The following is a 144,179-nucleotide window of genomic DNA, read 5'->3' as shown; positions in this document are numbered from 1 at the left end:
AGCAAGAGAACCAGCATTAATGCAATAAGTACTGCAGGTATTCAACTTTGCGAGTCCTCGGTAGGAAGCCTGGTTTGCTAGAGACATTGATCCCTCGGCAGTGATGATAATAGAGGAGCATTTCTGGTCTCCTGGGCATCTTCAGTTGCAAGACCACATTTATTGTTTCAGGTCAGAACAGAATTGCTCTGTTTTGCCAGACGCAAGGGTACCAGGGTGGCTTTCACATAGACTTGAAGTGGGCAGTGGCTCGGACATGGCACAGAAGTGTTCAGCTGCAATCCAGCCATGCTCAGAGACAATAACCTCGGCAATAATCTCGAAGTTTAATAACCATGCCAACTGGGACAGGCTACTTTGCCCTGCAGCAAGACGGCCTTCCCAGCATTATTGCTCTCCCTGTAGATTCAGACGGGCTCAGCAGACAGAGGGGCAAAGTTGTTTAAACTTTTTCATCTCATTGAAACTCTGTGACAATTTTTAATTTTTTGTAACTTTTTTCCACCCATGCTTTCTATGGGAAAATATACACACAGAAAAACATATACATTTGCAGTACAAACATTTTTCCAGTGACAGAGGACAGCACCACTTTTACTTTCTTTCCTTCTGGTTCTTTCGGTCATTGCCTTCAGGCTATCATCTTCCTCTGCACTTTTAAAAGAAGGAACCTGTACAGAAAGGAGACTCCACAGTTTCACAAAGAGCAATCAAAATTTTCTGCTCTTTATGGATTTGAAAAATGGCTTCATTGACTGAAGAAGTAGGCCACTGTTGGTCAAGAGTCACTTGCCTTTTTGTAGTTTTTTTCTAAAACGGCATAAAATTTCTGAATGAACGAGAATTTTCACTGAATGATGAATTCTACCAGTGTTGCCTTGAAGGTAGGTTTGTAGTTTTGTCCCCAGAGTAAAATATGGCTCTGGCTGCCTTCATCTTCTGAGCTGCCCATTTTTATTTAACGTCACATTCTTTCTGATCATTTTCCAGTATACCTGAGGTTTTGTTAGAAACAGTAAATGCACAGGAAGTGTGAGGAGATTCCAGTTAAGAAGTGTTATGGTCTATTACTTGTATCTCAACCAAGATGCTTCCCCTGACTTCTGTTTCATGTGTAGTTTTCGGTTATGCATGATCTATTTAGTATTACAAAACAGTAGGAAAGCTCGTGGTTATTATACAACAGGTCTTGCTTGAATTTGATTTAAGGATTCAAAATTAGCTTCAACAGCTGGAGTAATTATTGACCCAAAGTTGTCAGTCTGCCAACAGGAACCAGTTTAAGAGAATAGATACTTTTCACAGAAATAAAAAACTTTTGCCTTTTATGGATTGTCAGCTGAGTCCTTTCGGATGATTAATAATCCACTTGTTCTCTTGAACATTTTGATGTATTTACAATACCACAGTTTTGGCAAATATTTCCTTCTCCATCTCCCATGTTTAAGCACAATAATGAGAGAAAAAGCATACGGAAAAGCTAATACACTAGGAAAACTAATTACGTTCTCTGGTTGTTTTTTTTTCATTTTAGTTCAGAAAAAAGAAAAAAAGTAAAGATCTGCCGTTCTGTGACATTCGTGAAAAGCCCACAAAGTGCGAGATATCATAAACAAATATTAAAACAATAAGGAAATGCAAAGCTTGTCAGGCAAAGAAGTTTGTCACTACCAGTAGTATTGAATTGTATATATTCCTCTGTCATCTGCTATGTACCATTGTTAGAGAAGAACAAAGGATAAATTAATCCCAGAAACAAACGTAGTGAATTTTACTGGAAAAAAATTCTGAGGCAAAGAAGAACTTCACAAGATTATTAATCAGAGCTAGTGACAACATAGGCTGGGAAAACCCAAAACCTTGTAGGATATCCTACAATCAAGCCAAAAAGTACTGGGCAGGAGCAGGCTGAGTTAGTTCTCCTGGATTCTATGTTTTTCCTGTGAACATGTCCTTTAGCTAATCCATGTGTTGTGTCCTTCAGCATCCTTCAGTGAAAAGAATCTCCAATTCCAGTATTTAATGGGCTAGTATTCCATTTCCTGTTGCGTGCAAAGGATGTTTGTCCATTGGTTTTGACCATCTATTTACAGAAGCATAGGCAGGACATGTTCTAACTACTCCAGAATAATTGAAACTTGTCTCATGCTATTTACCCAAGTTTTACCAAAATAGAATGCATTGTTAAATCTAAGGTAATGTGAATCCATTAGCAAGTAGTGAAGATGATAAATTCTTGACTTTCAGTTTAAGTACATTTCTTGTGTCCACTTTCACCTGGAAATGCCAACTGATCCCTGTTGATTTATCGCACTCCTAAGCACTTTTCTGGCCCTTGTGTAAGAAAAAATGTACTATTCCCCAGGCAGGGATAGCTTAATGGGATAGAGAGGTCCAGAGCATGAAGTCAACAGAAACAGTCACCTGTAGTGGGCAATTTGACATACTTCACGCTCTTTAAAAGTCTGACGCTGACTGGAATTTGCCATATGCGAATAGAGTATCTAAAAGATCTGGGAGTGGCTTGATCCTGAATATTAGACTGGGTGTCCAACAATCATCTCACCACTATACATGTTTGAAATTATGGGTAGGCACCGAATGAATGCATTTAGTGCATACAATGGCAACAGTGAACATACTTAACAAACACTGAGGTTGTTCAGTTGTACTAGTTAATGCTGAGAAAGCCTTTAAGATCCTTGAGTGGAAGATGCTGAATAATTACAAAGTATGATTATATGAGATTAAGAAATGCTATTAGTATTATAAAAGCAAAATAAATTATTTTGCTTGCTACTCTTCAGGGACAAACTATAATGCAGAATACAAGCAATGTAATGATTTTGATCTAGGGCTTGACTGGAATCTCCTTGCACTGCATAGAAGATGCATTTTCTTGTGACTACTGTTGACTAATGACTAGAGCAATCTTATTTTCTACAGGCAAAAATCTTCCAAGATCTCAGTGTGGGATTCAGTAATGCCTTAGGATTCTCTGTCATTCAATCATATCGAACAGGTTCATTGGCAAAGTTCCTGACAGTGAATATGAGTATCTTCATGCATAATGAACAAAATTTGGGCTTATTTTCAGAGCCAGGTATGTAATATTCTTCGTTAGTATTATACTGGAGCACTTTCACTATGAGGTGTGTTAGGGCAGAATGTTGCTTTAGATACTCAGGAGCTCAGTATCCACCATTCATCATCTGTAATTACCCAGATTTTTGTTACCACTGCAGCCAAGTGCAATATACAACCAAGCATTTCTGCATATATATAGTTAGGAAAAAAGTTCATAAAATAGATTCAGTAATAACAACAACATCATGTTTAAATTACAGTGACAGCATTACTTTGTAACACTTTAGAAACCTATAACCCACCAGGAGCTTAAAGGTCTATTATGGTTAATGAGGCTGGTAGATGTGGTACAGGCACAAATGAACAGATATATGAATCACAAGAACAGATTGCAGTCTTAATAATTCTTCTAATTTAAACTGAACCAGTACTCCTGTATAGAACATTTATCTGAATAAAACTTAAAAGTGCTAACTTAGCTGTTAAATTACAGGACAATAGCTGGACACGTACCAAGTATTAAAGGGCCATTAACAGACGATATCCTCCTCAAGGGTTGTTCCCATATGCCTTGAAAAATGCTTGGTAAAAGTATTGATGGTAGCTGCTTCTGGCTCCATTTTTACAAGTGAAATGATAAAAAAAAAGGATTAAAATTAATTCCTTCTGCCACTTTTTGTTCACCTGTTGGAAATGTTAAGGTCTTGTGACTGAAACTCTCTTCTCCATAGTATTTTGAGACTAAAAAACCACAAGTGCAGTTCAGCATTTGAAGTGACATGTTGTTGCACTCCACATACCCCCAAAAATCATCCCATCTTGTCTTACTCATGTAGGCCTCGTCCTACCAAATGAGGGACACCCAGTCCTTCTGCTGTCAAAGGGCAGTGTTGCCCTCCTTACAGACACCCCACTTTGTGAGTGGTGCTGTACGGGAGGGTCCAACCCCTGCTGTCCACTGTGCTGAGAGCGCTGAACGTGGCTTGGGGTGGCTGCTGGTGCCGCATGGCCATACGTAGTTGGCACAGAGACAGTGAGGGTCCTCTTGGAGACAGCACAAGAGCTCTTGCATTTTTTTTGGGTGGCATCTGTTTCTTTTTTATTTGAAGCTGGAGAATTTTATCAAATGTAATCTGTCTCCTTCAGTTCACAGCTGAATACAGCCACAGAAATATATCAAGAATGCACACAATTTAGTATATTGTTACTTTAATTAGTGCTGTTCATGTTGATAAGAAGACTGGACCATATTTATTATCCTGCCTGTCTAAGATTGTTAATGGATATATTACATTTGGTCATTTTGAATTGTGGGCCTTCTATAGGACTGTAAAAAGACAACTAGATCTTTCTCTTGCATTTTCCCATATGTCTATGAAATAATTTCAAGGGTTTATGCAATACATTGTTTCCAAATTGGAGTTCTTGCACAACAAGGAAGTTGAAAGTAAGATCCTCACCTTACACATTGTTCAGTCAAGGAGCTAAAAGAGCAGGTGGCATGTATTTAATTATATTTAAGAAGTTATATGTAGTTCTCTTGTCTGTGATTAAAAATGATATTGTAGAAGTAGAGACAATGCAAAGAAGGGCAAGAAAATGACTGTGGAAGGATTATAGGCTAACATATAAAAGAGGGAGTGATTGAGGAAACAGAATTAATTCTCTCTGCAGAAAGAAGAACTCAGGGGAATATGAACATAGTCTATAAATATTTCCAAGGAGATAATACAAATGAAAGAAGGGGATTATTAATGTTATCACAAGATGGCTGCAAAAGAAGCAATGTCCTAAATGTAAGACAGGAAAAGTCTATGACAGCAAAGATAATAAATAATTAGGAATAGGCATTCTGTATGGGTTTACAAACCTTTCTGGGTGATATCTTCAGTTCACAGCATATCACAAAACTAGCTTAAGCATGTCAACGCCCCCTACCTCCTCCTGTCAGTTTAAATGCTGTTTCACCAAGAAGACCTAGATTAAAGAAATCTCTTCCTAGCTACAGAGTAGCCTGTGGCTCCTGCAGAGACTGGGAGGGCGATGACCTGAACCAGGCTGATGCAGGTGCCCTACAGTTAAAGTTGTCTAAATGCCTATACGAGCAACGCTCTCCTGGCCCTCCAGACCCCGGCTGAAGGAGCAGCTTGAGTACATAGCAGCTTTTCCAGGAAGGAGTCAATTCAGCTCGAAGCTTGGCACCGAGCCATGAGAGTTCCTGTAAATGTGCATCCCCCGTCCGCTTCGGTGCTCTCCAAACCCTCGGCTGCTTGCATGACTTTGGCCACCTCCTCATTTCCAGTTATTTCAGCAATACCTCCCTCCCCTGCTCCCCCGTTCACGCCTCACTCAGCTCAAATACCTGTAAATTGTCTTACAGATGAGGGGGCAGATATTCCCTTCTGGCTTCTCTTAAAACATTGTATTTATTTCCATTTCCTCCTGAAAATTAAGTCTCTTCTTGCAACCTTTCTTTTAAATGTGTTTCAAGGGAGCCAGTGCTCCCTTTGTATTTAGGCTCCTAAATTCACTTGTGACTTCCCCCCAGGACTGACCAGCAAAACTGACTATGAGCAATCAGGATTGGTGTCATGACATTCTGCTTTTACAGCAGTACTTTCGCTAACATTAATTCAGCCAGACAGGGCAGATTTAATCCCTTCTTGAAGTCTGTGAAAAAACTCCCACTGGTTTAAGTGGGAGTTGCAGCCAATGAGTGGCCTTGACAGCAAGTCCAAGGGCATTTATCCACTGTCTTAGCTGAATCAAAATCCAATGTCGTGCAAAGGAAAAAAAAAGACGATTTGAGTACTTTGAGGATAAGAGGGTGCATTTGTAGTACAAATATGTTAATTATTAAACACCTACTGTAAGTAAACAAATTTACTGTAGTGTGAAGGGGGATTTTCCTATTAAATTTCTGATTTCAAAGAGAAACTAAAATCTTTAACTCTTGGAGAAAGCTGCATTGATGTTTTGTGTCCACTGTGAAAGGTCTGTTCTGAGAACTACCAGCCTTAAATTTTTCTAGCATCTTCTAAATAGCATAAACAGAGAAGATCTCACTTCTCACATGTCACTAACTTTGGTTGGTATAAGCAATAAAATAGAACAATCTTCACTATTCCGTTCTATTAAAGACTTTCTATCTCTTACTGATGTTATACCTCGAGACTGCAAAGATTTTGCCACCTTGTCTCACTATGGACACCGGGGCCTGGGTTGTTGGTGTGAGTGCAAAGCTCCAGGACACTCAGGGTCCCCTGGTGCTCAGTGAGGCTTAAATGTTGAGAGTTCATTTTTGGAAATGACATTAAGCCTCACCCTTACACACTTTGAAAACTTCACTCCACCAGTGCAAAGCTCTTATTTAAAGTCCAAAAGGAAAAGAATATACAGAGACTTCAAATGCTATCTTACAGTGTAGACAGTAGCAAGAGGAAGCAGGATTGTGTGCGCTTATGCCTCGAGTGCATTACATGCATCCCATAATGTATGTTTTCATTGTTAATTGCTATCATTATTTGAACTATTTTTTTTCTTAAGACAACAACATAATTGCAGGAATCTGCCAACTGAAGAAAAAAATCTCTCTGTGCATCAGGCAAGCTGGTGGTGCAGTACTTCCAGTTGTAACTCAGAGTCAGTAAAGTTATCCACTGCTACTTTTAGTGTCAGTCTCTTTATAATCACTTTAGAATGCTAGAACATCTACACTGTCCCTCTTCAGGGATTCAAACTTTTTCTTCATGATAAAAGAATTAAATAGTACAGAGCGCAAAGATGAAACTGTTTAATGAGAGTGAGTACGAACTTGAACTCCTGTTTTTTCATACTCTGGTCCCTAGATTTTCATTGCTTTGTTTCTGTTAAATGTTTCTGCTGTGCTGTTTGGAATGAGAGTGCTTATAGATTTTATTTCTTTTTTAAAAAGCCTTTTAAAAGGTATCCTACATCCTCATCATATATTCAATAATAATAATGCCTTCACTAGTAATTGTGCTGAAGGAGGAAAGGCTGCCAAAGGCAGATCTTAAAAAATAGCAGTATAATTTAAAGACATGTTTAAAAAATGTCTCCTGGTTCCCAGGTTACTGTCTTTCCTTCTTGTCTTTTTTTTACCTGCATAACTAAGTCGATGTTAAATCCTTAGGAAACATAATGTGTATGAAACAGCAAGTATCAATCGTAACACTGATATATTTGGTAACTAACGTATTGAATATATTCTTAATTAATAATATCTTGCCCTGATGTTATGCTTATTATCCTAAATGATACTAGAGCATTTTGCTAATTTGATATATAAGAAACATATGTTGGTCAAGTATGACATAAAGAGGTGATCGACACTGGTTTGAAATGGTCATAATTAGAAGCATGCACTATTTCCTTCCGTTGTCATTTCACTACAACTGTTAGAAAAAGACTACTTCAGGAACATTTCAGATAATTTTAAGTAATTATATGAGAATTTCTCTAACCCATCGAGTAAAGTCAGATCTTTCAGTAATTTTGACCTAAACAGCACAGGGCTCAGCATGTATCTCAACATCCTTTCTCAGATTCCCTTTTTAACTGTACCAGTGTCATGACATTACATTTGTTGCCTCTGCCCATTCCAGAGTTCAGCAGCAAGTGCTAGCAAGTCGCAATTCTTCTCTTTCAAAAAGGGTGAAAATCCTGCTTTCTGGCCCACCAAGGCAGCGAGACAATGGACTTCAAAGCGATGTCATTTTTATGCTTTGGAAACCCATCACTGGCCCTGGGCTCTGTCTGGATGGCTTGGGTAATTGTTCCTCTCTGAGGGAAGAGGAAAGGCATATTTTCTGTCAGAGAGATTTTAAAAGAGATGGTAGGTCCTTGAAGCTGCTCAGGGGGCTGGAATAGTACATTCATTGGCATACTAATTTATTCTGGAAAGACAGAACTAAGGAAGTGGAGAGATTACTTTGCCCAGCAATCATCCGTGAGGTACATACAGTAACTGCTTTACAGTGCACAGACATATGATGCCCAGCAGCTTAGGGCAAGAAGCGAAAAGGATCCTACATCCAGCTGAAAGAAGAAAAAGGCAATTTAAAATTTTGATGCAGACACCTGTTTAATCAGCAGCTGTGATACACTGGCGTGCATCTTTCCTTGCTTCTACTAAGGGTTTAGTTACATGGAAAATAACTTGTTCCTTATGGAATACATGCGGTTAGGAGCCCAAATATGTGATGGACGATGTGATGACTAAAGTGACTGTTAATTCTTGGGGTCTGGTAGTTTCTCTCATTCAGAAAGGAAATTCAGTACTTTCAGCAGTATCCCAGACCCCAATCACTACACTGCCTTGCCATGGTGATTCTTGAAAAAAGTTCTTGCTGTAATGGTACACGTAGCCACAGCAAATCCACAGTGGTTGCTGTTTTGTCAGTTAATGTCAAAGTACAGTCATGCAATAGGAATACATTTTCACAGGGTGGATATAGCCACAGTGTCCAAAGTCCAGACTTAAGATTCACCGGTTTCATTTATCAAAGGATGCTAGTCACAGATTACCAGCACCACAGTAGCAGCAATCTGTACTCCACTTACTTATCCAACTGAATCCTGCTTAAAATCAGTATTATGTAGCAGTTTTTAAATTATCTGAACACAAATGGTTTGCAAAATTATTTGCCAGTACTGCTTTGTGTGTGGCAGTGATGCCCATTAAGTGCAGTGTTGTGAAAATTTACATTTGTTTCATCAATAACAATGTGCTGTTTAGACAGTAAATGTCTGCAGTAGTTAATTATTACCCCTCAGAGGTTGTTAATAAAAGTAATCAGATGGGCTTTTCCAGCATGGTACCACCCCAGGAACACGATAGCCGCTCAGAACCTGACTGCCTGCTGTGTACTGCTGCTTAATTAAGTAGTCCTCAAGTGTTTTGTATTTAACAGCTTGTGATATTTAAATTCTATTTATCTGATCCATCTTCTAAAGCTCATCACTCATCAAAAGAAAAAACAAAAAAGCAAAAACAAAAATCCAGCCCCTTAAGAATACAGTTCTAGGTGGAGAATAACACTCAGCATTGATCCGAACAGGAGTTTCAGAGGTTGGGATCTTCCAATTGGGAGACTTCGAAATAGCCATGAACAAAAAAAGGTCTGACAGCAAAATCTTAGGGGCATAAATAACATAGTGTGAGCTAATGAAGGAAAGTATCTTTTCAAAGTCCAATACAAAAGGTCTGTAAAGCTATTAAAACCCTCTACATTTCATGATCAATATGTGAAGTCTGTTTCCACAGGCACGTTTACACATAGTTTCCTATTGAAGGCTCCCAGTTGTGGCATTTTGTAGCTGTAAACCATATTTATGTGCAGTTCTGCTAATCCCTGGTCCCAGGGCTGCCTGAAGTCTGTAGAAACACTTTGTCTCTGTAGACAAGTCCTTGTAAATCTCTCCTTGTCCAAGGATTTAGTTCACTGATTGTCAGCCGTGAGATACTTCATAAAACAATTCAGAGAAGTATATAGCCTTCTCCTTCCTGCCTTTTACTGGCTAGGTTGTTACACTAGATAACCTTTTAATGACTGTATTCCATTTTAACTTGACTCCAGAGACAGACAAAAAGAAAAGCTCCTTCCTTAATTCTATGCATTTTTCATACGGTGTCTGTTGCAGCAAATTAGTCAACATTGATCAGGGATGGTTTGGTTGGTTGGTTTGTTTTTTAATTCTGAAATACTGTATTCCATGATAGAAACCAACATGTAATTCCCAGGGGGAGCTGGTTGAGTTTGTGAATTGTCAGGCTCATAGCTCCAGTACCCAACAATTTCTGGTTCCTCAAAATCCCTCACTCCTTAACCTAAGCAGGTCCACTGCAGAGAAAGAAATTTATGCCAGGAAAATTAAATTCCTGGTGCCAAGACAGTAACTGAGCAGTTTCTTTAGGAGAAATTAGAGGCAGTCACTGTAAAGAAGAGACTCAAAGCAGGGAGGATTGGATAATGTTGTGTGAGATGGGCATTCAGCATTGCTACCTTGACCCAGAGTCTGTAACAGAGGCCATAAAGGTCCAGACTCTCCTTGGCATTCCTGTGCATCAGGTTGTGTTTGCACAATCTGATTAAGAATCACTCTTCATCTTGCCAAATAACTGGAAACTTGAACTGCAGTACTGGACTTTGTTACTTAGGCCCATCACCAGTAGAACGACAACACAGGAGCCATTAATGGGAGTTAAGAACAGATGGACCACTTCATGCATAAGAAATTGGCTGGATTGGCTGAGTTGGCTCAGTCAATGGCTGTCCTGATCCGGTATCGGGGAGGTTTCGATGCGATCCCAGGAGACGAGATTAAGATGCAAACGCAGTCATATGCCGTGCAACCTTGTAAACTTTATTTTTGGTGAACCGGGAATCGGAGCTCTGGTGGGGACGGCAGCGAGGGGGGGGGCGGAGAAGACGAGACAGGAAAAAAAAAAAAGGGTAAAGTCGGAAAAACCCCAGCGGGCGAGGAAAAGAAGTGCGGGGGGAGGGGATCAGTTACCACCACCACGGATTCGACGATGTCCAGCAATGTCCAGTCGGTTCAGTCTCTGTGCAGGCATGGAGGCCCGGCGAGAGTAGAGCCCAGAGCCAGGCGGTGAGGAGGAGAGCAAGAGGGCGGCGAGGAGGAGAGCAAGAGGGCGGCGAGGAGCATGTGCTGCCCTTTTATAGGGGCATTTGCGCATGCGCAGAGCATGTCCGCATACGTGCAGTTCCTGCCATGCGTGCTGCCCGCTTAGACAAGTCCGATCTTGCCTGTCCACGCACTACTCTGTGCGCAAGCGCTTTCTTGCAGGTCGTTGTGGCGGCTTCTTTCCAGAGGCCAGCAAGAGATGACAATGGCAATGTCGAGACAAAACCAGTTTGTAGCGGTCTTCTACAATGGCTCAGTGTCCAAGTGGAGACCAGTGACAAGTGGCATTCCTCAGGGGTCGGTATTGGGACTGGCACTGTTTAACATCTTTGTCGGTGGCATGGACAGTGGATTGAGTGCACCTGCAGCACATCTGCTGATGACACCAAGCTGTGTGGTGCAGTCAACACGCTGGAGGGAAGGGATGCCATCCAGAGGGACCTTGACAGCATTAAGAGATGGGCCTGTGTGAACGTCATGAAGTTCAACCAGGACAAATGCAAGGTCCTGCACATGGGTCAGGGCAGTCCCCAGCACAATCACAGGCTGGGTGGAGAATGGATTGAGAGCAGCCCTGAGAAAAAGGACTTGGGGGTGATGGTGGATGAGAAGCTCAACAAGATCTGGGAATATGTGCTTGCAGCCCAGAAGGCGAACCATATCCTGGGCTGCATCAAAAGCAGAGTGGCCAGCAGGTCGAGGGAGGGAATTCTGTCCCTCTCCTCCGCTCTGGTGAGACCCCACTTGGAGCACTGCATCCAGCTCTGGAGCCCTCAGCACAGGAAAGACATGGACCTGTTGGAGCGGGTCCAGAGCAGGGCCACAAAAATGACCCAAGGGTTGGAGCACCTCTCCTGTGAGGAAAGGCTGAGAGAGTTGGGGCTGTTCAGCCTGGAGAAGAGAAGGCTCTGGAGAGACGTTATAGAAGCCTTCCAGTACATGAAGGGGGCCTGCAAGAAAGCTGGAGAGGGACTTTTTACAAGGGCATGTAGTGGTAGGATGAGGGGTAATGGCTCTAAACTGAAAGATGGTAGATTTAGATTATATATAAGAAAAAAATGGAACAAAGGAACATGTTGCCCAGAGAAGCTGTGGATGCCTCCTCCCTGGCAGTGTTCAAGCCCAGATTGCACGGGGATTTGAGCAACCTGTCTAGTGGAAGGTGTCCCTGCCCATGGCAGGGGGTTTGGAACTAGATGGTCTTTAAGGTTGCTTCCAACTCAAACCATTCTATGATTCTATGACTCTATGAGTGTCTACCTCATGATTTAGAACTGATGATTATGATGGATATGTATGGAGTGTGTGCCACAGTTAATATTCTATGTTCACTTGGCTTAGGTGATCAGACCAACTGGATGCTGATCATTCCCCTGAAGGAGTGAATGATTCATATGGTCTAATATGGATTAATTCATATGTAAATCACTTGGTAATACCGCAGCTTCTGCTTGAGAATCTGTCTGCATTCACGAAAGAAAGGCACATTTTGTGACTACAGGAAGCTTTATATTATAAGACTGTGTCACCTCTGCTTTAACAATCTATCACAGAAGTCCAGAGGTTCACTTTCTCTAATTCATGAGAGCAGTGATTTTCCCTCAGTGTCTAATCTAAACCCCTCATCTGGCCCTCCTGCTTGATGAATGTTTTCCTGTGAAGACAAGAATTGACGATCAATCAGCAATACACATTCTTTTATGACTTGTTGAGGCTAAGTTGTTGTTTCAGGACACGTTGATGATTTTTAGCACATAATTCACACCATGCAGTCAGTCGTCAAGGTGACATGGTAGCTTTTGATTCTCAGACTGGATAACATAAGTTTTCTGAGAAATCTTTTATGATAAATCTTTTTACTGTTTCCATTAATCACTAGAGATAGTTCTTTTGCATGTGAAAATAGTAAATTGTTTTGTTCAAAATGTCAGACATTTTAGGTGTGAATACTGGAGTAATACTTATGATGATATTATTAGTGATATTTCTGCTTTAAAACACTTGTTTATTAGATGATCCTCAATAGCTGATCCTCAATTCCATTGAAATGAATATGACCTAAGTGGAATTTATTCACAGGAATACCATATTCTTTTTTCTTTTTTCTTTTTTTTTTTTTAACTATTCAGCAACTTCTCACTCTAGGGGGAAATAAAACCTTTGCTTCTTGAACCGCTTCTGAGAGTGAATTAGAGACAGTGTTAAATATGCCTTTGCAACAACAGTTATCTTCAACTATGTGTTAAGTTTGTAGGCAGATATCAGGGGGTTTTCCAGTTTATTTTTAGTGCCTTGCACAGTACAAAGAATTTTCAGACTGTTATAAATTGAAATTATTTGGCTGAGTCCAGTGTGCTTTTAATGTCACAATTCCACTTTGCCAAAATGCATTATTGATATTGAATTATGTGAAGATACTACTTAAAGCATCACGCTGAATTATTTCCTTAAAAATTCTTAGTTGCAATATTTATTTGAGATCACTGGACAAAATCACTGCTCAGGAGTCTCATTTACTCCCTAAACAAATCTCCAGTGGCTATTAGGATCACTGTGTAGATATTATTTGGCACGGTTAAAACAGAAAGGTCACTGGACGTAGTGGTCCACATTCAAAGTCTTGACAGTCACCAGCGGTTGCCTTCTGCTAATCCCTACCAGCTGCTGAACACTGAAACCTTTGCTTAAAGAATATTGATCTTCCAGTACTTACACATACAGTCACTACAAAGCAGAGCCAATAACCTAAAACTTACCCTGAAATTTAGGAAGGTTATACTAAACACAGCACCTCTCACAGCCCTGGTAGACACATTTTTACCTGCTCTAACCTCAGCCACCTGACAAAGATCCCTAGAATGGAAACATAAACGCCTGCAGCTTCCCTTTAGTCAACAAAAATAAATAATGCATCTCCAGTGGTGACAGATAGACAGAATTTCCCTTTTTCCTTGACTATGCAAGATGTCTATAACAGCTATATCCCCAAGTTAAGGTACATAAGTTGTTTAAGCGAGGTGCGATGAATCCCAGCTGCTGTCCTTCCATCTTTCCTCAACATGATGAAAAAGGGTGAACTACTTTTAAAGAGACTGCTGGAGAGAACAGATTACATTCCTGCGCCTGCTGCAGACTCCCCTGTGCCCCAGGGAGTGTCCCCCCTGTAGCAAAATGCATAAGCAGAGGACAGTTTCCCGCTCACATTAATATAGCCACTGTGCTGCCAGCACACGTCTGACTGCAGGGTAATGAAGATCATCGTAATCAGAGTTCAAATCAGCTTTTCTTTCCACTGGGCAGTGAGGTGGCATGAGAACTGTTTGATTAGAGTTGGGGCTTGGCAATTGTTTTGGGATGTGGCTTCTGGGGAAAGAGGGCAAAATATACTCTGTAATGCTGTCTGCTCTTACCAGTGGGATCCAAGGCTTCAGCATCTCCCAGTGCTTTCTCATATCTTCCTCTCTGTTTCTCTTCTCAGAAAAGTCTGAGGTAGTTTACTGACAAGCAAAAGTTCACATGTTCAGTGCAGGCACTAGCTTCAGCTAAATGCCAATTCATAGCAGTCTTAAGTAATGAGCAAAAGTCACCTGCGCCAAGAACACACGTATCTCAAATCTGATTAGATGCATAAGTGTCTCTGTGGATTAATTACCAGAATTTCTTGTGCTGGGTTTGGCAGAGAAAGTCTCTCTGACTAGAAAATAAAAAAAAAAATCTTTCTTGCTCATAGTTTAACATCTCTGGAGTAATGCATTTCTTTCCTTCCTCCCCCCCGGCCCCATCTCCATTTCTAAATCCTTTCAGCCTTACAGTCACTCCTTCAACATTAAAAATGACCGGTCCTTCTGGCCAGGATAGTTCTTAAAATTCAGAGAGGAAAAGAAGTCGTACTCCCATATTTCTTGCTGCTTCTTTTTGCCTACCTGTAAATTATTTCCTGCTATCTTAGTAACTGCATAACTAAATCTCAGGATGTAGCAAAGAAGACAGTTCTCTGCAGTGCCTCTCTGCAAGGGCAGCAAAGTAGGAGGACCTGGCCTGTTTCTTTAGCTTGTCATGATCCGGGAAAGCCAAAATGCCTGAAGGACACCCCCAGCTCTCCACAGGGCTCTCCATGCACAGCTCTTACCCATCCTCAGTGTCTCAGTCGCAGGGCAACAGAAATCGGTTGTGCTCACGTCTGTAAGCCTGAAATGTACCCTGAGTGGGCTTACTGCACGATGGAAAACTGCTCACCTAAAAAGTCTGCAAGATCCATTTTACGGGCCCGTCTCTATGCAAACTTCTGCCCATCCCTGTAAAGCATTGATCCACTCAAAAAATAAACAAATTTGCATAAAGTTTGTCTATGCAGTGGTAACATATATATGCAGTAAGTTGCTATCCAGTCTCATTTTTCCCTATAAACCACTCATTTCTGAGTTCAGGACTTCAAAATACAACTTCTGAATAGTGTTACTGCAGAGCAGTTAATATTGGACTTTTCTGTCATTTAATTTAATGCTACCAAGTCCTTCCCATTTCTCCACGTTCACTTCTCTCGCGCACACCGGAGTGCCTCTCTCTCTCACTTCAGTCTTGCAGCTTTTGAAATACACCATTAAATGGATACTGTCATGGGATTCACTCCTTGTAGTTTGCCCCTGAGGATTGTAGAAATGAAATTTTTGGTTTTATAGAAATCAGAGTTTGGTGAGCCTTCTGTGTATCCTATGCTCCCCCTCATTTTTCAGGAGGAGAGGGGCACATCAAGGCTTCATATCATTTTTTCCTTTCTGGATTATTAGAAGTCCATAGAGAAGCTAAGCCACTCTAAACATCAAAGGGCCTTGCGTTAATGAATAAGACACAGCACATAAATAATGTAGGCTACATGGAGCAGAAATAAGGACCAGTGACACTACTGTAAACCATCTGCCAACAGCAGTGTAATAAAATGAGGCAGAAGCAAAAGGACTTTTGTTTTCTCGTGTCTGATTAAATTGACTTATGGAAAAAAAGGTACAAAATATCATGAAGTCATAACTTTGTAATACACTGCGACAGGAAGGAACTATGCCTCTTGCGAGAAGGCCAAATGATGTGCATTTCTCAAGTGGCAAGGCATTTTGGAAGACTTTGTTTCTCAACACTCAACATGCATATGCAGAAGTGCAGGGCACTGTCCCCAGAAAAAGCTTTTTGAAGACCTAACTAACCATGTAAATATAGACGTATGCAAAGTCAGTAGCTCAACACTTCTTATTATCAGCCACAAGGTTGGACAAGTTACCTTAGTTTTCAGGGAACGCATCCCTGACACCTCCTACTGCAGCTTTTTTTTTCAGGCCCTCACCCTCAGTTGTGTAAGTATTGAAATGTTACTACCACCAAAAACATGTATATTTGTTGTTAAAAAATAACATCTACTTCTATAAGGAGTCTCAAAAGGCAGAATATGTTTCAAAATTGCCTGGGTTTAGTGGTAGGTCTTTTTGCTATGTATATCAATGCACACTTTATACGCATACACCCACGTATCTCTTATGAAACAGTCACTGTAGCAGCTTCAATGCAAATTTGTCTTTGTTTTTTTCTTACTCTTTCTCACAGGCTAAAGTACACAGTTCAACGTATGCAGAAAGTCAAGGCCGATAGTGTTTGTTTATTTACAGCTTGGTGCCTTCTGATGCTTTTTTATCTTTGACCCCAGGCCTTGTAAATTTGCAGGGCATCAGTTCACCCCTTTGATATGTGCCTTCATCTCCCTCAGCATCAAAGGGAAGTTGGCTGTGCAGGCAGGGGAGACAACAGGCTCTCTATTTTGGCAAATGCCTCTCTTGCACTCCCAGGGAAGACTGCAATATATTCTGAGCCCTGAGGATGTCACAAGCTAAGCAACTCTGACAAATGCAGCATAACGGCAATCTGACATGAATTTTATGAAGCCATCAGTAACGTTCATCTTTCAGCTTGGTGGAAACACAGAGAAATATAGAATAGCTCCCATCTGTCTGCCAAGGAATAATTAATAAGCTTGAAAGAGATAAGAACATGAGGACAGGCTAGACTAAAGCTGTCTCTTTAAGATCCCCTGTGCCTGAGTGTCAATGTGAAGGTGGGAAATACTTTGTGTGTTCAGACAAAATAGTCGTGCTTGTAGGCAGTAAATTTGACCTCTAAGAGCTTATACAGCAGCTGAGCTCCAAAAAACAGATAAAAGTGAACTTCGCCATCGGAAAGATCAAGCTCCACAAACTGACTGCTGTCATGTGGGGAACAAATACCTTCAAAAGGCATTATACCTCTCTTCTCCAAAATTGCTCCAACTACTTACTCCTGTGCTGTGCACTGGAGAAGACCGTACACCAAATCTGCGCATTACAGATCTCATTACCCAGGTAGTCACAGCACACATGGTGAGGAAGATCGTGCCTCTGCTTCCAGCTTCCAGGACTTTGGCCTGGTGTCAGCTCCCTGCTTTCTGCCACAAAGTTTGATTCAGCTATCTGGACATATTAATTCAATGTAATGGCACAGAAAAGATCTAATTTTGATTCAACTTCACTGCTTCAAATCAGGCGTAAGGTCTTTCTAAGTGATGTTACCTCCAGGCCAGGCATTTCGCTGTCTCCTTCTCCTGTGTGAAACGTGTGCCTGGCCCAGCTCCGGCACAGCCAGGGTGGAGGGGGCAGCTCTGAGTCCCCTTGCTTTCAGGGAGGAGCTGGGCTTAGGAAATGCTTCTAACCACAGGGCTGTTGTCGAGTTTGCTCTCTCCCTTCTCATCTCTGTTCCTGCCTTCTTCTCCCCTCTCCTCACGCTCTTGAAAAACGCAAGAAGAAAATATTTGGAGGAAGAAAAGAAAAAAAAAAGTGATTGATTTTGGAATGATTGAAAACTGTCTTCTTATTCAGATCTGCTAATAAAAATAAATAAATTAAATAAATAAAGAAAAATAAATGAAGAAAAATAAATAAATAAATAAAGCCCACCTCTAGCTAATAAGGCTGCTCCAGGAGCTGTTTGATAAACATGTGGTTTATCTATGCAGTATGACAAATCTCCCAGGAACTGATGTTGCTCTTCTAAGCACTATATAAAAAGTTGCTATATCTGCTTAAGAATGTGTCTAGATTTAACCTCTCCTTTGCAACAGACAAAATTAAACAGAGTAAATCTGCCTTGCGATATGAGCCTATTATTAATACAGATCTTCTAACTGTATGTTAAAATACTGCTGTGTTCCTTGATACATTCAGTTCCATTTGCATTACAGAAAGCTAATGCATTAACTTGGCGATAAAAATGCATGGCCTTCTGAAATGAATGTAATGGATGAATGAATTCTGCTGGTCCTATGCACAGTCTCCACACATTTCTCACATGCCCTTGTTTTTCGCAAGGGTGAATAATATAAATAGTCCCATGTTTGGAAGCTCATTTTGCAAGACTCGCAAGGAGTAATAAACCCACTGTGAATTTATCATTTTACAGACATCTTCCTATGCAGAAATCCATTGGGAGGGGGGGTGTTGTGTGGCTTTCTTCCTTTTAAGGTGGCATAGGGGGTTCAGTCTGTCAAAATACCTTCACTGCTTTGCTATAAAAGATGACGGATCTCAGAAACCTCTTTAATGTGTCTGTGCTTCACAAGCTCTGCTTTCAGTCTACAGAAAGGTTTAAGATATTTCGGCAGCTCTGTTCTAAGCAGCGATTATCCAGGAAGCCAGAAATAAGACACATTTACTGTCTAATGTTCGCTGCATCTCATCTTTTCAGATTCACTACTTCACTGCCTGTTGAGTTCTTATGTTTCAACATGTGCCCTTGAGAGCCTTGGAATGAATCAAAAACACTAACTCTGCAGGGCATACTGATGTGCAGCTACTGAAAAGGTATTAGTAGCCCTGTATGTACATCTCCACACAAAGTTCTAGCTGACCCAAACAACTCACTTGACTCTCCAGATGTCAGAGTAAACAGATCCTGAATAAAAGACCAATCATCTGATATTTGTCTGAGCTGTAATGCTCAACTGGGTTTTAAGGCTACAAAGCCTGGCTGCATGAAAATCGCACAAAAAGTCTAATCTGGTTTTACTGCCGTCCGCTTATCCTAAAGAACAGCTCAGGGCAAGCTGCACCCAGAAATTTCCCTTTCACATGCATTTTGCTTGAAGAGACAGGTCCCCACCTGCAGCTCCGCAAAAGTGCACCAAGCCTTAACTTCTGGGATTTTTGCTGATACCATGGCAAGTACGGGACAAAGTGGTGTTATATCTCTTATAAAATTTCCAAATGCATCAGCATCAATAGATTTGTATTACCTCTGTAGTGAAACTCCCCAGTAAGACACACCTCAGAGGCAGAATAGTTCACTTACATAAGCACCACATCTTTGCAGCAACACTATGCTTCCAGAGAGATGTGACATACTTCATTAGTTTGTTCAAGGGTTGCCTTTTACTTTGATGGCTTATTTGAGCTTTGCCCTGCCAATTCATAATTAGCTACTACTTTTCCTCTGTTTTCCTGGTGTTGCTTACCCAGGAGGTGTCTTTAATCCCTTACATTATTCACTTGCTTTTCCTAAGAAGCCCTGTTAAATTAAGCTGTCTTAGCAAATGGATGAAAAAATACACCTATAATTAAAAATTATTCTCATCTCCTCCTCAACTCTATAGAAGGGGATTTTTTTTTCTCTCTCCGATCTGTTAAAGAACAATTTGGTTCCTAGCTTTTACAGGTGCTTCCAATCACAGCCATGAACTGCAGATGTCAAGCATTAGGCCCAGGTATATCTCTTCTCCCCATTTATTGCCTCAGCTTCTTTGCTCATAATACTCCAGCGGTTCGTCAGCACATTTAGGGATTGCAGACTACAGTATAAGGAGAGAAACCAAATTATACCATGGCATCGAAAAACTGTATGTGTAAATAGCCTGTACAGGTCAGTTCAGACTATCCGGCTTCATCTCTCAAACTGTCATTTTAGATAGGGGCAAGGTACGTAGAAAGCCAACAGGGTTTCATGTTAGCATGACTCCTAGCTTTGGATGCCTCATCACCTGGAGGCAAACACAGAAGTATGCTCTATGTTCTGCCTTCCCAGGTCATTAATCACTGTCACAACCAGTTGCCCATTTTTGGGGGCCATTCCCAATCCTCCTCTCAGATCATCCACAAACCAGACCCAGTTACCAATATCAAGGGATTGTTCCTCACGCCAATCAGAGACTACGTTATCTGAAGAATAGCTTGTTTTTACTATGTGTATATGTTCAGGCAGTAACTGCACTGTGTAATGCAAGGGGGTTTCGTCTCTGAAGATAAGTCTTTACCAGCAGGTTAGAAAGCATGAAACCTACCTGCTCTCTGAACAGGTCTAACAGATCTAATGATTTTCCAACCCAAATATCCATCCATCCTTCCTTCTTTCCTCCCTTCCTTCCTCCCTTCCTTACTCCATCCTTCTTTCCCTCTCTCCCTCCCTAAATGCCTTCACTACAGCTACACTTTCCTTAGATATTGCTATTGAACATAGAATAAGCTGTTCTCCCTACCAGAAAGAGAACGGTCGTCTTCACAGAAGTAGGTCATGGCTTCCCTTACAAAATGGGTCTTCTTCGTTGATTAGCAGTATTTTTGCACATTTGTCTGTACCTCAGCACACATTGCAGTATAGAGACAGTGCCAGCACAACGGCTGCCATCCTCCTCAGCCAGTTTCTTTCTTGCAGAGCCAGATCACAGAGGAATGGGCAGAGGGATTTCACTGCCCATCTGCCTTTTGGCTGCAGCGCAGCTTCCAAGGCAACACAGTCGTAACCCTCTTCAGCCTGTACCAGGACCTCACTCTTATTTCCCAAGCCCACCTGACAGTCTGCTGGGTGGCATATTCATAGAATCATAAAACAGTTTAGATTGGAAAAGACCTTTAAGATCATTGAGTCCAACCGAAAGCCTAACACTGCCAACTCCACCACTAAACCATGTCCCTAAGTGCCACATCTTTTAAATGCGGCCTTGTAAATACCTCTGGGGATGATGACTCAGTCACTTCCCTGGGCAGCCTGTTCCAATGCTTGATACCCTTTCAGTGAAGAATTTTTTCCTAATATCCAGTCTAAACCTCCCCTGGTGCAACTTGAGGCTGTTTGCTCTTGTCCTATCACTTCTTACTTGGAAGCAGAGACAGACACCCACCTTGCTGTAGAGAGCTATAAAGTCTCCCTTCAGCTTCCTTTTCTCCAGACTAAACAACCACAGTGCCCTCAGCTGCTCCTCACAGGTTTTGTTCTCATATGCAGTGTGAGAGCTTAACATTTCAGAGAAAAGTCTGTGGAAATGTTAGCTCAGTCCCAGTCTCATCCGTGGGCTGCATGTGAACAGGAGAGACTACGCAGCACTTATTTTTATACTCTTATTTTGGCCATCCAATGGCACTGGCTGGACAGTGAGATGGGCAGGAGGGCAAAATATAACATATCAGCTGAAAACTGGATGACTACACCACAAAACCCCTCGTGTTTGCTTTTTGTGCTCCTCGCGTTTCCACACTAACCCTACCCATCAGTGCCATTTCCCAACGATGCTTTTCACTGCAGCCTTCCATCTGCTCTACCCACCCCCTAACTCTGTCACACTCTTTGCACCCATCTGCCCTTACGCTATTGTGCCTTTCACTGGACTATATCAAATGCAACTATTTCCCAGTAAGGATTAAGACTGAATTTCAATCTTTGCAATTATCAGCCTTGTGCCCATAATTACAGTTACCAAAAGCCTTGTTCTCTTCTGTGAGTGTGACCTTCTTCTGATGTTAGAGCTGGATTTGAGATAATGACTGAAAAAATAGCTGACAGGTACCCTTCCCTCTCCTCTTCTCCCTTCCCTTCCCTTCCCTTCCCTTCCCTTCCCTTCCCTTCCCTTCCCTTCCCTTCCCTTCCCTTCCCTTCCCTTCCCTTCCCTTCCCTTCCCTTCCCTTCCCTTCCCTTCCCTTCCCTTCCCTTCCCTTCCCTTCCCTTCCCTTCCCTTCCCTTCCCTTCCCTTCCCTTCCCTTCCCTTCCCTTCCCTTCCCTTCCCTTCCCTTCCCTTCCCTTCCCTTCCCTTCCTTTCCCTCTCTTCTCTTCTAAGTGCAGTGACAAATTTTGATGACACAGTGTAGCTTTCTAAGCACCTATATCTTTGCTAGAAGTCTGTTACATTTGCTGAATAATTTGAGAAATGAACCATCTCTGATCAGTAAAATCCCATACCACATCTTTCATTCAACTGTGACTAATACACAAGACCCCACATTTTCTAAAAGGAAGGTCTGGCGATTAATTGATGTGTGTGGCTGTGTATGCAGCCCGTGCAGTATACTCCAACTTCACACTTCTCTGTTTGAAATAAGCTTTAAGGTAAGTAGTCCGTGGGTGACACATGGGCTCTTCAACATAGGCCTCCCATCACTGCATCTAAAAGACTGTGTCTGATAAACAGTATTACTCTTTTCAGTAGTGCCCAGCGACAGGACAAGGGGCAATGGGCACAAACTGAAGCACAGGAAGTTCCGTCTGAACATGAGGAAGAACTTCTTCCCTCTGAGGGTGACGGAGCACTGGAACAGGCTGCCCAGGGAGGTTGTGGAGTCTCCTTCTCTGGAGATACTCAAGACCCGCCTGGACAAGGTCCTCTGCAGCCTGCTGTAGGTGACCCTGCTTCGGCAGGGGGGTTGGACTAGATGACCCACAGAGGTCCCTTCCAACCCCGAACATTCTGTGATTCTGTGATTCTGTGATTCTGTGATTCTGTGATTACATATGAATTATTACAGGCTAGGTGCCCACAGAGAGTCCATGGACAATCATAGAGTTTGTGCATGTTTGGAACACTTGTTGAAAACAGCAGACCCTCCATATTTGCTTTCTGGAGTCCTTAAAAGGAGGCAGATTTTTAGCTAGTTGCAGATCTGGCTTCACTCCAAAAAGAGGAAAGAATTCTGTGGCAAAAAAGGGTGGTGAACTGACACATTTCACCACCCACTTTTGCAGGATAACCACAGAAATATCCCTCCCAGGAGATCTTGGGAGATTAAGATTCTCCCCTGTGACTGACTTTCTTTCTGCAACATGGAGATTGTAGGGAAGGTCACCCCCCCTTCCTAGACCCCTTATGCCTCACCCATGTGAAAAATCACTCCCTCTATTATCTCCCCCGTCTTTTGGAAACATGATTCCCAGCATTCCCTATGGTTTGCTCCAGTTTTTTGTTTGGCGAGAAGGAAGATTATGAAAGAAGGAGCAGGGACATTTCACTTACGGCCCAATTATATTTGCTGCGCCCTAGCCACAGTGAGGTACCTGTCGGTACCTTTTGCCATGTCAGCAGAACCATTGACAGACAGTCTGAGAGAGACGGAGAAAAAACAAGGGAAATAAAAAAAAGGAAATGTCATTCATAAAATTTCCTTTTTATGTGGATGCTGCTTCATAGGACATTTCAATCCCTTCAAAATCAATCTGAGAACTATTCAAAATAATAAAAGAATATGGCTCAATTTCTGCCTATAAGATAAATGACATGAAAGAAAAGTTATGAAACTAAGCGGAAGGAATAGAGATGTTATTGGTAGTCTGGATATATTCAAACAGAAACAAAAGGGACTGAGGTATATAGTTATCTTTCAAAGATTGATTTCTAGGCAATTGAAGGGATTCACCAAGTAATAAAATATTTACCTGAAGCATTTTTTCCTTTTACTTAGCAGACAATATAGATATAATTGAAATAAAAACTTATGAAATAAAGTTTTCTTCCAGTATTTTTCGCTATCATTCCTCAAGAAACAGAAAGAACTGGTGGACAACTACATCTCAGTATTCAGATGAGCCACAAATTGTGGAATAAATGCTATGCAGGCCTAGTGTGCAATGATGCTACTGTGGATGCTGATTCAGTTTATAATGGGCATAGTTAAACATAATGAGATCGAAAGTTTGCACATCAGAAAATTAAGAGAATTAATAAAGCTATATCATTTATTGGTCAATTAAATTAGGAAAAAACACAGGACATTTACTGAGTAGAACGTAAAAGAAACTAGCACTTTTGCTCCTTGTTAACCTCACCTCTATGAATGACATCTAATTTCACAAAACGTGTAAGAAGGAAATGGATATTAAAAACATGTAACTATATAACCAGACCCAGAGGCTGTTCCAAAACTTACTGAGTAGAAATGCCTACCTGGTCTTTAAATTTCACCTGTTAAGCTCTTTCTTATTTCATGAATGCAGATACTGACCTCATACATAGTTGGGTTCATTTGTACGTCCCTGTAGCCTTGCTATGAGAGTAGCTACTCGATCCGGACCGCTCTCTGCCCCACAGGGCACCGTGGAGATCATCCAGCACTGTGTGCCAAGGGAGAGCAAAGGAAACAGCCCCATCCCCTGAGGCTGAATATAAGGCCTTGGGGTATTTGTAAGCAACTAGAAAAACAGGAAGCCATACAAACAAAATAGGATGGGTCCCTTCAGTAAACCTTGCCTGAGCAGTCTCAGGAGGACTTGCCCTCCTCAAGAGGACCAAGTGGTTCCACCACAGTGATTTGGAGCAAGACACTGGAAGCATCATGCTGCAGAGTGAGTCCTCATTCCTCCTTCTGAGTCCTTCCCCCATTTGAGTCTCCTCCTTTCTTCTTCTTTTTCCACCTGCCTACAGCCCAATGTTAATTTTACGAGGTTCCTCACAAGAGAGCCTGGCCCCAGCTGGACGACAACCACTGCCTCTTGAGACAGGAGCACCACCGCTCCAGAGCAGTTTCGGAGCAGCCATGATTGATGGGCGTGCAGCTCACCGCTTCACTTCCCATCGCACGGCCGCGCGCGCCCAGCCAGGCATGCACGGCTGCAGCCACGCTGCTGGGAGAGCCCCGGCACAGGGCAGCGGCAAGTCCTGATCCCGAGCGTGCCCGCGGGCTGCGCTGGCAGGCAGGCTCTCCAGCCGGGCAGCGAGTCGCCTTTTGGGACAGCCCTCGAGCTAAAACTCAAGAAAAACCATAGCAAGCGTAATAATAAGGCAGTATAATTAAAAGTGACAGGATGCAGTGTGCCAACTTTGTTTGACAAAATGGAATGAAGAACAGAATATCAATAGACATACATTAATAAAAGATATCTTATGGATTTTCATCCATGAAATATGCATGGCTTAATTCACTTCATATATTTTTCCCAGTGTGAGTAAGGAGCAGATTCCCTGAACAGCCTTCTACATCCTAAATATAAACAATAATAACTGAAAAGAGTTTAAAGCCAGTTTAACGGTTATTCCAAGGAGAAGGATATGAAAAGAAATAATGAGGTAAGCAGGCCCTAGTTAAAGTTAAAACGCAAGTATTTTAAAATGTTTTTCTTTTGAGAACTATCAGGCAGCATGGATATCATGAGGTTACTGCGGGGAGAAGAAATGAACCAACAAATCTCTCCAGATTGCCGGAACCAAACAATGCTTAGCACTATTGTCAGTACAGTTTCTCCCTCGTGGCTTGAACAAGGCTTGAAAATTATGATTAGATACAATCAAAACAGCCAACATATACAACAAAAGGTGGGAGAGAACACACTGTTAAGAAAAAGCTAACTAATGAATTTTGTATCAGTGAGGCAAAAGGTAGACTTCAGAGCATATTTAAGAGGAATATGACCTATCTTTTTCTCTAATATGCACAGAAACTTTTGAGATACATTAGTTTAGTGACACCTGTGAGTGCAGGATACGTGGAACTCTTTAACTGGTGTGGGGAGAAAAAAAAATCCATAAATTACTTTCACTGAAGGGACTTGCTTGAAACTTGGACCCAGAAATGGGCTGATTATAAGCTTCAGACCTACTGTTAGACATCAGCCAAGGTGACTTTTGTTCCTGCTCATCCACGCGCAAGCCAGTTTAGTTCCTTACCAATGTCATCTAAGTCCCTGAAGCAAAGACAGGGCAGAAGACATGGCCTTTTACATATGTTTTTCTTATTTCTCACCATGTTTCAGTCATGCCTACACACACTGAAAAGGCTTTTACTATGTGGTTTCAAAATTAAATGCATGCTATAGACATGTGGTACAAAAGGATAAAAAAAAGGAACTATAATGTTTTCTTTCTTGTACTATATTAACCAAGAAACTATTTAGGGAAGCTACGAATAAGCTAGTTAAAATGCAAACCACACATATGTTTAGTGACTGAGAAATAAATAATTGCATTTAATGGTTTCCAAGGTATGTTTTGCTAAAAGCATGCAATTTCCAGTCTATAACACACTTCTTCTATTCCATATATAACACCTACTCTTCTGCTAGTGATACAGAAAAATAGTTCCTGTTGTCAGCAGTTCTATTTATTTCCAGTTAAAATCAGGAATTAAAATAGTAAATATTTCGGTTCCTTACTGTCTTTTTTTGTTCGAATTACACATATAAAAGTTTAAAACTATATTTTCTTGAAACATGGATAATCACTGTATTAGTGGTCAGTAAGATTTAATACTTTTACTTTTGCATATTCAAGTTAACAGTGTCTTAATGTTATCACAGCCGTTGTGATAGCCTTTTCCATAGGGGGTTTTTGAGAACATTACCTGCCAAGAGAGACTGTATCTGAATGGCTAAGTATAAGATTTGACTCTAAATAGCAACTGTGGAAATAAAACTATAAGCAAAGACAAAATACCATGGGAAGAAATCTTGATTTCTGATGGACATCCTCTGGTTACTGTTTTATGATTTCTGCTCCAAATTCCAAATGGAGAGAAGTCAGTCAAACAAGACAATGTTATATTTGTCCTTGGTCCCTAAAGTTCGGGTAAGTTTTCAATATATTTGATTTATTTCAGATTAATATGAACCATAAGACTTTCAGAACAAAGTATTGTGCATTTCAGTGTAGCAAGCAGCATCTGCTGTCTCTCATAGAATGGCAGCTACCTCTGCAGACTGCCAAGTCCCATAAATTTCATGGTGCAGTCTACAGAAAACAGGATCCTAATGGTTATATATCTATAGACAGAGATTCACAGTGCTAGAAAAGCCCATTCAATCATCTAGTTGGACCTTCTATATATTGAGAGGCTCTTAAATTTCACACTGTAGACCACAATGCAGGAGTAAATACATAGCAAGTCATCTTTATCACCTATGGCAATTTGTAATGAGCTTCAGAAACCATACTGCCAGAGCCCATGGGGGACACAGGGAGGAACTTTCATAGCTTCTAGGACAGAAGAAGGGCAACCAGAATGGATGCTTCTCTCTAAACTGGTTTCTTCAAGCTCACTTTCTTTCATGTCTCTGCTGTTTGGACATAAAACTCTGGGTGTCGTGGGCCTGCAACCGCAAAAAGTTACTGAAATACAGCCTGGCTGCTTCTGTAGTCAAACAAGCTGTGGCACTTGAGGCCAGAATTACTGGGGGGAAAAGATTCAGGCACTATCGGAAGACAGAGTAAGGCAGCAGGTCTGCATTTCTGACGGTGGGTTTTTTTGAGATTCTGATGGCCTTCATTGAGCCTAAGCTTACTGGTGTCTGTAAAGGCTGAAATTAGCGTGTGCCAATCATAGTAAATAGTAAGGCAAGTAGTATCAACACAGAAGACTTCAGGGAAACACCTGACTTGAAGGTCAAGAGCTATACAGTGTAAATTCTGGTGTTATCACAGAAAATATGCCAGGTTTAGAGCATAACCAAGAAACCTAGAGTCTTTTGAAGCTGATTTCAGGATGGACCACAGATACATATTCAAAAAATTTGCAGTCATGGTTTTACGTGTGTGCCTGGGGGTATAAGCAGATCTTTCCCAAAGATCTCAACATGCAGCAGTTCATTAGAAATGCACAGACTTGAAGACACTGAGTTGTCTTACCTTTTCTGCTGATCTGTCTTGCAGAAATGGGACTTAGAATGAGACATGCATATTTGCTTTAAAATGTTGCAGACACACACTTTGAAATGCTATACCTTGATGTGTGACATCCTGGAACAGATTAAGATTTGCTAAACTCAGCCTCCAGTGCTCAGGTTTTGATTGTCAGGCATAACTGGCCTGCTCTGAACTATATGACCGTCCCCAACAGAGACAAGTATCCATGTACTTGAACTCAGGAATGAGCTATTAATTCACAGAGGTCCCCATATTAAATACATACGCTATATACAGTTTTCTATCACTACAGTGCCTTTTTCTTCCTATGTTGCATTCATTTCCCTCTTTCATTAAGCTTGCTTTCCAGACAGTTGGTTAAGTTAATGTATTTGCACTTGACTCATGTATTAATCTCTGCAAACTCTATGACATTTTGCATACTGCACACCTTGTCACACATTATTACTTACTTCATAGTACGCATCACTCTGTATTTCCAACCACTGTAAATAAAGGTAAAGCAATGCATCAGCTACTGATGACTCAAACTAACATTGGCAGAAGGAAGCCATTCACAAATAGAGAAATAATGAAGATTTCTTTTCAATCTAATGGGCATTAGAAAAAATATTTTAAAGTTCAGCAAGTAGTTTTGAATTTTAATATACAAGTTTACTAATACAACTCCTAGAGCTGGCCATGAATTCCAAGAAGGATAGGAAAATGTCACTGTGCTATGAGATAAGGAGTCACTTAATCTTCTCTGTCTTATTCCGTCCTTTGTTCAATTTTCTTTTATTAACACAAGAACAACAGGTTTCTTTAGGTCTTGAAGTATTCTTATTTATTTCCCTTTGCTGAAGTTCAGTTCTGCAGTGAAAAACCAACTAGCTGGGGGTTCGTGCAGTGTCTGTTACTCCTTGTGATTAGTTGCTGTGATATGAAGCAAAATGAGGAGCACTTAATATATGCAGCGAGGAAGGCTAGGCAGACTTTCTCAGCTCTTCAAATAGGAGGCACAGCGCACCACTCCCTGGGTACAAACTACCCCAGCATCACTGATCGTCCCTCTGGAGTTTTGGGATCTCATGGTTTGTCCTCATGGGCAAGATCAATTTTCTAGAAGCGCACCATGTTCCAATGGGAAAACTAAATAGACCAACAAAAAGCCATTTTCCTATCAGTCTGACTAATTTGACACCTTTTCATCATCAAGCAAATGGAAAATTACATTCATTCTGATAGTCTTTTATCCAGGCACACAGTGGTAAAAGGCAAGAGTTGCAAGCAAAGACGTAAAGCCTTTAGGACACCAACAAAAGTCTTTTCATCTCATCAGAGTTGCAGTAAGATCTGAAATGTTCCTAATCTCTTGTCTGACTTCTTGTGTGTTACGCTTACACGGCTGTCTGAAGGTTGCTGTTGCTGCATACCATTTTGTTGAATTCCCACAAAAATGTTGCTGAATCAATACAACTCTTGCAGAAATCTGCAGCTGTGATCCCAGAGGTGCTCAGGTGGTTTCACAGCAAATTATAAATGTTTGTTAGGAGTGATGCTCAATGCTTTAATTGTGGGATTTTCCTAGTAACAGTAACAAAACCCCACTCAACGCATCAGGTAGTAAAAGAATGTCATACGAGACCTCCTGCTCTGCAATTTCAGGTACAAGTTTGGCGATGTTCACATCCACTGCACATTTTATTTTATTTTTCTTTTAACAATACCTGGAATACATCCAGGTGCAAGGCAGGTGTATTTAGACAGATGTGGCATGGAACAATAACAATAAGCTTAACACCTGAGCAGTGAAAGTTTAGTCCAAAAAAAAGAAGTGCGAGTCAGTCCTTCCTGAGCGCAGAGGACTTACTGCCAAGTTGGAGAATGCTGCTTATCTGCTCTGCCTTCCTTGATGTCTGTTCCGTGTTCTCCTGCATTCTCCCTGATAAATTGATCTGATACACTGCCTAGGTGCGGGTTAAATTTGGCATGCCCATGCTTCTCACCAGTACCGATGCACTGACTTTTCTTATGCTTGCTTTCCTGACGGAATGGCTGTCCTCAGGGAAGAGCTAATTCCTCCTTTTCTTACTTCAACTTTGGAATAAAATCAAAACTTTGTTTTATTCTGTGGATTCTCCCGCATAAATTTCGTTTTATCTCAGAAGTCAATTACATCAGTTCATCATAAAGAACCTGGTAACATTATGTGATGTATGTGTGGGGCAATATATATATGTCAAATCTTGTTGCTGCAGGCTAGAATGGAAACACTGCTTATGAAATATGTTTTAGGAACTGAAAAGGCCAGAGTATTTTTAGGCTGGAGTTTACTAGCAACTTAAGTGTCTTTATCCCTGAAACTCAGACAACACGTAAGCTGAAATCAGAGTTGTGACATTTGCAATTATATTCAAGCAAATACATGTGCCTTCAGAATCACAGAATCACAGAATCACAGAATAGTAGGGGTTGGAAGGGACCTCTGTGGGTCATCTAGTCCAACCCCCCCGCCGAAGCAGGGTCACCTACAGCAGGCTGCACAGGACCTTGTCCAGGCGGGTCTTGAATATCTCCAGAGAAGGAGACTCCACAACCTCCCTGGGCAGCCTGTTCCAGTGCTCCGTCACCCTCAGAGAGAAGAAGTTCCTCCTCATGTTCAGACGGAACTTCCTGTGCCTCAGTTTGTGCCCATTACCCCTTGTCCTGTCACTGGGCACCACTGAAAAGAGCTTGGCCCCATCCTCCTGACACCCACCCTTCAGATATTTGTAGGCATTTCTAAGGTCCCCTCGCAGCCTTCTCTTCTTCAGGCTGAACAAGCCCAGTTCCCTCAACCTCTCCTCATAGGGGAGATGCTCCAGTCCCCTCACCATCCTTGTAGCCCTCCGCTGGACTCTCTCCAGTAGCTCTTCATCCTTCTTGAACTGGGGAGCCCAGAACTGGACACAGTACTCCAGATGAGGCCTCACCAGGGCAGTGTAGAGGGGAAGGAGAACCTCCCTTGTCCTGCTGGCCACACTCTTCTTGATGCACCCCAGGATCCCATTGGCCTTCTTGGCAGCCAGGGCACACTGCTGGCTCATAGTTAACCCGTCGTCCACCAGGACACCCAGGTCCCTCTCCGCAGAGCTGCTCTCCAGCAGGTCCATCCCAAGCCTGTACTGGTGCATGAGGTTGTTCCTCCCCAGGTGCAGGACCCTGCACTTGCCCTTGTTGAACCTCATCAGGTTCCTCTCTGCCCAGCTCTCCAGCCTATCCAGGTCACGCTGAATGGCAGCACAGCCTTCTGGTGTATCTACCACACCTCCCAGTTTGGTGTCGTCAGCAAACTTGCTGAGGGTACATTCTAACTCTTCATCCAGGTCGTTGATGAAGAAGTTAAACAAGGCTGGGCCCAGTACTGACCCCTGGGGGACACCACTTGTCACCAGCCTCCAACCAGACTCAGCGCCGCTGATGACAACCCTCTGAGTTCTGCCATTCAGCCAGTTCTCTATCCACTTCACCGACCACTCATCCAGCCCACACTTCCTCAGCTTCCCCAGGAGGATATCATGGGAGACTGTGTCGAAAGCCTTGCTGAAGTCAAGGTAGATAACATCCACAGCTCTCCCTTCGTCTACCCAGCCAGTCATGTCATCGTAGAAAGCTATCAGATTGGTCAGGCATGATTTCCCTTTGGTGAATCCATGCTGACTACTCCTGATAACCTTCTTTTCTTCCACTTGCTTCATGATGGCCTCCAGGATAAGCTGCTCCATCACCTTTCCCGGGATGGAGGTGAGGCTGACCGGCCTGTAGTTCCCTGGGTCCTCCTTCTTGCCCTTTTTGAAGATTGGAGTGACATTGGCCTTTCTCCAGTCCTCGGGCACCTCTCCTGTCTTCCAGGACCTCTCAAAGATGATGGAGAGTGGCTCAGCAATGACATCCGCCAGCTCCCTCAGCACTCGTGGGTGCATTCCATCGGGGCCCATGGATTTGTGGACATCCAGATCGCTTAAGCGATCCCTCACACAGTCCTCCTCGACCAAGGGAAAGTCGTCCTCTCTGTAGGCTTCCTCTCTTACCTCCGGGGCCTGGGATTCCTGAGGGCCAGTCTTAGCACTGAAGACTGAAGCAAAGAAGGCATTCATTAGCTCTGCCTTCTCCGCATCCTCCGTCACCAGGACACCCGCCTCATTCAGCAGCGGCCCCACGTTGTCCCTAGCCTTCCTTTTGCTGCTGATGTAGTTGAAGAAGCCCTTCTTGTTGTTTTTGACATCCCTTGCCAGCTTCAATTCCAGGTGAGCCTTGGCCTTCCTCGTCGCATCCCTGCATGCTCTCACTACGTTTCTGTACTCTTCCCAAGTGGCCTGTCCCTCTTTCCACATTCTATGCACCTTTCTCTTCTGCCTGATCTCCGCTAGAAGCTCCTTGTTTAACCATGCAGGTCTCCTGCCTCCTTTGCTAAATTTCTTTCTCAGGGGGATGCATTGCTCCTGTGCATGGAAGAAGTGTTGTTTAAAAAGCGACCAGCACTCATGGACCCCCCTGCCTTCGAGAGCCCTGGCCCACGGGATTCCTCCCAGTAGCTCCTTGAAGAGGCCAAAGTCAGCCCTCCTGAGGTTCAGGGAGAACATTTAAATGTTCAGGGAGAACATTTAAAGAAAACCAAAACTTCAACAATAAACTTTTCTTTCCCTCTGTCTTTCAGATGTTTGGAACAGCAAAAATCTTCTGTTGCAAAGACACCAATGAGCCATTAATAAATTATATGAACAGATATTTGCTTTTATCATGTCACGGGAAAAAAACCCACATTAAATCCTTGTTATTGTCCAAGATGATATTTGTTAAGGAAGCCTGCATTGTAAAGGGACAGGATAGAAGATTAGACTTCAAGCTGGGCTGAATTTCTGTTATATTGACAACGTCAAAGTCCCCTTCCCACTCTTCTTACTGGAAGTATGCAGTGTTCCCAGGAGGGCTGCTTATTGGTAAATTCCTCCTCACATGAATTTTCTTTCACTTCATGTTACTGAATTTTATCTAATTCGTGGTGCTTCTGTTCTCAAGGGAAACCACTGTCCCCTGAGTGGTGTTCTGGTCCTTTTCTATATTGAAAGCACTTCCCAGCATTGCCACCAGTAAATTTTATTAGCAGACACATCCTTTCTGTATCACAGATATTAATGAAAGAAGAAATGGTATCATCATGCAGGGGGCAAGGAGTATAGCAGGGAGATTAAGAACACTCTATAGCCCACAAACTAAAACCCAGTCTTTGTTTTCAGTAGCAACGACAATGTTAAACATGAGGGCAAAAGCATGGTTGCTAATGGAACCAAGGATCTCAAAAGCAGAATAACAGCTTCTGGGGAAGAAGCAAATGCCCAGTGATCTCAGTAAAGTGAACCAGATACAGTTCATCCCAGAACTACAAGAAACCCAGCAGACTGAGTCACAAGCTGAGTAGAAAGTATTTTTAATAAATTTTCAATTTGGAAAATACTATATGACTGGGAACAGAAAGATAATAACTTTATGGAAGGGGTAAAAATTAATGCGTGCTACTGCTGGTCCTCTAGTCTGACCTCAATAAAGCACTGGAGCAGATAAGGAAAGGGGGGGGGGGAATGAGGTCTGCATTTTCTTTCATAGGAACTACTTTTCAAGATGATAAGATTAATATGACCGGACAAAACATCTGTCACAGAATAGCATGGAAAATGTTGGAATATATTTTAAGCATCTTGCAGGAGCTCTCTTCTACTGCTGCAGATGCCCAGATCCCCCAAAACAAGAAGCTTCCACTGAGATGTAATAAAGCGTGTAAAGGAAGTAACCCAAAGACAATGCAGCCTCACATGGTGTTTGCTACAAAACAGATTGCCCAGTGATCGCAAGGTAGCAGAGAAGAATAAAGAGAAAGATAATCAAGATAGCAGAGCCATTCCCTCCACTAGCCACTTTCTAGCCTGTGTCACTTTGTATGAGGGCAAACTCGTTTCAGAAGCGAGGCAGGCTGGGCAATTGCATTTCCATGATCCTGTCTGAACTGCTTGTGTTCTATTCCATCCACACTTGTGGAAGTGAATAGGGAATCTTGCCCTCTGCTTCTAAAAGAGCTTTTATTATATCTGAAACCCACCCCATAAATCCTTTCTATGTACTTCATGAAAATGACTGTTAATTCAGCATCTGTATGCGAAGTTCACAATTTTTCCGTGTGCCATTCCCACAGCAGAGAAAATGTAGGATGTACTATGGATCTTGTTGTTTGTTACCATCAAACCTTCACCAAGTAAAATATTATCAGGGTAGGAGAGTAAAGGTACATCAGCTGTGAACTAGTGATGAGCGTTAAATATCACTTCCCTGTAGCTTTCCAGCCCTCAATCAGTACTCTACAGCATCTGCCTTTACTATCTATAGCTACTGTATTTCTCTTCAGTATCTTTCCTTCGCTGAAATACTTCTAGCTGCTCAGTGGAAATAAATCTGCACACCAAGGAGGCCTGTCTGGGCACCCTGGGGACTTAATGTCTCAACTACAAAAATGACACTCGTACTGTTCTTTAAAAAAGACTGGCAGAAAATGCTGCAGAAGATCATTGTGCCATTAATACAAAGTGCCAAAAGCCTAGTTTTTTATCCTAAGCAATAACAGAGCAACTGATGAATGTTTGGGTTTTTAGCATTTGTTTGAGACAAGGGAACTAATATTTTACTTATGTCTGAGGGGAGAAAACAAGCAAAAGCCAGCAGGAAATTTTTTTTAAGATGTGTGTTTTGGAATGGATCTTCTTAATGCCCTTCTTTCTAAATTACAAATGTTTAGCTTAGCTATTTCTCTGCACTTCACAGATGATATTTTTTTCAAAAGGGTTTCATCATTTTCTTACTAGTAGTGTTTGAGTTTCTTTCTTGTCAGTTCAAGCTCAGGTTTAAAATAAAACGAGAAAGATGCAGGTAAACCAAATCACATCAGCATACAGGGTGGTGCATTTCTTTGCCTTGTGACTCTAGGCAGCTGGGCCAAGGGCTCCTAATGAAACTCATCCGGATTGTTCATCTCCAGCAGTGCGGGCTATGAGGCAGAGTGCAGAAAATCACACAAAAACTAGTACAGTCCTGATGCACTATTGGCAGAAATGCTGGGCAAGCGGAAATCTGGGAGAGGCTGCAGGGAGAAATGAAAGAAAAAAAGCACTGGCTGAAGGGGTATGGGAGCTATCATTGCATTTCTGAGGCAGGAACGGTGGCAAGTTGGAAGGGGCTTCACCAGCCACACAGAGAGGCTGCTCTTAGGCTGGGTAATAGGATTGAAAGATCAGTAACCGTGTCCTACTGCCCTGGGGAGACAGTGGTAGAGGAGGCACATCTTTTGACTCCTGTGCACTGATTGAAGTGGGATCTGTACAGTTCCAGCTGAATTTCTCAAGAACCACACACTTCAAAAAAATTCATTACCATAGCCACTTCTTCTTGTTCATTTTTCTTGTTAAAATTTACTGACAGTAGAAATAAAGATTATAACGTATGGGTTATGTTTTGCTAGCCCGTGTGGGTATGTGTTGCTCACAAAAATCAACCTATACCAACCAGTTTGAAAGTACTGATCTCCTAAGCATGACTTACTTGGAGTGCTTGCTGTCATGCTTCAGGATCTGGTTTTATTTTCATTTTGTTTTACATTTGTGTCTGTTAGAATAGAGAGAAAGGAACAAAGATAGCACAGCATTGCTTGTTAGCTGAAAAACCCTGCATTTTCCTTTTTGCACTGTAAGAAGGCATCTCGAGCCCTTACAGCTCTGCTACTCCCCTAGGCCTGTCCCACTTGGAGAGCAAGGCAGTGCTGTGGAGGGCAGGCTGGGGACACCTGCTCAGCGCATTTCTCCTGCCACCGAGATCTCCAGTTGGATCCAGACTCTCAGAGCTCAGGACTATCGTGATGACCCAGCAGTGGCTGGTAACACGTCTAGGCCTAAGAGGCTGAAAAAGAGCAGGCAAAGAAATCTCATTCTCTGTTCATGGAATGAAGATCAGTTGAGCCACGACAGAAGCACAGGGAAGAGTTTGTCTGCTGGGGCGCAGAGCTCGACAAAAGCAGAGGAAAAACCAGGGAAGACCACAGCTTGGGAACCGAGCTGGTGGAGCTGCAACAATCCACCAAAAGCAGGACAAATATGAAAGACGACAGCCCCAGCGACCTGAAACACTCAGCAGTCAGCAATGTCTTTGTAGTGTAAGTCCTCTCCTACTTGGTCTGCCTCTGAAGGGCCCTCCTGCCAGGCTGAGCAGAGAAGAGAGCCACAGGTGCATGAACCCTGGGCTGCTCTGCTGCAGCGATCTGATGAAGGGTTCAGCCAAAACACACTGGCTCTGAGTGGTTTTGTGCTGAGAGCCGTCCATGGCCGCTGAACCCAGAAACTCACCCCTATATGTGCTCGAAACTTTTCCTGCTAAGTTCTTCTGCAATGCCACTATTTCTTTGTAGACATTTAGGAAAGCTTATACATAGGCTAGAGATCTTTTTGAAAGGGACTAGCTTGTTTGAACACTAAAGCTTTCTTTAGAGAGGGAGAAACCTTCACAGTTCCTAGCTTCTCTGTGTGCGTGACAGGTAGAGGTTTTTATTATCCTAAGTGCTCCTCTAAGGCAGCTGTATTTGGGAATGAAACTAATTAGTCATATCTTTTTCCAATAGCAGCTACATTATTTCCACAAAACTTAAACTGTACCAGCGCTTAGGATGCATGCAAATAATACAAATAATACAAGAGTGGTAAAAAGAAAAGAAAAAAAATAAGTCTTTTTCCTATACCTTACTCTCTATTTTAATAAAAAACATAATCAGTGCTACCACGTACAATATTCCCTAGGTAAAGCAGCATTCTGCTGCATCTACCTATTTATTGCTCAGTAAATGAATACTGGCTGGGTAAGTGCCTCGTAACAGTCGTTCAGCAGTGGTGCAACATTGCCACCACGTGTTCCGCCCGGCGAATTGGTTTTACGGTGTCAATACAGTTACCCTCCTTTTCGTGTCATTTTAGAGAAATAAGAAAAAAATTGAGGATAACTAAGCAATTTCTCCCAAACAAAACATTTTTTTATTGTGGACTTCGGTACTGAGAAACAGTGCCCGGAGCATTCTGGAACTCTTACGAGATGCTCAGCAAGCCCCATTTTGATCTTCTAATCCAGTTTCCCAAACTCAGTCACTTATTTGCTCTCACCCCTTTAATCTATCTTGCTCAAAAGAAAAAAAGTTTTTAGTTAGTGACCTTTCTTCTCTCCCTTTGCCAGACTTCCCTTAAGCCCTGCCCATCATCCATTAGTCTCTTAAGAGAAGAGTCAGTCAGCCAGCAGCATGCTTCGGAGTCTCTTACTGGTCTGTTGCTCTCATGGGGCACAACTTGAGTTAGGAATGAATGATCCCAAGTCTAAGTGGAAAATTCAAGAACTGAAATAGATCAGGTGTTTTTTTTTCTAAAAATGCTGTCTTTCTTTAATATTTTTGCTGAAACTGTCAAGCAGAGTCTTTCCTAGAGTAATCCGATGGAAATCACATTCCAGTTAGAGTATTAGCCATACATGGTTGACTTTATAGATCAGTGACATTTTCAATCATCTTTGACACACTCTTCTGTCTTTCAGAGGGGTTAGATCTTGGCTAACTGTGATGCTGATCCCAGCAATAACACAGTTCCCAAACCACCTGTCTTGCCTTTCAACACAATGAGAATGTATTTTTTTTCCCTTGATGAAGAAAGCTAAACATTAAAAATAGAACACTAATGCAATCAAAATATAATAGTGCGAATTCATATTATACTTTTGCTATTTTTCACTTAGAAGAACTAAAAAAAGTACATAAATGTATGGCATCCATGATGATAGGAAAGACAAATTTAAATAACAAAAAAGGAAAAAGGGGTTTTTTTGCATAATCCCTATTGATGGCAAGGTAGAGGGCTACACTGGACCAGTCATGCCACAGATGCAAAAAGTAAATACGTGTTCGTACCAGCAGTGTGGAAAACAAATACATTTGCTTTCTCAGATACGTTTACTGACTGCACTCAGTCAATTAAGCCTTAACACCACAGTCAAGGTCACTGAAGCTACAGTCCCCAGTTGATCCAAAACACTGGCAGCAACCAGCTGGGACCAGGGAGAGAGAGGTACTGAGTTAGCCCTGTATTGGCTCCCTTAGTGAACCATAAGCAGATCTGAAACTTGTCCTCAAGAAAGTCAGTCTTTACTGAAATAAATGGTGCAAATTGCATCACTCTACCTAATGTCAGGCAATGCCATGCAGCCATTCTGGTTACTGGCTTTGGCATTCTGGTCAATACTAAATATTTTTACTGGTACACAAGCCTAGAGAGTGCATCTGACAGCGCTCCTTGCATACTGATGTTTTCCAGCCCAATTCTGTCACAATTCGAAATGCTAGTTCTTAAATCTAAGATTTCTAATTAAAGTAAATCTCTAAACATAGAACGCACTAGCTCAGAACACTGCAGTCCTGTGGTACAGCACTCACAGACACGATTCCACACCTCCGAAATTCATTTCTAGCAGAGATTCACCTTCATGCTTCTGCAAGAAAGCTGCTTCTCCCGTCTCGAGTCCTTCCCTAACCATGGTTACTAGCTTCCTTTTATAAACAAATCCTTCACCAGTTGGCTCTTCTCTAAAAAATCAGAAAGAACAGAGAGCATGCAGTGAGAGTACTGTTCCTCACTTCCACGGGTTTTTATTTGTCATTGTTTATGGCCTTGGGATATTAGAAAAATGTGTGATAATATTTTATGTGAGTTTAGACAGCTATAAGTGAATTCATAAGAGAGATTCTCTGGTGGTGAACCAGAACTTTTATTATTCAGCTTTTGGGTATTTGATTCTACAGCTTACTACGAAAAACCCAGCAGACCTCAGTACGAAAAGCATGGTGCAGGCAAATGCATTCCCAACAGGCAAGATCCATCAGGGAAAGTAAAGTGACCCAGTTGTACTAGTTTCGCAAGATAAGAACATGTACATCATCAACAGAGACAATTCAAGAAGATTCTTAGTATTATTTTCTTTCAACAATATAATGTAACATCATTAATGATACAAGAGCACACATTATTTGTAAAAAAAAAAAAAAAGAAACCGAATGTGTTGTTTCTTGTTATATTCAGAACATTTGCATGAAGTGCCATTTAAAAATCCTTTTCTCGGCAAACATAACAAATGTACTTATTTTCAGCTAAGAGCCTGAGGCAAAAATTGGTTTAAGAAGCAGCCAGAGCAGCAGCTACTGTAGATGCTACTACAAATTTGCCATCAATAGTTCATAGCTGCACAAAAGTTTGACGATCACCTGTCAGTACACGACAAACAGAGCATCGCTTCAACTCCTCATATCAGCCCAGGACCAATACAAAATAGATCCGAAGTCTGAATATTCCCAAAGTAGGGGCTGTCTCGGGGGGGTCTGGTTCAGGCCTCAGTGTGAGTACAGGCTCTGATGTTTAGCTCAGATTACTCCGTATTTTTGACCAGAGGAGACATTTCAGAATCTTCACCAAAACTGGCTTTTTGTTTACTCCATTTAGCCTCTCTTCTATATGAAAGGGCCTAATAGCTTTTATGTCACAAGCTCTTCAACGAACGGATAACTGCGTCAACCCAGCAAGAGCATGACTCACTAAGTGAGCAATATCCATTTTCAACAGGGCAAAAATATCGGTGTAGGCACACTTAATTGTTCCATGATACAATTTAGCACTGCTATAGCATGTATTAAATTAATTAAAAGGCTTTCCTTCCCGTCAAAGGTATAATCAAGGCAATTTGCTTCCCAACATAATCAAGAAACTATGCAAGGAAAGCTTAGCAATATGAGCTATTTTTTCATGTGGAAAGTTAATTGATTTTCAATCATATTTCTTCTCTGGGATTCAAATGAAGCTTTACAAAAGTTGTTGTTCTTTTATGTGTAATTGGTCCACTTGAACTTTTAGAGGTTACCTGAAACTAGGCCAGCAAAATGCTTTTTTTGTCCCCTTCTTCCGAGAGATCGTATCAGCCATTATTTAAAAAAAATGACCTAGAGGTCACAGAAAACTCCAGAGTGCTTAAAACAATTAACATTCAAAACAGAGAAACTTCAATGTGAGGTAGCAATCAGTTTCCTCTCCTACTGAATACATCAGCAAACATCTTTTTGAATGTTAATAAGAAGGGGACAGTTTGAAGAAACATGCATTTTTGTTGTCTCAGTGCTTGGTACCAGAAGTAAAATTCCATATGGAAAAGAAAGGTTAGGGAAGGTGAACTGAAAAGCAAAACTGAGCACTCAGTTAAACCAACAAGCCGTAAAGAGTCCAGGCGCTGGTATCCTCTCCTAGCAATTCCTTTGGGGAGGACAGGGTGAGGCAGCGTTACATGGAGGTATGTTTGGGAATAGAAAATAAATAAAAATTACTTTCTCCTCGGTAGCTTCTTGTTAAACTGCAGCTCCCTGGAAGTGTCTCAGAGAATTGGCAGCATTATACAAGAGACAGCAGTGAGCGTCCGTGCGCTTGTGTTGATTCTGACAGAGCTACAGTGGGATGGGAGTATCAAGAAGAATTTCTAGTAACCAAAAGACAGACTTTTGAAGTTGACTGAACCCAGGCTTGTTCTGAATTATTTCAAACAGCAGCACCTCCCTGATTTGGGTAATACAAATGCTTCATAAAAATAGGGGCTTAACTCAATACACATCTATTCAAAATGACAGGTGGACAACCAAAGGGTTTCAATGGCTTCTTCAGCTCCCAGTAACAAGAAAGTTCCCTTTTCCTGCTGAAAAATGTAGCAATGCCATACCCCATTCTCTGTATATTACATTATATTATATTGATCGCTGTAGAGCATGGCAGTTAAGACCAATAAAGGCAAGGAGAAAAAAAAGCAAAAGAAGCATGCCCTACAAATATTACAGTGATTTTGGATTCTGGAAAAAAAATTAACTTTGCGTATTTCATACTTAGATCATGTGTGATGTCATTTACTTAGGCAAAGAGGCTGAGCCATGAAGTCATGAGCCACAGATCTACATGCAGACACAGTTTCTCAAAGCCCTAATGTGGTTCTGATCCTACATTCCACTTTGAAATTCTCACCTCTAAACTGAGCTGATTTTTTAAGAGCAGCAAAAACCCGCCATCTTTCCTGTCTTACTGTGCAATTGTAATGCAACTAGACTGTGCAGAAAAGCAGAATATTTAAATACTGTATCATTTCTCCTTTTTGGAAATGCTGGCAGTGATGGTTCATATATGGGTTGCAAGCCTGTGTACAAATGAAAAGTTTGTAGAGATGGTCTGGAAATGAAACAGACTGAAACTGCATTACTAAACTGAACCATCTTTTTTTCCATTATCAGAATTGGAATCCCAAGATGACAACAATCCTAACAAGTAAAATTCTTCAGACTTCAACTATTCATTCTCACATACCTTCGTCCTAGCGGGAAAATATTAATCAAATCCAACTCCTGGCCAATGCTGTATTTTGTTCCTATTGCATACTCTCCAACTTTTTTTTTCAGATTTCTTTTAATGGACCTTAGCAAATCAGCTCCACCAACTTCCCTTGTGCTACCTACAGAGTCTAGTCTATCTGAATTTCAGCAAGTTGTTTTTCCTAAGTTTGACATTACTTAATTTTATTTCATTCTTAATTTCATCACTTCTGTTCAGAGTACTCCAAGTCATGTTTTTTCAGTATCATCTCTAAGGATGAGTTTGATCTGTTGGTTCTGGGGCAGTGTGTGAAAAGTATCAAAATTATATACATTTCAAAAGTGACATTTCGGGAAGTATAGGATTACAAGAAGTACCAAATAGACACTCATTTGAACATTTGTGATCAGAGCCTAATCCTGTCAACTAGTAAATGCTCTCAGCTGCAAGCACCTTGTAAAACACACCCCATAACAAAAAATATTACCCTTGGAATAGTAGCCAATTTAATTTGGACAGCTTGTCTGCCAGAACATTCATACATGTGGGTTTGGGGGCGGGATGGGGAGGGGAGTTATTCAGCCAGCTCTTTTGACAACCAAGATTCTAGTACAAATATTGCAAAAGAATCAAAAGTAAGACACCAAACATCACATTCAGAGCACAGACAGTATTTGGCTGCTGAGTCAACCTCTCTTCCCACCAGCTCCCTTCCACCTGCTCTCAGCAGAAATATATCCATTGGGCCATTATTTTTTGTACAGTTTACTTATCAATGTTCATGAATGGCAAATAAATCTGTGGAATTCAGGAAGTGTTTCACAATCCGAAACACAGAGCCTTAAATGGATCACATTTTTGTTGCGGGAAATGCTATTCAGCTAGTGCGAGCTGTCAGTATTTTTGACAGCCTGCATTTTGAAATATGTTAGGTAACAGAATCCTTGGTGGGCAGAGGAGCCAAAGTGTAAGCAGCTGACTTAAACAAAGGCAATTTGGAATCAAATTTTCATTCAGTAAGCAGACTGACCATTATTTGTGTTTTCCTGATTGCTTGTTTTTGAAAGCTTTGCAAATGCTAAGCTTGTGCATGAAATGCTAACCGTGCTTTGATGTTTCCTGGCTCAGACACCAGCCTTCTTTTTTTCTACTTTAAAATTTTATCCAGCAGGAAAGCAGCTCATCAGATTAATGTAGTATCTTGTCAAGTTTAGGGAAGCTAGTTGCAAATCTGATGTAGGAAAGACAAAAACAAAAATAAGGAAAAGAGGATGAAAAAATGCATTTTAACATTTCTCTCTCAAAGGACAAGTGTGCAATCTGCAGCAAATCCAAATGGCAGACTCAACACTTCCAAGCAATCGATAGAATTTGTCCTCTATTCTGAGGAGCATAAGCAACATAATAAATGATACTTGCCTCTTTCTAAGAATTATGCATATCATATTGCATATTACATGGTTTTATACATATGAACAGAAAGGCGGATGGATTCAAGAAAACTTATTAAACTTAAGGCTAACTTGCTACAAGCACACACCTGCACTCCATAAAGAGTGCCACCAGAGTCCTCAACCACAACAGCCACAAAAGAACAAACTTTGTTGTAACATGTGATAGAATGAGGCTAAAGCCTTAATTTATGGTGTTAACACTGCCACAAAATACACGGAAGAATCCCACACAATTTTGTAATCTCATTTTAATGGCTCATGAGATAACTGTGCTATAAATCCACATGAATCACAAAATGATTCCGCTAATTTTTCAGTTGGGCATTCAAAGGTTCTCAAGAATTGTGTCAAGTCAACACAATATTTTAGTACAGCTCACTTTCTACAAAAATGTCATCTTCCATTTAATTCTACTATCTTTAGAGTCCTTTTATAGAATGCCATTCTCTTCCTATAGAGTGCAGTTATTCCAACTGTTACATTCCATAGGCTCTTTTTATATAGGCAGGTCCCTGACTGCTTTGTTTTTTGTAGTCCAGACAGGTACTAAGATGTTGCTTCAGAAATGTTTGGTTAAAGATTTTTAGAGTATCTGCTTCCCCAAAGTTCAGGAATATTCAGATCAAAGATGGCTTTGAATATATATACAGAGTTTCTACAACCTGAAATTCAGTGTGAAGTTAGATTTAGGGATTTTGTTCAGATCTACCTTTGCTTATTATTTTGAAATGTTTATGCGGATAGATGTACTGAACAAGACACCACAGAGCACATAAAATTATAGATTGTTAAGGGGGAATTTTACTATCTGTCCTTTTTGGTAGTGCTGTAAATGAGATAAATATTCCTGCATTTTCGTAAGGCATTAAAATTGATTTCCATTTTAACTGTGGTGCACTGCAATTGCAAATAAAGTAGCCTGTCTATAAAAATGACAGTACCTTTTAACATCTGCTTTTCTTCTTGCAAACTTGTCATAAACAAGCACTAAAACTACCTCCAGTCTAATTCTGTGGCATTTCACAGCTCATACACCTGCAAGGCTGGCTTACAGTACCTTGCCAGCAAAACACACGGTGTCACCTCCAATGGCCAGCAATCACAAACTGACCAGACTGCTCATCTTTTGAGATGCTCTACAACTTGACATCATCTCAGAGAAAACTGTCTGTCTTGTTTTCCCAAGGGATGGGCACACACTTAGCACCTGGGAGAACTGCATGTTCTCAAGCCTGGCAGAGGCAGCCGCCTTACGGGGAGAGGTGCATCCCTCCCAGAGGAGCCGAGGACACGTGTGGCATCTCATACCCACCTGTGCTAACTGACACCTCGCCACAAGAAAGCACACCGCGGTGGGAATGCCCCCCGCCATCATGAGCGCTCGGCTCTGCGGTGGAGGGAGCTCGCCTCCCGAGGCCAGTCAGAACCCTCATCGTGGGTTTCCTCACTTCACTGGGTGGCTTGAGCACGCCAAGGCTGAACTGCAGCCTACGGAGGAGGGCAGTAAGCCGCCTGTTCAGCACAGCCCCTGTGAGGGAGCTGGGTCTGATGAATCTCTGCCCTGACCCTTGCTAGTCATCACTTTTCCATTGCACATCTTCAGGAGTATCACATTTGCGACGGCTGTAGGACAAACCTCTGCTGAACAGAGGTGAATAGCCACACCCAGCTAAAATATTCAGCAAGCTGGAGCGTGCATGGAACCCCAGTACAAGACTACTGGTTCAGCTTCTTTGGTCAGCGTAACTGAATTGCCTGGCAGTCTCTTTGCAGGGCTGTAAGAACTTGTACCTAGGTAGGACCAAGCTACCGCTTAGACTCCTGAGTAAAACTGAAGGCAGAGGACAACAGGATACAAATCAGTCCGCTACCCAAGCAGATGCTTCGATACCAAGTAGCTGTTTAGCTGTTTATGACTTACGTGAAGTTGCTAAATAACCTGCAATCTGGTTCTATTTTTATTTCTGCATTTAGTGTTGCCCCACTGAGAGAGTCCACATTTATAAGAAAGTCAAAGTTTTTACAAAGAATGCCAGATCTTTTAAAAACAATTCTAAGATAAACTAAATTCCATTTCAAATCTTCACCAAGATACAGACTTGAGAATGTATATGATATTTTTGTTAAAGCAAAAAGCAATGTTCTAAGCACACATCACTACAGAAACTCCATAATGACCTGTGTAAAATTAGTAACTGAACAGTTAAAGATATGTTTTTTACATTTCATTTGCATGGGGTCTGCATTTAAATATTTTCCCGTAATGATAATGGGTCATTTTGAGCGAAGCCACTGAGGCGAAAGGCTCCGGAGTGGACAACCGTGCCGGGGGACCCTTTCCCACAGCGGCAGTATCGTGCAGTCAAAAGCGCAGGGAGGGAGAGGGCACCCCAGCCCCCCCTCCCCCTCAGAACAGGCAGGAGTCAGCTGCTAACGAGTGGGCAGCTCTGACTCAGCGGAGGCGGAGTCAGCGGTGACGGAGGCGTGACCCTCCTGAGTACAAGAGCACCCCCTAGGGAGCGCGAGCGACCAGGAGCGCGGCGAACAGGGCGGGCAAACAGGGTGTGGCGCGGCAGAAGGGAGTGGCGCGGCAGTTTGCGCGGCAGTTCGCGCAGGCAGGGCATGCAGGGAAGGAGGAGGCTCCCGAGGCAAGCTCAGGCAACTCATCTGCAGGAAGGAAGCCCAGCCATGGCACCCCGCCGTCAGAAGGCTGCTTCTTCCCTGCTGGTCAGAAAGGAAGCTGCAACCCAGACTGAGGTCCCTAGGAAGCACACAGCTGTCCAGGTCTCTGGCTGCAGCGAGTGCCACCAGCTAGCACTGGAAATGGACAGTAGCAATGGGAATATGTGCATAAGGTGCGACCAGGTGGACTATCTACTCTGCCTGGTGGCAGAGCTAAGAGAAGAGGTAGATAGGCTACGGAGCATCAGGGAGGCCAAGCAGGAGATCGACTGGTGGAGCCATGCCCTGACAACCCAGGAGTGTACCTATGAACAACCTGTAAAAAAGGCCCAGGACCAAAGGGCACTAGTAACATCCCCCCATCGGGCTGAAGGAAGGGACGCAAAGGACAACAGCGAGTGGAAGTGGGTCCGCAATCGGGGCAGGAGGCGAACCCTTCCCTTGCCCACCACATCTCCACAGGTGCCTCTGCATAATAGGTATGAGGCTCTAGATGTGGAGGACAAGGTGAAGGATGGTGCAGGGGTTGACCCATCCACATCGGAGGAGGCACAAAGATCAGAAGGACTTCCATCTCGTATTACTACCAGCTCCACAAGGAAGAAGAGAAGATTCATAGTTGTAGGAGACTCCCAGCTGAGGGGAACAGAAGGTCTGATATACCGGGCAGACCCTCCTCTCAGGGAAGTCTGTTGCCTCCCAGGAGCACGGGTCAAGGACATTGCTAGGAAACTTCCTAGACTGGTCCGACCCTCAGACTATTATCCTCTACTGCTCTTCCATGTGGGTGCGGACGAAGTTGCAGTAAGTAGCCCGAAGGCAATTAAAAAAGAATTCAAAGCCCTAGGACGATTAGTAAAGGAATCTGGAACACAGGTTATCTTTTCATCGCTCCTTCCAGTGGTGGGCAGAGACATTGAGCGACATAGGCATACTCAGTCTATTAACACATGGCTCCATGACTGGTGTCACCGCCACAACTTTGGGTTCTTTGACCATGGGACGACATACACAGCACCAAGCTTGCTGGCATCAAATGGGAACCAGCTTTCTCAAAGAGGGAAGAGGATCTTTGCCCAAAAGCTTGCGGGGCTCATTGACAGGGCTTTAAACTAGAGGTGAAGGGGGAAGGGGAACCTATCAGGCTTGCCAGCGACAGGCTAGGGGAGGATACACAATGGTTAGAGGGATGGGGGGCTAGCAGGAGCCCTCAACCCGTTGCCCAGCAGCAAGTGAGGGACACTGCAGCAATGTGGAAGTCTTGCCGAGGGGAGCTGGAGGCGCCTGAGGTATCAGGTGCCAACAAGAAAATACCCATGAAGCACCCCAAGGGAAAAAAGGAGTGCTCTGCTATGAAGGTAAGAACGCCGACAGCTCAGATGAAATGCCTCTATACAAACACACGCAGCACGGGAAACAAACAGGAGGAGTTGGAAGCAGTCGTGCTGCTGGAAAGCTACGACCTGATTGCCATCACGGAAACTTGGTGGGATGAATCCCACGACTGGAATGTGGCTCTTGATGGCTACAGGCTGTTCAGAAGGGACAGGCAAGGAAGGAGGGGTGGGGGCGTTGCCCTTTACATCAAGAAAACACTACAGAGTGAAGAGCTGTCCCTGAAGAATAACCACGAGCAGGTCGAAAGCTTATGGGTAAGAATCGGAGAGAGAGGTAACAAAGGGAACCTAGTGGTTGGTGTCTACTACAGGCCGCCAGATCAAGAGGAGCTGATAGACGAAGCGTTCTTCCTCCAACTCCAGGAGGCTTCGCGCTCGCAGGCTCTTGTCCTACTGGGGGACTTCAACCACCCCGACATCTGCTGGAAAAGCAACACGGCAAGCTGTAGGCAATCCAGCAGGTTCCTAGAATGCATTGAAGACAACTTCTTAAGCCAGGTAATAAGCACCCCTACCCGAGGGGATGCGATACTAGACCTGGTAGTCACCAATGCGAGTGAGCTCGTTGGGGATGTCAAGATCGGAGGTAGCCTGGGCTGCAGTGACCACGCGCTGGTGGAACTAACGCTACAGAGGGAAATGGGAATACCGAAGAGCATAGTCAGGACCCTAAATTTTAGGAGGGCAAACTTCCAGCTCTTCAAGGAGATAGTCAGAAGGACTCCCTGGGAAATGGTCCTCAGGGACAGGGGAACAGAACAGAGCTGGCAGGTCTTTAAGGATGTATTCCACAGAGTGCAAGAGCTCTCGATCCCCAAGTGTAAGAAGTCGGGCAGAGAAGGGAAGAGACCGGCATGACTGAGGACAGAGATGCTGGCCAAACTAAGGAAGAAGAGGGAACTGCACAGGCAGTGGAAGCAGGGACTGGCTTCCTGGGAAGAGTATAGGGAAGCTGCCCGCTTGTGTAGGGATGGGGTCAGGAAGGCCAAGGCACAGCTGGAGCTGAACTTGGCAAGGGATGTGAAAAATAACAAGAAGGGCTTCTACAGGTATGTCAGCCGGAAAAAGATGGTCAAAGAAAGCGTACCCCCGCTCATGAGCGAGACCAGCGAACTAGCAACAGCAGATGAGGAGAAAGCTGAGGTACTCAACAACTTTTTTGCCTCAGTCTTCACTGGCAACCTCTCTCCTCACCCCTCCCGAGTCGATGAATGGCATGAAGGAGACCAGGAGGGTAAAATGCCCCCAGCTGTAAGTGAAGACCAGGTTCGGGACCTCCTGAGGAACCTAAACGTACAGAAGTCCATGGGACCTGACAAGATGCATCCCAGAGTCCTGAGGGAACTGGCTGACGTAGTTGCCACGCCACTCTCCATGATATTTGAAAAGTCATGGCAGTCAGGGGAAGTTCCCAGTGACTGGAAAAAGGGAAACATTGTGCCCCTTTTCAAAAAGGGTAGAAAGGAAGACCCTGGGAACTACCGACCTGTCAGCCTCACCTCCGTGCCTGGGAAGATCATGGAACACATCCTCCTAGAAGATATGCTAAGGCACATGGAGGCCAGGGAGGTAATTCGAGACAGCCAGCATGGCTTCACCAAGGGCAAGTCCTGCCTCACCAACCTAGTGGCTTTCTATGATGGTGTAACAACAAGGGTGGACAAGGAAAAACCAATGGATGTCATCTATCTGGATTTTTGTAAAGCCTTTGACACGGTCCCCCACAACATCCTTCTCTCTAAATTGGAGAGCCATGGATTTGATGGGTGGACCGTTCGGTGGATAAGGAATTGGTTGGATGGTCGCAGCCAAAGGGTAGTGGTCAACAGCTCAATGTCCAGATGGAGACCAGTGACGAGTGGAGTCCCTCAGGGGTCCATACTGGGACTGGTGCTGTTCAATATATTCATCAATGACATGGACAGCAACATCGAGTGTACCCTCAGCAAGTTTGCAGATGACACCAAGCTGAGTGGTACGGTCGAGACACCAGAAGGACGGGATGCCATCCAGAGGGACCTGGACAAGCTGGAGAGGTGGGCCTGTGTGAACCTCATGAGATTCAACACGGCCAAGTGCAAGGTCCTACACGTGGGTCGGGGTAATCCCCGCTATCAATACAGGCTGGGGGATGAAAGGATCGAGAGCAGCTCTGCTGAGAGGGACTTGGGGGTACTGATAGACGAAAGGCTGGACATGAGCCGGCAATGTGCGCTGGCAGCCCAGAGGGCCAACCGTGTCCTGGGCTGCATCAAGAGAAGCATGGCCAGCAGGTTGAGAGAGGTGATTCTGCCCCTCTACTCTGCTCTGGTGAGACCTCACCTGGAGTACTGCGTTCAGCTCTGGAGCCCTGAGCACAAGAAGGACGTGGAACTGTTGGAGCGGGTCCAAAGGAGGGCTACAAAAATGATCCGAGGGCTGGAGCACCTCTCCTATGAGGACAGGCTGAGAGAGTTGGGCTTGTTCAGCCTGGAGAAGAGAAGGCTGCGGGGAGACCTGATTGCAGCATTTCAGTACTTAAAGGGAGCCTATAGGAAAGATGGGGACAATCTTTTTAGTAGAGACAGCAGTGACAGGATGAGGGGTAATGGTTTTAAACTAAAACAGGGTAGGTTTAGGCTAGATATAAGGAAGAAATTCTTTACAACGAGGGTTGTGAAACACTGGAACGGGTTGCCCAGAGAGGTAGTGGAGGCCCCATCCCTGGAAACATTCAAGACCAGGTTGGACAGGGCTCTGAGCAACCTGATCTAGTTAGCGGTGTCCCTGCTCGCTGCGGGGGGGTTGGACTAGATGACCTCTAGGGGTCCCTTCCAACCCAAAACTTTCTATGATTCTATGATTTGGCTTTATATTCAGTGAACTAAAATCACGAATTTATTTGGCTCTGTATTCTTTCAGCTAAGACTGTAAATACCAGAGTCCTGTCTGCTCTGTATGAATATAAACGGCCTCAGTGGAGTTCAGCCGGTTTATAGCAGCAGAAAATCAAGGCCAGAGGATCAAAGGGTCTTATCCATGTGAGCAGGGATTTGTTTCCATCCCATCTTCTTCAAAAGGTTCTGAATTATCTGGTGAGTACTCTCCATACTAAAATTGTTTTCTTTCAGTAGCGCTGTGTGTATACAAGTGTATATAATGATACCTTTGTGCATTAATAGAAATATCTTTAGAACCATAATAATGTCTGAGTCAGATTTGTCTGCATCTCTTTTAATTTCTTCAATTTTTGTCTTACTCTTTCACAAACATTACCTCAGCTAATAATTATTCTTCCTTTTATGCCCACAAGGAGTAATTCTGAGCATTATTAACATCCGAGCTTGCACCACAGCCATACAAGGAAACAACCCTTCAGATTCCTGCCCGAGCGGAAGGACCGCTACACTTCCCTCAAAACTCCAGGAGTTCCTCCCCGTAACTCAGAACCCATCAAGACTGTGGAAAGAAACAGTCCGTATCCTTCTGGTAACACCCAGGTAAGCAACAACTTTAATACAGATAAGCTCACTGACTGATATGGATGTATATCTCTACTGCACTTTAGACATCAATGAAGTCATGAATACAAAGGGATTAGGGAGATGCATCACACAGCCTTCACTTCCGATGGGCTGACCCAACATCAGAGATTTTGCAGTTCAAAATCCCTGTCAGTGCAGTAGGGAGAAAATCCTGTTCCCTACTGCAGCAGCCCTTAAGTCGATTTCAAGTAGCACTTTCAGTTTCCTGTTACATGCTTGCGTTTTGCCTTTAATTCTTTAGGAAAACGGGAAAAATGTTTAGAAAAGACCATAAATAGAAAAGGAGAATGTCCCTCACCAACCCCTGCTGAAAACATTAACTGTTAAAGAGAATACAAGTTACAAGAGGAACAGACATATATTATTCAGACTCCAAACCACCTCGCAAACACTGAAACAATTCCAGGTAACTAACTCCATGTACCTGTATAAAATTTAACATGCGCATGAAGTATGTTCTTAAAAATGACAGACTGGTAATGGAGGAGAGGAAAATATGCCTCCTCTCTGAAGGATAATCAAATGAAAGGTACGAGCCAAAAACAACCACAGGGGCAGGCCAATAAAATGTCAGGTTCAGAAAATGTAGCCTGCATTGCCTGATCTCCACTGCAATATTCATCTCTGTTAACGAAGAGCAAAATTCTAACTCATGAGTGGTGTAAATGTAAGTGAATTATCCCCCTTTCTCTGCATAAGATGGATGTCACTAAAGAGTTCCAATTTTGTTGGATATTCTGCAGTGAAGTGTTTCTTTATATCAAATGGAACCATATAATGACTACATTGAATGACACTTACGGAACATAATAGGTATTCTGAACATTTGGTAAGAGAATCATCTGCCTATGAGAGAAGGAACTGAACGGCTGGAGGTATCCCTAATGTACAGGGGAAAATTGATAATGAATAGAAAATGCATTTAGAGATTCCAGAGCTGATTTGGTCTGAAGATCATTATGAACCCCTGGACAAGTTTTCTCATTGACTCTACTGGCAATAGGATTCCAACAGGACTGATCTATGGTTTGTGCGTCTCATACCTTTCTAAAAAAACACCAAAAAAGTGCCAAATTCATCATTCCACAAACCCACAAAAGTCCACCTTTATTTATGGTTGATTCTTTGTCTGCAGGATAGCAAACTCTGGACACAGATGTCTCTCAGACTGAAGGTTCCTTACTTTATCTTTGCTGTACATACATATGTTAATGAGGTTGTCTCCCTTAATTTTCTGTTGATGTTTTAAAGGCTGACCTTGCCTTTCTTCTTAATTTCTTCCTCCCAGATGTGCTCCTGGAGCTTTTCAAGAATTTACCTCTTATCCCTCTCATTTATACACATTATCTGTGTCTTCCAGAAGATGAACTAATAAATAGATCTGCTCAGGAATTTTTCACTGAAATCCACTTGGATCTGAAGCACTTTATTAAAAGTATCTTGGATTCAACAAAACACTTCATTGAATTCAAATGAATTAACATTAAAAAAAAAAAAGTTTCCCAAACAACAGCAGAATCTGCTATACAGCCAACTGCATGAAAAACTATTTTAACTACAGTACACGCATGCTTTTGAGTGTAGATGTTAAAAATATCTTTCTCATTACCTTCTACCAGCAAGGACCAGTTTTTCTATGCAACATACTTGTAGTTTTCACTCTCCTTAAACATCTTGTCTGAGACCACTTCCTTTTCTGCTTTTTGTTAATCTCACTCTTCAATTATATCCCCCTAATTGAGGAAAATTCCATTCTCCAAAACAAATGCTGTTCAGATTTCAGTGATATGTGATTATAGTCTACAAAATTACTGATCCAGAAAATTTCCTCTGAAGCATCACAGCACCTTTCTGTACTTTTATAAACTGCTGACAATGGAGCAGCTAACCAGCCACAGGGATTTCATCCAGAACCTTTAAACAACTTGTGGTTTGGTCTCTAGCCTGTCTGCTCAGACACTTTTCCCATATTCATCATGTTGATCACCCATTTCAGAAATAATGGAGATAGGCCAAGGGCAACATGTTGGTCAATAAACTTTAGCTAATGCAGTTATACCAGAAAAAGTCCAATAATACAATTCAGTGTTGTGATGTTAAACCAAGACTCAACAGCAAAGCTTCTACAGTAAGCTGAAAAAAAGTGAATTCTAAACACCTCATAGCAAGAGTACATACTACCTTGTGTCAGAGATGCACACTCTTCTCTCCCACCCATACTCCCTGACCTTTATTCAACACCAGCGTCTCTTGTATTTCAGTGATGCTGAGTGTAAGCCATAAGCTGGTATTTGGAATCATCTGTAAAAAAATGTAAAACCTGACAGCCTTTCAGTGGCAGTTCCTTTAATGGATGGGATCATATTTTATCCTCTGTGCAGAAGGCTTTTTGTAGCAGTTCATGCTTTAATTGTTAGGAGTTGCACCACGTCAGTTTTGATACCCTCAAAATTTTATTGGAAACATGAATATTTTTTTCTCTGCACAACTGAAGTAACTCGAAAGACAGAGAAAAAACCCCAGCATTCACAGATTCATTTATTCTTATAACACTGTATATTTAAGTCTTACAACGATAGGAAAAGAGTTTATAGACTGATTTATCAGCTGCAAAAAGCTACTATTTGCATTATTGAAAGAACTAGGTAAAAGGCAGCTTTAGGACTAGCTTTCCGCTAGTCAGGAACTGAGTCAGTACAAAACATAAGCTACAGTATCCATAATGCTATTCTGAATTCCACCAGCTTATTTTGGTCCTGTGGAACAAATAACTCCAGCATACCTAGCCTGAGCCAACACAGGATTCCCCCCACTCAAGGACTTTTCTACAAAAGGGAATTTACGGCTGTCATTTGAGACGTCCTTCCAACTGCTTCATACCACCTGGAAAACAACAAAGCAGCTGAGCTCTGGGGCCTAACAATACTAAAGGTCACTGATCTATACAAAAATCCCATTGGATTTAGGGACAAACCCAGACCTCCTTAGTCAACCTGAATGCCTAAGTAAATGAGTGTATAGACACATAAAAAGGACGGAAATACCTCCTCTCTGGCTGAAGGGCTACTCTACAAGCAACTCTGGACAAGCACCATCTTTCTGTTCTGTGTTTTCATCAGGACAAGGAGGTACAGAGAAAGGCAACCTCAGGCTCCAAGGCATCTTGGTAGAACAAACAAAAAGGATATAATTTACTAGCTGCATAAATAAAAACACTAAATAAGGGTACAATGAAGAGCAAGATTTACCCCCTAAAAATGTTATTTCAACAGCACTGCACAGAAAGCCTTTGACTCAGTCTTCAGCTCGTGCTGACTTGACATCCATCCCTGTTTTCTTCTCTTCAGACAATTCCATAATGGCCTTCAGCTCAGCTTCAGAGAACTTAGGGGTCAGTGCCACACTGTCATAATCAAATTCTTCATCAAGTGAGAATGGTTGAACATCATCCCCTAGCAGCTGTAAGGAGGAAAAACAGATACATAGATAATATTGCTGCAAGTGATGATAAGGAAGCTCAAAATACAAACTTCTAATTAATATCTAATTAAACTACTTTTTCTGACTCTAGCACTCTCAGCTGATTAAGCTCCTTTTAAGTAAAAGAATAAATTCAATTATTCAATTTGACCCAATTTAAGCCATTTAATGTGCCCCGTTTGTACTGTACTGTATCTAAATGAATATCATTAACCAATTTTGCTCAAGGCAAGGAATCTAAAAACCTCCCTTGCACACATCTATTACATTCCTTCCACTTGTAGCGACAGGGCTGTGAGGATAAGGACAAGTTACATACAGCTGTGTTAAATTTCAAAGACAGATTCCATATCCTTAAAATTTGGGCTAGTATCACATAAAGCTTCAGTGTACACACATCTGATATTAATGTAACACGCTTCCCAGAACACAGTTTCAGCAAAGGAAATGCCTGGAATGAGCAAAATGACACATTATCAATTTGCAGACTTCAATAATTTATTTTCACAATCTCAGAAATATGTAATTGGCTGGTTTGGATCTCTTGCATGAGGAACATAAGAGTCTTTCTACATTTGCCAATATTTGCTTTGTTGACATAGCGTATAGCATTTCTGTATTGCTTCGCGTTGAAATATCTTAGAATAAATGCTCTGCCTATAAAATAAAATAATGAAAACAAAACACTATGTCAGGCTGCACACTGATAAGGAGCTGCAGGGGGCCATGACACAAAAGGTTTACGGTAAGCAGTTACATAAAATTAATTCCAGAGCTACACAGGAGACACACGCTCACTGCCCAAACTGTACAGGAATGCTCCCTATCCTCTAAGAAGTTAATATGAAGTGTCTAGAAATTTCAGCCATGACAAATAGCATGACTCCTCAAGGTCTCTGTGTTTCAAAGATTTAAGTACTTCAGTACCAAATCAGCAAAACATTTAAACGTGTTTATTTCTTTCAAACTTCTGATGAATCCTCAGTGAAGCCAACGACTACTGATGTATTCGAAGTTAAGAACACACTTATTTGTTTTGCTGAAAGAGACAAAGAACACTCGGGACCTTATGGTCTCCGCTCAGTTTAGAAGGCACAGTCTCCCACACGATTTCTGGTAACATTTTGTAAGAAGCTGTATTGACACAGTTAATGCCATCTAATAAGTCAGAGAAGTGGTAGCCGGATTCCTCTCTGGTGGCCAGGTACCTGACAGACACGGGAGTGAGTATCTTGCAAGTATCTACATCCTTTATCAATAAACTGTAATATCGGCTGATTGATCAGGAAATATTTTTTCTGGTTTTGTATAATTTTATTAATCATCTATTTTGCTTAATGTTCTAGGGACCTGGCTTACATGGGCTTCAATAGATGCTGGAGCATATAGATCATGGAACGGCTTGCCCAGAGAGGTAGTGGACACCCCATCCCTAGAAACATTTAAGGTCAGGTTGGACGGGGCTCTGAGCAACCTGACCTAGTTGAAGATGTCCCTGCTCATTGCAGGGGGGTTGGACCTAGATGACCTTTAAAGGTCCTTTCCAACCCAAACTCTTCTATGATTCTATGATTCCATCCTAGATGCAGACCTGTAGACCATGGGCATTTATAAATGAGAAACACAAACTGTAGATAGAGTTGGTCTAGAAAACAGTTTTCATTCTGCATGCAAAGATTATCTTGCTTATGTCCACAGACTATCCCAGGTAAACCACCACTAACTTTTATAATTAGCACATTCAAGAAATATTTACATGAGACAAAGCCTGCACACAAGCTCTCTTTCCCACTAAGGCTAAGGTCAGCTCCTTTACCTCCTCATCATATTCATGTCCAGTTTCACCTTTTCCACGGGCAAAGCCTAGGAAAATTCCATGCCACTAAGGGTACCAGCAACGGGGTAACAACTGGTACCACCAGGGTTCATTACTACCTGTCTTTCCTTTGCAGAAATACAAAACATTCTTCTAAAATATGATGCAAGGTGCAAATAGTTTTCAGTTAGTTCAGTTGTAACAATATTTGTTACCACATCTAACTAGGTAACTAAGCTAAGAAGAGTTTAAAATACTGTAAGCCTTAATAGGGATTCTACAAAAACAAATCTATTCTTCCCCTCCCCAACAAGTTATGGGAAGTATACACACACACTCACTATGCCCTTGTGTTGACCTTCATGTCATTACAGGAACTTTTTATGCATGTGCAGAGAAATACTGGAAAAACTTTTGTTTCAAAAACTCGACCCCAAAATACTATCTGAAATTAGATGCCAAAGTAGAACATACCCAACTTCACTGTTAACAATTTCTCTGTTACCCACTCACTGCACATTTGAAAAGTTTATTCATATTGCATATTTATCAGTGTACTTCATCTCTCAAATGAGTACTCAAAGCACTAGGGATTCTTTTTTTAATTCTTCTCCCAAGAAGCCATTCACTTCAACCTTCCACACAGACAAGCAATCTAAAATTTTTATGCTGCATTTTGATCTATTTCAAAAGGAAGACATTTTGCAACAGAACACTGAAACCTCTGAGCTGATCAAGTTATTATCTTGTTTTTTTTGCCTAAGGAGCTGAGAGAAATATGAGAATTTCAGGTGTCTAATTTAACATCTAATTGAAATCTTTTTGAGAGCTCTCTGGGAATAGAATTTTGCTCTATTAGAGAACTGCCAGTTTGCTTAAGACTGCTCCTGTGATTTACTCTCTGAAGAAAAAATCATTTTCATTTACAGTTCCTGCATGTCCAAATTAATGGGGAAAAGAATGTAATGTTCATATTAATAACTGAAATATTTTGCTAGAGGCTGTTTCACAAAGTAATGTTGTAAATAAAATACCTTAAAGTTGAGACTTTCAAAAGTCTATTAATAATCAGCAACTTGGTTCTTTTTATTAATCTGTGTGGAGTTACAGTTAACTGAACAGCTTGTCTCTGTCCTTCTGAAACCTTTATTTCTGTGTAATTATGGCACTGTGTGATTCACTTGTTCAAATTATGTAAAGGATGCACATACACTCAGCAATGATTTCATTGTATACTCAAGGGAAAACTTACTAGTTCGATAACAATAAGTAAAAAAGTGGGGCGAGGGGAAGGCATGTATGCTATTATCTCACGTAAGCTTAATATCTACTGGGGTACTTGGGAGCAGAAAAAAAAAGTTTGCTTTGAGCTTGGGGCACTGGATTGGGAGTTAATAAATCTTGACCAATTTTCCACTTCTGTTTCATCATTCTGGACAAGTCACTCAACCTCTGTGTTTTTACTGGCCTCTGAGAAAATGTAACTCTTCCAACTCCCTTCACTTTGTCAGTTCTCTCTTTATGTTCTTCCTTGTTCTTGTTGCATTTATGCATAACACTCAGCAGAAACAAACCTCAGTTGAGCCCTATCAGTAAAACCTTAAACCAAAGGAACTCAACAGAAGCTGTATTTTAGTTTATAATGCTGCCATTCCACAGATAAAGATAAAATGATAGGCATGGTCTATACTTATTTGAATGCTCAAACTAAAGACAAACAATGGAGAATCAAAGGGTAGAATTCATCTTTCCTAATCCCAGCCATATAAAAATTAGGCTTCTAGATTAAGGTAGTCAATTAACCAAAAGAGACCCAGCCTGAGAGTCAGCCTGTGGACGGAGATATATTACATCTTAGGACAAATGCCTACAGCAAGTGGGATGAATTAGGTTTTGGAGGTGTTTATCTCCCCCTCTTGATGACAGAGGACTAAATTAGACTAAATTTAAAGCTCAAGATGAGATGAACCCCACTTTGAATGCATGTTTATAGTGCGTGGATGGAAAATACGCATTCATCCATCCGCACTCATATGTATGCAGAGGGGAAACAGGAACAAATAAAGACCCTAGGAAGCAGACATTAACACATATTGTTAATTAAAAAAGATATGGTGTCTTTTATGAAAGAAAGTATTAAGTAGAAATAAAGGAGAGAATAAATATCTGGGTAGGGAAGGTAAATATTCTGTGATGATGTACTTCAACCACGGAGTGAATGCTGTTTCAATTTGCAGTGGCCTGCGGGAGGTTATGTACATTGCACTGTCGATACTAAAATTCAGGAATATATTTACATCTAAAACCCAGGAAGAAAGATGAAGCAACATTGGTGAACAACACAAATAATTTGCTGTGTCATTCACTAAGCCTCTTCACAACAGCTTTTAACAGAAAAACATTTTCAGGGAGGCAAGTTGTTCTTTAACAATTAGCCAAGTTACTCACTGGGTCTTAGCAGAATTTCTCTCTCAAAACTTTCCCTAGCAATATGATCACAGATATACACCGTCCCCTAAAGTCCTTCACAAATACGTCCATAGCTTAGACATTTGACATCCTACATTGCATTATCAAGCTTGTTTATTTTTCATAGGGAATGGTTTTCCATTCTCTTAAAAAAACAACTAGGCAGCCACATTCTGTTGCCTTTCCCTAACAGATTTGTTTCAATGGACAGAGAACAGTCTCATTTCAAAGCAGTGATGTCTCCAGTAGGGCAGACTTTGGCCTGTTTAGGAGCCTGGTTGACAGAGACCCTTGGGAGGCAGTCTTGAAGGACAAAGCAGTCCAGGAAGGCTGGACATTCTTCAAGGAAAATAATCTTAAAGGCGCAGGAGCAGGCCATCCTATGTGCTGAAAGACAAGCTGGCGGGGAATAAGACCGGCCCAGCTGAACACAGAGCTTTGGCTGGAACTCAGGAGAAAAAAGAGAGTTTATGACCTTTGGAAGAAGGAACAGGCAACTCAGGAGGACTACAAAGGTGTCATGAGGTCATGCAGGGAGAAAATCAGAAGGGCCAAAGCCTAACTAGAACTAAATCTGACTGCTGCCATAGAAGACAATAAAAAGTGTTTTCATAAATACATTAACAACAAAAGGCAGCCTCATGACAATCTCCATCCTTTACTGGATGTGAGGGCGAACATCGTGAAAAACGATCAGGAAAAGGCTGAGGTACTTAATGCCTCCTTCGCCTCTGTCTTTAATAGCAGGACCAGTTATTCTGGGGGTACCTAGGCCCCTGAGCTGGAAGACAGGGATGGGGAGCAGGATGAAGCCCCCATGATCCAAGGGGACATGGTTAGTGACTTGCTACACCACTTAAGACATACACAAGTCTGTGAGGCCAAGGGTACTGGGGGAGCTGGTGCAAGTGCTCACTGAGCCACTTTCAACCATTTATCAGCAGTCCTGGCTAAATGGGGAGATCCCAGTTGACTGGAAGTTAGCAAATGTGATGCCCATCTACAGGAAGGGCCAGAAGGAGGATGTGGCGAAAGACAGGCCTGTCAGTCTGACCTCAGTGCCAGGGAAGGTTATAGAGTAGATCATCCTGAGTGCCATCATGCAGCATGTGCAGGACAACCAGATGATCAGCTTAAGTCAGCAAAGTTTATGAATGGCAGGTCCTGGTTGACTAACCTGGGCTCCTTCTATGACAAGGTGATTCACTTAGTGGATGAGGGAAGGGCTGTGGATGTTGTTTACCTGGACTTCAATAAAGCCTTTGACATCATTTCCCACAGCATTTTCCTGCAGAAATGGGTTACTCATGGCTTGGATGGACATACTCTATGCTGGGTAAAAAACTGGCTGGATGGCCAGGCCCAAAGAATTGTGGTGAATGGAGTTAAATGCAGTTGGCAGCCAGTCACAAGGGGTGTTCCGCAGGTCTCAGTAGTGAGGCCAGTTCTGTTTAATAACTTTATCAATGATCTGGATGAGGGGATTCATTGCTCCCTCAGAAAGTTTGCAGATGACACCAAGTTGGGCGGGAGTGTTGACCTGCTTGAGGGTAGTAAGGCTCTGCAGTGAGATCTGGATAGACTGGATCGATGGACCAAAGCCACCTGTATGAGCTTCAACAAGGCTAAGTGGTGGGTGCTGCACTTGGGTCCCATGCAATGCTACAGGCTTGGGGAAGAGTGGCTGGAAAGCTGCTCGGCAGAAAAGGACCTGGAGGTGACAGATGGCTGAACATGAACCAGCAGTGCTCCCGGGTGGCCAAGAAGGCCAATGGCATCCCGACTCGCATTAGAAATAGTGTGGCCAGCAGGAGCAGGAAGTGATCATGTCACTGTACTCAGCACTGGTGAGGCCACTCCTCAGGTGCTGTGTGCAGTTTTGGGACCCTCACTACAAGAAGGACATTGAGGTGCTGGAGCATGTCCAGAGAAGAGCAACGAAGCTGGTGAAGGGTCTGGAGCACAAGTCTTATTAGGAGCAGCTGAGGGAACTGGGGTTGTTTAGGCTAGACAAAAGGAGGCTGAGACCTTATCGCTCTCTACAACTACCTGAAAAGAGGTTGTAGCAAGGTGGGTGTCTGTCTCTTCTCCCAAGTAGCAAGTGATGGGACGAGAGGAAATAGCTCAAGTTGCACGAGGGGAGTTTTAGACTGGCTACTAGGAAAAATTTCTTAATTGAGAAGGTTATCAAGCATTGGGACAGGCTGCCCAGCGAAGTGGTTGAGTCACCATCTCTAGAAGCGTTTAAAAGATGTGGAGATGTGGTGCTTAGGGACATGATTCAGTGGTGGAGTTGGCAGTGTTAGATTTTCAGTTGGACTTGATGATCTTAAAGGTCTTTTCCAACCTAAATAATTCTATGATTCTATTCCAGGGAAGATTTTCTCTTTCTAAACAAGTCCTGACATAAGCAATGCAAGACTTAATTTTCAAGGCAATGACAATTTGAAGCACTGAGGGATGGACCTGTTGAGTCTTGAGAGTTCTAAAAACCAGGCCGCAGTTATATATTATCTAAATGAAATCACAAATATGCGTATAATTTAGGGGAAAGACTTGCTTCATCTTGAGTAGCCTGGCACCAACCAAATGGTTGTGAAAATCATAAGTTTTTCTTCTTGAAAAATGCAGCAACGCTTAACCAATGTAATATACTCAGTTTCTATTTCATAACCCAGCTTTTCTTCAAATGGAAATGAATTTTGCATGCAGTGAGATCTTCATCTATTTTTCATGAATTATAGTTTAAAGAGTCATACGCAATCCTTTATGAACACTGCAGGCTGCTACAACCCTCCTTCTTCTTTGGTTTTATACAGAAGTTATCAAATGAGAAAACTATAAAATCTCATTCTAGGTTTTTTTTTTGTGTGTGTGCCAACGGATATTTCTCAAGGCAAAAACCTTGAATTATGTCAATCCTTAGGGAAAAGAGTGAGTATTTTTATTCACTGAATGGTGGGTATTAAAGCTTGAAAGGTCATTTTAGAACATTTACTTTTTCCCAAAGCAGACTTGTTCGTTATAGTAAAGAGTTTATTGCAAAGAACTAAACATAATTGAGCTCTGGAAAGGAGAGACCACGTGCACTGCTGTAACATCAACCTTTCACTGGTCACGCTTCATTTATAAACTTGATTTAAGCCTCGTGGGACATCAATAAGCACATGAAACTATCAAAACTGGCCCATTTTAGCTGGAAGCCAACTTCAGCTTTTATTACAACAATCAAGCAGGGGCAAAGAGTGGTAAAGAATTCTCTGCAACAAAAACATCCCCAAAAGTTAATGCTCACACTGACAATTTGGATAGGAAGCTTAATGACTTTAAAAAAGCCTGCGAGCAACGCACACCTTCTGTTCCAGTTTGAAAAGAACTGAAATTCTGAGGGAAAATGGCAATGTTAAATCAAAGCTTGTATTGATTGTGTCTGATTAAAAGACTCAGACTCCATAACCCAAACCTCTCCACACCAGACCTAGACAATGCAGATCCTCAGCAGCATCTTGCTACTATTCATTTCCAAGAGGACAAATCCCAATTCTGATCACAATATATTCCAAAATTTTTTTTTTTTCTTCTAAATGTCACATTAAAGGGATCATTCACCACCTCCTTGTTGCAGAAGATGGTTCCTATATTCAGACCAGTGAAAACTACAGGATGTTGTAAGATCATGAGATCACTGGAAAATTACCGGGTCATTCTGTGTAAGTAATGATTTGTTAAAAGGTCAGGGAGTGCAAGAGTTTACTTGAATATTCTGTGAGTTACACCAATTAAATATTAAAAAGCCCACAAACCGTTTCAAGTACTGAAGCACCTATTTTGAAAATGTAGGATTATATAGTAGCAGTGCGCAAGATAAAACAGTACCTTTCTATTAGAGTGTTTATCTCAATTCTTAATGTATTTAAGAATTCATTAATAATTTAAAAATTAACAATGTGATTTGTAAACTCATAGCAGCTCCACACACTCCATCTATACCCCTCTGTTCTTGTGGAAATAACATTAGAAGCCATTAGGTAAAAAAAATCACCACAACCCCCCAATGTTCAAATAAATAAATCTGACCTCATACCTCTTGGGCTTTGCTGCCTGATGGCTGTGGAGCTGACAAGGTTCTGAACTTCAGCTGAATAGGCTTATCAAAAAAGGGTGTACAGTACGTCACTGTCTGTTCCGCCTCTCCTGGGAGAATTAATGTCCCTGCTGAACAAAAAGCAGTCAACTTTACCCTTCCATTCAATGTAAAAATTAGCAAAATCCCGTGTAAAATCCTGCAATGCTAAGACACAGGCAGAAGCTTGTTAGTCAGTTTGCTGTACTTACTGTTGCTTAATACACAATAAAGACAGCTATCTTTAAAACAGATCCATGTAGTCCTGAGCCAAAATCTAGATAATACAATAAACTATACTAAGGGAAAATCAAATTTGGTTGAAAATAAACAGGTAGCTCTTCTTTCTCGAGCACACTGAATTAAAAATCTGGATGTAGATGCTCCTAAACTCAGAGACCACCTGGGATTAGATTAATCTCTTTCATAACAAAGAAGGAAGGTCCTGAGAAGAAAGTCTGCAGTGGGAGTTACAAAATATCAGACTGAATCCTGGTCTTGCCACTGATTAGCTGGGCAGTCTGATTCCATTCTCTTTTGCTAGACTTTCACCACATGTACATTGGGCATAAAGAATCTTTGCAAAGCTTCTTAACATGACCCTCCCGAAACATGAAGTAAAAGCACCTGGCAGAAGTACTAATATTCCCCACTACAGTGCTACATGACTCTCTTGTCCAAGGATATTTCATGGATGTTGTCCTCCTCGAGCTTTCCAAAAAGAGGTATTTGAGAGGACTTCCCTGTATCTGGGACACAGGAACATGTACCATTTCCACACGGGCAGGATTTGGTCCACAGTTCACAAATGCACAGACATTTCTGAACTTTTCCTTTACATACTTAAGCAAAATGTTCATACTGGGAACAGTGGGTTTGCTTTCTGCGACAGCTCCGAAAGATATGCTTTAGAAATATCTTTTAACATGAACCTGTCTCAGCTCTGCTACAGCGCAGATGTACAAAGGAACTTAAGGAGACCATATGTCTTGCAATTTAGTCAAAGGAGTATGTAAACCTACCTACTATTTTTTTCTGGCTGATACACAAGTTTCTTTACAGCTTTATACCACATTTTAGTAGCTTGATTTCCTGTTGAAATCTCAGAATAAATTTTGAAAGTGTTAAATATTAGTTAATGGAACCAACAAGAGGGTACATAGATCCAGGGTGAAACGGAGGAAGTGGCGATCTATCTCTACCTGTACGCTTTTATCACAGTAGCAGAGTTGCACACCTCCCATTCTCCTGTAAATCTGCATTTGAAAATAATGATTTCCTAGCTAGCCCTTTGTAAAAAATTCATTATCGAATACTTCATTTAGTTTTCTTCTGGGAATTGTGTACTATTTCAAAGCCAGCAGGGCTTTGGACTTGTAAAGTAGAATGTTCTTTAAAACAGAGCTGAATTCATTCCCTTCAGTATCTCACTCATGGATTTTTGTCTTTTGGTTCACAATTCATGTATAAGTCATTTCCAGTTTTCATCCCTATTCTCTTGGTTGCTTATGTCTATCTCTAGTCATCTGTGTGCTTTCAGTACTTGTTCTCCGCATCGCATTGTTCTTATTCTGCATCAGTTATATGAGAAACCTTTCTGAAAAGAACAGTGCAGTCCACAGGTATGTATGCTACACCTTCACATGCTCTGCAACTGCTTTTTTCAATCTTCAATAATTTGGGTCAAAGCTATTTGTAGGACAGAAGGAAGATATGAATGCTCATTTAAAGGCCATGGCATCTTCCACTATTATTTCAGACTTGCACCCTAAATATATACCCTCACTGAAGGAAGGAAAGCCTGGACATCAGGAGGTTTGTATCACCTCCTGGTATAAACACTGATTATTTCTGTACTAAGAGCTTCCGCCCCCCCCGCCCAAATAGACCAGTCTGTGGAGAGAAGATGAGGAGGAAGCACTGTTATGCAACAGTCTGGCAAAGGCTCAGAAAGACAACTCATAGAAATTAGGACAACAGAAGGAAATTTATTTTTGCTTTTAGCAAGAAGTGCTTGTCATACTTAGCATGTCAATTCCACTATTTTAAGGCTTGTTAGTAGTGCAAACAATGTTTCAAGTTCCCTTCAATCACCCCATAAGAATGTGGTAATCAACCTTTGTTTGCCAGTAGACATGCCAGAAACGAGCTTTGTCCGTCTATCCTGGCTACATGACAGTATATGAAAGTCTAATCGGTAAATGCTGCTTTCCCTGATAATGTTTAATCAAGAAACTCCTTCAGAGAGAAAAATTACAGAGTTTTGACAATCCTCCTTCTCAGTGGGAGCTCCCACAAGAATGGTAGGCTATTGTAAGTTCTAGCCAGTACCTCACAGCTGGTTCAGGCTGATGCTATAGCACTAGTGGATGATGATCCTAATTAAACCGCTAATTATGTTCTCTGTGATTAATTAGCAACAGGAAAGCCTTGGATACTGCCAACAGCACCATACATAGAGATAACTGAACAGGCAGCAAGATGAAAAATTTGAGAAGAGATTTGGAAACGTATCTCTCCTCATACCATGAAGAATCAACTTCCTGGATGACATGGCAGTGAATGCCGATGATTTTACTCAAGTCCAGCATACTTTAATGAGGGCGTATCTGGACAATATTGTATTGATCAATTCTCTTCTCTTTTGTCTCTTCTTCCCCCCTTACATAATAGACCCAAAGAAAATGGTTACTAAATCTGTGACCACTGCTGAGTTGGGGATTTTTACTCATTGCATACGACTGACATTAATTACAACTATAGAAAAAATTAATCTATTGGCACAAACAGTTTTGAACTTTCAGAGTGAAGAAGTTCAAAGTCTTGTCTAAATCTTTGGCATTACTTTGGCCAAATCATGCTCAGCTATAGGTACACTAACACAGGTTTTACCACTTCCAGACACTACATTTCACAAAAATGCTGTTGATGGGGAGCTAAGGAGGGATGTAGTTACAACGAAGAAAGCTTAAAAGCTAAATTTTACTGTCTCCTCTGATTCTCAGGCTTCAGGTTGTTAGCCCCGAAGAGCTGCCTAGTGTGAAATCATCTCGAGGCAGTGTTAAGTGGATTGCAGAGACTGGAGGAGTAAAAAACAGATTTACCAGCGGAGGTAGCCCCGTACTTGAAAAAATCCACATAATTTAACTGTGAATCCTCTCTTGAACCTGATTTTTCTGGACGTAAATATAGGCTCAAAATACAAATGGATAGGCATAGATTCTGAAAAATAACAGATATTGATATAATTTGCCTAAAGTATTATTTAAACAATCAAACAGTTACGCTTGACCTCAGCCTCAAAGTAAGTGAGTCACCTGGGTTCTCCTCAACCTCTGTGAGGTTACACAGAACCGGGACTTTGAAAAGGCACGTTTACAGTACCTCAGGGCTCCAAAACAGACTGGGATGAGACTCTGATACCCTTGCCTATTCAACCTCACCCATACATTTCATTAATCTTATTTAAATTTTCTCTTGTATTTAAAAAATAGCACACTGCAGGTCTTTAGACATGCTTTTTACATATTTTGTACTTTCTACAAATATTTTGTATTCTTACCTAACTATCCTTCAAGCCCAGCAGCACGTGATTTGTCACCCATCCTGGAAAGGAATTCTGTTGCCAAGACATAGGTACTAGGCATTCTCCATCCATCCCTGGAGAAAGCCTGATCATCTCTATTGTTGCCTTAAGCTGCTTACAGTTACAGATTAAATTCAGTGAGAAAGAGCGATTAAACAGCCCACCATACACATGCTGTCTCTACACAATGCATTAAAGCTATGGTTTAGGGCAGCAATTTTACTTTGCCAATTGTGGTTTACTGTGCCAAAGTCACAGAATGCAAAGCACTGCCCTGGTTTCAGGCTTTCAGCCCAGCACTGTCTAATGAAAACAGCTGCAATAAATTTGCACACTGGCCAAATCTACAGGCTGCTATTTTTTTGTAAGAATCAGCTGTATTCATTCACACCTTATAAGACATTGGACTTAGGAAAATAAGTTGGAAAAAAAGAGGAAAAAACCCACTAGAATGATTCTTCCAGGACATCTCCCAAAAACCACTGGTTTAGATGGGATGTTTTAACACCTATTATCTATCGTGCTTTTCACAGTCAGCTCTGAGCCACTTCCCCTTAAGTGTGAATATTTATTCTACTTACATACAGTTGCTAACTCCGCTAACTGATCTGCCCCTTAAAGCTAAATGAAGTATGGAGATACTGAACTGTTGCCAGTAACAAGCATAGATAAAAGTTTCTTGTAAGTATACGACCAAGGTGTGATACTTTTCATTGGGTGTCCTAGCTTGTTTTGTCAATATGAAGTCTTAAATCTATCATTTGTTCTGACACACAGGTGGCAGCATTTAAAAAGGCCAGCAACAGAATGTCTTTCAGATATTTGACACACTCTGCCTCCCTTTAAACTAACTGGAATTCTTCAGAATTAATCTTTTATTAAGGTGGTCAAAAAGGATATTATTTTATGTTACTTTATTATTACAAACAATAGAAGCGACACCATTTTATAACTGAATTTGTATTTTGTTGCTATGTTTTCTACAGGAGTAAGATTATACCTCTCTTATTATGAAGCCTATAAAGTGGATTTTGACATGAAAGATAACTATCAAACTATAAGTCCTATTTTCTGCACTTAGGACTCAAGGGGAAATTTTTCATCTTGACTCAACAACTATCTCCACTGAAGCAGCCCTGGGCAAGACCCAGGCTGTGGGTTTCCCAGATGTGAATTTGGACGCTGTTCACTTTCCTTATAGAGTTTGGAAGGAATAATTAGCTTCTAGCTATGCAGTGTTTTGATGTTATAAAATACAATCTAAATGCTTAATTTTGTCAGTGAGCACTGCTGATTGCTTAGGGGTTGATACGACTTCTTTCTGCACTGAGTCAGTCTGTGCAGGGAGTGTGTGCAGGGAGTGCTGTCTCACAGGAAGAGCTGAGGAGAGCAGAGACTGAAAGCCAAATCAAATGTCACATAAAAAGCAAGTAGTTAGCACACTGATAATCTACACTAGTGGTGGTATAATGTTATGTTTATTGCTTTTATAATCGCCAATAAAAGCACTAACTGAAAGGTTTTCCCAATGTAGCTTGCATAAAGTGCTATTCAGATAGCACAAGCAGATGATCATTTCTGTAATTCTCAGCTTATTCAAACGCAGTCTGTTTTACTAGGGGTTGGTAAATGTATGTGATTAACGTTTACTCTTGCACACACACAAATACACACAAATAGACAGAAATGACTGAAAAGTCTGGAGAGAGGCAAGGTCTGGCATGGTCCAGAAAGCAGCAAGTTATCCCAAAGCTCTGGCAAAGCTCTTCTTTCCTCACTGCCCTGCTTGGTATTTTAGTGTTGGTTTTATTTCTCATCACCCAATTTCTGACCTGCTTTGGACTAGAGATATCTAACAGTACTTCCATGAATCTGTTGGACAGACAACACAGCTAGGTGCACACAGTCCCAAAGGTTCCTGCAGAGCACTGATGGTAACTTTTTGACACAGGAGGAGTCAAAAAGGGCAAGTGTGCTGCTGGACCTTGCACTGACAAATAAAGAAGGACTGGTTGAGGATGTGAAGGCTGGGGGCAGCCTTGACTGCGGTGACCATGAGATGGTGGAGTTCAGGATTCTGTGTGGAGGAAGCAGGGCAGTAAGTAGGATCATAACCTTGGACTTCAGGAGTTAACTTTCACCTCTTCAAGGACCTACTTGGACGAATCCCATGCATTAGGGCTCTAGCAAGTACATGGGTCTAAGAGAGCTGATCACTATTCAAGCATCACTTCCTCCATGCTCAGGATCAGTACATCCCCATGAGTAAGAAATCTAGGAAATGAGGCAGGGGACCTGCATGGATGAGCAAGGAGCTTCTAGCAAAACTCAAATGGAAGAAGGTGGTCTACAGAATGTGGAAAGAGGTACAGGGCACTTGGGAGGAATACAGGAACATTGTCAAAGTATGCAGGGAAAAAATGAGGAAGGCTAAGGTCCATTCAGAATTAAATCTGGCAAGGGATATCAAAGACAACAAGAAGTGCTTCTTCAAGCACATCAGTAGCAAATGGAAGACTGGGGAAAATGTGGGCCTGCTGCTGAAAGTGGTGGGTGCCCTGGTGACTGAGGATACAGAGAAAGTAAAGTTACTGAATGCCTTCTTTGCTTCAGTCTTTACTGCTAAGGCTGGCCCTGACGCATCCCACTCCCTGGAGTAAGAGAGGAAGCCTGGTGAAAGGAAAACCTTCCCTTGGTCAAGGAGGATCAAGTTAGAGATCATTTAAGCAAATTGGACACCCACAAATCCATGGGCCCTGATGGGATGCACCCACGAGTGCTGAGAGAGCTGGCAGATGTGATGTCATTGCTGAGCCACTCCATCATCTTTGAAAGGTCCGGGAGAACAGGAGAAGTGCTTGAGGACTCGAGGAAAGCCAATAGCACTCCAGTCTTCAAAAAGGGCAAGGAGGAGGACCCAGGGAACTACATGCTGGTCAGCCTCACATCCATCCTGGGAAAGGTGATGGAGCAGCTCATTCTGGATGTCATCTCTACGTAAGTGGAGGAAAAGAAGGTTATCAGGAGTATTCAACATGGATTCACCAAGGGGAAATCACGCTTGATCAATCTGATAGCCTTCTGCGATGGCATGACTGGCTGGGTAGATGAGGGGAGAGCAGTGGATGTTGTCTACCTCAACTTCAGCAAGGCTTTTGACACTATCTCATAGGGAAGCTCAGGAAGTGTGGGCTAGATGAGTGGTCAGTGAGATGGATTAAGAACAGGCTGAATGGCAGAGCCTAGAGGGTTGTGATCAGTGGCACTGAGTCTAGTTGGAGGCCTGTAACTAGTGGTGTCCGCCAGGGACCAGTACTCGGCCCAGTCTTGTTCAACTTCTTCATCAATAACGTGGATGAAGGGACAGAGCATGCCCTCAGCAAGTTTGCTGATGACACAAAACTGGGAGGAGTGGTGGATATACTGGCAGGCTGTGCTGCCATTCAGCGAGACCTAGACAGGCTGGAGAGTTGGGCAGAGAGGAACCTCATGAGGTTCAACAAGGGCAAGTGCAGGGTCCTGCACCTGGGAAGGAACAACCCCATGCAACAGTACAGGTCAGGGGCTGACCTGCTGGACAGCAGCTCTGCAGAGAGGGACCTGGGAGTGCTGGTGGATGACAGGTTAACCATGAGCCAGCAGTGTGCCCTGGTTGCCAAGAAGGCCAATGGTGTCCTGGGATGCATTAGGAGGAGTGTGCCCAGCAGGTCAAGGGAGGTTCTCCTTCCCCTTTACCCTGCCCTAGTGAGGCCCCATCTGGAGTACTGTATCCAGTTCTGGGCCTCCCCAGTTCAAGAAAGAAGAGGAGCTACTGGAGAGAGTCCAGCGGAGGGCTACGAGGATGATGAAGGGACTGGAGCATCTCTCCTACAAAGAAAGGCTGAGGGAGCTGGGCTTGTTTAGCCTGAAGAAGAAAAGGCTGAGAGGGGATCTTACAAATGCTTCTAAGTATCTTTAGGGTACGTGTCAAGAGCATGGGTCCAAACTCTTTTCAGTGGTGCCCAGAGACAGGACAAGGGGCAACAGGCACAAACTGAAGCAATACGAAGTTCCATTTGAACACGAGGAAGAACTTCTTCACCTTGAGGATGACAGAGTACTGGAACAGGCTCCCCAGAGGCGTTGTGGAGTCTCCTTCTCTAGAGAGATCCAAACCTGCCTGGACGCAGTCCTGTGCAGCCTGCTCTAGGTGAACCTGCTTTGGCAAGGGGTTAGACTAGATATCTCCAGACATCCCTTCCAACCCCTACCATTCTGTGATTCTGTGATTCTGTGATTCTGTGAACCAGATACAGATAATTTGCATTTCGTTATGATACAAGTGAAATGTGGGTTTAGGGTTCCACCAGTGAACCCCAGGGTTTTTTTAATAGATATTACCAGAATTTAAGACATAAACACAGAGCAATGTCCTACAAAGCGAAAAATGGACATTTATGAACACATACTCCAAAGAAATCTTTCATGTCTCTCGCTGATGCAGGACTTCTATCTTACTCCCTTCTTCCTGAAATGCCCAGGTTGGAGAAAGAATATTTGCTGCACACCTAGTTTATGTAGGTTTATTATTTTCTTGTGAGTTACAGCCAAGCTCCAAATATTCATCAACTGAAAGTCTCTAAGCCCTCAGACTTCATAGGAATTTTGCACATACAGAAAGGAAAGATTAATCAAACCTCTAATGGATTAGACAGACTAATCAAAAGGCAATAGCCAAGGAACTGAGGACCAAAGTCTTGCTCTCCAACAGCTTCTTTCGGTGACCTTTGGCAAATCCTTTAATTTGTGTAGCTTGGTTTCTTTGTGCAGTCACATGCATAGATGAGGAAAATACATGTAATCACTAAAAGGTTATCAATTCTGGTGGTAATAAAGAACACACAAGCACCTATGACAGACAAATAACTACAGACATTAGGTTTCTATTTACTTTTTAGAGGTAGGAGAGTTAATACAGATGTATGAAACAGTTCAATACAACTCAAAATGCTCGTAATTGGAATTCTTAAAGAAGTTCACTGTGAATTCAAAATTAGTCTCATCTATTTTAAGCCCAGGATGAAATAATTTTAATAGGTAGGGACAACATTTTCATTAAATATTTCCACTTTATAGGACTCTCTCTTAGCACTCATGTTACTTTGTGGAGAAACTGTATTTTTTAATCAAAACAATTTCAATACAAAATAGAAGTGCAGAAAAATGTAGAAACATTGCTAACAAGAAGTGTTCTGCAATTCTAAAAAAATTTGAAAAAAAAAACTGCTCACCAGGACACAGTATAATAAATATTACTTATAACTTATTATCGCATTACCTCTTACAGTGAGGAAATAAGTACTTTAATTTGGGAAATTTGGGCAATTTGGGGAATTTTCTCGCAATATAAGAACTGACGAAGAACCACTTTCTTAGAGGAGAAAAGATGCGTTAAACAAATGTCCAAAGATACTTTCATCCAAAGACAGGCAATGACAATGAATATGCAGGGGGCAGAAACCTACCGCTGCACGTCTCTTCACCTGTGTCCATATCTTCCAAATCTAAGTACTTGTGAACCTGCCATAAAAAACCCAAATTGGAAAACAGATTAAAATGTATGAATTCAATTTCTTATAGTACAATCTAGAGCAAAGCAAAAAAGGATTACATTGCCTCCTTCATCGTCTCCATTCTCCCCTGCATTTTTCCAAGAAAGCATGTGAATTTTCTTTGAAATGTGTAACACAAATGAAATACTTTTAAGTATAGGCAAAGATTTGCTGCCAAAATTGCTGCATATCAACTACAATGATAGGAAAGAAGCTCATGCTGTACAGCAACTTTTCCAGGAATTTAGTGGGGAGATGAAGAAGTAAAATATTTTCATAGGAAAAAGATACATGGTAAGTCACTCCACAGTTTTGCAAGCTCACTGCACATGGCACAGAGACAATACACTCTGTAAGCAAAGTAGAGCTTGATCCTTCTGTTTTGTTACTAATGGTGAACTGAATGGGAAATAAAAAAGCTAAGAATTCTTAAATTTTTAGTATTTCATCTGGGATATTGCAGTACTGTTTTTTCAGGCTGATGTCCCTTCAAAATGGTCTAAACTATCTAAAACATACCACAAGAAAAGACGTTTCTTACTTCAGGTAGCACTCTGCATTGATGCACAGGGTGAGAGTGAAAGGCTGAGAGTGAAAGGCCTTACCCAGCCGATGTGCAGAAAGTGTTACTGTGGAGGATTTACTATGTGCACTGAGTAGTCTTCTGTGTTGCCATGCAGCAAGCAGAGCTGCTTTTAGATAATTTCTTCCAGCCTGATTTGACACCATTCTCATCAACACTTACATAACCTTTACACTTTGAAAGTACATACTCCTGAACATTTGCAAAAAATTTTCTATGTTGATGCTCTCAACCTTCTTTCCCACAGATGGTAAAGAAATGCGTCAACAAATTGCAAGTACTTTGCAAATGAACAAAGCAAAAATCAGTTGCGTTGTACCCATAATCCCCACTTTGAAGAAAATCAAAGAAAACCTCACCTTCACTCTTTCAGACAGACTGAGATCATTTCCATCAGAGCCACCAGCTTTCCAGCTCTCATTCATCACTGTCTGTAGACAGACAGGCAGAAATACTTGTATGCAAGAAACAGACCCAAAATCACAGTCAAAGCTCCTACTGATTTAAACACAGAGATCCTTTATGGTATACTTAAAATTTTTTTTAAAATTGAATACAATGCTCCTGAAAATAGAATGTATGCAGGTAATCCTCTGAAATCCTACACAGGACCAGACCGAATCAATTGGAACAACAGTGCAAGTAATCACAATACGCCTAAAAAGCAGCATTTAGAACAGAAGCATTGTTTTCAATCACAGTTTTTACACTCTTTCCTTTCCTCAGGGTGGGCTTAACGATTACAGTGGCCAACTTACTGCATTACAGCCTCCTCCTGCTACGACGTTAGCAATTTTTCTGACACTTTCTACTATTACTGAATTTGTTTCTTAAACTGCTAATGTGACAAAAATGTGCAGCCATGCCTGGAACTTTTTTTCTATAGCAATAAAGACAAGTATTAAGATGTTTCATTAAATAAATGATAGTGGAAGTTGGACATCGCTTTACGGGGCAAAAAGCCAATTCAAAGTGGCTAAAGTAAGACACCCAAAGGCAGTCTATCCCAATGAGGCAACCATATTCTTCACGAGAAAAATTGCAAAAAGGTTCTTGTCACTGTTATTAAACAATCAACTGACAGAATGTCTTTGTTTTAAAATCCTTGCTTGATTCCACCTCAAAGGCATGTGCTAGTAGGGAGGAAAACGACAGCTTGCACACTTTGATTGAGGCCTGGCAGGCCCATCATTGGAAGGCACTTAAGTGTGTCACTCTGTGTATTGCACAAAATGACCTGCTACTTCTTTTTCAATAAAAAGTTTAAGAGTTAGATCACAGCTTAGTTATTTGTTACTCTGGCAGAATGGCAGAAGTTCTTAACAAGTGGACTCAGATTTCCACCTCGCTCTCTCCAGATGATGTCTGTCATTTTCCTGTCCCTACACATTAAATCCCTAATCTCATATGTTTCAGGAGATTAAAAATGCCACTGGCCTGCCTATTGTTTACTTTAGGTAGCTGAAGAAATCTAGCTTCAGTAACATAGAATTCATCACTTACTAAAATCCCCAAGAAACAAAATAAATATGTGCATGCTGGCATCCATACTCTCAAGACCTTTTCCTTTTTGCCAACCTCTACTGTTAACTGCAGCCTTCAGTGAAAGCATTACGAAGGTCCTTGCAGGGTGCCTTATTTATTAGTCAGATTATGGCAGCTCTTCTGCAGAGCAAATGCCACTGCCAAACGTGATCCCTGCAGGTGCCTCTGTAAGCATTACACGCTTAGGTAGTATTTTAAATATTTGCCATAGATGGGATAAATACCACTAGCCTCTAACATTTGGACAGTGTATCTCCCCATATTTTCATCTGTTTGAATGTGATGCTTGTCCACATGGACAAATGTTAATTTGTTACCTCATTCTCATTTGGTATCTGTGGTGGAAGAGACACCCACATTTCTTTGCTTCTTCCAAGTGAGCCATCCTGTTTATTTCTGTTTGATAATTCAGAAGCAGAAAATGTTTTTCTTAGGGAGTCCACTTTCTGTCCTGGAATTGTCTTCCCCTCTTCCTCTGCAAGGAGAACCACACCAGATCAGATAACATGATGCACTATCCAAGAAAAAGAAAAACGTGAATTTTGTTAGATCTAATATTGACTTGTTTTACCATTCACTTTTCCTCTCATGCTCAGAGCTTCCATGTACCTCAAACACACGTATTTTGCAATCTTTATCATAAAATCGAACACGCAGTTTGAACTTCAAGTGCACAGAGTATCGTTCTTCAGTACTGAAGAATTAATTGTCTCAAAAGCTTATGCAATATACAGAAAACTTGATAAAATAACCCAACAGCTGAAAATACCCAAAAAGCAAGACAGTAAGTAAAGTTACACCTTAGTTTTTATTTTTAAAAATTTGTTTAAATGCTGTCTGAATGCTGCACAAAATGGCACATAACATTTGAGCCCATGCCTTCACCTGGCACTCTAAACACCACCACATATGAAGAAAGTCTCTTCACTGCGACATGACTATAAACCCCACAGCGACTGCATGCACTCAGTAGGACTGTTTTAGGTGTACATTTTTAGAATTAAGACCAGAAACCCCCCTCACTCCTCAACACCAACATACACCCCCAACACTTCACACGCCTACTTTTAAAAGTCCAGCAACTCTACTTACGTGAGATCTGTGCTCACAAAATCACTTGATATCTTAAGCAGTTCAAGTGCACATATTCCTTCACATGCCTAACTGATGGTATAGCTTCTTATCAAGCACAAGAAAGGACTCTGATTTTGATCATAGTACAGCAATGTTCTCATCCAGAAATGGAGTAGTTGTTGTATTTTCTACCGCAGCCTCTTGGTATCACCCTGAGACGACGCGTGATGAACTGACCATAACCCCCATTCCCCGTCCCCCTGCGCCGCTTGGGGGGAGGAAGGAGAGAAACGGGAGTGAAGCTGAGCCCAGGAAGAAAGGAGGGGTGGGGGGAAGGTGTTTTAAGATCTGGATTTATTTCTCACTATCCTACTCTGATTTGATTGCTGATGAATTAAATTCCCTTTTCTCCCCAAGTTCAGTCTGTTTTGTCCATGATAGTAACTGGTGAGGGATCTCTCCCTGTCCTTGTCTCGACCCTCAAGTCTTTCATCGTATTTCCTCTCCCCTGTCCAACTGAGGAGGGGGAGTGATAGAGCGGCTTTGGTGGGCACCTGGCATTTATCCAGGACAAATCTAAACAACAGCCTGGATCTATAAGCTGATTACAGATGAGAACAAGTATGTACATGGAAGTATGGACTTCCCAATCAATGCTGAATAGCCTTTTTTCCTGCAACACGGCAAAAAATATATTAATCATGGCCAAAATACAAATATAGGACTTTTTATTTTAAAAGTCTCATTATCAAATAGGGAGCAGCTACAGGACAATCAATTCAAATGAACTTCACACCACATGTTCTTAATGAAAAATAAATGCTCATTTAACAGAGTTTCTCGGGTTTAGTTTGAAAAATCTACTTTGTAACAATAAGAAACACTGCAGTGCATTTCTAAAGTACAATTATATGTTACAGGCATTGAAGTAATTCTTGTGGAGAATTTTAATGATGTCCTTGGGGTTACTACATTGAGCCATCTACCAAAGAGTTATTAATCCCCAGGGACAGCTCTGTGCTGGAGTTACTAGGACACATAGAACGGTCTGGCAGTCTGGGCATAACCTGAAGTGAACACTCATCATAGTCAGGGTTCATAGAAAGTAAATTGCACCAGACCAGAGCAATCTAGCAAACAGGTTTTGATGCTCAGACCACAGGTGCATCCTCTGAATAATTCTTAAATCCCAGGTATCTTGATACAACATCTGGCTTCTTTCTGCTTTTTTAGTAAGTACTTTCCTAAAACAATACTTGGAAACAGCAATACATACGGGCATCTCTTCTTCCTACACACTCTTTTTTAAGCTGTGGAAATGAAGCAGTATTACACAGGAAACCCTCTTTTCAATTCTTGACAGCTAAAATTGTCACCCATTATTTCAAGATATTTTTACTGTCACCCTACTTTATAGGAAGAACTAGATGACTAGCTCAAAAAGCTTCAATCTTTTGTTATTGTAGTGGTAAGACAGGACGGACTTCCTGTTTTATACTCTGAACTGACAACTTTGATATTAGAGACTGACAAACCACAAAAGGATATTAATGAATTTTAGGGTATGTGTGCATTAGCAAATTATGCAGCCGAACATGTGCAGACCTATAGAGTAATAATAGGGACTGAAGACCCAGTATCCTCCCTGTGCACAACAGGAGCCTTTATGTATGAGAAGTAAGAAGAAGCTTCTGGAAGCCATACACTTTTCTCAGCCAGATCAATAGAAAGACAAAAGGCATCATCAACTGGAATGATCAGCAACTTAATTCCTACAGCCGACAGGCTCTGAATAAACACGATATTCCTGCACAAGCCCATGCCTATCTTGGACCCCACTGCAGTCATTCTTCTGGGATATAAATCAGATCATCTTTCTCCAGAATATAGGTTCTGAATTCTCCAAATAAAATAATATCACTTTTCACATCAAAACACCTATGACGCACAGTTAGACCGTTATAATTAGACAGTACACATGAACTGACAAACTTATTTTATTAGGTTATGTATTTTCTGGACAGCTGAGCTACTGTCACAGTTAAAAAGCCAGACAGATTATATGAGCTAATGAGAAATCAAGTGAATTCATAGTATTTATGTGCCATTTACCAACCCCAGACTACAACTAGAAGCACTATCCCTTTTCCTAAGAGATCCGTCATAAACTGCGTCAGAATTTTTTTTCTGGTTAAGACCATTGCAGAGTTATTGGGTTACAGAATATTAAACATTAGATTTGATGAAACATTCAAAACTGCAATGTGATACTAGATTCATGACTGTCAGTGAAGAAAAATTCAGAAGAAAAAAGTCTAAGCAACCCAAAGCAGTTGTGAAATGCAGGCTGCAGACAGAATATCAGCTATGGAACCATGTGCATAACGAGGCTATGCCACATAAATTGGAGGGAAGGAGGCAAATCAAACAGTACGTTGCTAGCCTCAAGCACAGTCCCTCAGGGCCAGAAAGATGTCCAAAGTAATTACTATAACCTATAGTTTCTCAATGCATGCATCACATAACTGGCTCTCTTGAAGCAGTAAGTGTCATGATTTCAAAAAATACTATTAAAAACAACACAAATTGTTCTAAATTTGAAGAAACTACAATCTGCAGAGAAATATCATAGCTGTATTCCTTTGACAGTGTTCTGAATTTCAACCATTTGTGTCCTTACTTTTGAAAGAGCAGGGGAAGGAGCAAGGATCACATTCAAGCCAGCAAGAGAATCACTCTGCCTTCCCTCTGACTAAATGATAATCGACTCATTATTCACAGTCACGGTTCTCAACCTGCCAAGACCCAAACACTGGCCTTTACAACATGTGACAAAAGTCCAAAACGAGGGATACAAACAAAACAAAAAGTGGCAGAAGGCGGCTGAAATGATGGCACGATTCACACTTTCACTCTGCTGTTTTTCAGTCTTACTTTCTACGAATTCCACTGTCAGTACTTTAACAATGAAATAACAAGCCAGCTTAGGTCTCTAAAAAAGTAAATCTGAGTCTCCCAAGAGTAGTATCCATCACAATTCTGTGTCACTGAAAAATATGTTGCAGACTTCAGAAACACTTCTATCGGAAAGTATATCCAGCTTGATGATTTTTTTTTGCTCCTGCTACCTATCCTCTACATTGTTTAAAATTCTCTTTGTCTTCCAATTTGGAAGGGAATCTTTTGACAATGTCCACTGATCACCCACATATTTCAAAGAATAATGGAGTCACTTATCACAAAGCCAAAGAAGAGAGCCACCAGAGCCACCATGATTACCTCCAGTCAATGAAATCTGTTAGATGAAATACTAGCCCCAGAAGAATAATAAAAGTATCACAGTTTGACACATTTCAAAGCCAGACCAGACAAAGCAATCAATAACATACTATAGAAAACCTGGCTTGGGATAATACACTGGACAAAACAATATGAACTACCAGGCATTTCTCATCTTTTTCAATTCAATGAATTCATTTCATGAACAAAAATTGGGTGAGAATGAGAAACAGGCCCCTTTAACTATTAAAAAAATAAAAATTAAAAAAAAACCAGCAAAGCTACTATTGTAAGTTCCAATTTACTTCTTTGTCCTCAAAATGCTGGACTGAGGGCAGCAAAAGGCCTCTGAATCCCTTAAATCCCTTCCAAGTTATGTTTTGATGGAAAACCTGGGATTCAAATACAGTGACTTTGTTCAGGACTCCTGCACAAAAAATAATTTTACTCAGAGCAGCACGATAACTGACTTGCACAGAGGTCACAAGTAAAAAATTCATGTTCATTCACTATCTCCATTCTTCAAACACATCATCAGCAAACAGCCATATTTTAAAACGAGAACAAACCCTGTCACCGAAATGTTTCCATAAATTACTTCCAGATGTTCAGAAGACCATAATACTGCAGGAGAGTACCTGTATTTACCTATTTGCAACTACGAAAACCATTGTATGCTGCTGAATTCATTCACCCTAAATGCCAAGATGTAAGAGGAGAAAACAAATTCCAAGGCCAAAAATCTGATTTGTTGGGAAGATAATTTCTAAAGCCTTCTTTTTGTTGGGAAGATAATTTCTAAAGCCTTCTTTTTTTTTTTGATAATTCAATCAAACGAGCTCCCAGATTTCCTGAAGTTACCCAATTACAACCTGCAGCATCCCTCTGCTTGTACATCGCCTAGCGGAGAACAGAACGTAGTGTTTTATTTTAAAGGTACATAGCCTAGAAAACCTGCTCTGGTTTACACTGTCAAGCCATCTTCCTGTTCCCATGTATTCAAATGCATAAACCTCTGTAAATCAATGCAGTTTGTCCAACTTCACATGGCAAAAAGCCCAAGTATCCCACACAGCAAGTACCTGGAGGCTTTCCAGAATAGGGTCCTGTACGCCTGTCCATGAGTAAGAGCAACTCAGGTGCAATTCAGGCACCTAAATTTTGTTATGTAGTGCTGTTTTACGAGTCTTAGGGTATCCTGCCTAGCCTCCTGCTGCCACCCAGAAAGGCAGTGAATGTTCCATAGATACTATTTCCTATCTGCCAGCCCTCAGCAACTGAATTGTCTATCCCCCAGCTATCTGAATTCCTACTCATTCCAGTCTTACTCAACCAAAACCCTAATTTCGATGGCAGTGATCTTGCAGTAGCACTGAGCAAGCACAACTCTTCCGTCAAAGCAACTTCATTTACACAGTAGAGCAAATAACAACTTACTTGCCTAAATGTGCAAATTAGCATTTGCTACAGATCTTGAAAGTCCAGTATGTCAAACACTGTGGTCTTCCATTTCTACAGTTCAGCTCCAATTAACAAGGGCATTTTTGCTGCTGACTCCCCTTTCCTTCCCCGCAGTGTTTCCCCCGTGTAACTCACTCATGCCTATGGAATTCTTCCCTCTTTACACCAGAACAGAGATTCAGCTGGATAGCCTTTCACCCTAATGTCTTTGATCTTACCCTGATTAAATGACAAATAATCAGCAAATAATCCGCAAAAAGTATTGTTTACCTTTTTTTTTTCCTTCAAAAAATGTCACCTTTTACTATAATAAATGAATACGGGCTTGATTTGCTTCTCAGTAATGCCAGTTTCCTAAGTAAATTTCACTACACCATGTGCTCCGCTAGGATAAATAACATATTCCATGGACTGGGACAAGTAGCTGCAGTGGGAATATTTCTGACTTAAAAGGGTAAACTCTTCAGTCCCAATTATTACTTTTGACTGCCAATTTTTGATACCCCCCTTACTGCAGTATGTTTAAAAACCAGACAGGAAAGGACTTTTTTTGTACGTGCTCCTTCAGGGGAAACACAAATGACTGTTACTCTCAAGTAAATTTCAGCCACTCTCACACACCTGCTTTAGCTTAATGTACAGCAATACTTCTTCAAAACTATCTTGGCTCCTAATTCCCAAATGTTTAACTGTTCTTTTACTGTATGTTCCTTAATGGAACCTGTATGTTCTGGTTTTATGTAGTGTTTATCTGTACCATTATCTATGTCTCTGTTGTGCTTTAGATAGTGTCAGCGTCAGAAAAAGGGCAATATTTCCTGTTTATACCACATTCGGTCCAGCCGATCATTTAAAAATACGTATTATTCTTCCACGGTTCAACAGTGCTGTTGCCAGATACCTTCTCTATTTGAATATTATAATGCAGTCAAGTTAAATAACAAGGCAAATGTGCACTTGACTATTTCAGCAGCCTGCCATGAGCAAAATCCTACTTCTTCCAACAGATGATGATGAAAAATAATCTTTAGAAAATTCAGAAAACCATGACAGAAAACTTCGAGCAGATTCTCCATTGGTATTAACCAGCTTAGTCCTACTAAGGGAGCTATGCCTCTTAATAGCTAGCAAGGATGAAGTGGTATCTATTACTACCAAGCAATGCCAACATACTAGATGGGATTTCTAGTTCTAACAACTGAGTGTTTATGTGGTGGGGGGGGAAAAAATCTTCATAAAGGCACAGACTGCACAACTGATAGCATTTTGCAGTTATATTTTGACAGCGTACCACGATATAAAAGCTGGAAGATGTTATCCAGATGTTGATAAAGGTGGGGCTGCTTCCAATGGCTTCAGAAAATCCACACTGTCCTTTACAGAATGAAAACAGTGTTATGTTTCAGAAACTGTGTTTGAGAGACAGTTTAGGAAGGACTTTAAATTAGACAGTAACTAACGGGAGAATACTAGTTCAGTGTACAGGAACTCTACACTTCTTTCTGAGTCTTGGCTACACTGAGCCATACTTTGAACCTTAGCTAAAAGAAACACAATACATCTGAGTTTATTACCTAAATAGGCCCTGTGTTTCTTACGCTTAATGTTTTTTTTTTTTCTTTTTTACAGTCAAAGCAACCACAAGTATGCTTAAACTCATCCTCAGCACAAAGAAACTACCTTAAATGCATATGTTGGGAGCACTTTAAAAGAGCAGGTTACGTGCTAATAAATTAGGACAGGCTTGATTTTGAAAACCTTCTGTGTACTTGCATTCTAGAAGAATTCAGCACTAGCACGTGAGTAGGTAAGCACTGTAAGAAACAAGTGAATTGCATATAATTAAAAGCATCTGACATCTCCATACAAAGTATGCCTTTCTTAACAAATAATATCATAAAAGCATTACAGCAGTTGGGAACAAACTAATAACATGTCGGAGAGCCCAGGAGTTTAAAAAATGCTCAATTTTGGATGTTATAATTAAGATATTAAGGCATCTTCAAAAAGGACTGATTGCTTTTTTAAAGGCAAATACCTACTTTCTTGACATTCAACATTTCTATGAGATTTTATACTGGACACAGAAAAGCACACAAATCTGTAAAGACTTCAGCACTAAACTGAAAATGAGGTCACTTGATTTCTGTTTCTGATTGTTCTGTTGAGCCACCCTAAGGCTCTGATCTCTGACATTATTTGCTTTGTGTCATTTCCACCTCTGTAAAAGAGGGCTACCAGTGCTTCCTCACCTCACTGTAATGACATGAAACTTAGCCAACAGCTGCATTTAGCACACTTCAATGATATTCAAGGCAAGGTGATGAGCTAGAGCAAGAGTTCATTCTGTGTTACTGCTTTTATAGTACTACAGAATTCTACCACAGCCAATATGCCACTATATGACGGAATCGGTATCAAAGTATCAACAGCAAAATTACTACACACTTCCCTTTTCCACATTCTAGTAAATCTAAGTTATGCAACAGAATGAAAATACATTTTTTTCCACCTGAATTTTTAGAAATTGTTTAGTAATAAAGGCATCACAGAAAAGAACAAAGAATTGCTATTAGAGGAGCACTATTGTTCAAGGGCTGTCAAAGATTGCAGGAGTTCGAGCGCCTCTGTCCTTATCTGCTGCTGCCAGTCAGCTCCTGTGCAAATGAACACTAGTCATTTCCTCTCTTTATGCCTAATTTTTTTCTGTCTATACAATGGAGATAAAGTACTTCGTACAGCAAATACCACTGAGATCTAAGGACAACAAATATCCATAAAACAGATCAGCAACTATCGTTTCAAAAGTAATCTGTTATGTTTGCATCCCTATGTTTGAGTTTTTTCTACATTTAGGGCTCTGTATGATATTTGATTTTACACTATATTGAATGAAGGTTACATAAAGAGAGGTACCAAATTTATGATCAATAGAAAATTACAAATTTTTTCTCCCAACCAATTCTTTCCAACGATCCAGCACAACACATCAATAAAGAGCTCTGAATTGACGCTGTTTCCCTATTTCATGCCCTGTTTAAGTTCCCTGGGGATGACAGATTAATTTAATTAGTTTTATTGAACTGCCTAGTTGCTTTTATTGGCGAATCCACTCATAGGAAGAAGGCTGCAAATTTCTCTCCGGGCAAGCATTGTCCTACTGGTCCATTTTTAAAATCAAAGTGAATTTCTTCTGTCATTTCTTATATATCTTTCTGCTGTGCTTTCTGCTGTTAAGACTCACATTTGTAAACTGCCTCCACTGGCACTTATGTAGGAAGTTTAAAGTTGTTTTTCCTAAACGTGGTTAACGAAAAAAGGAAGCAGACAGCTACCGTCAGACGGACTGTGAACTAAATACATCACTCAGTTTTCACCAGGGAATTAAACTAATCTGATCACAACACAGAATATGGCTCTTGCATGCCACCTGGAAGCAGAGAAGTGGTCAGCCATCTTCCACCCTCCGCTTGACAGCTTGCCGGGCACAGAACCATCAACACAGCAGCAGTGAGGCCACAAAGTATATACCCAAGGTTTAGTTTGCTTAGAGATAGTTTTGATCAAAGTCGACAAACTTCAATGCACTGCCAGGCAGCATGAGGTACATGAAATCAAGCAAAATTAACAGCAGGAATGAACTGAATTTAATCCCAGTGGTCAAATGCCCAGGACCACAGAAAAAATATGAATCTAAACTCAGGCCTGGATAAGAATTTTGTTCATGGCAGCATTTTTCTATGGAGTTCACTGATCCAGGACCCCATATTTTTACAGTGGGAGAGGAGTAATCTAAAATCTACATGAAAAATTTGAAGCTTGGATTTTTTTTTTTGTTTTTTTCTGTATTTTTTGTAGAAGGTCAGGAGATATTTTATGCTTCAGTGAATTACCCAATCTTCCTCTGAGTTCAGAAAAATGAGCAGATGCTGCTTTCTAATTTCAGATATCATTTTTCTCTCCACCAGATTTCAAATGCTCTTCCTAAGATTTGAAAGAGCCTCTTGCCCTGTGTGTCACTTCTTTTAAAAGGAGGGGATTGGGTCCATTTCCTCAAGATTTTGTCCAAAGTTGTTCCAGGAAGTGTTTAGTTCTGAAAAGACCACTCATTGACCACATCTACAGAAATCTGTGTCATTGATTCCTTTGTAAATCCAGCTCTTCTGAGGCTTCTTCAACTACACGGTCAAGAAAAAACTCTTTAAGATTTTTCTTTGGACTTAAAAAACATCGTGGAGTTGTACAGCCTCAAACCAATTACAAGCTACCTGGTTTATTTTCAGATTGTTTTTATACTCAAAGCTAAAAGAACAAACTGACAAAACTAAATATGTAATTTAGCATAAGCATAAGGGGGTTCAGTGATTCTAAAAGCAGCACAGATGAATTAAAATGTATTAAAATAAACGAGTAACAAAATGAATACTCTTACCAATATCTTTGCTTTGGATTTGCACAAGAGGTGGTCATTTTTTTTCAGATGCCAAAATATAATAAATGCCTAAATACTAAAATCAGGATGATTAAATTTCCATATCAAAGATAAAATTTTATGGTCCAAGTAAGTTATAACGTATCTGTGTGCTATTTAAACCAAACACATATCACTAAATGAATTACACAGAATTTAGAAGAACCTTAGTTTGACTCCAGATCTTGTTCTACTTGAGCTATGAGAGTATCTTTTCAAATAACACAAGGAAGAACAGGATCTCTATTCTCACTCTACAGAGTAGCCAAAGGTAATATCACACATTCAGATATAAAAATACAACATTCTAAAAATGTTATTTTCTTGATTAGGCTATTAGCAATCCTCAAAAAGCCACTGAAAGTTAGGAATATAAAAATTCATTAATACTGTTTCCCATGTTTAAAAGAATGGAACTATTCTGTTAGCAGAAGACCCTAAAGTGTTCCCCAGGGGGTTACTCCAGGCTGACATTTATAGCCTTAAAGAGTTCTTTTTACATAGGTCAGAACAGTCAACAATGCTTGGATTTTTGTACCTGAGGTATATTCTTCTTAGTTTCACTGTGTGTAAATTTAACTAATGAGGAAAAATTAAACGTTAGTTAGGAAATCAGATTCTTATGAGATGCTTTTCAGAATAATGTATAAACTCCTGGTGAAAATATCCTTGTAATGCCAACTAGAGACCTAGTATAAATTCATGCACAAGTGAAAATCACCTTACACAAATATGATACCCTATGAAATCAGTGGGATCATATCAGTTATACGTGTGTTTTCTGTTTCCAATGTTATGTCACTCAAAAATCTATTATAGATTGTCATGTTTTTCATGGATTTTTTTTAAAGAGTTCCACACACACCACTGAATGGGCTTGGTTATTTGTGTATACAAATAGCTATCTCCATAATTAATTAAGCAGGATTGCAAATTCTGACATTAATGCTCATTCTACAAAGATTTAGTGTGTGGATCAACACCATTATCAGGCCAAATTCAGAAAGGTAATCTGAAAATCATCAGATTTTACTTGTCAGTAACCACAAATACAGCTCCACAGTGAATACCTGAACTCATACATAAAAGTGAGAATTCCTGAGGCCTGTTAGCAGATACTCTTATTAATCAATCATAGTTGCTTTAAAAAAAAAAAAAAAATAAAGCCAAGTGACTATTTTTTAAATGCAAAATTAAGGAACTAAGAACGTGATATTTTATAAAGTATTTTGCACTGTTGTGATGCTAAAATGTCCTGTGCTTTAAGTGGAATTTTTGCAGGTCACTAGTTTATAATGCACACCAACACCTTTGGGTATTTCTAAGGGAAAATCAAGGTGGGAGGGAAACAAGCTGTGCTGTTTTGTTTACACCAGCATAGGAAACTGCATTTCTAAGCATTTAAATCAGCGAAAGCTCTACCTTTTATACAGTTTCTGTGGCAGATGCTATAGTGACAGTGAAAGTGACTGAAATACATGCTGAGGCTTTTTGCAAGTAGAATCATGATATGCAGCATGCTTCTAAGATAGGAGCTATCCCCAGTGTATCAATCACACATAAAGAAGACCAGAACTGAATTTTCAACCCTCTTATCTCATCCCCCAGTGTCTCCTTTCTCTTCTGTTTTTTATTGGGAGGAGACAGAAGGTTGCCACAAGATTATTTCTATGGCAGCTTCGACTCCCCCACTGGTTTTCTGCTCAGTACCTGTGACTGACACTTAGTTCTGCCTGAAGGACAAGGACAGAACAGACTTCTGAGTGCCAATCAATGCAGCATGCCACATGCTGTAATTGAAAAATACAGTCCTTCTGCAATAAGATGAGGACAACATTTGCAGTGCAAAGCTGTAGTAAAGAGAATTGTGAGTGATCTGTAGCTCACTTTTATTTTTATGGCACCTGCCTTAACATGGCCAAAAGAAATGAACCTGAGCTTCAGAATTTGGATCCAGATCTGAACTGCCTGTAATTCAGCAATGCTCAGCTCCAGGTTAAGCCCCACCTTTTACTTCGTCTGCAGAGCAGGAGACCTTTTCAGCCTAATCATCCTAATCTGATGTCCTGATGTGCCTTCATCCAAGTTATCTGTTAGCTTGGCACGCAGGACAGCATAGCACAGCAGTGTTGGTACATCTGTGAAAGTATCCAAATTGTACACCCCTGATCTTTGGCCATCTCATACTATTAAGTATTTCACTTATGCTCTTCTTCTTCAGTGGAAACTTCTCTAGCAAAACAATGCAGGGCGTACTTAGGAAAAGCCTATCCTTCCATATACTGCACACTTCCCCACCGCCCTACAGGGAGCAAAACATGGTTAAACACCTGTAGAGACCAACCTTAGCAGCCTGTGAACCAAGCTAAGGAAAACTGTCCTCAGGGATCCCACTGCTGATAGGAGAAACAAAAGCATCACACAGATTTGCCTACGGTCACAAAGCAAGTAAGTAGCAGAACGACACTAAATAATACTGTTTCTCTTTTTACCTTCCCTTTTGGCTGCGATTTCTAGCAGGGGATCTGGGAAGTTCCATACCTTTTGAAAGGTAAGTGAATGTATTTAGAAACTCTTCGTATGACTGCTCATGGCTATTAATAAATTGATCAAGGATGTTGTTGCTTAACAGTTGTTCTCCCATGATCCCCGCCTTGACAGTCAAGCAGGTGTATCTGCCTTAGTACGCTGCTTCTGCAACACAAAGAAAAGAGCAGTATGTATCTGTAGGCAGGAAACAAATTAACTGAAGAGTCCCTAATTCACATACATGAACACGAGAATGACAAATTTTTATTCTCTTCTTGTGAAGTTCTGATCTTGACAGTGGGACTTTACACATTTCCCCCAAAATTCAAGTGGACATAGTAATTTCAAGTGCAAAGGGAGACTGTCATCATTTATGCCCAGAATGTATGCCCTCAGGTAATATGGGCCACAGAAGTGCCAACCTCTCTCAGTGGTGTTCATTCCCCCTCACTTTCAGCCGTTCAGTCTTATGACCCCGGCCTTCTTTGCAGAAACAGTGACACCACTCACTAGGGTGTTGGATTTAACAACTGGGACACCTGTACATTCAAAACATGGACTGAATCCATCATTCTGCAGGTGCACTGCTCAGCCCACCATCAAAGCTGCTAAAACCAGATTTTGGAGGGCATGTTAAATCATGATGAGGTGTGTGTGTATGCTGAGACAGTACACAGCGTGGGGAGGGCATGATGGAACTGGGCAGCCACATAGGCAGACGAGGACTGCTCTCGGGAAGGGAACAAATGCTGAGGCGTGAAGGAACCCCACAGAGGCTTTTCTGGACTTGAAAGCTCCACTCTTCAGTCACAAAGCAACAGCTTTCCAGCCCATCTCCATCACTTTACCAGACTCTAATGGAAGTAATGGCCCTGAAACGGCTCTCAGTGAAGAATGCTGAAGTTAACCTTGCTCTTCATTTATAAAACCTGTGTAAATGCATTTTAACAGCTGTGTGATGCCACATAGTTAATAATATTACTGATTTTTTATAGACATAGGACTAGACAACTAGAAGCAGAAAAACACAGGTGAGGATGTGGACACATATAACTGGCACATTGTCTCACACAGTGGCAACTTATCTAAAAAATATAAATGACCAGTTTGCATATGTAAATGTGATAAAGATGCAAGAATGCATTACGCTATACTATATAAGTGCTTGATTTTCATGTGTTCCTGTATTTCTTCTCTTGGTTTACCAGAGTATTAAGAAGTGTCTTCTGGGAATGAAACTTTAATTCTTCAGCAAAACTTCAAATCAACTACACTAAGGAAAGGCTGCCAAGCTGATTTTAAACACAATCAAACAAGAATTGTTCAGAGCCCAGCAGGAAAACAAAGCATGATTTCTAACGTCAAACTCTAATTTTGTTGGATTGCCAGCTTGTAAAGAAGACTAATGTTCTGAAGATATAAAAACACACCCACACCCACATGACCTAAAGTTTAAGTTTTCTACTGTTTAAAAAAAAAAAAAAAAAAACACTATTAATCTCTCTGTGGACTGACCAAGCAGAATATAATTTACCAGACTCTCAGAGTGGTTTATGCAAATTACGGTGGTTTCAGAGGGAAGCAATGCCTTCTATTCCTCATTATTGTTCAGTTATTACAGTCATTATTTGAGGCTAATTTCATTATATGAAAGACTGCAGTGATTTGTAAGGCTAGTGTCTTACTTATAAGAAAAAAAACCCCATATATTTAATCAAGGAAATGGTAATAAGAACATTTTGTTTTTCTTTGGCATCTGGCGTCTAGGATCTCCAGGTCCTTGGAGATAACAAATATTATTCCAAATAACAGATGAAAAAACTGAGTCACCAAGAGTTTAAATGATTTATAAACAAATCAGAGGAGGGCTGTCAATAAAGCTTAGATTCCTTTACCCTAAAATGCTCTAGGAAGCTAGAAAATCGATAAGCAGTTTGGGGCAACAGTTGTATTCTTACGGCTGAATAAGAGCTTTCTCAGTGAATGACACATTCTGCAGCCACCAGGTCATCAGCCTGCAATTAAGCATCCAGACCAAGTGTCAGCAAAATGCTACAGCTCAACTCTTACTCTGCTGCACAGCCTCTACTTCCTACAGAACTTGGGAAAAATCAGATTTTAACATCCTCTACTGTTTAAGCTGTAGAGGAGTGACAGTGCAACAAAACTATGGATAAACAACAGGTTTTGACTCATTACAGTTGCTAGAAAACACAGTGCTGAATTCAACTTGACAAAGTTTTAGCCAAACTATGATTGCAAAATCCTCAATATCATCCTCATGAAAATGCAAGCACTGGATGCTGTCAGAGTATAATCTGACATTTAATACCTGAAATCTCCTGGCATATGGAAATTAGGAAGTTATCCCTAAAGGTTTTAAGCGCATATTTCATTGAGCCTATACATTTTCATCAAGCACGCACTTCAGTGTGTATGCATTGGGAGAAGCATCATCAAAACAGTATTACTTTTAAAAAAGAAAATATATATATATAAAATTCCCTGGATATTCCAAGCATGGGAAAATATTACTTTCTCAAGACTATCAGCCTTTTTTAATGGAAAACAGAACACATTTTTACCAAGTCTAAGCAATAAATCCAGAGTAGCTCTCCTATACCCAGTATAGTTATTACAGGCACTAGTACATGAGATCTGCTATCAACTATGTCAAAGGTATTCATCCTGGGTTAAGAAAATAAAATAACTTGAAATTGATAGGCCGCATTTCCTTATTTTTTCTTCTGAAAAAAACCCAAAATATATTTTGGAACATGAGTTCACTAAATTATTACTATTTTAATAAATCCTAAATTGAAAAGTGGGGAGAAAACCCTGTTTCTCATTTTGGCATCCATCCTCCATTGCTTTTTATAACAACTTCACAGTTTTGATTCAAAAATCTAAAGCAAGAAATAAAATGCAAAATGGACTACAGAGGCGATAGTCCAACACAGACTTAATCTTTCCTTGCACAGCTGTTATTTACGTCTACAGAATCATCTCATGCAGAGGAAAAACCAGCTAGGTCCTAATAAAAGCCTATCTTCAGTAAGCAGCACAGCCATTCACTCAAACAGTAGAGAGGAGGGACTGGCAGCTAGAACTACCTGTCGCCCCGTTTTCAGTTCTTTGGAAGAACTGCAGGGTGCTATTGCATCGCCCTAAATGAAAGCAAGCACAGTGGATGCTACTTGGAGAACACCTACTATCCCTGAACCTGAACATATGGTTAGGATAGATGGTACAACAGACATGTTCAGAAACGTATCTCAACCTATCAAGGTTTTTGTATTTTTCATTTTCATTCCACTTTGGTTTTCTGCTGCTTCCCACTTACTTTATTCCTGAGTGCCTCTGCATACTGTGTCATCTGCAGAGAAGTTTTGTGATGTGAACAGCTGAAACCAGGCTGACCAGGAGACTCTCACCTTTGCTAAGCAGCTAACTGGCAGATTCTACATGAGCAAAAGTCTTCAGCAATCATCCAATTCACAGCCTCAACACAATGACTTCTTTGAACTGTCATGAAAAAAGAGAAAATGTACAATTATGGATTGGAATCACCCACAATTTATGAATTGGATACAATCACACCTCTATGAATGAAATGACTGCATTGTTCTGCTAGAGAGCAACTACTACTGACACCAAAAACTTTTTTTTTCCCAAAAAACTTGGCAGTATCAAGATAAGTCAGGCAAGGATATCTGATCTTTTCCCTGTACTGGCTCTGGACAGTTATAGAGTCAAATATCAGCAAGTGATGCATTCAAGCAGAACCACACTTTATTCCTTTTGCATTTCACTCCTGCTCATCCATCCAAATTACTGTAATGAGGTTTCTTGAGGCGATCATTCATTAAGCCTTGCTGATCATCAGCACATCGAGCAAAATCAACTTTATTTCTCAAAATGCAATCTTCTTCCCAGAGGCTTAAGCCAAACCAGAAATCTCTGAACTGAACCAAAAAGGCAGGTCAAGTGAGTATTATCATGATTTCAGTTACGCAGTTATTAGTTCTATTAAACAATAAAAGAATGTGGTGGAATATAGGCTTCCTGTTTTATGCTGCATTTGTGAGTGCTTTATTATGTTTCTTTTAAATATAATATAGGCAATGAAAGAAAAAAATGAATTATTAAATGAAAAGAACAGTGAGCTAATCCTCTCTAAAAATTCACTAAAATCTTACATAATTTTCTTTTTCTGGAAAAAAAAAAAAATATTTCCCTAGTGTTTCTGGCATAGGTTAAAGTCGGGTTTCCACACCACAAATTTGTCTCCCAACAGTCATTCTCAACAAAGACAGGGATATTCAGAAATGTTTATTTACAGACCACTCACAGGTTCATGGGACACATCACTAAGTAGACCTGTTCTCAAGATTTTATAACCTATGTCTGCACAAATGAGACTGAACACCAACACATTATTTTTACATCTTATAATCTGTTACCACTGGTCAATGCCTGATCTTTTTGCCCTACAGAGCTAGCACAGTAACTACACCTGTCACAACTAACTTTTTTCAAAGGGGTCTTTAACATTTCAGATCTAAGTAGCCTCTCACAAAAGCAATAGCACTCTCTTAACAACCCACAATACAGAACTAAGCAACAAGCATTTCTATAACATCTCTCATCCATAAAGGTTTTACACATCAGTCTGCACTAAAGACCTTGAGTCTGGGGACTCTCTTGGCCTGGATGCTTCACCCACATAAAAGCTGTCACTTGTGATGGGGTTGGTTGGTAACGGCAATGTAGAAACGTTCTCTGTGGGTTGACCGCTCACGCAGTGAGGCAATACAGCAGGCATACAGGCAAATCTTATGTGTGCAGTGAGTTGTCAAGGGACCAAGCACAGAACCACAGCTCGTTACTACCTCCTAAGGACGATGAGAAAGCACACTGTGATTCAGGACATTGGAGGGTCCTCTCCAATAGTTTTAGGAGCTACGTAACAGCACGTTGTCTCTTACAAAATAATGTTACATGCCAATCTGCCCTCTAGACAGCAGTACCATAGAAGTCACCCCAGGTAATATATGTACCCATATACTTGTGTAAAGCTTGCTCAAGGAAGCTGGTTTAATTACACACAAAATGAGTGACCTAGGTCCTATATTGTTATCAACCAAAATAAACTCTATCTGAAGAGCAGGGATTAGTACTTCTGGAGGCTAAGTATCTGATTCCTACTCCTTGCTGTCTTACTATGGTTTACGACATTAGTGAGTCAAGGAGACTCTAGAGCAGCATGGATTTGCTACAATATTATTACAGCAAAACCGAATGAGGTAGCACTTTTGCAAAAGGAGTAAACCTGTATCACATGACTGCAGTCAGAATCAATTTAAGCCTATCTAAGTGTCAGCTGCTCCCAAAAAGGCGACAACCACCCTCTTTCCCTCTTCACCCCCCAGCTTTTCATTGCAGCCCATCTCCCAGCCAGACAAAATAAACCACCAACATAAAACCTGAAACTAAACGGAGCAAACACCTATGTCCTGTTTCAAGGCCACATTTTCTGATCTGCCTTACACCCGTACAATCATGAGTGCCTGTGCAAGGGGACAGTGGGAACATGCAGTGGGAACAAGGGAAGGATGCAGGACTGCCCCTTCTGACAGCCTGCCATAGCTGTTTATGCAACCACGAAAGCACAGCCTCATCAGAAACATCACTCACAAATGGCCCAGAACACTCTGCTTCTTCCATGCTAGCAAAAGCAGATGTTACCAGGGTACTCCTACCCACCCTACTGCTAGAGCTGGAGTGCAGCGCATCACCCCCCAAGGCACTGAGAGGCATGCAAAGCTGGAGCTCGAGCCTGTCCTTCAGAAATGTTGTTGTCCATGGACTGTGGTCACCACCTTAACAGAGACCCCAAGATGGCATGTCGAAAGCAGGCCAAGTGAAAGGAGTGATTCTGGGAATTCCTGCCCCGAGAAAGACATAAAACGTTTTCAGTGGGGCAACACAGGAAGGTTACTCACTTTCCAGAAGGCAGTCAACTGTTTCCTTCTTGTCTAGACATCTGCAAAGCTACAGTTGCGAAAGAAAGCCCTCCCTGCTCCACTGTCCTGCCCTACTTTTCTTCCTCCTCCCCGTGCCCCACCACCTGCGGGGAGGCAGAGCTCCCGCAGCAAACCCGACAGCAGCAGGCTCTGGCCACAAGCAGGTGCAGGTCAAGTGAACTAGGGGAACAAACTAAAAGGAAAAGTTTCAATTACAAAGGAGAAAAACTTTCAGATGTGGTTCCTTGCAGCATCTCTCAATTCAATGTGATCTGCAACAGCTAATCCTGTTTAAATTAACTGGACGTTTGCCACTGCCTTCAGCAGGAGCCCTTGAGGGCACACACTTAATGCATCAGCAGTTGGCATGGATGGGAGCTGCATCTGCTTGCATAAGTGCATTACCGAGCCCCGGAGCCAACCTTTGCGATGGTCAAAAACATGTGCCTCCCGTGCCCAGCTCGCATGAGCTTTTAAGGGATATATCCAAGGGCTTTAATCGCAAGCCAGCACATTGATCCCGTTGGATTTCAGTGCCATTGTGCCAGTCCCGTCCACCATCACTAGGTTTTTTTCATGCATTTCCAATGGCTGCAAGAGCGCTGCTGCCTTTAAAGACCACCTGGAGGCCTATGGCAAGGGTACCATTACCCACGCACCAAGCACTCCCCCGAAACACAGCAGCCAGTGGCCCCAGGAGTGTGATCGTCCTGGAGCTGGCAGTCACAGCCCAACTGGATTCAATCAGCTATTTTAGGTGAGGCCTCCAAATAAAGCCCTGCCCCTCGCATGTTAAATACTGTTTACTGATGGTTTTAGATGAGACAGAAAATTGAAGACTGTAGGATGCTGGGCTCCCTGTGCCATTTTTTCACAGGTTTCAGTCGTGGCTAAATATCCAGAATATTTGCGTTCTGGCTGGCTAACCCTACATAAACGCGTAAGATGGCCTCCCCTTTCCCTGCTGAGCTGAAGTGCATTACTGCAATCCACGGGGAGCCAGCTATGTTCCAGCTCAGAGATAACTATATTTTTACTGGCTGACAATACGCTGAAAAGCCTGGAAATACCTCAGTGCAATTTGGAATGATTTAGGATGAAGAAGATATAAACCACATATTGTTTTAAGTAATTAACTGTAGAAGAATAAAATCAAGCGAAACAAACCATTTCCCTAACAGTGAGCAATCTGCTGAAAACATACTACATATGTCAATGTTATTAAAATAGAAATTGTGAAGGAAAAGTCTATTTACTCATTTTCGCATGGGTTCTCTACCAAATAAATTCAGGATGTAAATCCTAGATGTTCTTGCTACGACCTGGACAGTTCTGAACGTGATTTTCCTGGCTTGTAGATACACTATTTTGAAGCTCCTTGCTGCAGCTCCTCCAAAGCAGTTTGTCACTGACAGTTTCAGAAGACCAGCTTGGAGAGACCATGTTTTCTTCCAAAACTGACTTGCTGTTGCCAACAAACTTTAATTTCTCTGTCTTCCCAGGCCCAGTAATTGGAAAAAGAATTTCTAAAGATAAGGCATGTCAAATGGCAGAAGGAGAATAAAATGAATGTAAAATATTAAATGAGGCGCAGTTGGGGGTTGGATTTTTCACTTAGACATTTGTACCTCTTTTGCCAGTAGATATTTGATCACAGACCCAAACGAGGGTCAGACTATGTCAAGCACTTGGATAAGAAGCTGTCAAATATCATCTAGGCACTGCTGAAAACAGAAATAAATGTGATCCAAATGCCCTTAAATTTGGGGGAAGTTCTTCAGCATTCAACTCTGCAGTACAGTCTACTTTCATCTTTGTTTCAGAAGTAATGGGCCCATATGGATGCTACAGGGCACAGTGCCTTAGAGCTGCTGTGTTTCAGACGAGAAACGTCACCACATCCTATCTTACAGTTATTCAACGTCTCAAGGCAATTTTCACAAACATGCAGTATGTTTGCTTTGCTGTACTAATCAAATTCCATTTCAAGCGCTCTCTACTTCTATTCTCACAGCAGTTTCAAATGGGAGATGAGATATTTCTAAAATACTGTGCAGCAGATGTTGTAACTCAGGAGTGGGTGAAGTAGGGCCAGGAAAACAAAAGCAAGGAGCTATGAAGAGTGAATTGTTTTCCAGGTTTTTCTGTTTCTTTGTTGTACTATGTTATTCAAGTGGCTTATCCTCTGTGCCCCAGTGGTGCTAGCTGTTAAAAGGATATGTTCCCAGAAGACTTCCATAGTCTAATTATTTTTTGTTGGAGGAAAGCGCTGTGAAACTGATGCAAAATGCCACAGAAGGGTGCAAAGTTTTATTAGTCTTTTAAGGCCTGATCAGAAGGCCACTGAAGTAGAAAAAAGACATTCCCAATGACTTCAGTGGACTTTGAATTGGACTTTTAGTCAGCCCTCACTCTCTGGGTTGCATGCATTTGTCATTTCCTTTGCTGTTTCAACGCCACTACCCACTTGCAGCAGAGCATTCCCGGGGAAAGCAGCAGTACGCCAGTCAGCAGGAGTTGTTTTCTTTTACTAGCTATTGAAATTATTTTTTTCTTTGAACTCAAAAATTACTTTAGGTTACATTTTTATATTCCAATAGCACTGAAAAATTCCAAAAAGATCATGAGCTCGACAAGGTTTCACAGTGTAAAAAATCACACTGTAAAGGAGCGCAGACTGCAGACATTTACAATCTAACTAACAGACATCTACTGTCACTCTGATCTGATTCTACTGCAAAGAGTTAAAGCTTCTGGAAGCTGGTGGGTTTCTTGTTGTGCCATCTGAAGACAAGAGAGGAAAGAAAAAAATAAAAAAACGGTCACAACCAGTTAGCCACAGCAGACCGAGTTCTCAGGAGCACATCTGCAAATTAAGCAGATGGATTCCCCTCCATCAGGCTGCCTCTCCACGCCACAAGCCCCTGTGCTGTCACAGAAGATTCCTCAAAGTGCTCACATTTGAATTCCAATTATATAGAAAGATTTCGGAGGACGCAAAAAAACCCTATCAGCCAGGTACGTCTGACTTCTTGTTTTGCCCAAAGCAAACTTGGTTGCTACACTTTGCAAATGTTTTGAGAAATACTATATAAAAATTTCCTTCCTTAAGCCTGTTTATGGAGGACTTCAAAGCTCTGTGGGTGTCTGGCTATGATTTTGAATTCGGCAACAGCACTTGCTTTTCAGGGGTATGCTTTTTCACTTTGCAAAGGGAGAGCCTGATAATCAGTCAGAGAAAAAAAACAATATACAATATTGCAAAATAAATTTAATTCTACCATAGAGCTCTGTGTTCATGCCAAGTTAAAAATAACTGCAAACTAATGACATAATTCAATGGTCAGCAATGACCATTTACCAACTAAGACTCCATGCTATCCCGCAATCCATTCTCTCAGTGTCCAAGCAGTGTTCAAATATCTTATCTTTGTGTAAATGATAGGTGCTTTGGATTTGCTACAGTTCATAAGATCAAATGATTCATTATTTGGTAGCATTCAAATTACTGTGAAATTATTATGAATATGGAATTTTTTAATGTTGACAAATCTTAACATGAAATGTCACACTAAACAACAGTACTGAATATTCATTGTTCTCTTGTTTAAAAAGTTTTTGTTGCCTAACTGGGTAACAGGCACAGCACATAGGTGAACAATTACTACATAGGGTCAAGGAGAATAATAACTATTAAACACCATTTGGGAGTGACTCCGTGCCTGAACATAGTAATCTAGTGACATTTTATAAACCCTAGATTTACTAGGACCTAGCACACAGGACCTATGGGAGACTTGCTGCCTTCCACAGCAAAAGCTAGAAGACAAGAAGAATATCCAAAGGCATACGAAATGTCACTTGACGTTTAGGTGCCTGAATCCTACCCCTTGTTTCTAAAACACATTAATCCTATACTTCTCAGTGAACATTTTATATAGTTTCTGAAATAATACCCTACATACAAAATTGTAACTATGTCAATCTATTTCCATACTAAGCACATTTCATATTACATTAGCCAGTGCTTTTAAAAAGCACCTTCTCTCTTCATTTGATCCTTCTGTAAATAAATCTCCCAATGAATCCATACAAATCTGAATTCCTTGTAATCCCTTCTTGCCATACAAACAACTATTAACCAAAAACAATCAGCTCAAAATCATAAGTTAGATTTTAAAATAAAACAGGAGATAATATCAGTTTTCTTCTTTCTGTTAGCTTAGCTTCTAGTTCAGATCTCTGCAGTTCACTTCTCAAATACAGGGGTTAAAAAAATACAGGGGTTAAAAGCAATGCTGAGATTCTCACTTATTCGTATAATCCTTGGAGCTTGATATTTCATAAAAATATCAAATATGATGAAGCATGACTCAAGTCACCACAACTCATAACTGTTTATGTAACTCCACCCTTCTCCATTTACCCATCTTTTCTTCTCGTAGTGTCTTTTTCCCTCTATCTTGTACTGCACCACAACAAAGGCATTTGCCTCTTTCCCTCCACACTGGCACCAATGCTAATTCAACTCCACAGTGACATGGTTTTGACCATAAAGCCACAAAAAAACTTTAAACTTTTCGGTTATAAGGTTAGGTTTCTACCTTCTAGGCTCCCTGAAGCTGCTCAGGGTCAGATGAGCATTGCCCAAAGGAATCAGTGGTGTTAGAAGATAAGAGGTGGAGGTCAGCATAGCCAAAGATCAACCACACTCTATTAAAACACAGTAATTAGCATTAAACAATGTGGAAAGCCAAAGCAATTTCAGCAAGTGCCTAAGGAGCTACTTCTGTCAGAGAATCCAGGATAAATATTCTCTCCTTTACTTACTGAACTGCTTGCTTCTGTAAAGTTCAAGAAATATTAGAGGCTGACAAGGAGGAAGTGTGTTTCAGTGTGTTTATTTAACCAGTAAGTACTCTGTGTCTATCAATCTCACTTTTAATCATTTTCGTTGGTCTCTTCTCCACTTTATGTCTGCAAAAGTCTCTTCAGACAGTATACTCTTCCGAACGGAGTACTGCTCGATACTTGGGCAATAGCTTGCGACATTGTGGACACTAATAACTGTCCTATTTGGATAAAGTATATGTAAGAATATAAGATGAATGCCAGCATTTCAGCTAAATTGTTTGCCATTTTTAATACTCTTGTTAGACTTCAAATCTAAACCAGCAGTCAAATGTAGAACGCTAGTGTTACAAAACATAGAACACTAACTTACAGATGTGCTCATAGCACCTTCAGTTTGGAAGACATATTACTTGTCTAAAGATCCCGTAAAAACACAGAAGCTAAATAACCACACAATATGAAAGAAGAGACAAAGGAAACCTAATCCAGTAAACCCAACCTAATGCAAGCTCCTCTAACACCATTTTTGAATGGCCGTAAGAAACAAGCAGCAGAGATTCCTGTTTAGCTTATCACCTGAAGATAAGTAACTGGGCAAATCTTTCTTCATGCAAATAATAAGGACAAAACCTGCTGTGTATACCAACATACTCAGAACAGGGTTCACTAATTAAATTCATCTCAGTGCAGTACTTCTAAAAAGGAATCTAAATGTAGAAAAAACTACCACCTTCAGGGCAGAGGCATTAGGACTGGCTACACAGAGAACAGAACTTCACCATGCTCTTTGAATGATTCCACAACGTGCAAAAAGATAAGACAGCTATTCCAGGGACTGTTTTTAAAACAGACTCAGTAGTGGCTAGGACTACTTTGTCCATGTGCTCTGGCCTAGGCACACCTGATCAGGCCCACCCACCTTTGAAAGCTTTCAGTGACAGATCCATACATTACCAGAGCAGTTCACGTACCAGAAAGTGGAGCGGGCAGGCAGTACAGGAATGTGGTACAATGGTTCCTACTGTGCACGGGAACACGCGCTGACAGCAATCTGAGGCAGTCAGTGCCACCAGTTCCCATGATTTTACAGTGACTCTTACTGTACACTCTGTTGTTCCGGAGTCCCCAGGTTTTCACATCACATAACTGCAAGATACCGATCCTTCCTTAAAAAAGAAACCCTATGTGTCTTGGTCTTGTTGCTATAGCAAAATTAAAAGCAGAAGCAAGGAAAATATGAATCCCAAGGACTTTGAAACAAGGAATTATATTTTAAAATGTAGAGGGTTTATTCTTTTTCAAGTATGGTATTTGAAAGCTAGTTCACAACTTCAAATTCTGGGGATTTGGCAAAGGCTGGGAGAGAGAACTTGGGACATTTATTAACAGGCCCAGCTCTGTGAGTGCGCCAATGAAGCGGGCGCTTGTCTCCCTCTCTGGTGTCTGTGCTCTCCAAAGCTTGCTCACTAGTCAGGCTGACCACATAAACTCTTTTAGACTTTTGAACAAACAGGTAAAAAAAAAAAAAGATACCCCTTGAAACCTATCACGAAAGCACCAGCAAACACCAAAGATACAGAATGTGACCACACTACGCAGACGCCGGGCAGCGATACCCCAATGCACACAGCCACCCCGGGCAGGCTGCCCAGCACCAGCGTGCGGGACTCACCCCAGCCCTCCCGGCGTCCGCCTCTGCTGCCTCAGGGTGCCTGCGTGGCCAGGAACACGGCTGGCACCCGCTGCTCCCACCTCTCCTCAGCAAACCTGGGTCTCTTCCTCGGAAACCTGCAAAACGTTCAACTGGCGTCAGCATTCGGCTCGGCCCGCGCTCACCGCAGCTCACTGACTGCGGAGCGCGGCGGCGCGTCCCGGGCCAGGGGCCGGGCTCAGCGGCCTGCAGGGGAGGGGAGCCCCGGGCCCGTCCCGCCAGCGGGGTCCCTCTCCCGGGGAGCAAGGGAGCCCCGGGCCCGTCCGGCTGCCGGGGAGCCGGGGAGCAGGGGAGCCCCTCGGCTGGGCGGCCCCGGGGAGGCGCGGGCAGGCGACCGCCCCCCGGCAGGCCCCCGGGGCCGACGGACCGGCGCCCCTTCTCCGCAGGTCCCGCGCTGCCTGCGGAGGCGGCAGCCGGGCGGCTCCGGCACCCCCTGCCGAGAAACGGGCCGCAGGCAGCCCGCCTTGTGGCACCCCCGACGCGGCTCCCTCCGCCCCCGGGTGCATGGGAGCCGAGTCCCGCCGCCCTGAGACCCGCCCGCGGGCGGCCCTCGCCCCGCTCACCCGCCGTGTGCCCGCTGACCCCGCCGGGCCCAGGCGCCAGGCGGGAACTACCGGCCCCAGCAGGCCGCGGGGCCGCCGTCGCCATGGGAGCGGCGGGGCCCGGCCCGCGGCGGGGAGGCCCGGGGGCCGCGCACCGGAGTGTCGGGGCTGTGCGGTGCGGACGGGCCGCGGTTCGCAGAGTCCCGCGGGAAGGGGAGACGGCTGCTGCTCGATTCGTGTCTTGAGCTGCAGGAGGGGGTCTCTTCTTGGGTCGCAGAGCGTGAACTGAAACGCAACTTTAATAGGGTTTATTCAGGCACTGCTAAACAGCTCTCAGAGGGTCTAAAGCATGGTTCGTCTGTTTCTGCTGTGTTTTTTCCCTCAGGCGCTGACGACGGTATGGCCCAGCCAGCAGATGAAATGTCACTGCAGGCGGTATCAGCCGCCAGTCACTCCTCCTTGCTCCAGCCGGGCTTCTCTCTCCTGAATTTTGACGGGCTTGTTTTCTTCTTTGGGCAGAAAGGATGGCCAAAGAGATCCTGCCCCACTGGTGTTTTCCTCCTCGATATAAAGCAGAATGAGCTCAAAATGAAACCTGCCGCCTTCTCTAAAGACTCCTGTTACCTGCCCCCTCTCCGCTACCCTGCCCTGTGCACGCTCAGAGGCAATGCGGAGTCTGACAAGTGCCGGTACATCATCCACGGCGGGAAAACACCTAACAACGACCTTTCTGATAAGATTTATGTCATGAGTCTGGTAAGCAAAAATAGCAAGAAAGCCATGTTCCAATGTATTGAGAAAGACCTCGGAGGAGAAGTCCCTGAAGCTAGATATGCGCATACAATTAACGTAGTTCATAGCCGGGGAAAAAGCATGAGCGTTATATTTGGAGGGAGATCATATACTCCCCTCACACAAAGAACCACTGACAAATGGAACAGCGTCGTTGACTGTTTGCCATCTGTGTTTCTCGTTGATTTTGAGTTTGGATGCTGTACGTCATACATACTTCCAGAGCTTCAAGATGGACTTTCTTTTCATGTATCAGTTGCCAGAAATGATACAATCTACATTTTGGGAGGCCATTCGCTTCAAAATAACACCAGGCCCCCCAGCCTGTACAAGCTAAAAGTTGATCTCCCACTGGGCAGCCCAGCCGTGACCTGCAGTGTCTTGCCAGGGGGGATATCTGTGTCTAGTGCTATAGTGACTCAGACCAGTGATACCGAGTTTGTCCTTGTCGGTGGCTACCAGTCTGACAACCAGAAACGGTTGGTGTGTAACACCATAGTTCTGGAAGATAGTAAGATAGAGATTGTTGAAAGGCCGAGTCCGGACTGGACACCAGATATTAAACACTGCAGGATGTGGTTTGGCTGCGATATGGGCACGGGGTCTGTATTGCTGGGCATTCCAGGGGCCAACAAACAGTTAATCCCAGATGCAAACTACTTCTACATTTTGAGATGCAAAGGAGAAGAAGAGGACAAGGAGGAAGAACGGACAGCACAAATTTGCAGTCAGACATCAACCGAAGACCCTGGAGACTCCACGCCATTTGAAGATTCGGAAGAGTTTTGTTTTAGTGCTGAAGCCGATAGCTTTGATGTTGATAATACTGACACTTACAATGAGGATGATGAAGAAGATGAATCAGAAACGGGCTACTGGATCACCTGCTCTGACAGCTGCAATATTGACATTAACACCTGGGTCCCTTTCTATTCAACAGAACTCAACAAACCTGCGATGATCCTGTGTTCCAGTGGAGCTGGCCACTGGGTCCACGCGCAATGCATGGATCTCTCAGAGAGCATGCTTCTGCGTCTCTCAGAAGCAAACGTCAAGTACTTCTGCAATGAGCATGTTGATCTAAATAAAGGGCTACAAACTCCCAAAAAGGTGGTGCACTTGAAAAAGCAGCCCATGAAACCATTGCGCAGAAAGACAACCATGAAGTTAACAACGCCTGTGAAAAAGTCCTTTCTTCGGAGATTGTTTGAGTAGATTTACACTGTCAATTTGTATTCACCTGGGAGGAAGTGAAATCCCAGTCAAAGACAGCTGGTAATGTTTGAAGCAGAATGGGTTATTTGAGCTTGAAGAGCTCTTTTTATTTAATTGATTTCAATTATTATTTTCAATTATTTCAGTTACATTTCAAAGCTTGTGAATTTATTTTTTCTCTTATGTATATTTTTGTAATATCCGATAGGAACCCCATCACAGAGGGCGTTGTGCAAACACAGCCAAATATTGGTAACTTTGTGCTATATTTTATGCTGTAACTTACTCCCTGGTTATCCCCAGTGAGTTTAATGGAACTGCTGGTAGTATAAGGCATTATCCCATGTACTCAGTGGTGTTAGCATCTGTCCATAAAGAACATTATATTATCTGTTTTAATTTTTTATTGTAGTGAGTAGTTCTAGAAATATTTGGCCTAATTTATAACTGCATTACTCCAATTTTATGTTGCTGTAATGAAATAAAATTAGACTAATTACTCTCATTTTAAACTGAAGTGGTAGCTTAAGTCCCTTGTGTCAGAAATAATGAAATATTCAGACACTGAAGGTCAGTTTTCTTCAGGGACTTCCATTATGGAAAGCTTACATATGGAACATTTAATTCTAGATAATTAATTTTTGATTTTGAGAGGTACTGAATGATTTTATGTCAGCTTTGGCTACAGTTGTGGAATATCATCTCATAGTAAAAATGAGATTGCTCTTTTAAACCACTCTGTTCAACAACTGCTTTGTGTTTGTGTTTTTAAAAATCTAGTAAGCTAATAAAGTTTGTGATAAAAATGACTGCATTTTTTTCACCTACTCATGGGGTAAATCGAACACTGTAAATCCAAAAGTCAACGAAAAGACAGCGTGTGTGCTTGGGAGGTCCATGTGAAATCTGATGAGGGGTCTAGCTTCACAGCCACCCCATGCTGTGAGCTCCCATTGACTTCAGAGAAAGTTCCTTCTGTTGAACAGGACTTTTATCATTTACTCTAGGTCCTCCACTATGCATTTCTTTCTCTGCTCTCCCAGGGTGACTGTGTAGAGTGTGAAAGCTTAAAAGTGCAATCTGTAGCTCGGAGTGACTCATTGAGCCGGTGGAGCATTGTGAGGGTGGAAACAAATGCAGCGGGCTGCTCAAAGCACAAGGAAAAGATTGGGTTCAGATTGAAAAGGACATTGTGAAGGTTGAATAGCCCAAGAGTTTACTGACTTTTTTGTGGATTCTTTTATTGGCTATTTGTAAAGCCTCATCATTCTTGACTTTATTTTTTTATTTTTATTACTGCTCCAAACATCTTTTCAAAAAATCAATACCATCAGCTCAAAATTTGTGAGCCAACAACAGTAGATCAGTACTCACGGTCCAGCTCTCATGCTGGACCCCTGAATAAAAAAGAAAAACAGGACCAGCTGTCAGCCATTTGATCGCTATGTGAAGACCCTGAGGAGCCACTCATTTGCAAAGCAGCAAATGTAGTACAGTATTCCTATCAACATAGATGTGTGTGCACAGTACTCCCCTTAAAACCTTCATGATTCAAGTCAACAGCAGAGGAAAGTAAAGGACAACCATGCAAAGTTTCCATTTCCAACCTTTTCACGTGCTCAGGGAGGCTATAGTTTGGGTAGAGCTTGTAAATCGGAGCTATATCACCCTGACTCCCTTCTCAACGGTTTGATATTGGTCTAAATTCATAGATTTCAATCCTGGCTTCCCATTTCTTTTGTCATGCTACTTTACCTAAGCCCAGCATATATAGTACTGTATGTTTTTCCAAGAAATAGATTAATATCATGCCCATGTAAAGTCCCTTCAAACTGGTGAAATTCAATAGTCAACATCCCCTTTTGTAGGTTAGTCACAGGTCTTACTCAGCTGAATTGTCATTAAAATATACATTTATCTCTTTTTATCTCTTTTATTCTTCACAGACTTCATTTACATCAACCAAAAAAAATCCGCACCAAGATTAAAGCCACATCATCACAACAACAACAAAGGAGGACAATATACTCACACAAACAAACTCCATCCCTCATCCCTTCACCGTTTTACAATAACAAAAGACTCCCCACAATTGTTCAGCTCCCTGGTGGTGTCCAGTCCGAGTTTTTGCCTGTTACCTCTCCCAGTTACCATCATTATCTCAAATTCCTCAGACCCCACACTGTGTGACAAATTTGTCTGCTAGTGCAGGCAACTAACAAGACGGAAACATTTTCCAAAGGGAAAGCTCGACACTGGCCTAGCAGAAGTGATGTTCAGCCTGAGATAACGCCTGGTGGCTCAGGCACTGGTGGTGTGGTTGCAGTATGTTGCAAGCATTTCTTGAGTTTCCAGAACGTAAAGAGATAGATGAACATCAGCCTGTAAAGAAGACACTTGACATAGCATTCAAGATGGCAGAAAGTACTTCATTCTCTGGTAATTCTGATGACACTTTTGAGTCATGTACTTGTTAGAGCATTGATTGCCTTCAAAATCAGCTAATCAATACGAGATGTTTCTTCCCCAGGCAGGTTAGAATTAGAAGATAGAATGGAGTAAATTTGAGTGCAGAAATAAATCTCTATTGTGTCCGCATCCAACTGACCTATGTGTTTTGTAACCACGACAAGCAGCATCATGGTTCCCAGCCACATTTTAGTAACACTGTGTTCTTATTGTCAGCTTTTACAAGAATAATATATGGATTTTACTACTATTGAAAGGTGCTTGGACCCTGAAGTACCTGATTAATCTACAGGAAAGGCACAGCACAAACTTTAGTGGTAGCACTAAAGCATGTGTCATAGTTCAGAGTGACTCATTGCCCAAATAGACCATTGAAAGGAGTGGAAATAATGCAACTGGGAGCCCAAAGCAAAAGGAAAAGACTGAATTCAGATTGAAAAGGAATCTGTAAAGTTGTTTAATGCTATACTCTATGTATTACAGACAGAAGGACTGGCTTACTTCTTTTTTTTCATGATTGGTGGCTATAGCTGCCTCCATATTTTAATTCCTACCCTATCCCATTCCAAACAAAACTCACTTCTGGGAAGGGCCTGAGCAATAGCCTCTGAAAATCGAACTCTAACTTGGTGTCCCTACTTGACCTTTGAAAATTGTGACTCCAAAGACCATTTTTTCTTTAAAAAAAGAAAGACAATAACCTTATAAACCTTCCGATTTCTCAATACATGCCCATATACAGGAACAACAGGGCACTGGCCACTACCACAGGTGTGCAGGACCTCCTTCAGGTGGTGGCTATTGTGTATTCCTTTGTCTACTGGCTCAGAGTGCCCACCTTCAGAGGAAGAGCTGGGCATTGAAAACACACCTCTTGGCCTATCTCCTGATGCTGCTAAAAAAGGTGCTAATTAAACCCCTTCCAGTGTGGGGTTTTTTTTGTATTTTTGACAATATTAAGCTTGATGCAGAAGGTAGAAGAGCTCCCACGCTTAGGAGTTGCAGCTGGTCAGCTGTTTGAAAACTATGCCACATTCAGTTACCTGAAACAGTACTCTGAAGAAGAGAGGTGACAGGCGTCATTATTCTTCATCTGATCCCGATTCTAATAGGAATACATGGAATGTAAAATTCAGTCAGTTATTACAGATTTAGGAATAAAGGAGTTAAATCATCCTAATTTAGCAGGAAACTCTCTGAGGCTTGTTTTTTTCTGCGTTCTGTTTTTTCCATCCAACATTTTTTATTCAAGGTCAGCTGAAAGAAATAAGTTGGTGATATGAAGTCCAGCAATTAGATGTGTAATTACCTGATTGCACAAGGAAATCAGGTAGCTTAATTTGCTCATCATTAATTCCATGCAAACCAGTTGGTTTGCGTAAGTTTTTTGACCCTGAGATATCATGGCAGGGAAGAAAGAAAGATTTTCTGAAGTGGAATAAAGGGAAGCTACAAATCATGAACTGAAAGGTAGATTGGAACTAATCTTTGTGCCTCAGGCTATGACGAGGAGCCAAAATCTGATGGAAAGGATGCACAGAGGCGAACAAAGAGGCTTAAAATATTAGCATGGACGTAACAGTGCAAGGCTGATTTTAAACAAACACTGGGATGGTATTTGTAAATGAAGCAAAAGCCATTTACAAACTAACTAAAACTGTTCTGAAATTAGTTTAGTTTTCTGTCAAGCAGTTGCCTGTGAGGAAAGGTGCTGAAAGGAGTGCTGAGACTCGCAGGGTAATCTTCATTTGTGTTAATTTAGTGAATTCCAGAACAGGGCAGGAATCACAGCTGTCTCTGGGCATTAAAACAGCCGAAATATGAAAAGCATCCACAATCTGAACGAAAAGTAAGATTGTTACCATGAAATTACGTGCATAGTTGAAAAACTAGTAAGAAATACAAAGCCAGAAACTTAAATATTTATAAGACCTTTATTTTAAACAGGTTTCATTAATTAAGAAACTGTAATACAGTAAGAAAAGGTAAAATTATGAAGCTGTGTGGTGAGACAAATTACAGAACTCGGTGTACTCAGAAATTAAGATGCCGTAAATATCTAGAATTTGTTTCTGAACTACCTGACTAAAAGTCAGAGACGATTTGCTCAAAGTCAATAGAATTTTCTCTGTGAGGAAAAAAATATGAGAGACCAGAATCATGGCTTCTAACATAGTTCACATAATTTCATAACATGGCAATTCACAATACAAAGCCCTTGAATAAAATCAAACAAACCAAGATACATAATGTGATTGTATAAAAACTATAGTCAATACAATTTCAGAGCAAGAAAATTAGTTACCATGAATTACTGAAAGATTTGTGCCGAGTATTAACATACAATGTGAAGGTTTGAACGAGTACCATGCATAAAAGTGTCTCCATTTTTCTGAAGGCTCGTCAAAATCAAAAAGCTTAACTGTAGACTGCGTAACCAAATGATGCACCTGTCTGCAGTCAGAATTTGTTTGCCTTCTGATGCGTGGCTGTGTGCATGCAGCATTGTTATGAGCTCAAAACTCTCAAAGAGAGTCTCTTGATTTACAGAAGATGTCAACAATGGGGAAAAAGAAGATTAAACTACATTCCAGTCTAAAGAAAAGAAAAGAAAAAAATCAGTAGTAGTTCTCTGTGTCAATTATCCTGTGCAGAGCTGGTAGAATGTGAAATGTGTCTTGATGGCTTAATAATGTTTCACAAAAGAATACTTTCCCGTGCCACTGCATTCCTCTGTCCCTGTGCAGGTTATGTTCAGTCTGACGAGTTACCCCAGGACATAAGCCTCGTCATGAGAAATCATACATATATGGATAAACCTTACTCGACCCCTTTGAAGGCAGTGAGACGTATCACTTGCTGTTACATCAACAGCTTGTTAAAGTGAATTTGGAATTTGAAAATGTCAGCGGAGTCACTGAAATTATGTGTGCAAAATGAATAAAGTCTGGTCTGTCAGTCCAGTGGCATGTGTCTATTGCAATGAATGGGTCCAGATTACCTGGGGATGAAATTCACTCCTGTGCAAAAGGCAGCAAAAACTGTGTATATACCACTTAAATGGAGTGAAGAGCACCATGAGGTGAGTGAAGATTGTTAAACTGGGCCCTAAGTTATTCAAGCAGAGTCAAGGAGAAAACATAAGGTAATATAGTTGTCCCAAATAAACTTACAGAGAAAAAAGAAAAGTGCACAACTATTTGTATAATTAAATATATACCAACCAAAAATGCACACTATATCTGCATTTACTGCTAAAGGAGGCTCTTTGTACCTGATATTTATACTCCCTGGAAAACTCATTGTCTGCATGTATTGGTGAAGAATGATACTTATGTAAACCTGATATTTATGCTCTGTGGGAAATACTTGTTTTATTCAAAGAACTGAAAAAAAATATCTAGAAATGAACACTCAATAAGTGTAGATGTACATGGCACACCATACAAAAGATGCTGTAGTCCTTATGACTGGTTAGAAAAGCACATGTTTTAAGTAAAAGGCATTATTTCCAACTGCAATTTTTCACATAATGTTAAACTATGTTTAAAGAAACCTTATTAAAACAAAACCTTAAATTACAGAATACTTTAAAAATAGTATTTTACTTCATAAAATCAAAAGAAAGACATAATGAGAATAACCCTAATATTTGTACTAATACTAACGCTTAACTCTATTTTTTCATTTTCCATAAATGGTAAATACTAGACCCTCAAAGATATAGTAAATAACATGAACAAGATACTACAAAACAAACCTCAGACCATAAATTCTTGAAGTTTGTTGTTCACTTACACTCATGAACCAACTTCTGCCACATCAAAACAAAAACAAAAAGTGGATTATTTTAGATCCGTGCTTTGTTTGCCTCTGCATTTAATCTTGTTTCAGAAATATTACTCCAAACACAATAATGCCCTAGCTACAGGTGCAAATCTGAAAGGCTAGACGTTTTCAGGGCATCTCAGGTACTCTTGATTATATTTCATGAATATGTCATTGAGTGAAATTCATGTAATGATAGCACGTGAATACACTAAATACCACTTCAGAAAGGCAAATACCACCAACAAAATTGTTCATCTAATATAGTACGGAGGAATGCCAACTAAACACTGCTGTAAAAATGTAAAATACAATATGCAGTCATCTCAAGAGAGTCCATTGCTTTTTAACTAATCTTGTATGCCAACTATCTTTGAGGTTAATAAATATCATTCCTCTTCTACAGATTTGGAAAATGAGACTGTGCAGTGTATCCCAGCTATGAAAAAGCTCAGTATCAGATACAGCTGGAGCACATCATCAGCAGTCAGTGAAATATCCTAATAGAGAAGATCAGAACACTGTAATGTATCTGATCAAGGTAATATCCATCTCCTGAGAAACGGGTCTGCTGTGACTAAAGTCACCGGGTGAAACTGTGGGCCTGCTGGTAGTAATGACAATTTACTGGTGACTTCAGTGAGGCCAGGAATTCACCCAATAAAACTCTACTAATGCAAATTATACTATATACTGGAGTTACCACAGAAATCTAAAATGCTCATGAAGCAACAAGCTACACAGCAGAGCTTGAATGTGCTTTGTACAGTGAGATAACCACAAGGCACTGTAAATCCTGATTTAGGAGCACAAGTGCATGTTTGCATTTTAGAGTAAACAGACTACAATAAAAATTTCTTTAAAAAATTCCAGCTACCTTTCCTCTATCTTCATATAGTAAATTAGCATGATGATAGCATCATCTGCTCCTAAGTACTACAATATAAATGTTAAATAATTATTTTTTTAAAGTTTGTGAGATCAAAGTTTGTATCTTTAGTCAGTATTTTATACAAAAATAACTGAACTTTATCTCAAAACAATTACCCAAGTGTCTCAGTGACAAATCTTTACTTATAAAAGCCAAAGGACTGTCAATGAAATAATCCAACCTTCTTAAAAAGCAAATAGCAAAATTGTTTTAAAAATGCAAGCAGAACAAATAGCCATGCTTGCTTTCTCAGCAACTGTCATAACTCTCCAGAATCATATTCATTCCAAAATACTACTTTGTATAAAACCTTGTTTACTTTGGCTTTCTCGCTTACAAAAAACACTCTAAGACCAAAATAAACTGAAGGCCCTTCTTTGCAATTTGTTTCTGCTTTCATCTCACATAACAACCGGTAAATGCACCACTGCATTGCCTTTTGGAAACTCCCAGCAGACATGGTGTTTATTAAACTCCACTCAGCACCTGTAACAGGGAGTGTAAAAATGATCGCTTCAGACTTCCCTGTACCTCTGCAGGCCTGAAAAGCAGCTGCCTCCTTACAGGAAGACACCATCACAAACCCAACACCAAATGCGCTTTACATTTAGAGCTCCGCCGAATCATTGCTTTCTAAGACCTCCAGTGGCAAGGAGTCATGCAAATTATCCTCTGGATCAATGGTGAAGCCCTGGCTTTTTAATGCTTTATGGGCATTCATGAACTTCTGGAGGTACTTAGAGGTATATAGCCAGTGATGCTTCAATACATCCTCCATCTCATAGCATTTGGACTGCCTGGCATTCATTTTTCGGAACCTCCTAAACAGTTTGTTTCCAGACTCATTTCCTTCACTTGCCCAGGCCCCAATGGACCCGTCTCTTTCAATGATCTCAGGAACATGAGCAAGGGTTTTGTGGAAATAATTTGTAATCTTGCCTTCATATCTATACTTGAACTTTGTAGACAGGAGCTCAGCAAAACGCTGCGAATTGTAGCTATACTGGCACAGCAATTCTGGACACTCCTTGGCAGGGCATGAAGATCGCCACACTGGCTTCATCTTCAGATAAAGGTCCATTAGTTCTTTTAGGGCTTCATGCCTTTCCTCACACTTTATTAATTCACATACTGCTTCTACTGTCTCTTTGGACATGAGCTTTCTAGCAAAATTTCCAGTCATCCTCATCACAGGCTTCAAGTTCATCTTCTTCCTGAGGTGTTTGTCAAGAGTCAGCTGCCACCTCTTCCTCTCCTCTTTAGACACATCAGGATTCTTGTAAACTTCACCGATCTCCATCTGGAAAATCCTGTAGAATTCTGTTGCATTGCCAATGTCGCAGTGCAATGCATCTATGGAGGGAACGGTCTCAATAAAAGGTTTGGCAGAAACACCCTTCACTCTGTCACGGAGCTCATCAACAGATTCGTGATATGGGTTAGACCTCCATATTTCATACCGCTCCAGATTTTCAGTATGGCTCCTGGTTATGGAGTGGAAGACCAAATTCTGGGAGGCCTCCAGGCGGGTTGCATCACACAGGGTACAAATATAAGTGGAACCGGAGGCTTCCAGCCCTTCCACTTCCCGCACAAGTTTCTCATCATATCCTGTACCCCTAAAGATGAATTTGAATGTTCTCAGGATGCCTCCCATTTCAAGTAGCAGTTCACTGTTTTTCATAGCCTCTCTTTCTGCTATGAGGGGGCTCAGTATTGCTGTCAGGGTTTCATGATCTGATTCGTCAGCCAGCATAAGGCACAAGGGCTTGCAACACAACTCTGAATTGGGCTTTACTTCTTCAAAGATCCTCTTGCTTTCATTCCCATGTGCTATAGCAATGTTCATGACTGTGAAGGAAAAGCGAACAGCCTTCTCTGGGACAGCAGGCCCACTTCCGTGCTTCTCACTGACATCTCCCATTCCATCACAGGACTCTTTAACTACCACAGTGAATGGACCATTCAAATAGTCATCCAGATTTTTTGCTTTCATGCCTTCCAAGATCTCCTCCTCCATGTCCTTTAAGGCACAAACCAAGGCTGCATCATATCGAAATCTCTTTGCGATTGTGTCTATGGGGTAGTCATCAATTAAGAGTGGCAACCCCGACAGTCCATCTATAATTCCCACTTCTGTGTTAGTGGATACATTTTTCAAGGGAGGTTTCCACTCGAATGGATGATAACCTGGCAGGAGGGCTTTCTCAGCAGTGCGAAGGGCATGCAGAGGCTGGAAGATCTGCCTCCCAGTGACAGCTTTTACCGTTCTGTACATTTTGTGATATTGGCTACAGCTAAGAAATGTGTTGACTCGGATTGCCAGGCAGACAGCAGGGTGAAGTCCAGATCCTCTCCCTTGCATTATAGCCTCCAATTCATCTGCTTGTCTGTGTTCATTTTTTGCTCTTAAAGCTAGCAGGAACAAAGTCATGCACACAGCCTTTATATCACCGCCCTCTTCTTTCTCAGCAAAAGCCTTAACTTGACGTTTCAGTTCTCTCAGACGATGTTTCTGAGCTCTCCTGGTCAAAGTCAGAAGATGCTGCCTCGGTCGGCCACCTTTATTTATGTGGCTGTAGAGCTCTCTGTCTTTCATTTCCTTGTGGCTGGAGAGATGTTGGCTGTATTTTCCATACAAGATCTCTTCATCACATTCCTTTATAGGGCATCTTATGCCCAGGCTATCAAGGATGTTCAGGAAGGATTTCACTGGAGTTACCAGATCAGTAGGGAAGCAAGGATACCAGCAGGAGGGGCAATAGCTGCCCATAACCTTGATACATTTAAGGATGCATGTTCGGCAAAACAAGTGTCTACATGTTGTTTCCACTGGATCTGCCAAAATATGCTCACAGATCTGGCAAGAGATGGATTTAATAAAATCTACTGGGTAATCAACAGCAAGCAGCTTGGTGCTGAGATGTATATTTTTGCAATTGACAATCTCTTTCATCAAATTTTTGTTGTTTATCTGTGCTTGGTTTTTTACACCTCTGTTTATTCGAGCACGTTCTGCAATGATCTTCACACGTTTGCCAGGTTGCACACTGGGTGGCTGGCTTTTTCTCTTGACTCCCCGACTGGTAGTGTGGCACACATCACAGTTTGGGGAGTGGGGTTGCCACTCCATCGTGCTGTTCCTGGGAAAATATACTTCACATAGAGTATTACTGAATTTTCTATGGATAATACTCCAGCAGTTGTGACAAAATCGAGTGGGATGGATGGTATCAACATCCCCTCGCACATCAATCTTAAAAACCTTAGCGATAAGATCTGGCCAAGAGGTTGCTGTTTTCTCTTTCTTTCTCAAAAGCCACAGAGTTTCATCATCCACTGGCCCGTGCACGGGATGAGTTCTCTTGTAACAATCTGTTTTAAATGAAACTCCACAGATGCGGCAAAGTTGCTTCAGCTTGTTCTGATGAGCTTTATTGTCTTGTGTTTTCATGTCATTGGCGTCTTTCTCAAGTGCCTTCCTACTGCCCATTAAGTCCATCGTTTCTCCTCTTGGCACTGCTTCATCTTTACGCAGTACGATTTCTTTGTTTGAAGAAGCAACCTCTTCTGCCTGATCTTTGTTCATGTGCTGGCTGTCATCAGAAGGTGCTTTTTCAAATGATCTCACTTTAAACAGCTTGAATTTCCATTCAGAAAATTTTGTATACGGATGCTGAATTTCTTCAGGCAGGTCCATTTGTGATGCTACTGACATCTGCAGTCCGGCAGAAACCAGATCACCTGAGAAAGAGAAGAAAGCAGTAAGTTAGCTTATCCTCCAAAATTAATAATAATGCCATGGTTTTTAATAGAACAGTTCTAATCATTTTAACTGAGAAATGCGTTGAAAGTGAGTTACTAATCCAAGACACCTACTGAACTGAGTGGCCCAGTCATGGCTGTCCACGCAGTGTCTCAGAGAAGTACCCAGATATGTTTTGACTTTGATCCTGAGGCATCCACATGTCTAGCAGATCACCGATGCACCTTACTTACATAAAGCCATTAGTCATCCAGTACGAAAATCAAAATCTGCCCCTTCCTTCTTGTACATAACTTAGCTTACCATAAGTAAAGCTACTGCAGACAATAGCATTACATTCTGAAAGTTTGGTGACTTTTTTATATGAAACAGAACTCAATTGGTGTCTGAAAGATAGAATTTTGTCTGCCTCATGATACATTATCTAAACCAGCAAGACCAGTGCTCTTACATTACTTGTTAGTCCTTGATCTGATCTGAAGTGTCAAATGCATGCCACTCTACATGGCAGAGCAGCACATACTACTCGATCCCAGTGTAGACTTTATTCAGGCCCCAGTTTTGTAAGGTACTTTAGCACCTGCTTAATGAATGTGAGTAGCTCCATTAAAGCAGGAGGAGTGCATCCTCTGTTGATGCAAAGCACTACAGTTCCCTGGACTCTCAAGGAGATATGGCAATTTATACTGGCTGCAGATTTGCTCTAGAGAGAACATTTATACATTGTAACTTAGTCACCTGTCTAAGTACCTTGCTGAGAACTCGCTCTGTAAGGATTACTGGTACTGGAAAGCTGAAAATGTCTGTTCAAATTTGACCCCAATTTCAGCTTTCACAGAGATGCAGCCAAAAGTAATATCAATGTGGTTGCCATGGAAATATGGTATTGTGTAAAAATAAATACAAGACTTTCACCTCAAACACTGAAACTTCTTGCTACTGGATCAGATGCAGGAAACAAAATTGTGTAGAAACAACAACAGAAGTGACACCTATTTTTCATCACCTGGCTATGAGAAGTGCACAAAGTAAGCAAACAGTATAGAGAAGATTATGTTTTCTGATCGATTTTGTTTTTACTGATCTGGTTGGTGTGAGTAATAAAAATGAGGAAAACTACACTATAAGACTATATACTAGAACTAGAAATGATGTGGGTATGGCTGTGGTTTCTTTAACAGATTATATCACAACTTAGCAATTCACATAACTTGCTAGAAATCTCAGTTCAGTGTCTATTTAGAAGGTGTCCTTCATAAGAAATACATCCAAGTCATGGTCTAAAGTGATGATGCCCAGGGTGTTTCTGAGATTATTTCATTTATGACCTTTCAATAAAGCATCATTTCAGTACAGTCTTTCAGAGTCCGTTGGGAAAGGACTGTGTGCTTTGATCAAGTTCCAGATCCAGAATGGTGCATCAGTCTGCTCAGCTCTTTTCTTAAGAGCTGTGTTTAACTTCAAAATCATTCATTAGGTCTTGGCAACTAAAATTTAGGTTTGTTTTCTTCCCAGCTTCTCTTCATTTTGTCCCACTGAGAACAAGCTGCCCATACCGCTGTCCCCATCTGCCTGCATTTCTCTGTCCAGCTGCCTATATGGCTAAATATCTCTGCACTGCAGTCCCCTGCTGTCAATCACTGATCCAGCCTGGAAACATGCTTGCTTGTATTCTGCTGTTCATAGATCTGTGATATGCAGCTGTGTCCAGATATATTCAGGGCATTACTTCTGTCTCGCTTTCTTGGCTGTGTCCTGTAACACTCTTGGTAAAATTTATCCACTGAGCAATAACCCGTTTGCCCCTTGAATAGTCCTGTGTTCCTATGACCTGCAGAGTAATTGAATAGCTACTTGCCCTATACTGTCCACAGATCCTTTTCTTCTACATAACACCCTATGCAATTTTGTGCAATTTCACCATCTCCGGCAGCACCTTCAGAATCTCTCAAAACGTGAGCAATGCCTCCTCAGAGCGATATCTAAGTCATTGTAAAGAAACAGCCAGCACCAAGTACATTTAGAGCAAAATATTTAATACTTTCTCTACTCTTCTAACCCTTTGACTAAGTGCCACCGTAGTGCCATGGTCATCTCCAAACCCATGACCTAACTCTTGCTGTTAATCACCAACTCAAATGAATCACACAGGGTTTACCCCTGCTAAAGAAAAGTTCAAGCATTCTTTTCTTTTTTTCTCTTCATTGAACACACCCTGGAAGAAACAAATGACAAAGAAGCCCTCTCAGGTCACCAAACCTTCACTGTCTGCAGTATGTAATTGTTGCCAACAGGCTACTCACCAAACACTTTGAATTGCCTAGGCAGTGGAGATTTCAGTATCTGTCTTGGGAGAGCTAGAAATATTCCAGGTGCTAGGAATATTTCCTGCTACTCATGCTAAATTTGCCTGTGTGCTGTTATTGTAGTTGGGGGTCACACCGAACAATCTTTCTTCTCCCTGCCTACCCCACTCCGATTCTTACAGAGTGAACCCCAGGGACAAACTCCCAGCCATGATTATTTAATCGACTCTGACACTTGTATTCAGTATCCCCTCTTTTTATCTTGAAAAGCGAAAAGAAACCCCTTTTCTTCTCAGATCACTGTATTTCATACATTTCTAAAGACGAGCAAGATTGCAATACTTTTGCTCACATCAAGCAAGACCTTGCTTTATAGATGGTCTCACCAAAATGAACAGAACAACGTCTGAGGTGAGGAAGCACATATAAAATAAAATCATTGACCTGCACATTAAACCAGGAAAAGGAACCAACACTTGGATGTCCTACAAGCATCTGGGATGCTGTCATCAGTGCTGCCAGCCTACCTTTAGCTCACTGTCAGTTTGCAGAGCTGCTGCTACGTCTGCCCAGTTTGCTCCAAATGTCAAGCTTGCTTGCTCTCTCTCCTGTGTGCTCTCACTCTTTCTGCATTTCCTCTGCTTTTTAAAGACACTGCAGTGCTGTTTATCTCAGTTATCCCTGTCCCTCTGAGCTCCCAGTACCACCCTGGTGCTAACCACAGGTTACTTCAACTAAATACAATACAGAACTCTCAAATCCAGGTGGCACCTGGCAATTTATGAGGCTTAACCACAAAATTCATATAAACAAGGTCTTCTTGTGTGAGACTTCTGGGCTCTGAGACAAGTATGCAGACTCTTTCTGAGAAGCACCTGCTATTTTAACACAAAGTTTTGCATTTGGCTTTCTTCTTTATAGTTTCAGAGCTGCTTTCTCTACTGTCAGCTCTCAGAGAGGAGAACCTGTTGTCTGATCACTCCATTGTTCCACATCAAAGCCATTTCACTTCAGGCTAATGGCCCGCTTCCTCGGGTCAGCAGCAGCCAAGCTTCTGGGGTTTGGCTGAATTCACAAAAGGGATCACAAAATGTCATTTCCTCCGATACAGCATTTAATTTTCAAGGATATTACCTCTTTGGTGATGCAGCTCTGGTGTCTTGAAGGCCCTGGGCAGGAAGGACAGATCAACAATATAAAAGCTAGCTATACACATACTGAGTAACTGGTAGATACTACACTGGGTATGGGCCACAGGTGGCCACAAACAGTGGGCAGTAGAGTCTCTTTTTCTGGAGAAGCCCAGTCGAACACCCATGCTTAGTTTCCACAGAGTAACTGTCTAAAAAGTGGAAAGAAACCAAATTCTGTCACACAACAGCACCCTGAAAGTTTTCAGTGTCCACATATAACATTGTGCAAAAATTCTAACAATCCATCAAGTCCTTACAAATGTGAATATAAGTTCACACTCCAGCAGTAGAAATTTGCACTAGCAGCATAATAATTATGTGGTTATAATAATAACCATATAAACACCGACCCAAGCACTTCGCTTTCTCAGGAGACACTGTGATCCTACAGGACTCAAATCCACTTCCAACTTGCACACTCTTCCCTGACAAAGCAGCTATGAGGAAGGCCACTGTGCTTTCACTGTGGCTCAGGATCTCCCAGTTAATGTGGCTCCTACCTGACAGCATCTTACACAACACTGATGGCAGTTAGAGGGAAAATCAGCAAAACTTGTAAGATTTGGTATTTGCTATAGCTAAAAAAGGTGAGAGGATTCTTTCTCTATTATCCACTCTGATCTTACAATGCTTCCAATTCTTAGAATCATAGAATCATTTAGGTTGGAAAAGACCTTCAAGATCATCGAGTCCAACCGTAAACCTAACACTGCCAAGTCCACCACTAAACCATGTCCCTAAGCACCACATCTCCACATCTTTTAAATACCTCCAGGGATGATGACTCAGCCACTTCCCTGGGCAGCCTGGTCCAGTGTTTGACAACCCTTTCGGTGAAGCAATTTTTCCTAGTATCCAATCTAAACCTCCCCTGGTGCAGTTTGAGGCTATTTCCTCTCGTCCCATCACTTGCTACTTGGGAGAAGAGACAGACACCCATCTCGCTACAGCCTCCTTTCAGGTAGTTGTAGAGAGCGAGAAGGTCTCCCCTCAGCCTCCTTTTCTCCAGACTAAACAACTTCAGTTCCCTCAGCTGCTCCTCATAGGACTTGTGCTCCAGACCCTTCACCAGGTTCGTTCCTCTTCTCTGGACACGCTCCAGCACCTCAATGTCCTTCTTGTAGTGAGGGGCCTAAAACTGAACACAGTACTCGAGGTGCGGCCTCGACAGTGCTGAGTACAGGGGCACGATCACCTCCCTCGTCCTGCTGGCCACGCTATTCCTGATACAAGCCAGGATGCCGTTGGCCTTCTTGGCCACCTGGGCACACTGCTGGCTCATGTTCAGCCGGCTGTCAACCAGCATCCCCAGGTCCTTTTCTGCCAGGCAGCTTTCCAAACACTTTCCCCCAAGCCATTCTTGTAAGATGATGTCTTGATGAAGTGGTTAGTCCCGAGTCGGCGTGCCACACAAGAGGCCAACAGTTCCTCAGTAACCAAGGGCAATAATTCATGCTGAAGCAAGTAATGTGTGGAGAAGGTGCACAAAGTATGCGTGGAGTATGTAATGCATGGAGAAAGTAAACAAAGTTCGAGGCCAAACCCTGATATCATTGCTCAGATTCTGACTCATGCAAAAGCCTAATGTGAAATAAATCCCAATCAGAAGAAACTGAATGGGAGTGTCAGGATAAGGCGGAACAGAAATCACGGATCTTATTCCAGGCCAAGGCAGTGCGGGACAGGGATGTCATGGCTGAGGCATTTATAGGCCTCTGAGAACACTGGATGGCTAGGTCCCGAGCCCAGCTCTTCCTCTGTGCCTGTTTTGCCTGGACTTCCTAACAGCCTGCCTATTTTTACTATTCACTGCCTAGCATTTGGAGAGACCTTTTCAAAAACATATCAGATTGGGATGCAATACCAGATATCAATCAAAATCACTCTCTGCAGTCACATACTACTTTCCTCCCTTATCTTGAAATGGCAGACGCAGCTCTCTGACAATATGCATTGTTAGTATTGAGGGATTTGGGGCTCTTTGAGAAGTAGTTTAGCAAATCTCTCCCTCCGGGGAGCTTATTCAAAACCTCACCCAGGTAGCTGGCTACCTGCCCCACTCCCCTGGGAGCCCGAGCTCCCTTGCAAATGGCACTGTGCAGGCAGCAGCAAAGGAGACACACGAGCATATGCATGCCTGGTCAAGTGCTTTACCTCCAAAGTACCCAGGAAATCACCTTGAAAAAATATTGTCTTGTAGGGATGCTGCAGGCAACTAAAGGTCTTAATTGATCTCGAATTGCTACAGCTTTGGGTGTGTTTTATGCCTGTATAAGTGTAATTGCTCAGCATTTTGAGTTGCACAGATCCAGCGCTGGAAAATGTTTTCCCTGTGCAACTGGCACCACCGAGTGGAGAAATGCATTTTTGCGTTGGTTTCTATTACAAAATGGGCATTAATGCATGACTATGGGCCTAAGCTTCCCATAAACCATATAGATTTGGAAATTGCTCTGAGTAAAGGCATTTCATTTATACTTGGAATAAAAACTCCAGGCAAGTTCCTTGAATTCTCAGTTAAAATAGGCTGGACAGCAGTGCTTTGGGTACCTTATAGATTACTAAAAATAGCATTTTTCAGCCGTAGAAAACATTTCATCTAGGGAGATCTGTTTTACAAAGCTGTGTAACAATAAATTTCCTCATTTTACAGCTAATGAAAATAACATACAGTTTTTTCATTTAGCAGGAGAAAAAGGATAGCTTTGACATTCAGCCAGTTGTCCAGGAAAGGGTCCACAAAGTTGGTTTTTATTTTTTATTTATTCTTAATATAACTGTTTCTTCACTGTGGTCCGTTGGAGCCATATCAGATGACCCGGCAATCTCTTTCCTCTAACTCATAGCTTCCTGGCAGGTCCTAACAAAACATGTAAGTTTTGGACAAGAACGGTGCTTGGAGCGGTGCGTTAGGGTCCTGCACCCGCCTTTGCTCCCGAAGCAGCCCCCTGCCCAGAGGGAGACGGGCAGTTTAGCAAAGGCACCAGCCCCTGGTTCCCAGCTCCCAGGGAGCGTGGTGCGCAGCACTAAAAATCACTTGAAAACTGTGGCCCCACAACCCTCCCCCCCCCCAGCTTATATCCTCCCAAATGCTGGGAACAGAAGCATTTCTTGGGTTTAAATACGCGTTAGCCGGAGATTCTTGCCAAGAAAACTCACTGATGCAAACAGCCAAATTCCCCTTGTTCACTTTTAAGGAAATGGGGTGCAGTAAGAAGAGTGTGGCCAGCAGGTCAACGGAGGTTCTTCTCCCCCTCTACTCTGCCCTAGTGAGGCCACATCTGGAGTACTGTGTCCAGTTCTGGGCTCCCCAGCTCAAGAAAGATGAGGAGCTACTGGAGAGAGTCCAGCAGAGGGCTACAAGGATGATGAGGGGACTGGAGCATCTCTCCTACGAGGAAAGGCTGAGGGAGCTGGGCTTGTTCAGCCTGAAGGAGAAGGCTCAGAGGGGACCTTATAAATGCTTATAAATATCTGAAGGGTGGGTGTCAGGAGGATGGGGCCAGACTCTTTTCAGTGGTGCCCAGCGACAGGACAAGGGGCAATGGGCACAAATCGAAGCAGAGGAAGTTCCGTCTGAACATGAGGAAGAACTTCTTCCCTCTGAGGGTTACAGAGTACTGGAACAGTCTGCCCAGGGAGGTTGTGGAGTCTCCTTCTCTGGAGATATTCAAGACCCGCCTGGACAAGGTCCTGTGCAGCCTGCTGTAGGTGACCCTGCTTCGGCAGGGGGGTTGGACTAGATGACCCACAGAGGTCCCTTCCAACCCCGAACATTCTGTGATTCTCTGAAATGAAGCTGTCTTTATGTTCACACAGTGCCAGTCTTTCACTTCCTTAAAACCACCCCTTGTTGCAAGCCACCAGGAAAGGTCAACTTCACCGCGTGCCCTGAGGAAGGTAGGGCACCTTGCTCCAGTGAGTCCCCTCGGGGTCACCTGAAGTTGAGACAGAAGGTGATTTCTGTTAAGGCTTTGTCCTACCTTGGGAAATGGCTTTTTTGCAAACCCCAAGCCGCTCGCAAAGACCCCCCTCAGCCAGCTTCCAATGCCTCGCTTTTAATGGCACCCACAACCGAGCGGAGCGCGTCCTGCCAGTAACTCATAAAAGCACCAGCAGCGCCCAGTGAAGACCGGTACAGCAGCAAAACGCACTGCTGGCACACAGACTGGTGACGGCTTCATTTATTTTTCACGACGGGGATGAGAGCTTCGCTCAGATTTCCCCAAGATTTGGCGAGGCCGCCCGAACCGCGGTACGCACAGACGGACGCCGGCTCCTAACGGGGACGAGACCCCCGCAGCGCCTCCGAGAACCAGGACGAGACCCGGAACCGGGAGGAGACCCCCCCGGCGCGGCTCCTCGGGTCTGCAGCGCCGCCGCCTGCGCCGACCGCCCCGCCCGGCCCCTGCCGACGCTCCCCCTCCGCGGCGGCAGGGGGCGCCGCAGCGGGCCTGGCGCTTCGGTGCGCCCCGATCGGTCTGGGCGGCCGCCACCGCCCCGGGGCCTCCCGCGGAGAAGGCGGAAGCGGCGCCCGGCGGGGAGCGGCCGCGGGTCGGCGGTGAGTACGGGCGGGCCGCGGGGGGGGCGGGAGGGGCGCCGGCGGCCCGCCGGGGCCTGCGGCGGGGGTCGCGGCGGGCCTGTCTCGCAGGCCGTCGCAGGCGTGTGGCGCGGAGCGCTTTCCCAGCCGGGCCGCTGACTCGGGAGCGGAGCGCGGTCCCGGCCGCCGGGCGGACCCCGCGGCTCCTTCACCGACAGCGGGGCTCGGCGCCTCGGCTCCCGCCGGCGTCGGCCCGGGAGCCGGGGCGAGGAGGGCCCGCGTCCGAGGAGGGCGGTTGGCGGGGCTGAGGCACGCCGGCCTGCGCGGCTCTGGCGCGGGGCCTGCCGCGGTGCGTGGGGGGAGCTCGGCAGCCGCGGGCCGCGCCGTGCCGGTGCCGGCGGGGGCTCGGAGCTGCGCCGGCCTGCCCGGGAGGGTGAGGGCCGGGCGTGCCCTCGGGCGGCTGCCGGGTGCGGCCGGGATCGTGGGTTCCCGGTCAGCCTCGACGGCAGCGGCGCAAAAGCGGGCTCCGTTCTGACAGCAGTGGGGACTCCCGGTAACCTCTTCGGGAGGACGTCAGAGGTGTGGAAGGGTAATTTGCAAGAGAGGTTACGGTTTCTAAAGCCGAGAGGTCTGTTTTCTCGTAGAGACTGGCAGTACTTGGCATTCATGGTAAATTTATTAACACAAGTAGTAAGTTATGACCTCAGTAGTACTTTCCATCAATTTAATCTGCTTTAGATAGGTCACACTGAGCCTTTTCATTCTTAAACGGAAATCTCATCTGTAGGTGGGAGGGAAATGTTCTAATTATATCCCCGATACCCAGTAGTTAAAGCTAGCCGAAAGTATTTCTCCATGTTTTCCTCTGACAAGCTCTGCATGCTGCAGAGCTACCCGTGAGCTGTCTGGATTTTGCTGTGTCCTGGGTACCACTGACAGAATGACTAACAGTGTATTGATTGGAAGCCTTCAGTGGGGGAGAGGTAGGAAGAGATACGGAAGAAGGCAAAGTTACTGGCTGCACTAACAGCTTGTTTAACACCTCCAGTGCGTTTTACCCTGTGTTCACCAACGGCGTTAATACTTGCAAGCAAACTGCTTTGTCTTTCCATACTATGAAAGGGTCAGAAAGCTAGTCCCACTTGTATCGGAAGGAAAAATGGTCGCAGAAGTATGCTGATAAAAGCACTTGGATTATTTTCCTGGCAGATTTCTTCTGTGTGTTCCACATTACCTTCAGCTTTTCCCAGCAGCGAAAGATTTGTGGAGCTCAGTCAGGCTCCATTGAATAAGATATTGTTAAGACAGAAATGGCTTTGTAAGTTTTGTGGTATTGCATTACTGCAATACTGTTGTCTGTTTAAAAAATACGCTGCTGTATTTAAAAAGGCAATGCACACAATAGATACGCTGATAAGACTTCAGAAAGAAAAAATGTCTGAGGTGAATGTGCTTTTTCTTCACTTGTTGAACTTTCATGAGTTTAGTATGTCAAGAAGAGTATCTTTTGTATCTCAGTAGCACAAACTAGCTAAACAAATACAGAAAAGTTTTAGACCCAGGCTGTGACAACTGACAGTAAAAGGTTCTGGGTATAAAATATGTCAAAAAGAAAATAAAAGTAGATGTAAGGTAAAGTGAAAAGGAGAAATGTTTTTGTTGTTTCAGAATGTGTGCTTAATTCACTGTTTCTTTTCCCAGGGTCTCAAATCGTTTTACTAATGCCAGATACAAGCTTAATGCTTGTTGAGGTAGATGGTAATTAAATCTAGCCTGGAGACTTTGCCTGGCGGAAATGACGCTTGTTCATAGCCATGCTTCTCCTTCTCTCCTTTTGAAGTACTTTCTGTCCCGATGTTTACTTTGTGTCCCCGCTATGGCAGCATCTTAAATTCTCTGCAGATCTGCTGAGGGATATAGAAAGGCACAATGCGTATCTCGAAGTGTTCTCAGTGTGCAAAGGGAGAGCAGGGGCCAGTGAAAGCAGAGTCTCTGCCAAAGCCAAGAATTACGTGACATTGTTCTTGCTAACAACGCTTTCCTTGTAGTTGTTAATCTGAACAATTCTCAGTGAAATGTCTCTAGAAGTTAACAAATTGAAGAAAGGTTTGGGGGATTTTGGTTTGGGTTGTTTTTTTGATTATGGAAAAACCCATGGAATATTTTGGTGTTAAATACAGTATAGTGTACTTCCACTGCTCACTAAAATTAAGTTTCTTTTGACATAAGTAGGATAAAATATGAACATAACTGGAAATACGCCACCATCTAGTCTCCGAAATAACACTTAAGCGTAAAAATACATATGTGATGAAAGCCTGACAGCATTCTCTCCAAGCAAAGAAAAATCACCCAGAAAGCTTCAGAAACCCCCAAATGCCATGCTGCTCCAGCGGCAGGAGCTCTTGATAGTGTCTAATGAGCTTTTAATATTGTTGTTTGATTTTATTTGCCTCAAACAAAAATTCTTATTTTATGTCTTTGGGTTCACCTGTGAAAATGATAAGTATAGTGGTTATCCAAAGTCTTAGCAGTTACTGCTATTAAGAAAAAAAAAGTTGATATCTCAACAAAATGTTTGCAGTATGCTTGCAGGCTTTTACAAGAAATCACAATTTGCTTTTGCAGTTACAAATTCTGCCCAAATCTCCTGTTGCTTTGGCTTGTCTAGCCATTTGATAGCTTTGAAATGAAAGTGTTTTATAGGTATTCATTAAAAGGAACTTGCATCATTTTGTATGTTCTGCCTGGATGAGGCCACAGTGATGATAGTTAACAAACCTCATAATGCAAACACAGGGTGCTTATCAGTCATCAGTAGACCGTTGATTAATATGCCTGGGAATATGTGTTGCAAATATTGTTTCATAAACAAATTATCCAAAGTCACTCCACTGGTCTATCAATCTCATGACTCAGAAATCTGTATGTACAAAACTATTCTCAGTGAGGCAGAAGAAAGGAGAAAAGTTTGGCCAGTTTTTCTGTCCGTGCAGCGTTGAAGCCATTTCCACTGGCATCTCTGTGCTGGCCAGGCTGCAAGCAGTTTAATGATGGTCGTGGACTTTAAGTAAGAAAAGGGATTTGGAATAGTCTTCTGTGCGATTTCCTTATTTATTTGCCTATTCAGTGTGAATTTTCTAGGAAAGGGGATGTGGAAATTGTATTCAGTACTTACTGATTAATATGAAAAACCTTCTATTTAATGGTAACTGATAGACTCTCTGTACAGTATTCCTTCACCTTTGCTGAAATCTCGAAGGTATTGTTTCCTATTTCAGTGTAAATAGGATACAATGCCTACTTCTATTTCTTCCGTATTACTCTAATTATAGTGTAATTTTCCAGGCAATCTGGAGATACCTTCTGGTACCAGTAATTTTTTTGGTTTAGAGAAGTTTCTGAATTAATCCTGTGGCTCTTTGGACCATGAAAATCTGTAAAAGTGCTACCTAAACTCCATTATATTATGGAACTTCACATATCAGAGCACTGACTTTTGTTGTATTCATTAATTTAAAATATGGGTGGGTTTTAATGCTCTTTTGAAATTTTTTTTGTCAGTCATAAGGTACGTGATTCTTGAAGGAGTTTGCTCTTCTGGTCTGACTGCGCTATCTCAGATTGACCTAATCACTCTGTAATGCAACGGTGTAAATAGCAAGATAGCACAGGTGACTTACGAAAGAAAGGTTTCCTTGTGGTTTAATCCTTGAGTCGGAAGAGTAGTATGGGGACTCCCTATAATGTTAACTGTGTCTTTTCTGGGGCATGAAGATTTGATCATTAGGACATTCCAGATTTCTGCAGCACAAATAATGATCAAACAAATTATGTCCATTACCATTTGGCCTGGAAAGCACCTTCCTTTCTCGGGTCAAACAATATAGCTGTTCCCTTGAAGAGAGAAATCAACCTTTGCAGGCCCAAGGATTTTGGGTCCCTTGTGTGTGCAAGCTAAAACACATTATCTTATCTACTCAGCAAGCCTGATAGGACTTCCTAGCTCTATTAAAGGGTGTTTAATGTGCGTTGCCAAACATAGTTTTAAGGCTCTGTCTGCCTGAGAAACTTCACACTAGCAAAAACAAGAATTACCGTGCAGTGATCCAGTTTAATTTCAGTTGTTCCTTGAGCTGAAGGCTGGATGTTGTCCAAACAGAAAAGGTCATAGAGCAGGCTACCAAAGCATTTAGTGTACTAAACTGCCAACATCAAAAAAAATGGATAAATTCTAAGGGCTGTGGTGTAGACAAGGTATTATAAATTAATATTTGTGTATTGTTGAGCTTGTATGTGACTCAATTTTGTTCAGCACAGAGGAAGAACAACAACTGTTACCAATAGGAAGAAAAACTGATGTGGTTGTGGGGGGATGTTTGTTAGGTTTTACTTCACTGGTAATCTATTTCATAATCAAAAAGAAAGGGTAGCAGTTCGATGTGAATTTTGGGATATATACTGGTTTAGGTTTTACAATTCATCCTCCTCTAGCCTGAAAATTTTTTAAATTCCCCAGGGGAGGGACATGCAAAACTGCTACAGTAGCCTCACAAATTGGCTGCTCCACCTTCAGCACTGGAAAGACCTTTCATCAACATTCGAAGTATACCCTTCTCTAATTGGTTTTGCTCTAGCATCGCTCTGTTCAAGAAGGTAGCGTCTATGTTCCTACTCTTGGAGGGTAAAATAAGTGCCATGAGAAACAGAACTAATTCCTGCCATATTACTTACAACTTGTAGAGGAATTGTTTTAAACTATGGTGGAGTAATCGGGCCTCGGTTAATAGTCTGAGTAACAGCAGTGCAGATTTTGATTTGGAAAATTGTGCCTTGCCCCACACCTATAAATATTTGTGGAGGAAGGAGGATTTTCCTCACAGGTAAGGTGAAATGGATAAGAGCAGTAGGAGGAATCCTATCATATAAAAAGTGAACAAAATTTAAAATATGGCTTTAAATCACCTTGTTTTTTGCCTCTTTGTGCCTGAATTTCCCTATTTAAAAAGAGGAGCAAATGATACTTGCACTTCTTTTTTTGTGAACCCCTTGGTCATACGCAGACAAAAAACCTCCATCTGGGAGCGAAGTATATCACTGAATAAGGGGATTTTTTTGTGAGATTGGGATATTGACTGGCTGCAGTGACTCATTCATTAAAATAACTCTGGTATAGAGTTTTTGTTTCTGTAAACTGAGTGTACGTACCTGCTATGTCTGTAGAAGCAATTGGAGCGGGCAAAGAGAACACCACTTGCACAGCACTTAAATCTAAAAAGTGTTCAGTTATCGAGATTATACTGAGTTAAATCCTGTTTTCTTCCTTACAAGAACAATATTTCAAATAGTATGTCTTTTTCCTAGGAACAGCCCAAGGGAAGAGTTGCGCACTTCTTTGCAATTAACGTGACAGCTGAATTTGGGTAAAGCTATTATATTTTCCTCCTTGCTGCTTCCTGGATTCCTTTGTGACATTGCCAAAGGGATATATGTTCCTCTTCCTTTCTTAGTCTCACTAAATATACCCTTGTGGCTTAGAATAATGTGCATTTTTCAGTCCTAGGCTGGTCTGTGGATTCTGATATCCTGCATACCAACATTCCCACTTCATTGGCCCAACTTAGTTCCTGTGATTTTTCATGAAGTGTGGCCTGTGGCCTAATAATCCTCTGCAGAGGCTGTTAAATAGAAGTTATGTTAGTTTAACAGAAACAAGTTGTTGTTTTTCTCCAGAGAAAGCAGACCTACTGGTGGCAGTCTAAAATATCTTTCTGTCACAGAGCATCTTTCTAAGCATTGATTCTTCTTCCATTCTAAGTCATTGGGGGAGCTGCTCAGTTCTGTGGGATTAAATTGGTCGTTGTTGGACTGTGTCTGAAGCAACTGCTGAGAATTTGCTTGGTGTTTAGTTGGTATTCCTGTTGTGTTTAGGAGCCTTGATTATAAAGTCTGTTGTGATGGACAATGTGTAGGGATAATGCATGGGGGCAGAGAACAGGAATAGAGGTAAACACCACTCCTTGGATGCAGTTCCAGACAGCGCTGCTGTAGAGTTATTTCTGCATGAAGTGAGCATTGCTGACCAGTTCTGTACAACTCTAAACTGTCAAACTGTACTTTGAGATGCTGAACCTTAATGGTATTTTGGAAGTGTCAGGGATGCTGCTCTTCAGATGCTTCTCATACTTCTGTGTACCTTAACTAAATGGAAAGTCACATATTTAAACAATAGAATAAAAGTTCTGTTTTTGTTTCTAACTGTAACTGACCTAAATAGGGTAACTTTGCCCGTTTGGTTTTGTTTGGTAGATCTGCTTCCTCCTTTTTTTTTCTTCCTTTTTTTTTTTTTTTTTTTGGTCTGGATAACTTGGGGGGGAAAAAGCTCTTACACTGTCAGCATGGGCACTATTGCTAATTGTTTATCATATCGGTGGCCTAAAATGCATTTCTGTAATGTTGCATGTGTTCAAAATACATTTCCAGTTAAGCGCTAGTTGAGGCTTTGTGTGATTGGTATTGCTGTTGGTGTAATCTTCAGATGTCATATAATATGCACCTAAATAAAACTACCTGTATGTTGTCCTCCTGTCCGTGAACATTTTGTTAAAATGACTTGTGATGTTTGAATTCTGATAGAGGCAAGAAAATGTTTGGTTTTGTGAGCTTATAGTCAAGGTATCCCTATTCGTTCTGCATCCCTCTCGGCCCCCAGAGTCTGCAGTAGTGATGCAGATCAACAATACTTACAGTTCACCTCTTGATTAATCCTTAGATTTCCATCTCCAATATGCTCTAAGTGATGTAATGGTATTACAGTGAATGCAGTAAGTGAACATTGCAAGAGAACTTTGCCTATACTGCTGTGCCAAAGAAAATCAGATCTGGGCTTACTGGGCTTGTTTTTCATGCCCAGCTCTGTAACCCTGAGCCTACTCACACTGCCTTGCACCTGGTGAGTGTTTTCTGTGTTTCAGGAAAATGTCATTTATAGAAAACTAACCACAACAGGATTCTAAGAAAATGGTTGTAACCATTAAAAAATCAAGGGAGAGGTTAATTTCTTGGACTTTTAGAATTTATATTTGTTGTTTAGACCTTTCTGTAAAGTTCCCTTATTCAACGTAGAAACATGGGCAATCTATTTAGGAATACCAGCTTTTTTTTGCTTCATTCCTCTGAGTGCAGCCTGCTTTGTGAGCAGTAATTTAAAAGCAGGCTTTACGATGCCATTCACAGCTCTTCAGGGAAATGTGACTTTAATCTTCCATTCTTACAGTCATGTGCCTTGTCCTCCCTGCTAGCTAGACTGGCAGAGGGAGAGCAAGAACTCTGTTTGAGTACTAGTAGTTTGTAGACAGCTTTTGAGCTGTGGTAGTATTAGCCTTATCTCATGTGTAGCTTCTTGCTCAATTTAAAGTCCTGTTGGCAGTTTTAAAGTTTTATCAGCAACACTGTATATTTGAATTTCATTTGCAGCACAGCATCTACTTCATTCGCGTACTTGGACTTGCGTTTTATTTATGGGCATGCACACAAACTGATGTGAAACCTATACGGTGAATGACTGTATGCAGGAAACGTTAAATAACATTTGTTCTCTGCAAGGGAAATATGGAACTGAGCTATTGTCATCCAATAAAACTTGGTTTTGTACAGCATTTTTCATACAAATTATATTTGAATGCCTTAGAAATAAATAATACTGAAGGGGTAAAGAGGCATTTTCAGTAAACATAGCAAGGAGAAAGTATTGCTCTTTGCAGAAATTAGGTAGTCAGATGAAAGAGATTGCAGAAAGTTGTGTGTGTTTGCGTTTGAACTAGACTGACAGGATACAGTGCTCTTTCCTATATATCACAAAATAAGGAAAAAAGATAGATAATAAACTGGGACAAAACAAAACCGGTGATTTTGAGTAGAACCAAATCACTACTGTTCCAGTGTTTCTGGTCAGAAATAAAATTTGTTCTTGACTGGAAAGGAAGGTCGTGGAATATTGTAAATTAACACATCTTTCTGTCATGTTGCAGAGCGTTTCTGTGTAGCACTTGATTAGCTACTATGAGCTTGCTATATACTGATAACAGTTGTGGAGCCCGAGACGTGGAAAGTGGCTGCTGTGCAGCCATGGCCAGTGCCTGCAGTGCGGGAGCGAAAGAAGACAGCGTAAGCGTCAGCAGTGGGACTGGAAACCCTCCAAGTTCTTTCACAGAGGAAACACAGGGATATGATGTGGAGTTTGATCCGCCCTTGGAAAGTAAATATGAATGTCCAATCTGTTTGATGGCTCTTCGAGAAGCAGTGCAGACACCGTGTGGACATCGTTTCTGCAAAGGCTGCATTGTCAAATCTATAAGGTAAAGGAAAACTTATGGAAGTTGCTTTCAACAAGAAATTCTCTTGCAGAGCAGTTGAAGGGCAATGTAAACTGCATAGAACTGCTTAAGGTGTATTACCAGTGAGGTCTCATAGAACTGTGGGAATTTATAGTTCATTAAAGGTGCTTTCTACTAAACACAATATATGGCCAAAATGTCGTTAGTTTGGAGGTTGCATAAGCTTTAGATATTTTGCCATTTATACAAATTTACCCAGGTTATGAATGTGAACATTTGCTTGAGTAAACATTAAATAAAGAATTTTTTTTAAAGTAGCCAAATCCTCCAAACAAATTTCATTTTCAGCCCAGGATTAGAAAATCTGTCTTTTCCCTGTGATTGTTTCTCTTGATAACTACGGGCAACTACAGACAACATGGTTTCTTGGTGCAGGTAAGGCGATTCACGATTTCAGTTCTTCACTTGAAATCAGCTGCTTCCTTGGTGGGCTGGAAGAGAGAATCACATGAGGGAATAGTCTCAAAGCACTGAGAGAGGAAACTAGGTGGCATACGGGGGAGTGGGAATGAGATACGAAGGCAAGAGCAGGCTGGGCTCATAAAAATGAATGATTGAAAGAGCAAGAAAGGGCAAAAAGTACACTGGTAGAGTCTACTTCCCTCAAACCTGAAATGCAGTCATCAGTGTCCCACAGGTGTCATTGAGTATTGGAACACATTGATAGAAGGCTAGATATTATGCTGTAGAGTTTTTCCTTCTCAACAGAAACCAGATTTTTTCTTATCAATTGCTAACTTAGCTCAAATGTCACAGTACTTTAGTAGGAATCTAAATATTTAGTTCTGTGTGACCCACATATAGAACTGGTTAATTTCTAACATTACTTTGTACACCTCTGTGTAAAGATCATCAAACTGTCTTCGGTGTTACAGTACAACGTTGTTTTCCCTAGGCATTTGTTTTTAGCATGCAAAATGGACAGTGCTTTCTTGATTGAATTTCCATACCATTTATCCGTAGTTTGTATTCTGTTTCTTTTCCTCCACAGTCCATGATTTGTAGCTCAGTAAATTAATAGTATGCTAGCACTGATGTTCTCTGAATAACAGTATTTTGTGGGTTTTGTGGGCTTCTCAGTAGCTTCTGTCGCTGGTGTATCTGATGCTACTGTATTTCCTCAGGGCATCCCTTTTAGATCAAGGAGGGAAATGTTGGAGGCGAGTGCAAGAAGACAAACTTAATTTTGCGTTCCCTACTTAATGATAGCAAAAGAGGCTATTTTTCTTTCTCGCAAGCGCAGAAATTTTTTGTGTTTGCAGCACAGTTCTTTTTAACATTAGTTTCATCAATATTTATGAGAAAAGGATGGATATTTGTTATCCAGAAAATGTGGAATACCATCAGTGGCCACCCATGAAAAGTGACTCGCCTGTGGATTCTGCAGAGGAAGCGGAAAGATACTCAGTTCTCCATTAACCATACCATCCCTTCATCCCTTGCCTTGTTCACTGTGTTCCTACTTCTGCAAGAAAAGTACGTCACGCCTACCCAGCTGCATCACTCGATGGTAATCTTCGCGTCAGCTGGGTGCATGAAAGGAGGCAAAAAACCCCATATCTGGACCTGTCAGCTTTGGCTGTAATGCAGTTCTCTAGGCACAAGCACTTGGCTTCACTTTCTGGCCTTTGCCTTGCACATTCCAACCTACAATCTTTGAAGAGGTTAATGTACATAATTTCATGCATGCTTGTAAGCATTAAATTAGACGTTTGCACTAATAAAGGCCATTAAATTTTGGAATTCCTTACTTGCTTTCTCTGAGCTTGCTCTGTTTGTTGGCAGTAGCAGTTTTTGTACTCTTATGTAACTTTCTGGAAGAAAGAAATCTTTAAACCTTCTCATGGGATTATGATGTCTGTAAATCCTGAAGGTGAATTAGTCGGTACATAAGTATACTGAGCTTTAGAAATGTCTACTCCCCAATCGTTTCAAAGACGACAGAATTCCTAGGTTGAAAACTGAGGGGAAAATGACTGAAGTTAAAGTTACCAAAGATAGGAGTCTCAGTTCCAGTCTTTCAGATCCTTAACAGCTCAGGTGATCTTGTTTTCTGTTCCTTCAGCTGCTGAGCTGCACGGTTACAGTCATTGGTTAGAATTTACCACAGGACCGAGTGAGGAACTGCAGTGAACTAGAGCTCAGAACGCAACATCTTGTAGCAGGTAGAGAAACTTCCTTCTTAAACCCCAGGCATGGGAAATAGTTTCTCTTCCCTTTTAAGTTAACAGAGCATTTACTCTGCTCAGAGTTTTAGGTTTCAATGAGCAGAAGCTTTTGCTGCTTTTACACCCTCTCCCTATTTTTCTTCATTTCTATAGATAGTGTTGACTGTTTCAGTGAATACTAAACACAGGAGGAAAGCATTTTACGTCTTGCAAACTATAGATAGTCACTGTGATATTTCAGATGTTTCATTGATAATAAAGGTTTTCCCTCATTCCCCACTGCAGGCTGTCTTTGGAGTGCAGTTTGAGTCACTGCTTGTGAAAGCAGGGCAGACCAGCACTGAAAGTGCCAGACCTCTCTGAATCCCTGAAGGACTGAATTACGTGCTTAATTGGGATCCATGGATCACGCTATTGATTTGGAATATGTAGTGTTTACAGTACAATAATGATTTGGAAACTGTAATGTCTACAGTACCATATTGATTGATGCCATTGAGAAGCTTCTATAGAACTAAAATGAAAATGGAAAGTGATTTTTACATTCTTTAAGTACTGTTTTTTTCATTCAGTGTTTGTCACAGCCTTTATTTGATCAGGAAAAAATTGCTTCTGTTTATTACTCATTTCCCCACTATCTAGCTCAAGTGAGCACAGAGATTAAGCATTTTAAATTACAAAGGATGGACAAGCAGTTTTTGAGTAATTGCTTCTTGTGACTTAAACAAACAATTGTAGTTGTCCATGTTGAGTAAGTTGTGGCTGCAACTAGAAAGACTGGAGTCTTAGATCTTACAATGTGAGGAACATCATTAGACCAGATGGATTTGATCACAGTAAATATTTGCCTCCCAGAAAGACTTGGCATCTTTTTCAGTAAAGCTGTCTGGAGCGCTTTGAAGTGCTGTGATGGGTAGATGAGCTGCTTCACTACCAAGTAGCTACAAACAACAGTTTGCAAATCTTACTGTCTACAAAGTACTTGATTAGAAATTTTAGAACTAAGTTCAGATGCAGTAGCCAATTAAATTTCATTCTAGTCTTTCTTCTCCTGGATCTTTGGTCAAAGCTGACTTAGGCCTTGTAGTAGAGCTCGCCAAATATCAGAACCTCTGTTTATTGGAAAAGCAGAATTATGAGCTGACAAGGGGCAACAAGGAAAGCTTTGGGTGCTAGCAGTTCGTCAAACAACCAGCATGGCTGCAGTTAAAAGTGTATGCAAACTGTTTCAGCTTCTAGGCTAAACTGCCTAGTTGCTCAAATCATGGTGCATACTTTTTCTTCTAACAAAATTATTCTGGCTTTACTTTTCATAGCTATATTTTAATTTCAAGGGATGTTATAACAATATTCAGTGTACTTTGTAGCAGATGATTGTTGTTTCGCAGGTGCTGTTCTGGGTGTCCCAGCCCAATGTGATAAGTAATTCCAACATAGGAAAGCCTCCACTGTAGTGTAAATTAGAACTGAGCTGCATAAACTCAATTCTGTGATAAGAAATGTTTAGCAACAACTTTGTAGGTGGATCTAAGCAGCCTTGTAAACACAATCTCAATACTTGTAAATGGTGTTTGAACTCTGTTTAGTATAATACAATAAGTTATTGCTCTTTGCTCGCTATAATAATTGGAAAATTGCCATTTACACTTTGTCTGCTAGATATTTAAACTGGGGATCTGGTAATTGTTATTTAAAGCTAATTGGTTGTTGGCTGTTATACATGATTGGCTTTTCTGTGTAGAAGTAAGGCTGCTGTCTTATTAGCAGACCTGCTGAACTATCGTTATAGTTCACTGAACAGGGTATTCGTAACCAAGTTATACCTGTGAAAACTGATTGCCTATAGGTTCCCTGCAAAGTGAGGGAATGTTTCTGGGTTGTGACAAAGATCAGCATGCTGATTGTAGCTCAGGGAGCTATGCAACAAAACGGCATGCTGGGTATCTTCTTTTTTTTCCACTTGTTTAGGAGTATGACTATCAGACCTGTGGTGAGCTAGCTCTTGCAAGCAAAACCTAGGAAAGGAAGTTCATTGTCTCTTTCTGAAGTCTCAGCTTTACCCCCACTTCCTCTAGCAGTGTTGCTGATGAGGGAGTTGCTGAGTAATTATTTCCTTTTCCAACAAACGACACAAATTCCCTCCTGGTCTCCACAGCCCACTAGGTTCTACTTCCCCTCGTGCTTGCAAGCAGTGACAATGATCTGGCCTTTGGTCTTTGCACCATAAGTGCTCTCTGACATATTTCCACCTCATGTGTTTTTCCATTTTTATTACTGTTTCCATTAGCACTTCAGCTCATCACCTTTCATCCCTCATGCCTCTTTAACTGTATTACTGAATTGTGAATAGGTATGTTGACCTACTACTTTCAGAAATGAGCTGATACTGGAATTTATTTTTTTTAAAAGGAAAATTTGGTGGAGGTGATACCTTTTTTACTCCAGTTCTAATGATTCTTGTGTTTAAATTCAGGTAGACAGAACCTGATGAAGTGGAACAGGCTGTTAGTTCTCTTGTGCAAGTTGCACATACCCGTGTTCCACCATCAGGCTCCGAACTTTCACCAGTTAACACTGACTTCCAGTCTCTTTGCTGTTAAAATGGCTTCAGATACAACATTCAGTTCCAAATCCAGTGTAATTTTCATAGTTATTATTATGTTTTATGTCTGGAGTTTTTTCACCTTTTTAAATAAACAAATTGAAGAATGACCAGTACTGCGTCCTTGGCACAGGAAAGAAAGACAGGGACCTGGTGGAGTGGGTCCAGAGGAGGGCCACAAAGATGATCAGAGGGCTGGAACATCTCTCCTATGAGGAAAGGCTGAGAGAGTTGGGGTTTTTCAGCCTTCAGAAGAGAAGGATCCGGGGAGACCTGACTGCAGCCTTCCAGTACTTGAAAGAGGGCTTAATAAGAGAGGTGGGGACAAACTTTTTAGCAGAACCTGTTGCAATAGGACAAAGAGTAATGGTTCCAAACTAAAAAGAGGGTAGATTTAGACTGGATATAAGGAAGAAGTTTTTTACAGTGAGGATGGTGAAACACTGGCAGAGGTTGCCCAGAGAGATGGTAGATGCCCAATCCCTGGAAACATTCAAGGTAAGGTTGGACGGGGCTCCAAGCAACCTGATCTAGTTGAAGTTGTCCCTGCTTACTGCAGGGGGGTTGGATTAGATGGCCTTTAAAGGTCCCTTCCAACCCAAACCATGCTATGATTCTGTGACCAACTGATCAAATGGTTGTAGACCAAAACCAGCAAAATGTGTTATGTGAAAAGTACTGCCAAATAGATGAAGTGAATTTGGGGGGGGGGGGGGGGGGGCTGGGGAAGACATTTTTTGCTTTTTCTCTCAGCTGTGATGACCTTGGCTGTTTATAAAGTGAGAAAGAAAGGAGAGAAGGTCCAAGAATCTTTAAAGGATTGTTTTGAAATAGTATGTGAAATATTCTTTATGTTTTACTATGTGAGGTACTTACAGAAACTGGACCACAAGTTCTTAGTTTATTAACATGCTGCTCAAGTTTATTTCCAGAGTATATATCATGGGTTTTGCCCAAATAAAAACTATTAAGTTAAAAAAGTGCTGGGATCCTAGTCATGCCACATCTAGTGAGACTTGTGTATTGTCAATTTCTCTGCTGTACATTGCATTCTTTCAGGTAATTGCCACATAAATGCCATTGTTTTCAAAGACTGAATGTGTTATAATTTGGCCACGAATGTCATGCTACTGTATAAGTGTTTTAAGGGCAAAGGAAACTTGGAATCTCTTTTTCCTTTTCTGTGTTGTAGAGATGCAGGTCACAAATGTCCAGTAGACAATGAAATTCTGCTCGAAAATCAACTTTTTCCTGACAACTTCGCAAAACGGGAAATCCTTTCATTAACGGTTAAGTGTCCTAACAAGGGCTGCAGTATGAAGATGGAGCTGAGGCATTTAGAGGTGAGAATTAGTTCTGAAAATACAGAACCTTTTTTTCATGGACAAGTAAAAGTTCAAAATAACTTAACGTAGATGGTCATACCTCATACCTGTTTATGCTGATTCAATGCATTGTTCATTCAAGACTCTAGCTACACATATTTGGTTTTCGGTGTGCCTTTAACTGTAATTAAATGATTCTCAAGTGAACTTCGTAGTGCATGAAAATTGTACTAATGGAGAATTCTCTTTAGGATCATTCCTTTTTGTCTTTTGGTCAGCGGTGTCTGTACTTCACAAAAGTTCCCTAAAGTCAGTTTAATATTCCCTCAAAGCAGCTAGATATATCAGTTGAAATAATTGTTTTGGAAAATAATATACATAGTTAAAAGGATAAACATAAAGCTGAATTTTTACCTGTGAGCATTCTTACAGCTCTGAATACTTGAAGCCCGGATCTTAGTAATGGGACATTAACAGGCCACTGGTAAAGTCAGCATAAGCGTGTAAGGATTTACTTGCATGAAGGAAAGATTGCGATTTATTCCTCTTGTATTGTGCTTTATCTAGAAAACAGATGATAGGATGGTACCTATTTGTAGTATCAAATTCTTGTTTTGTCCTTGTTCAGGACCACCAGTTGCAGTGTGATTTTTCCACTGTGGAATGCCCACAGTGCCAAGGAGCCTTCCAGAAGAACCATCTGAAAGAGCACATGACACAGGAGTGTCCAAGACGTCAAGTCTGTTGTCCAAACTGTGCCACATCTATGGCCTATGAGGATAAAGAGGTACTTAGCAGGAGTCTCAGTTTTTCAACCTTCATTCACGCGGATTTGCTTGTAAATTGAACATCAGTTTTAAAAAAAAAAAAGTTTTTGCTCTAGAAGAGTTCTTTGTGTTGCACAGGTGAGAAACTACAAAGTCAGGACATTAGTCTAGAACAGGCAAAAGCTGGGGAGAGGATTGTGCTTAAATACAAATTAATTGGGAGTCCTGTGGTGTGAAAAGATTCATGTAAGAACCATTGATTTTTGGCCTTACCATCAGAGAGGCTGGTACCTGCTGCCAAAGTAACACACAAAGCAAATTTATGTTTACATTTTTTATGCCTGGCAGAAAGGATGTGTCAGGAGATGCATCTTTTTGGGGATATCTGCCAAGACACAAGACCAAGGTCATTTCTGAATTCTTCTCCTGGCTCTGCATTTTTTGCTTGGGTGATACTGAGGATAGTCCTTTCCTTTTTGAGCTTCCGTTTCTTTATCGTATATGGATAAAGCAAGTTTGCTGATGACACCAAACTGGGAGGTGTGGTAGATACACCAGAAGGCTGTGCTGCCATTCAGCGTGACCTGGACAGCCTGGAAAGTTGGGCAGAGAGGAACCTGATGAGGTTCAACAAAGGCAAATGCAGGGACCTGCACCCGAGCAGGAATAACCCCATGCATCAGTACAGGCTTGGGGCGGACCTGCTGGAGTGCAGCTCTGCGGAGAGGGACCTGGGTGTCCTGGTGGACGACAGGTTAACCATGAGCCAGCAGTGTGCCCTGGCTGCCAAGAAAGCCAATGGCATCCTGGGGTGCATTAGGAGGAGTGTGGCCAGCAGGTCAAGGGAGGTTCTCCTTCCCCTTTACACTGCCCTGGTGAGGCCTCATCTGGAGTACTGTATCCAGTTCTGGGGTCCCCAATTCAAGAAAGATGAAGAGCTACTGGAGAGAGTCCAGCAGAGGGCTACGAGGATGGTGAGGGGACTGGAGCATCTCTCCTATGAGGAGAGGCTGAGGGAGCTGGGCTTGTTCAGCCTGAAGAAGAGAAGGCGGAGAGGGGACCTAATATATACTTACAAATATCTGAAGGGTGGGTGTCAGGAGGATGGGGCCAAGCTCTTTTCAGTGGTGCCCAGCGACAGGACAAGGGGCAATGGGCACAAATCGAAGCAGAGGAGGTTCCGTCTGAACATGAGGAAGAACTTCTTCCCTCTGAGGGTGACGGAGCCCTGGAACAGGCTGCCCAGGGAGGTTGTGGAGTCTCCTTCTCTGGAGATATTCAAGACCCGCCTGGACAAGGTCCTGTGCAGCCTGCTGTAGGTGACCCTGCTTCAGCAGGGGGGTTGGACTAGATGACCCACAGAGGTCCCTTCCAACCCCTACCATTCTGTGATTCTGTGGTTCTCTGTGTTTTATTTCAAGGGCTGTTAATTTTCTGATATCGTATTGTGAATTGTCAAATAAAAATACCTCATATAGTCCAACAATACACCAAAAAAAACTTTAATATAGTTCCACTACAATTGAGCATGAATTTCGGAAACTTGTGGATAAATTCAGACTCCTTGGGAGCATAAGAGCTTTAGGAATAAAATATCTGCAACTTCATGAATTTCTTGTATGAGTCCAGGAAAAAAAATAATTATAGAAAACATACTGTTTAAGATAAGGGGATTGTCTTTGTTTCACAGTTATATGCAGCTAAATGCAAAATTTGAAATGTAAATAAAAATGTAACATCTTGTCAGAGGTGATAAGCGCTCTTTTAAATTGTGTAGCTTTATAGATTTTGTCTTTCCTCTCTTTTTCTCTGTTTTATAACAAAGCTGCATGACCAAACCTGCCCCCTTGCCAATGTCTTTTGTGAATATTGCAACACAATGCTCATCAGAGAGCAGGTAAGAGACGGCTTTTCTCTGTGTTTAATCTGGGTCAGATGTTTTGTATTTACATTGCTTCTTCAATCTGAAATTAAACTTGAAGAAACAGTTTGTCTGCTAGCTAATATATCTCTACCTGTCTCTGAAAATGGTGCATGCAGTGCAGGTGTAATACTCTTTTAAATGCTACTCCATCTTGCAGTTGCAGTCTGGTAAATATCCGTAGGATTTTGGGCTGCAAATCACATTGTTTAGCTATACTGCGTCTTGACAGGGGCCATGCTGCATGTTTTTGATCTTGAGTGGAGGTTAAAGAATACCAAGCAGCTGCTAGTGGTTATGGCTGGTATTAGGAGACAAGGCTTTGATTTGGGCAGAGAGGGAGAGTATTTGTAATTGGAAATCCACTGTTGGAAAGTAGCTATAAATAACTCACTGTCAAACTGTAGATGTTGTCTGGAATTCTGGTTGTCCATTACTATTGTAGTAGCCATTATTATTTCTCCTATTCAATAATAACTTACTTCATTGACAGGAAAATGGTAAATGTTATTTAATTTGCAGCCTATTCCTGTTTGAATGGGATGGCAACTAAGTTAATGACCTGGGTTAAGATAAAGAATGATCTTATCAAATCTTGTCTCTCAAGAAGAGAGAAATACTCTGAAAAACAGGATTGAGTTCAGTAACAAAGGCAAAAATCTGTCATTAGGTAGAATAACAAACTGCAAAAATAAGGAACAAAGAACACTAAACTATATAATGGTTTAGTATTAACGGCTGATGTATATTAAGCTTGTGTTCTGCTTCATCATGATACTCATACAAGGCAAGCATACTAGGATATATAAACGGGTATTTTGTCTGCAAAACCCGGAATTATCTATTGCTCAGTTTAGGGCTCATAAGGCCTCAGCTGAAGCTGTCCAGCTTTTGAGGTGGCGATGGATAGGGAGGATCCAGAGCAGCGAGATAATTGGGTCTGGAAAACACGGACCGTAAGAAAAATTGAAGTAACTTGAGCTTTTTGAGGAAGAGGATAACGAAGAGGGACACAACAAGTATATGGAAGTAGCGCTTTAGAAGGGAGGGAAGTGGACTGTGATCCATCTTCAGGATAGGCTAGAAACAAAAGGGCTTTGTTCTATCTAGCAAGAATGCTTTCTGATGACTAATGTAAGAACAAAGGCGATGAATTGTTAAAGCTACATACAAGGATGCAGAATTTTTATCGTCAGCAAACGCGTTTTTTTCAAAACTTCCATGTTTCCTTGAGAAATTACGTAGGTATAAACTGATCTGACTTTAGGTACATATTCAGCGTCCATCCAGACATTCTTTTAGGATGTTATAAAAGAATACTCTTGATGGAAAAATTAATTTCAAATCTGATCTATTTCAGATGCCTAACCATTATGACAATGATTGTCCTACTGCCCCAGTACCATGTTTTTACAGTGCCTTTGGGTGTCCTGAAAAGGTAAGCCTTTTATCAGAACCATGAATTGCAGACCTGCATGGTTTTGTTCTTTGCTTTTTTAATGAGTTTTCCTATTCTTGCCTCATTGACAAGCCCAATTCCTCAGTAATTTGTGAGGATTTTTGTTTTGAGGTATCTTAATTCTAAAACACTGCATGTTGGTACATTGCCTTTCAAAAGTCCTCTTCAAATTTAAAAAAGAACTCTGTGAATTATTTGCTTGATGAACTTGCTTTTATTAATCCACAAGTTATTTTCTTGGCTTTCACGTCAGTAAAGTAGTTTCTAGCATTTCTTCCAAAGTTGTGACCAAATACAGTTATGGCTCTTAGAGTTCAGTGAAGAAAACCTGACAGTGATTAAATTCTAAAATTACCTATTCTCTTATTTCTAATTGTTTAATACCTCTCTGTAACAGTAGGTCTTTTTCCTTCATCGTTTCCGCATCAGTTTTCATAGATCGTTGTATTTGGTACTATGGAGCATTTTAGCAAATCAGTGAAAAGAATACAATGATGATTTGGAACAGAGGAAAAATACTAAATATATGTTTATCACTAACGCTTTTTCACCGTGTCACTATTTTGAGTTGAACAGTATTTGCCCACTGGCATTTGAACTTCTTTTTTCATTTGTCGTAACAGTTATGTTAAATTTGGAGCCCTCCGTTGGTAAAGTGCTACTTGGTCACATCATCTGTCCTTGATTCACATTCCAGTTTCTCTCATGTAACAGAAGCAACTAGTTATTTGATTTTCTTCAGAGCCACGTTTAAGATGTGATTGCAGATAATGTTTGATATGTTCCTAATGCCACATCTCTTAAATTCTAGATGCAGAGGAATGAACTGGCACGACATATGCAGGAGTTCACTCAGGTTCACATGAGAATGATGGCTCAGAGTTTTCAAAACATCAGTGTTACTGCTACGAATCCTGTACCCTTCATCAATGGCCTGCCCTTTGAGCCTGCCCTCTTCTCGCACGTGTCACCTGCTGCATATGATTGTAATCCAGAAGTTGAAAACTTCAAAGAAACTATTCAGCAGTTGGAAGGTCGTCTGGTCAGACAAGATCACCAAATCAGAGAACTCATTGCCAAGATGGAGACTCAGAACACTCACATGGCAGAACTCAAGCGTACTATCCGAAATTTGGAGGGAAAGATTACTGAAATGGAGGCACAGCAGTGTAATGGTATTTATATCTGGAAGATCGAGAACTTCAGTGGACTCCAGAAAGCCCAGGAAGAAGAGAGACCTGTTGTGATGCACAGTCCTGGCTTCTATACTGGAAAGCCTGGCTACAAACTGTGTTTGCGCCTGCATATCCAATTACCAAATGCTCAGCGTTGTGCTAATTTTATATCTCTGTTTGTCCATACTATGCAAGGAGAATATGACAGCCATCTGCCTTGGCCTTTCCAAGGCACTATACGACTTTCTATTTTGGATCAGTCAGAAGGCCCCGACAGGCAGAATCATGAAGAAGTAATGGAAGCCAAGCCAGAGTTACTGGCCTTCCAGAGACCAACAATTCACCGCAATCCAAAAGGCTTTGGTTATGTGACTTTCATGCACCTGCAGACCTTGAAACAAAGAACCTTCATAAAGGATGATACCCTTCTGGTGCGCTGCGAAGTTCAAACGCGTCTAGATTTAAACAGTCTTCGCAGAGAAGGATTTCAAGCTCGCAGTACAGATGGAGCTGTGTAGCCTGTAAGTCTTAACCAGAGGAATGGAGCCACTAGTCCTTTTGTTCCTCCACAGGTTACAAGCGTGCTTCATCGTCCATATATGCTGCATTTGTAAGAGATCATAGTTGCCAACATAGTTGATCTTCACCTGAGTAGAACTTTGTTGTTGCTGGTATACTTTTTTTTTCTCTATGAGGTCACGTGTTCAAGTATTTGGTATTGTTCTCTATTAAAGTAAGAAGCTACTTCTGTAGCAAGCTAACTAAATAAAGTGTTGATATTCAAAACTTCACTGCCTACAGGAAAATCCTACTGAAGTACCTGTATATGTCAGTTTAGTAAAACGTGTAAGTCATATCAGAAAAGACCTGTAAATCTTTTCAGCTCGGTGCCTTGGAATACACACTGTAACAGGGAAGTAGCTAAATTAATGAAGAATGAGGGGTTTTTGTTTCTTTGTTTTTGACAGAGTTTGGGAAAGTTGAAACAATTTCTATATTTCTATATTTCTGTATTTCTACCTAGAATTTTTGAATTGGCTATGCTTCTCTTGACATCTGAAGTCAGGGTAAGACTTTGCTCACATCACCTAGCGTTGAGGTGTGCTTTGATCCTTCCCTCCTGCAGAGCTAGCTTCAGAAAGTTGCATGTCTATGCAGAGTTGATACTAGTGTTTCTGAAAGACCCGTGATAGTGTTGTGGAGAAGGCTAAATTACTCTGAGCGGAGTTCACTGAAGAAATATTGGTCCTGTGGTTTGAAAGTGCCCTCGTAATTCTCTTTATTTTGATAAATCTTTTTGTAAGTGTGTGCTCTGGGCCCAGAAGTGTCAGTCACTGTCACCAGAGAGATAAAAGTCTGGCACTGATACCTTTGTGCTGGTGGGATCTCCTCCTAGTGCTGGACATTTTTCAGGTTGTGGGTAGATGAATAAACAAAGGTATGTACTAACTAGATAGGGTGATGCAGGATTTGTTTTACTGTTGTTGAAACCTGAATTTGTACCAGAGCTAAACTTGTGACCTGCATCTGAGTGATCTCTTGGTGTTCTGGGTGACGCATGACATATGTTGTCTCCTATGAATTCTCAATGGACAGCTGGCCATATCAACGTCTGGCTGTCGTGGGTATTTCCTGTCCCATTAGACAATAGGAGCTGGGCCACCCTCAACACTTTGGAGGGGAGGAAAAGCCTATTAATTAGACAGCGTGAGGGAAAAATTGCAGTCCTGTTTGCTCTTAGAAAGAAAATCTGGCTTCCATAGTTACTCATTTACCAAACACTAGATTCACTATGTCAAGAATTCATGAGCTTCCTAACGTTGCGTGTATTGTTGTTTTCTATATTGATTGTTTGTATGCCATATAAATGTTAGTTTTGACCAGTCAAAGCCAAGTAGTTCAAGCTCACTGGTGCTAAAAATTTTAACTTGTCGTGGTGCTGATAAAGTTCTGAATCTTGTTTTTAAAAGGTGGGAAGAAAAAAGTTTTGTTCACCACATAACTTCAGTACACAGTCTGATACTGAAGAAAGAAGTAAGCCATACATAAGCATACGTATATTGTTTCTCCAAGCTAGTGAAACAACCTAACGACTTGAGACACTGCATCTTAAAAGATAGTGAAGAGTATCCAGACTATTTGGCCTCGTGGAAGCAGTCCCATGGGGATCGTCAGTTGGGAAAGTGCATATGCTTAATACATGCAAGGCTAATGAACGACTGCTGTAGTAAATTGATTTGAAAGGATACTCGCCTGCCTGCAGGAGATTAAAAGTTCCAGGACCCAACCTACAACTTTATTCATCACATCCAGATGAGTAAAATTGCAGATAGAGCCTTTTAGTGGAAGAGGGACTGTGTTCAATGGAGTATTGTCACTACTGAAACATGAACTTCCTGGCTAGTGGTAAATGCAGTCAGTCATTCACTTATTTAGTGTATTCTGTGTGTTTAGAGGACAGGTGAGCATATATTACTGAAAAGAGGAAAAGATCAATGCTTTAAAACTGTCACTTTAATCCTCTTAAGTAATTTTTGTACTGAATAGCCTCATCCTATTAGCTGACTTGTTCTGGAATGTCTTCAGTTAGAGCATTCCTAGTAGTTAAACCGTTCTTAACCAAGAGCTTTCAATGTACGTGACAGTGTCCAGACCCGCTGTATACAGAAAGCACTGTATGCTAGTTCTCCACTCATTTTCGAGCTATGTTAGTTATCCATGTTTGTCCAAGATGCTCAAAGACTACTATTTTCCTTTTTTTTTTTCGGGGGGGGGGGGGGGGGGGGGGGGGGGGGGGGGGGGCGGAGGGTAGGAGGTGGGGGGGTGGCCAGAAGAAACACTCATAATTTGAGAGCTTCTTCCTCCCACAGTTCCTTTCTCAACTCCAGTGGTAGTAACTAAAGTGTCCTTAGTCTGTGTGCTTATAGTTCATACCCAAGACCCACTAAGTGCATGAATACTTTCTCTCCTTTTGAAGCTTTGCGTTATGAACTGAATTTTTGCTTTGAGCCTTATCTGCTAGATCTGATCTACTTCTGCCTTGGGAGGAAACTCAGTTTGGTGGCAGGTTCAGGAGTTCAGATGATTCAGGTAAATATTGTAAGATAGCACAAACCAATAGGGAATTGAAAGCTACTGCATGTATAATACTGTATTGGCCACAGTACTATGAATGCTTTATTCACTGCTGCTATTCTACTGGTTTTGTATTTTAATATTACCAAGTAGAACGCTGAGTGATGCCAAATTACTGTAATGGCAGAGTTTTACATGAGAGACTTTGAGAGCTAATTTGCTCAAAAGTTACATCTTTCTGTCATGAAAAATTATAAATGTTAATGAAATATTTATTCATCTGCTTGTTCCATTTTGCTGTTTCTTCCTCCACCTTCCAAGCTACTCTTCATTTTTTAACTGCAGTTGCAGAGCTTTCTCTTACAAGTAAGACCATCTTCAGCTAATGGAAGACCTTACGCGTCTGCATTGTTACCATCTCAATGTATGGTCTTCATGACTATCATCTCTTATTCAAGCTTTTCTAAGGTTAGCATGAAGAGATCCGGTTTCTATATGAAAATGTATTTTCACTGACACAGCTTCTTTTCTTTTCTCCTTCCTCCAAGTCTGATCTTTTCTTGCGAGAAATCATTTTACCATGGTGGATTGAGGTGTAATTGCTAGAACTACTTAAATGGAAGCAGCAAGGTATGCAGTGTTGAGAGTTGTCTCTAAAACAAATGTGAAGAAATATGAGGATTTAACCAGCTTTCCTGTGTAATTTCTTCAGGAATGGGGTTCTTCAGTTCTGTAACTCTTGATGCTTTGCAGCATTACTGGATCTCAAAGCGGTTTAGAAAGAGTCTTAGCTTCTGTTGTCTTCCAGATTTCTGTTATCTTGAACATGTTTTAAGTCAGCCACTCTTAGGATGTGTATTTGCAAAGCTGCTATGGCGCTAACTGTCCAATAATAATATATTGCAATTGTGTTTTCTTTTTGCCTCA

General features: G+C 41.6%; 4 protein-coding genes across 10 annotated transcripts; 2 read left to right on the top strand and 2 right to left on the bottom strand.

Annotated features, from left to right (window-relative positions):
* Positions 1-51,576: 51,576 nt before the first annotated feature.
* On the bottom strand, positions 51,577-99,423 carry IFTAP (intraflagellar transport associated protein). Of its 5 annotated transcripts, XM_075426248.1 has the most exons (9): positions 99,346-99,423; positions 98,744-98,859; positions 89,626-89,716; positions 86,204-86,356; positions 73,695-73,852; positions 72,192-72,263; positions 71,163-71,217; positions 62,034-62,164; positions 51,577-53,643 (listed from the first exon to the last, which is right to left on the bottom strand). In XM_075426248.1, exons 4-9 carry the CDS (start codon positions 86,304-86,306, stop codon positions 53,479-53,481), a joined length of 684 nt encoding a protein of 227 aa, XP_075282363.1. In that variant the 5' UTR covers positions 86,307-86,356; positions 89,626-89,716; positions 98,744-98,859; positions 99,346-99,423; the 3' UTR covers positions 51,577-53,478. The 5 variants fall into 5 exon arrangements, with proteins under 5 accessions (XP_075282363.1, XP_075282366.1, XP_075282362.1 ...); XM_075426251.1 differs by lacking the exon at positions 99,346-99,423 and having other exon boundaries at positions 62,034-62,161; positions 98,744-99,131; XM_075426247.1 differs by lacking the exon at positions 99,346-99,423 and having other exon boundaries at positions 98,744-99,129.
* Positions 99,424-99,446: 23 nt separating this feature from the next.
* On the top strand, positions 99,447-102,110 carry RAG2 (recombination activating 2). Its single transcript, XM_009935236.2, has one exon. It carries the CDS (start codon positions 99,724-99,726, stop codon positions 101,329-101,331), a length of 1,608 nt encoding a protein of 535 aa, XP_009933538.1. The 5' UTR covers positions 99,447-99,723; the 3' UTR covers positions 101,332-102,110.
* A 7,056-nt stretch (positions 102,111-109,166) lies between these two features.
* RAG1 (recombination activating 1) lies at positions 109,167-112,362 on the bottom strand. Its single transcript, XM_009935237.2, has one exon. It carries the CDS (start codon positions 112,275-112,277, stop codon positions 109,167-109,169), a length of 3,111 nt encoding a protein of 1,036 aa, XP_009933539.1. The 5' UTR covers positions 112,278-112,362.
* Positions 112,363-120,296: 7,934 nt separating this feature from the next.
* On the top strand, positions 120,297-142,940 carry TRAF6 (TNF receptor associated factor 6). Of its 3 annotated transcripts, XM_075426407.1 has the most exons (8): positions 120,698-120,713; positions 125,729-125,787; positions 128,395-128,721; positions 134,723-134,873; positions 135,484-135,642; positions 137,448-137,519; positions 138,904-138,981; positions 139,814-142,940. In XM_075426407.1, exons 3-8 carry the CDS (start codon positions 128,426-128,428, stop codon positions 140,693-140,695), a joined length of 1,638 nt encoding a protein of 545 aa, XP_075282522.1. In that variant the 5' UTR covers positions 120,698-120,713; positions 125,729-125,787; positions 128,395-128,425; the 3' UTR covers positions 140,696-142,940. The 3 variants fall into 3 exon arrangements, with proteins under 3 accessions (XP_075282520.1, XP_075282522.1, XP_075282521.1); XM_075426405.1 differs by lacking the exons at positions 120,698-120,713; positions 125,729-125,787 and adding an exon at positions 120,297-120,385; XM_075426406.1 differs by lacking the exon at positions 120,698-120,713 and having other exon boundaries at positions 125,716-125,787.
* Positions 142,941-144,179: the final 1,239 nt, after the last annotated feature.

The sequence above is a fragment of the Opisthocomus hoazin genome, chromosome 7, assembly GCF_030867145.1.
Source record: "Opisthocomus hoazin isolate bOpiHoa1 chromosome 7, bOpiHoa1.hap1, whole genome shotgun sequence".
NCBI classification, from domain to species: Eukaryota; Metazoa; Chordata; class Aves; order Opisthocomiformes; family Opisthocomidae; genus Opisthocomus; species Opisthocomus hoazin.
This window is presented reverse-complemented; position numbering and strand designations above follow the sequence as displayed.

What these genes read in the sequence shown, in the direction of transcription:
- RAG2 (XM_009935236.2), top strand. Translation starts at nt 99,724, where the DNA reads ATGGCCCAGCCAGCAGATGAAATGTCACTGCAGGCGGTATCAGCCGCC.
- IFTAP (XM_075426248.1), bottom strand. Translation starts at nt 86,306, where the DNA reads ATGGGAGAACAACTGTTAAGCAACAACATCCTTGATCAATTTATTAAT. An exon ending in ATTCACTTACCTTTCAAAAG is followed by an intron (nt 73,853 to 86,203) that starts GTATGGAACTTC and finishes TTCTCCTTGCAG; the next exon opens with AGGAAGAGGGGAAGACAATT. An exon ending in AGGTGAAGAGACGTGCAGCG is followed by an intron (nt 62,165 to 71,162) that starts GTAGGTTTCTGC and finishes CTTTTTGTTCAG; the next exon opens with CAGGGACATTAATTCTCCCA.
- TRAF6 (XM_075426405.1), top strand. Translation starts at nt 128,426, where the DNA reads ATGAGCTTGCTATATACTGATAACAGTTGTGGAGCCCGAGACGTGGAA. An exon ending in TGCATTGTCAAATCTATAAG is followed by an intron (nt 128,722 to 134,722) that starts GTAAAGGAAAAC and finishes TCTGTGTTGTAG; the next exon opens with AGATGCAGGTCACAAATGTC. An exon ending in CCTTTGGGTGTCCTGAAAAG is followed by an intron (nt 138,982 to 139,813) that starts GTAAGCCTTTTA and finishes CTTAAATTCTAG; the next exon opens with ATGCAGAGGAATGAACTGGC.
- RAG1 (XM_009935237.2), bottom strand. Translation starts at nt 112,277, where the DNA reads ATGTCAGTAGCATCACAAATGGACCTGCCTGAAGAAATTCAGCATCCG.